We start from the raw sequence: 144,179 nt of genomic DNA, 5'->3' as shown, positions 1-144,179 counted from the left end.
ATGGGCAGAGAATATGAACAGACATTTTTCCAAAGAAAGTATAATGATGGCCAATAGGGAGACAAAAAGATGTTGAACATCTCTAATCATTAGGAAAATGCAAATCAAAACTACAATGAGCTATCACCTTACATCTCTTAGAATGGCTGCTATTACTAAGACAAAAAAATAAATGTTTAAGAGGATGTGGAGAAAAGGGAACCCTCATACACTGCTGGTGAGAATGCAAACTGGTGCAGCCACTATGGAAAAAAGTATGGCGATTTCTCAAAAAATTAAAAATAGAAATACCATATAACCCAGCTACCCCACTACTGGGTATTTATCTAAAGAACTTGAAATCCACAATTCAAAGAGACTTACGCACCCCTATGTTCATTGTAGCGTTATTCACAATAGCCAAGATGTGGAAGTAACCCAAGTGCCCATCAACTGATGAATGGATAAAGAAGATGTGGTGTATATATACAATAGAATACTACTCAGCCATAAAAAGAAAAAATTGTTCCATTTGCAACAACATGGTTGGACCTCAAAGGTATTATGTTAAGCAAAATAAACCAGACAGAGAAAGACAAATGCCAGATGATTTCACTCATGCGGAAGATAAACAAACACATGGGCAAAGAGAAGAGATTAGTGGTTACCAGTGGGGAGGGGCTTGGGACATGGACATAAGGGGTAAAGGGGCACACATATATGGTGACTGATAAATAACAATGTACAACTGAAATTTCATAATGTTATGAACTATTATGACCTTAGCAAAATAGTCTTTTAAAAATACACACAAACAAAGAACTGACTTCCTGGGGATCACATGATGGTAGAGGTGGAAACCCAAATTAGTCTTATGAGTCCAAATCCTATCTACTTTGCATAACTTTAAGAAGCCTCAAGAAGCATATATTAGTTTTGAGTCCTTGTATGAGCAAGTCACTGATCTTGTTGACGGGAACAGAAAAACATAAAATTGAATAATAAATAATGGCTCCTCTCAAGAACCTTAGAATTTAGTAGTAGTAGCAAGAGAAATAAGGGCGTGACTGAAAATATCCATGACACTAGGCACTGTGGAAATAATGATACATGAGCTCCTCAAACCAGGTGTCATGTGCATTCAGAAGACAAGGCAGTGTTTGGCAAAGACTTCCTGGAGAAGATGGCGGATAAACTGAAGAATGTTCAGTAAATGCACAGACAAGTGGGATAGAAGAACAAGTCAAATAAAGTAGCAGAAATCTCGGAAGAATGAAAACATTTCACCAGCTACTGTGGAGAGATGTAAAAAACATATAAGGTCTAACCCCTGTGCTCAAGCATCTTACAATTAAATTGGGTAGAAAAGAGCTACACATTCAAAATAATTGAAGAACAATCTAGGGCATCACATATAGTAATTGAATGGTAAATTGTGTGGCACAGGCAATAGAATACTGATGGTGCTCGGAGAACAGGCTTTGCAGATCTTGTCAAGTTTGTCCACCAAGAGAAAAGGAATGAAACAAATATTACCAAAGGCAAGGAGAGGAGAGCATGAGAATAAGGTCTAAGAAACCTTGGGGATTATTTGTTTGATTATTTATCGCATCTAAGTATACTCATTAAACACAGGGCTCGATATACATTTAGAAATCTCAGAGACAGTCATAAAAGTGTAACTGAAGAAAAAACAGCTGGGAAACCATGGTGACTGCTGTACCTAGAAACAGGAGCCCACACATTTGAGCTGCGTGGGGAAGCCCTGAAAAGCCTTAGAGCTCTACCACTAGGTGTGTGGCCTTGAGTAACTCATTTAATCTCTGGTTCTCAGTTTTATCATCTATCAAATGGAGCTAATATTACCCTCCCCATTCAATCTCAAGTTTGCAGTGAGAATCTCAAAAGGCTTATTGATTTCGTCTACCAAATGTCAAAGAAACTTGAAGCACTGCCTACATCGCAAATGCAATGCCGAACGCTGGCTGAAAATGTAGAGATGATGAAATACTGCAACCTGTGCACACAGTCTAGCCAGGTGTTCCCAAACATCCAGCCATGGATTCAACCAATATTTTTTGAGAATCTACTAGATTCTAGACATCATGATTCTCACTAAGAATCCTAAGTCAAAAGAGAGAAAGTTCGAATAAAACATAGTTGTAAATCTTCATGACTTTGGATTGACAATGCTTTCTTAGACATAACACCTAAAGTACAAGCATAAGATACGACATATAAAGTACAAGATAAATAGGTAAAGTAGACTTCATCAAAGTTAAAAACTTTTGTTTTTCAAAAAACTCTATCATTAAAATGAAAGGACAACCCAAAAAAGGGAATAAAATATTTGCAAATCATATATCTGATAAGGCTGAATATTTAAATATATAATGAGCTCAATAATTACAACTCAATAATAAAACAACAAATAACTCAATTAAAAATGAGCAAAGGATTTGAATAGACATTTGTCTGTAAAACATATACAAATGGCCAATAGCATATGAGAAGATTCCCAGCATTACTAGTCATCATGGAAATGTAAGTCAAAACCTCAGTGAGATATCACTTCATACCCACTTAGATGCCTATAATGAAAAAGACAGACATTAAAACTTGTTGACAAGGATGTGGAGAAATTGGAACCCTCATACTTTGATGGTGGGAATGTAAAATGATATAGCCATTTTGGAAGACAGTTTGGCAGTTCCTCAAAAAGTTAAGCAGAGAGTTATCACACAACCCAGCAATTCCCTTCCTGGGTATACACCCAATAAACCTGAAAGCATCTATTCACAGAAAAACATGTACTTGAATGCTCTTAGCAGCGTTATTCATAATAGCCCAAAAGTGGGGGGAAAAACCAATGTCCACCAACTGACAAATAGATAAACAAAATGTAGAATATTATTCAGCCATTAAAATGAAATACTGTTAAATGTTACAATATGGATGATTCTTGAAAATATTATGCCAAGTGAAAGAATTCTCTCACAACAGGCCACATAATGTATTCCATTTATATGAAATATCCAGAAGAATCAAATCTATAGATACAGAATATAGATCAGCTGTTGCCAGGAGCTGGAAGGAGGCAGGAATGTGAAGTGACTACCCATGGGCATGGGTTTCTTTTCGGGGTGGTGAAAATATTATGGAACTATATAGTAGTTGCAAAACCTTATGAGTATATTAAAAGCCACAGAAGTATACACTTAAAAGGATGACTTTTATGGTGTGTGAATTATATCTCAATTTTTTTAAAAAAGAGAGTTCTTTCTAATCAAGGAGTTTACAAAATGATGGGAAGGAAAAAGAAAGAAATCACTACTTATAGTGCAAAAGAAACACACTTATTCCTCAATATAACACACATCAGTGAGTTGTGTCATACATACAGAGACATATGAAACAATAGCTAATATGCATTGAGCACTCGCTATGCCAGATATTCTTGTAAGCATTTCACATGTTAGCAACTCATTTAATCCTCATTGACAAATCTTTGAGATAGATACTATTATATCTCCATTTATCAGAGGGAGAAACTAAGGCACAGAGTGGTAAATACACTTGCCCAAGGTTATGCTACACATAAATAATAGAGCTAGGATTTTAACCCAAGAAGTCAGGCTAATAGCATCCATATCCTTAACTGTGAGGTAATACTACTTCTTTCTCTCTCTCTCTCTCTTTTTTTTTTTTTTTTTTTTGCTGAGGAAGATTCTCCCTAAGCTAACATCGGTTGCCAATCTTCCTTTTTTTTTTGCTTGAGGAAAATTAGCCCTTTGCTGACATCAGTGCCAGTCTTACTCTATTTTGTATGTGGGTTGCTGCCACAGCATGGCTGACTAGTGGTGCAGGTCTGCACCTGGGATCTGAACCCACAAACAAGGCTACCAAAGCAGAGTGCGCCAAACTTAATCACTACACCACAGGACCAGCTTCCAACAATACCATCTCCTTAGAAAATACAAGGCACAATGTGCATATGAAAGGTATTATTAACACGTGTCAGTTCATGGACTCATTGAATCTTGAAGTTAACATTTCTCTAGTGCCTCCTCCTAGCCTGTGCCTGAAGTCCCTGCACAGCACCCTGCCCAGTGATCTTTGACCCCAGGCTGTAGTATATACGCCCTAAAAGGAGGAACTCAGGAGTGACCCAAACAAGTTAGTCCATCTTTGAATGGCACTGATTATTCTGAAAGTTCTCCTTTACATTAAAATTGTATGGTTCCTAAAGGAAGAAGTTCTTCATCGCTCAGGTTGCCTAGAAGCAGAGCTAGAGATAGGGATATAGGTGAGGATGATTTATTGACAGAGTGCTCTTAAGGATGAACCGGAAAGGGAGGGAAGAGAATGGGATAGAAAAATGATAAGATCCAGGCAGGGAAGGGGTCCAGTCAGATGCATTCTTCATCCTATACAAAGGGGCAAGACTCTCTAGATCATAAACCACAGCACAGAGTTGCCCGCGTTGATGTATCAATCTGTTATGAGCCACAGGGGTGGGGATGGATGAGCAAACCTGGGCAAGGCATCCAGGAGGAGGGAACAGGGCAGATGGGAGCCATCAGCAGCTAGCACAGAAGCTAGGGGTAGGGTGCACAGGCCTGGTAAAGGGGATCTTTGTGGGAACCACAGCATCTCCTGTACTCCCACAATGCCTAGCAAGTGTCTGAACACAGCGGTTGGGGGCAGGGGGCACAGAGTAGAGCCAGTTTTAAAACATAAATTTACTCTTAAGCCACTGCTATCTGCCACCTACCAGCTAGCTGTGTGACCTAAGTCAAGTCACTTTCACCTTTAAATTTGGTTCTTTACCTGTAAAATGGGCAGAATAATACCAGCTTCATTAGGACACAATGAGAATCAAGGGAAATAGACAAAACACACTTAGCACTATGCTTAGCACATAATTAACACTCAAGAAGCTATTACCAGAGCAAGTGTATATTAAATACTTGTTGATATAAAATTTTACCCATTTCCTTCCAAAGTGAAGTGAAAGAAGTTGAATTACTTGTTTAACCCACCACAGATTTCAAACCTTACAATTTCCAGCTGCTGTAATATAACGTCTTAGCATTTTCTCACTGTAGTTTGAATTCACACAGCGAAAATTTGAATTTCGTCCTACAGGCCTCTTGCTACTCACTGAAGCCGTCACCTCCAGAGGAAGTCTTTCTGTTGGGATTGCCTTTTCGTTCTGAGTTAAGTTTCATTCTGGACTATCCTGAATCCTGCAGTGTCTGACTTTATCCTTTGTGGTGGTGAATACCAAAGTCTGACTATGAATCCACGTCCTCCTGTAATGATTTCAAACGTACTCCAGGCTCCAGGGTTATCCGTGTTAAAGGTATTTTTATACGAATGTGGTATTTTGCCAGGAGAAGGCCTGTGGTCCAGCTGCCGAAACACATGACAGCAAGTATCTGACAGAAAACCAGTGATGGATCTGTCAACTGCCAGATTGGCAGCTCCATCAATGACAGTGGAACTGGACAGATTGGAACTTGACTCTGGGCAGTAAGAAAAACTGGTGCTATATCACGATCAGCACAGAATGCTCTGGAGAACGTCGTCTCATTCACTAGGTGCAGAAAGGCCCATCCCAATGAGGAAGTAGCTGCCCTCTGCACAGCATTAGAGGCAACGTGCCATCCACAGAAGCTGCCCTCAGTAACTCTACAGAGATGAGGTCTAGCAGAAAAATCTTTCTGCCAACACATGTCCTGGCACGAGAAGGCACTTTAGGTAGTGAATTGACTTTCCATTTTACTATCTCCCCAACCCCAGCATCTCTCTGCTACATGGACGGGCCACGGCATACATTCTTCACCTGTGTTCTTGCTATAGAGGCCAGTCATATCCTTTTCTTCATGCATCCATTCGTTAATTTATTCACTCGATGAATATGCATTGAATGCTTAGCAGGCACTAGGGGGAGCAGGTTGAAGATGGATATAGGATAAAGGAGACTAAAGGTAGGTAACTGAATTTAACCCCTGCACACTACAAAGTCTGCCCCACCCCTGTGATAGATGACAATTTAAAAGAGAAATTCTAGAGAAAAAGCTCCTTACTTCAAATACTAAATCAGCAATGGTGGAAATGTAGACACTGTTGCATGAAGAGACAATTAGGGGCTTTCCTGGCCCTTCTCAAATCACACCGTGTAAGCAGCCAGCTATCCAGCCTACAAAAGCTTGGGCCTGTCTCTGCTTACACAGCATAGAAAGCAGCTTGAAATTCCAGTACCTCCAATCAGCTCTGGGTAGTATCCATCTTCATCCAAGTCACCCCATGGTGTCAGTGTCCCGTGACTCCCTTTTCCGCTCTGTGAAATGGGGATGCTGTCACACGAGGGGCTGCAGGCTCCTGGCAGCAGGAAACACTACTATTTGCATATCTAATAGATTCGTTTCAAACTGTTAGTTTTTCTTGTAAGTTTGAAATACCCAGCCAATAATAATGAGATGGGATGTGACAACTAAAACTCTCCAATTTAGCAAGATTCATTTTGTGAAATCATCACAGAGCATCTGAATCACTGCCTAGCAGAGTAGAACAACATCTGGCTAACAAGCGGTGATGTATTATAGTGTTTTTAGCACCATATGGCAATATGTCTTCAAAGTCACCTGCAGGTTGAAATAAAAACCCATTTTATAACTACCTCTGGAAAATGAGGGGGCAAGAAATCAAGAGGTGCATTGGAATAATGCTATATGGTCACCAAAAGCATGTGCTGCTAAATATTAAAGTAGATATTGAAATAGCAACATATTATTAAGAAGCTAAAATAACAAATAGTCTGAAGTTTTTGTCATAAAGTGTAACAAACTGAAGACTCCTCTACTGAACTAGTATTATCCAAGCCCAGTTAAAAGTGATTAATAGTAATTGCGGTCAGCCTTAATTAGGATTCTTGACCTTTGATAGAAGAAATGAAATCGAGAAGCCACTATCAAGTAAGACCTTAAATGTTAGGTGAGTTTATTTTTTTCTTATTTTTGTTAGAGAAATAGATGTACCAACTCTAACATTTTCTTTCCTTCTGATAATGAACTATCTTGCCCACCCTCTGTGGGGAGAGCATGGCCTGAAGTATTAGAGGAATCTCTCTGCTCCAGCTTCTCCCCAACTCCTTCCCCTGCATGCTACTGTCTTCCCAAGCCTAGTTCTGTTCCTCCTCGTCTCAATGCAACCAGTTTTACCCCACATCACATCAGCTGCGGGAGGAGGGGGGGAGGTGCAGGGGGAAAAGATGCACAAAAAAATAACCAAGCAGTAGTTCACTGCCTCCTCCCCCAGCTTCCTCAAATTCCTTCCTAAAGTTCCCAAAGTCCTCAGAGAGGTGACCTACATGTCAACTCTCAAGTTCTCCCCTCAGTAACACACTGCCTTCCACCACTTTCCTCCCCTTCTTTTCTAGATCTCTGAAATGACACTGCTGTAGGGGTCACCTATGCTCCTATGCCCATGGATCTATGTCTGTGACAAAGATGCCACAGTGTCATGTCCTTTCCTTGTTCCATTTGTGATGTGTGTGATCAGTGACTCTGACCATTGGGTGCCATGTTCAACAGGCTCTGATTGCCTTTATCCTCTAGTGTCCCATCAGTCTGTCCCGTAGGCTACAATGTTGTGCTCCTCTGTGCTCCCCACACCTTGTGAATTCATTCTTCCAATTTTTAGCCGTTGTACTATTGCCTCATCTCTCCCTGGGTCTCAGGCATGACTCTATGGTGTTATATTACCAGAAAACACAATTGACAAACACTTCTGCACCCTGACCCTGGCCCACTGCCCTTAACCCAAGCATAAAAATAACAATAATAATAAAAGTAATAATGATAGCCATAATTTATTGAACTTGTAATATTTACCAGGCATTCTATTAAGCACTCTACATACATTACGTCAATTGTTATCTTAATCACTTAGAGAAATTGTGTATCTTATTAGGGCTAAGAAGCCAAAATTCAATTCCAGGTCTGACATCAGAGTTTGTACTCTCATCTGCTACACATACTGCCTTTCGTTCATCAACTCTTTTCTTCCTTTAGAATGTTCTCCTCCAGATAAATCATTAGGCACTCATGGAAATATATTTCGGGAATCAAAATCTGGCAAGAGATGCATGACTGAATTCTGGGGGAGCAACACAGCTTAGTGTCTCAAGCTAAGACCCTTACTACAATGAGAACAACAATCTTTATTTGTGCATTTCTTCATACTTTACAAAGTCTAACCTCATTTGCTTCACACCAACTCAGTCCCCTGGGAAAGACAAAATAATTATCCAGGACATACTGAGGGATGAATATCATGCCAAATGTTGAAGTAGAACCTGAGCCCAGGTCTTCCGAGTCCTAGCACTTTACTCTTTTCAAGTTTTACATTGTCTGCCTGATGCCAGTCAACAGGCAAGTTCATCCAAATCAGGTCCCAAATCTAGGTTCTCAGGCTTTATTCCCACCAGTTCCCTATGTGTTTCCTCTGCTACAGCCAGAGTAGATCCTTCCATTTCCTTCTCTCCATACCTTCCCACCTCTGAGCCTATGCTCCTGCTTATTCCTCCTTCCTAGAATGCTCCCTGCTCCACTCCAGATCCCACTTGCCGTGAATGAAGTCTCGCCTTGACCCTCTGCTGTGTGAGGTGTCCAAGTCTATTGTTTACAATGCTGTGTATACCTCAGATGATAATTATAATTTTCTGGTTATTGTGGTTATTTGAATACTTGTCTTATATCCACTGTTTTAGATCGCAAATTCCCTTAAGGGAAGGACTTGGCCTTACATCCTGTACCCTTTGCAGTACCTAAGAGAGGGCTCCATGCCCAGATTGGGCACTTAATAGCCATTTGTTGAATTAATATAACTTTAATTTGTGCTCCTTTGTTAACAGATTGTATTTATGATCGACTGTTATACATTCCATTTCCACTTGGGAGTCTCCATATTTTCCCCAGAAAAAGGGCACTTTGAAGTCATTGTGAGCTTTTAATTTAATCTTCCCTTAATGGAGTTTGCCTCCCAGTTGGTTCAATATATTCTCTAGAAGTCTATTTTCTTATGGATTTATAGCCTTGAAAAACTTTTTTTTTACCTCAAAAATCTCCTGGATTATTTATTTGGGCTGATTCATATCTAGTGCATTCATATTGTTTTCTTATCAAAAAAAGAATATCCTATTACATTTCAGCCAAACTATCTTAGTTTTCTTTGAGCTCCAAGTGATTTATGGTGTATAATGTATATTTGGGAAAATTAAAAGTTTTTATATATCAAACAAATCTATCGGGCTGGGCAAAAGAATCTATTTTATAAGTCTTGCATGTCAGAATTTTTTCCGCCTTGTTTCAGCTTTCTGTGTTGTGTCCAGTAGAAGCAGACGGTAGCTCACAGCGAGGGCTACTGAGTGAACTCAAAGGCAGGCTCCACTCCTGCACCAATATTTCACCAACAGATCTGTTGCTCATTCCGTTGAGAGCTCTTCATTTGCCAGTACGTAGAAAGGGGATAGAGAAAGATTGCAAGGAAAAATGTACAATCTTTCAAAACCCTATTGCCAGAGTTTTTGTTTTTCTTTGTAATGCGTTTTGCTTTTTATTTACAAGTTAGTTCATGCACATGATAAGTTACTTACAACAAAGATATGCAAAGAAAAGCACCTAGCTTCCAGTCCCACACTTCAGAGACAACCATAGTTAGTGTTCTTGGTACATTCTAGACTAGGGGTTTTAGAGAAAACGCAAAGAAATTACAATCAGACTCAATGACAGTCAATCAATCATTATGCACTGAGCACCTGTTAGGCTCCAGGCACTGTGCTGGGTGCTGCTGATGGGCCCTCCCAGCTTCTAGGTGTAGAGCATGGGCAGAACTCTAAGCAGGGCCTCAGCACATCCTGTAGTCAGTGCATAATTGTAGAAGTGCCAAGTGCCAGCTGCTAAAGGAAATCACAGACTTCCAGAGGTGGTAAAAATCTTTATGAAGACTCTAGGAGGGAGAAATTGTGAGGCAGAAAGAAAGGATATGGTGATGTCTGAGAATAACCTCTGCATTGCCAGGAGATGTGAGAGAATGGATGGTAAATTCGACACCCAAAAGTGGTCAGTTTGGTTAAAACTTATGTTTGAAGGAAGATGGGAAAAAAGAGCCTAGAAAGGAAAAAGTAACCCGTGGCCATGGACTACCTTCCCACTGTCTCTGCTATCAAATCATAGAAAGAATACTGCAAATGAAATAATAAGAAAACCTACATTGAAATACTGCCTAATTACCTGGACACCTCTGTTGCCTCGTGAGTAAAAGAAGAGAAATCAAAGCCACCTGACAGGGTGATTGAAAGAATTAAAGTCAATTATACAATCCATGTGAGGGGGCTTAGCATCCTGCCAGGCAAACACAAATAGTAAAACCCAACAATTGTTAAAAGCAAAAATTTTAAAAAAGTAATTATTCTAGGCCATTGTAATTTCTTCTGGTACATCTTCACCTGGCATGGTTCTGAAGTGCCAGGGCACTGATAAAGAGGGAGGATGGCGGTCCCCAACACCTATCAAGGGAAATCTCAACGACCACATTCTCCCACCACCCGCCTTGCTCCGCCTTGAAGACTGGGCCACTTTGAAGAATTTCCAAAGCATATTGTAAGACAAGCTATTGTCTGCCTCCCAAGACCTGATATTACTTAAGATATTACTAATTGAACAGATGAATACACTGTTACACTTGGGGGGGTGAAATAAAAGTCTCTCACTTGGGAAGCTAATTAAGATCTTAGTCATGTATATGAATCTCCTGCTTTCTGGGCTAAAGTTGTAAAACTGGCAAAGGAGTTACTTTGCAAAAGATGGCTTGCATTCTTGCTTGCTTGCTTGCTGTTGTAGCCACGGATAAACAGAAGGTCTAGCAGAAAGGTGACTTTAAAATGGATTACCCTCAGAGTGACAGAGCACTCAGATGCTTTCAGTGGTGGTGCTTGGTTTGGCACTTTACTGAAAATTTCTATACAGAAGACTAAAGAATCACGTAGTTGTGTATTTTTACCCCTTCTTTACTATTCAGTTTGCACTTCAGTACTTGCAAAATGAGTGTGAAAAATCAAAATTAAGTAACAATTAGAGGGTAAGAGATGCAATTGTGTGATTTCTGACATTCAACACAGAGTTTCAATAGCAAGGGCAAATTAATGGTGACAGTTCAGGCATCTGACCCACTTTGGGTCTATGGCTGGAGCACTTGAAATGCCAGGAGCTGTTGTTTGAAAGGGTTGAAGGGATGAGATTTGACATTGGAACATATGAGTCTACTGTCAAGTCCATAGGCTTCCACTGGTAGAACTCTATATAGTTCCTTTAAAGAATTTGGTAGGCATTGTCTAGGCATACCAAGGAAAATGCAGACACTGTCTAATGCAGTGCTTGATCTCTAGCACATTAAAAGTCACTTAATAATCAATCTTGGCCATGCTACAGACGATGATCCTTTCATTTACTTATTCAACTCATAAGCATCTCTTGAGCACCAACTAAAAGATCGGGCAAAATACTAGACCCTGGAGATTCAAAGATATGTAAGACATGGTTCCTGACTTCAAGGAACTCAGAGTGCAATGTACCAAGTACTACAGAAAATAATAAACATTACAGAAAATAATTTTGTTGTATAGACCAGGGGAGGGTTAAAATTTGATCTGCTTTAGGGGTCAAATAGTCTAGATACACTGCTGGTAGAGATATAAAAGCGAACAAATAATTACAAATGCAAATTCTAGGATGAATGTGTGGTTACTATAATTTTGATTCCTTTACTTAGAAAATGAGGCCACATCCCGCCTAAGTTGACCAACAAGAAGAAACAGCTGATTGATGTGAATTAAGTACTTACTGACTATTGCAGTTTCAACAACAGAGTCAATCTAAATTAGTCAAGGAAAAACTGTATTTATTCTTTAGGAGACAGCATTTGGTGTTTAGGATCTGCTATTCAGCTATACAGAATTGCTTCAACTGCAACTCTTTTGATCTCAGTAACCCAAGGTTGAGTTCTCTATACATATGGCCATTGCTGAGCGAAGAGGATGCTGATTTTCAAAAACTAAGATGAAAGGAGATGAAGATCACCTGTGCTGGATGAACATGGAGTTATTTCTTTTTAAAAAGCCAGTATGACTGTAATGAATGTCATCACTTGTTACCCAGGCCGCTAACCTTTGGTGTTCCTTTGCAATCAGAAAAATGTCTCTGACCCCCAGACAAAAATTCACAGTCTGGTGAAACCCTAAATTATACTCTGCAGAGCAGGCAGCACATCCTCCCTTAGATTAACAAGAAAAAAAATCAATTATTTTTTATGATTTATTTTTGCTTTATTTTCTTGGCATAGCTTGGATTCCAAAAATTCCTTTGAAGTTCTTTAAGAGTCTCTTAGAGCTCTTTTTTCCACTTTAAATCAGAATACATCTTTTCCCAAGATGGAAGGAAATTTCTGCTTCAAAATAAGGTTTGAAGATTCAAATCTGGCCCTCCTTCTAAAAGGTAGACCTGCCTACAGGAATGTATGCTTGATATACCCTAACCACACATAACTCAAAGAGTAATCCAGAGATTTGAAGTTGTAGAAAATGACTTTATTAACCTTTTGTTGCATCACTTTTGCACTTAATCTCCCAAAAGGATGCTTAGAGTTTACTAAGAGCTCATTTCATGTGAATGTATAGTCAGTGACACACAGACAAAATATCCTTTGCATGCAGAACTGCAATGTAATTGGAAAAGTGAAATATACAGATGTGATATGTGAAAGAATTAAAGACATTAATGGTATATAGCCTTTTAACAGGAAGGCATCTTAGATATTGAACAGAGCCCTCGTTTTAAAAATAAGAAAACTTAAACCACGGGGGAAAAAGAATCAGTACTTTGCCCAGGGCCACACATTTAATTCATAGCAGAGCTAAAGCTAGAGCTGGGGTTTCTGAGTCCCTTCCCAGGACACTTTACCCTGCATTGCATCATATACTTAGAGAATAGAAATGGTTTGGGATGATATATTTCAAAGCAACCTACAAATTAACTTGCAATGGTAAAAACCGCACACTAGCAATAAGGAAATTCAAAGAGAAGATCATTAAATGATGTAGATAATGAAGCAAGGTTATATAAGAGATTGTCTTTGTGATTAACCTTAAGAGAACTATAAGGTGTGTACTAGTGAAAGAGAGGGAGAAGAGTATTCTAGATAAGAACAATTCAATTTCATTCGGCAAACATTTTATTGAGTGCTTCTTATATGCCAAGTAATATTCTGGGAGCTGGAAATACACAGCCAATTAAGACAAGATCCTTACCCTCAAATAATCTAGCAAGTAAACACAGAGTGGATCAAAATTCTGTTGAGAGAAGGTGGGACGGAAGACTATTCAGGCTATTCTGGAACCGCAAAACAGGAATGGATGAACCAGACAGGCAATCAGAGAAGACTTCCTAGAAGAAGTAACGTTTGAGCTAGGTTTTGAAGGACAAGTGGTCTTTAGCTGGACAAAGCTGGTAAGAAGCGAATTCCTAGCAGAGGGGACACAAAGTATAAAGTCACAAAGGCATGAAAGAGCCACACATCACTGAAGAACTCCAAGAGCCTCTGTGTTTGCAGCCAAGTGTCTGCATGGGGAGAGGGCAGTAAGTGAGGTTGGAGAGGGACTGCAAATGTGGCGATCCTTAAGGATGGCAGAGCTGAACTCCAGGAGGAAATGGTTATTTGTTTGCAAATCTTTACCTATAAATTTTTCTATTTCCTCAGATTCTTAGATGAGTTTAAGACTTAAAAAGAGTTAACACCCAGTGGGGAGTTGGATAGGTGGGGGCCAGTCATGATGAGCCTTGTGTGCTTCTGGGCTGTGTTTGAACTCAATTCTGAAAAGATTGAGATTTACTGAAGCGTTCAGAGCAGGGAAATGGCATGATCGGATTTGTGTTTTAGAAACATCAGTTTGGCAGAATGGTGGAGGATATATTGGCAGGAAAACAGAATGGAAAGAGGGAATCTAATCGGTAAACTGTAACAATAATCCAAATTACCAGAATCTTGGACCCAAAGTAAAGCAGCAGCAATGATACAGAGATTCAGGAGATAGATGCTACAGGACTTGATGGCTAAGGGAATATGGAATATTAGGAAAAGGATGAAGGGGAGGCGGAAGAATACATGTTCTCTAACTTTCAATGGGAAGATAGTGTTGTCATTAATTGTGAAGTGAGAAGAACTTAGCAGCAGATGGATGGTAGCTGATGCCACAGGAGTGGAAGGGATCTTCCAAAGACTATTTTGAATGAGAAGAGATCTGAACGGGGTGCCCTCAGAAAACTAGCCTTAAAAGACAAGGTTGGTGCTCTGAGGGGAGCCGAAAAAAAGAATTGGGTGGAAAACCAGAAACAAAATACAGAAAACATAAAGGTAGGAATGAGCAAAATGTGATGTGAAAAGGAATATTGTGAGAATAGCTTCGTTGGAGCAGAGTCCAGGTCAGGGATTTATGATGGTACCTCACAAAGTAGAGTCCAGTTGAGAAAAAAACTCAGAAGTCTGGATGAGGAGTGTGTGTTTGACATAGAAAGCATCATGTGCTAGTGAGTCAGTCAATTTCATTAGCAGCAGTGATAATAATGTCTTTCTCTTGTGCTTTATACTATTTTCAAAGTACTTTCACATTCATTAATGTTCTCATTCGATACTCATCATCTCTTTGAGGGAGATAGGCCAGGACTAATTATCCCTAATTTACAGATAAGGAAACCAACTCCCAGAAAAGGCTGAGTGATTACTCTTCCCTTACATAGCAATTAAAGGCAGAGCTAGGACTGGAATCTTGATTTCTTGTTCCTCCATCAAGGACTATTTCTAATTTGCAATCCTGCCCAACTTCAGACCTTCTGAAGCTCAGCAGAATACATGTGACTGTCTTGGGCCCCAAGGAGAGGCACCTCCCTCTGCCATTCTCCTGACTCTTCTATGGTGGCCAGAATTATGTGAAGCCATAATCTCCACTTGGTGTCTTGAGAGAAATCTAACAGAACCTCCACCATAACTCTGTGCTCTCCTTCAGCTGCTCTGGATGCGCTCCAGAAGGGGTGAGTTAGCAGCCACTGCTGCTGAGTTTCACATCCTGCCTTATAAATGGCAAACAGCCACTAGACTAGACGTGTGGGGAGCAGGTCTGTTTCAGAGATCACTTCAAGTTGACTCACAATTCTGCCTAGTCCAATTAACAAGGTGAAAACAAAGCTCAATTTTTTGACACAATCCTGCATGGGCCGGTTATCACAGCTCTGCCCCATGGCCACACTGTCAAGACAATCCCTGTTTGCTTAAATGCACACCTTTGGTAAGAAAGGTTGATTAGTGAGGGGCTGAGGGAACGTCGGCACACTCATGGAAATCCATTCCTGCCGCTAGAAAAGAAAAGTACATAACTTTTCAAAGTGTCAGAACTTTTTGGAAGTCATCCAGAGCTCACTACAGTCAAGTGATTGAATCTACAGCTAAAAGCACTGGACTGTGCCTTCTCAACATTGAAACCGCAATGAAGTAACCCAAAATCTGGATGAGAGCGCTCCACGTTCCAGTTCCTGCTGCATGTGATTCAGGGGCTAATAAATCTGGAAAACCAAATGGATTCTATTCCTGAATCTCCAATTAAACCTTTTAATGACTTAAAACTACATGCAGTAAGTCCAAGTCAATTTTAAAAAGTAACCAATAAAATATGACCAAAGCTTTACCTGCAAAGTCAATGAAAAATATACAAAAATAATAGCCGGAAATGATGCAATCTTAATCTATGTCCTGCCTAACCAGAATTGGCCAGATAAGGAAAAGGTAGGATCTGGTGAGTAACTGCACTGGACAGGATGAGTGTAGGTCTGTTCTGAGACCCAGGAACAAGCAGAAAAATGAAATTCAGAGCAAGAGGTGAGGCCTACATGCAAAAGTGTATGGCAGAGCCTCTCGCAGGAGACTCGTGCAGGTGACCCAGGAGTCATTAGAACAAGGTAGCTGACTTCTTCATCTTTCTCAAAAGTCAAGGGGGTCCACTACTGATAGCCTTGGTCCAACTGGATTCCTGAGCCAAAATTAACGAGAAAAACCTTCCAGCCAAGGGGTCAGAAATTAATCTTGCTGTCATAGACTCACTGTGCTAAATCAGTTTGCCAGAGGGTAAAACTGAGTACAAAATTGCTGGCTAATTCACAGCATTCACCAATTACTGCTGGATTGGCCCAATCTATATAACTAGGTTTTCAAATTCAATTTCCTGTTTCCGATTCCAGCTTCTGTAGAGTAGGTGTCTACAAACTATGACCCCTGGGTCGAATCCAGTCCTCAACCTACTTTTGTAAATAAGATTTTATAGGAGCCCAGTCATAGCCATTTGCTTAGCTGTTGTCTATGAGTGCTTTTGAACTATGGTGAGAGTTACGTAATTGCAACAAAGACTGCATGACTTGTAAAATCTAAAATATTTACTATCCGGCCCTTTGAAGAATGTCAGCCTCTGCTGTAGTGACTAAAACTCTGTTCCAAATCCCAAAATCAGAGAAAAGCCCTAACACACTAGGAATTGCTCTTCTATGGAAGCCTCAGCAGCTGGCTCCATTTCCTATCCCTCCAGCCTCTCTCTAGGTGACAGCACTAAATGGATAGATTGCCGAAGTCAGGTCCTAGATTTCAACCCTTTTAGAGAGCAGTTCTAGCTCAAATCAAGCTGGAATACATCACAAGGCACAAACTGAGGCCTTCTATATTCACAGTCCACCCAAGAAAATTCCCCTGCGCTCCAGGAGGCTAACTGGTGAGGACCACATCAGTGAACTCCCAGCCCTTTGTCTTTTAGGTAACTTCAGTCCGTGAAAAGCACTTAGGAGATCAAAGCAAGGGACAAAGATGAGAAGAGAATATTGACCTTCCTGCTCTTACAAGTAGCCCCGGCAGTCAGCTCTGTCCCTTAGCTAAAAGTCCCAAATTCTGTTAAACAGTTCTCTCCACAGAGATCTCTGTCTCTGGTCTCTGTTCATTGTTCCCTCTCCTCATCCCTTCAAGTCTAGAGATGGTAAGAGCCTCCACTCTTGCTAGCTCTGTGAACTGCTTTATCCCTTCTCATTTCACACTCTGCCCTTATCTTTGTTAATAGTCCCTTTATCAAAGTCTCCTCAAATTACCCAATTTTAGAGGGCCATTTATTTCCTGTTAGAATCCTAACTGGTAGAGTAATTGGATCAGGATCCAATGAAAAAGACGCAAAATACAGTATTTTGGGATTGAGTTGCTTACACAATTGAGAAGCACATAGGCAACCTCCAGCTGAAGGCAACTGGAACATGAGTAATCCATGACATTAATGGCAATGAAATTACCTAAATAAATTATTTCCAGGGGTTGCCTGGGACAAAAAGCGGGTAGAGAGCAAGGCTTTGGGAAGTCAAGTGGCTGATAGCACTTAGTTGCTGTGGGGATCATAGAGATTATAAAGTCACCTGTCTTCCTCTTATGACCCTAGAAAGCCAAAAGAATAAATAGAGAAAATAAGAAATTGAAAGCTATAAATTGAGAACACAGTGAGGAAAATCTTAAAGCCTTATGGCGGCATAGAAGGATTCCCTCATCTCTTATATGTGGTCACAAAAAGCCATTACTGGTAACCCAGGGCCTAATTGTGAGGAGTGCAAACTAGCATTTCATTTTAGAGCTGAGCTTCACCAAATCTCTTATAAACTCGTTGGGAAAAGGTTAAAGACCCTGAGACTGAGAATTTTGAACTCCTAAATCTGCTTGAATCACTTTTATTGGCAAAAGAGACCCTTGACCACCACCATGAAGGAACCAGATTTTCTTGCATAAACGCTGTTTGGTGACTAAAGCTGGGACAGCACCTCTCCAACGATGTCAGTTTTTCTGAGGGGCCCAACACAGCAAACATTATTACCTCTATGTCCATATTTAAGAGTTAAATTCCAACAGAGTCCAGACTGAGAAATACGTGAGCTTCTCTGGGATAAGATAGCCTATGCAAAGAAAGATTTATAGAACCATGCCATTCCGGAATGTCTCACCATAAATCTGGAGCTTATATCATGAGTGTGGATTCTAAGTGCATTAAATGGCCGACAAATTAAAGTTATGGTTAGCCCAAATTCAATGTTGACTCAAACATATGGAATTGGCATTAATTAACTGCTATGTGGTCTACAGTTAATGAGTTAATGAGATCAAAATGCCAGAACTTTCCTGTTACATTGTAGAGGAAGATGACTGTATTAATCATTTTTTTTATTTTATATGTATTTTGATGCTTTGACATCTTGGGGCCTTGCAGGCCCAGGGAGGGACTGCCCCTCCCAAGGTTGGTTGACTCTTAGAGGAAACAAACTTGCCTGCAAGCATAGCGTTGATATGCAAACCAACCAATACAGAGCTCAATCCCCAAACAACCTCCTTTATCAAACTCTCAAATTCCAAGCCAATATTCCCCCGTCCTAAATTACCCCAGAGCTACATACCTGAAAACAAGGACCCATTCCATTAGCCCAGAGCCTACTGAAATTATTGGAATTACTATCCAATCCTAAACTTAATCAATGTACTGCCCTACCCTGCCCATTTCTTTCTTCAAAAAACCCAATAAAGTCTCTGGACCGTGCTTCCCTTTCATTCCTTCTGCTTCCTGAGTGACCCAGTTGCTTTTTCGTGCAGCCCTGGAAGGCATGGCATGCCTCCTCCTCCTTTTGGGAATTGTGAGTAATAAACTCTTCTTTCAAGGCAGTTGTCTCTGTGTCTGTCATCTTATCATACCTGATGAAAACAAAATCATTTTAGAACAAAGACTAAAGTCTTAAGGGAAAGGGAGCAATGGATTGAATCAATTTTGTGCTCATCCCCCCAAAAACTGTATCTCATTGGAGGACCCAGAAGATACTTCTTTCCTTTTATGAAAAATATTATTGGTGGGAGGGGAAGGGAAGTGCCAGTTTTCTTGAAGGGCTCTATGAAGCTGTCCGCTGTAGATTGGAGAGGAGGGTAGAGACTGCTACACTGGATGGTCCCCTACTTCAAAAGGAATAATGGGATAGTACACTGGTAGATCAGAGTGTCACAACTCTCAGTGTAAAGGTGGGTGCAATTACCACAATAAGACCTGGCGGAGGGGCAATCAGAGTGTTTTGACTCATAGGGATCTGTGGCAATGATTAATTGATAACAGTTTTCCTAGAAATAAAAGAGATAAGCAGCCCACTAAGATGCAGCTTGACACATAAAGGTCTGGTGGACAGAAACCTAATTTAAGTATCACTAGTGAGGATTCATTACCTATATAACACAATTTCCAGATCTAAGCCAGCTCATATACCTAGGCCATTTAACTAAGGGAAAGCTGAATGTTTTATTCAAGAGGTTATGCCAGTACAGGTGTGTTTTTGAAAATGAAATTTTTAGTGAATAAACTTACACAGTCTTGGAATTTGATATGCAAATTTAACTTAATAAATGCATTTTTCTGCGTTCTCATCAATTAAAAAATCAAAAACAATTTTTCTTCTCATCGCAAGGATAACAGCACACGTTTACTATCTCGCCTCAGGGCTCTATCAACTTTCCTGTTTTTGCATCATGTAAGCTGAATGGAACTTTTTCATTTTAATAACCAACAGAACACCAAGATGGTCAATCGTATGCATGGCATTAGGCTTATTATACTCATGGAAATTACTACATACTTCCTGAAGTGTCACTTGGCAATACATACCCAAAGCTAAAAATATCATAGGTACATTGGTGATCCTAACTCTAGGATTTTATCTTAGAATCTGCAAGGGGGCCAGCCCCAAGGCCGAATGGTTAAGTTTGTGCACTCCACTTTGTCAGCTAGGGGTTTCCCCAGTTCAGATCCTGGGCACAGACATGGCACCTCTCATCAGGTCATGCTGAGGTGGTGTCCCACATAGCACAACCAGAGGCACTCACAACTAGAGTATACAACTATGTGCTGGGGGGCTTTGGGGAGAAGAAGAATAAGAAAAAAAAAAAAAAGAAGATTGGCAACAGTTGTTAGCTCAGGTGCCAATCTTTAAAAAAAAAAAAGAATCTACACTAATGCAATAGTCAATTACACGCAATTAGATAAGCAACCAAGAATGTTTATTGTATCACTGCTCATAAGTGAGAAAAACTCAAACAACCTAAATATCCTAAAACAGAAAACTATTTAAATAAACTATGGTATATTCATATTCTGGAATGCTATATAGACATGATAAAAGGATAAGATAAGTATGTATTTATTGACCTGAAGAGGATTTATCAATATATCATACAGAAAAGTATGTTATTAAATAGTGTCTATATTATGATAGCATTTTGTCATAAAATGTTTATTTTTTAAAAAGTCTACAAAGATATTTACTAAAATATTAAAAAGGTCATCTTCAGGTGGATTATAGTTGATTTTACATTATCCTTCACATTTTCTGTTTTAACTGAATATTTTTTAATAATAATTGACATTTAGATAATACAAAAAATAAAATTAATTCCAATTTAGAAAAACAAAGCAGCCGCTTTCCAGAACTTGAGTCAATATCTGAGAAAGGCTTGCATCAAAGCTGAGCATGCTGAACTGCAAAATTTTATCAAGCTTTATATAATCTTCCTAGAAAAGATCTAGGTCAACAACTTGGGCTGGCCTGAATCTGAAGGTGATGACTAGATGGATCCATCTGGGATGATTGGAGGTAAGCCGGAGCAGGGACGGAGGAAGGCCATTGTAAGTCCTCCCTTTAGAACTCCGAAGGTGTATACATAGGCCAACGCACCAATAAGGTGAACAGAACCATGAGGAAATGGACACTCTAAATGAAAGTAAGGAAAAAAGTAGATGTGCCTCCCTGATTTAATGACTTCTGGTTTCCCAAGAAATGAGATATAAAGTTATTTCAACCTTTGTACAAATCTCATCAAGATTAATTCGATCTTCCCATGTACCAGGCTGTGTACTAGGCACCAGATATAAAAAGACGAACAAGATGGAAAGATAGAACTAGTTCTTGCCTCCATAAAGCTTGCGACCTAGTGGAAGGCAGTCAGGTAAAAGGAGAATTATAACGCGCTCTAAGTGGCGGGAAGGGAAAACTGAGATGGCTATGAGAGGCATAAACAAACAGCACTGTGTTGGCATGAGTAGGCAGGGAAGGGTTCCAGAGAGAGGTAGCATTAAGTATAACATCTGAAGAGAAAGTGGGAGTCGTGAGTTGAAAGGAGAGAGGGTGTAGAAGGTGGTATTGGGGAAGAAGAAGAGGTGAGTCTTCTAAGCAGAGGCAATTTAGAGTTATCTAGCCAAAGTCTTATTCTGCTTTACGAATCTTCCCTGTAAGTACTTAAGCTTGAATATTTTTAGCCACAGGGAATTGCTTCCTCCCAAGGTAGTCAATTCCATTTTGGACAGCTCCAGTTGTTTGAAAGTACTTCTTTAAATAGAGCGCCACATTACCTTTCTATAAATTCCACCTATTGATTTATTTCTGCACTTAGAAGTTGTACAGAATGAGTCAAATCACTCTTCCACATAATATTCCTTCCAATGTTTGAAGCTTTTTGTCAGATCCTTTGCTGGCTACTCTACTAAGACTTCTTTTCTCTTGCTTTTTCATGATCTAATGTCAAATTCCTCCACATCTTAGTCATTCTCCTTTAAAGAATGAATATATATATATATTCATCTTAGGCTAGATTTCTAAAAACAAAACTCTTGGGTCAAATGATAAGCAGGTTTTTAAGGCTTTTGGAACATTTTGCCAAATTGCCTTCCAAAATGTTTTCCAATTTTCATTCCCCACCAGCAATGTATGTGATTTCTAATTTCCCCACTAGCTCAGCCTCCTACTTATCATTTTAAATTATTTCCAATTTGGCTGGTGAACAATTATACCTTATTTTAATTTGCAACTTTTATTACTAGTGAGCCTAAACATTTTTGCATTTTTCTGAACTGCTTATTTGCATGCTTTGCCCATTATTCTGAAACTGTTTTTCTTCCGTGTTTGTCCTGTAAATACTTCGTCATGTAATAAGGATATTAACTTTTTCTCTCTCCTATATGTTAAAAACAGTTTACCATCATTTCATAATTTTCATAATGGTATATTTTTTTTCAGGTATTTTTAAGCTTTAGTTTTTCAGTAATCAAACTATCTATCATTTTCTTTGTGCTTTCTGGTTCTGGCTTTGATATAATTCTTGGAAAATTCTTTCCCACTGTGTAATATAAATCTTCATCTATAAAGATTTCTGGTCCTTCTATGAATTTTAAAACCTAACATTTAGGTATCTATGATTTATTTTGGTGAATGAAGTAAGTTAGGAATCTTTACTGTTTTCTTTTAGAAAGAATCTAATCATCTCACTAACACTACATTCTCATTCATTTTTAAATGCCATTGATTCTTCTACCTATCATTCCATCTGAATGGAACACGTATAAATCCATATTTTTTAAAATGCATGAAGTACTGGCCATACTAGGCCCTCATTCCTCCATAGCTCTATGTGGGTAGTGGCTGCCTCTGTTAGAAGAAGCATAGGCTTGCCAATTTGCCAAATCCTTCTCTCAACTGTGCATGCACATCTACTCACCCTTCTGTGTTCATGTAGGCATATGAGTTTGGAATTACACCCTAATTTAACATTTTCCTAATTAGCAAGGCTTGTAATTCTATTAAATATCCATTTAGACTCCCCAAACATCTGTGTTTCCTAAACATCTTACCTATTTTACTAAGAATCTAGGGAGGAGCACGTTAGGTCTCAAGTCGTACAGCTTGTTGCCATACAGAAGTGGATGCCCAACATTCAAGAGGTTTCTGAAGCAAAGGGAAGGAGTCCACAGTTGCTAAAATGTTAGGCTATTGCAAAACGCAGGCGTCTAATTTGGTTCTACAGAATAAAATGGAGAATACCACTAGATAAGAATTGCAAGCTGGCAATTTTTCCTCTTATTTGTTTTTGTTTACCAGAGGCTGCTGCTGTGATGTATTTTTTTTTCACACCCTTCAATGTTTTTTTATTTTTTTATTTTTTTTTATTGCTTGCTTTTTTTTAATTAAGGTTATGAAAGTTAACATCCTTGTGAAATTACAGTTGTACATCATTATTAGTCATGTTGTAGGTACACCACTTCACCCCTAGTGCCCTCCCCCAACCCCCCTTTCCCCTGGTAACCACCAATCAGTTCTCTTTGTCCATATTTTAACTACCACCTATGAGTGGAGTCATACAGAGTTTGTCTTTCTCTGTCTGGCTTATTTCACTCAACATAATACCCTCAAGGTCTATCCATGTTGTTGTGAATGGGACGACTTTGTCCTTTTTTATGGCTGAGTAGTATTCCATTGTATATATATGTATACCACATCTTCTTTATCCAATCATCAGTTGCTGGGCATTTAGGTTGGTTCCATGACTTGGCTATTGTGAATAATGCTGCAATGAACATAGGGGTGCATGGAACTTTTGGAATTGTTGATTTCAGGTTCTTAGGATAGATACCCAGTAGTGGGATGGCTGGGTCATAAGGTATTTCTATTCTTAACTTTTTGAGGTATCTCCATACTGTTTGCCATAGTGGCTGCACCAGTTTGCATTCCCACCAACAGTGCATGAGGGTTCCCTTTACACCACAGCCTCTCCAACATTTGTCACTCTTGGTTTTGGATATTTTTGCCATTCTAACAGGTGTAAGGTGATATCTTAGTGTAGTTTTGATTTGCATTTCGCTGATGATTAGTGATGATGAGCATCTTTTCAGGTGTGTATTGGCCAGCCGTATATCTTCTTTGGAGAAATGTCTGTTCATGTCCCCTGCCCATTTTGTAATTGGGTTGTGTGATTTCTTATTGTTGAGTTGTGTGAGTTCTTTGTATATTATGGAGATCAACCCTTTGTCAGATAAATAACTTGTGAATATTTTTTCCCAATTAGTGGGCTGTTTTTTTGTTTCAATCCTGTTTTCCCTTGCCTTGAAGAAGCTCTTTAGTCTGATGAAGTCCCATTTGTTTATTCTTTCTATTGTCTCCCTCATGTGAGGGGTTATGGTGTCCGAAAAGATTCTTTTGAAGGTGATGTCAAAGAGTGACTGCCGATATTCTCTTCTAGAAGACTTATTGTTTCAGGCCTAATCTTTAGGTCTTTGATCCATTTTGAGTATATCTTAGTAAATGGTGAAAAAGAATGGTTGATTTTCATTCTTTTACATGTGGCTGTCCAGTTTTCCCAGCACCATTTGTTGAAGAGACTTTCTTTCCTACCTTGTAGGCCCTCGGCTCCTTTGTCAAAGATTAGCTGTCCATAGATGTGTGGTTTTATTTCTGGGCCCTCAATTCTGTTCCCTTGATCTGTGCATCTGTTTTTGTACCAATACCATGCTGTTTTGATTACTGTAGCTTTGTAGTATGTTTTGAAGTCAGGGATTGTGATGCCTCCAGCTTTGTTCTTCTTTCTCAGGATTGCTTTAGCAATTCAGGGTCTTTTGTTGCCCCATATGAATTTTAGGATTCTGTGTTCAATTTCTGTAAAGAATGACATTGGAATTCTGATTGGGATAGCGTTGAATCTGTAGATTGCTTTAGGTAGTATGGACATTTTAACTATGTTTATTCTTCCAATCCATGTGCATGGAATGTCTTTCCATCTCTTTATGTCGTCATCGATTTCTTTCAAGAAGGTCTTGTAGTTTTTGTTGTATAGATCTTTCACTTCCTTGGTTAAATTTATCCCAAGGTATTTTATTCTTTTTGTTGCGATCGTGAATGGGATTGAGTTCGTGAGATCTTTTTCTGTTAGTTCATTGTTAGCATATAGAAATGCTACTGATTTATGTATGTTGATTTTACACCCTGCAACTTTGCTGTAGTTGTTGATTGTTTCTAATAGTTTTTCTACTGATTCTTTGGGGTTTTCTATATATAAGATCATGTCATCTGCAAAGAGCAAGAGTTTTACTTCTTCATTGCCTATTTGGATTCCTTTTATTTCTTTTTCCTGCCGAATTGCTCTGGCCAAAACCTCCAGTACTATGTTGAACAAGAGTGGTGAAAGTGGGCACTCTTGTCTTGTTCCTGTTCTGAGAGGGATGCATTTCAGTTTTTGTCCGTCGAGTATGATGTTGGCTGTGGGTTTGTCATATATGGCCTTTATTATGTTGAGGTGCTTTCCTTCTGTACCTATTTTATTGAGGATTTTTATCATATATGGATGTTGGATCTTGTCAAATGCTTTGTCTGCATCTATTGAGATGATCGTGTGGTTTTTGTTTCTCATTTTGTTAATGTAGTGAATCACGTTGATTGACTTGCGAATGTTGAACCATCCTTGTGTCCCTGGTATAAATCCCACTTGACCATGGTGTGTAATCTTTTTGGTATATTCCTGTATTCGGTTTGCCAAAATTTTGTTGAGGATTTTTGCATCTATGTTCATCAGTGATATTGGCCTGTAGTTTTCCTTCTTTGTGTTGTCCTTGTCAGGTTTGGGGATCAGGGTGATGTTGGCTTCATAGAATGTATTAGGGAGTGCTCCATCTTCCTCTATTTTCTGGAATAGTTTGAGAAGGATAGGTATTAAATCTTCTTTGAATGTTTGGTAGAATTCTCCAGAGAAGCCATCTGGTCCTGGACTCTTATTTTTGGGAAGGTTTTTGATTACTGTTTCTATTTCTTTACTTGTGATTGGTCTATTCAGATTCTCTATTTCTTCCTGATTCAGTTTGGGTAGGTTGTATAATTCTAGGAATTTATCCATTTCTTCTAGGTTGTTCAATTTGTTGGCATATAGTTTTTCACAGTATTCTCTTGTGATCCTTTGTATTTCTTTGGTATCTGTTGTGATTTCTCCTCTCTCGTTTCTAATTTTATTTATTTGAGATTTCTCTCTTTTTTTTTAGTGAGTCTGGCTAAGGGTTTGTCGATTTTGTTAATTTTTCCGAAGAACCAACTCTTTGTTTCATTGATCCTTTCTACTGTCTTTTTTGATTCAATATCATTTATTTCTGCTCTAATTTTTATTATTTCCCTCCTTCTACTGACTTTGGGCTTTGTTTGTTCTTCTTTTTCTAATTCCGTTAGGTGTCATTTGAGGTTGTTTATGTAAGATTTTTCTTGCTTATTGAGGTGAGCCTGTATTGCAATGAATTCCCCTCTTAGGACTGCCTTTGCTGCATCCCAAATAATTTGGTACAGTGTGTTTTCATTTTCATTTGTCTCCAGATAATGTTTGATTTCTTCTTTAACTTCTTCAATAATCCATTGTTTGTTCAGTAGCATGTTGTTTAGTCTCCACATTTTTGGCCCTTTCCCAGATTTATTCTTGTAGTTGATTTCTAGTTTCATAGCATTATGATCAGAAAAGATGCTTGATATTATTTCAACTCTCTTGAACTTATTGATGCTTGCTTTGTTTCCCAAGATATGGTCTATCCTTGAGAAAGTTCCGTGCACGCTAGAGAAGAATGTGTAACCTACTGTTTTTGGATGCAGTGTCCTATATATATCTATTAGGTCCATCTGATCTAATTTTTCATTTAATTCTATAATTTCCTTGTTGGTTTTCTGTCTGGATGATCTGTCCGTTGGTGTTAATGGGGTGTTGAGGTCCCCTACTATTATTGCATTGCTGTTGATGTCTCCTTTTAGTTTTGTTAATAGTTTCTTTACGAATTTTGGTGCTCCTGTGTTAGGTGCGAATATATTTATAAGTGTTATGTCATCTTGGTGGAGCGTCCCTTTTATCATTATATACTGCCCCTCTTTGTCTTTCTTTATCTGTTTTGCTTTGAAGTCTACTTTGTCTGATATAAGTATGGCAACACCTGCTTTGTTTTGCTCATTATTAGCTTACAGTATTGTGTTCCATCCCTTCACTTTGAGTCTGTGTTTGTCTTTGGGGCTGAGGTGTGTTTCCTGGAGGCAGCATATTGTTGGATCTTGTTCTTTGATCCATCCTGCCACTCTGTGCCTTTTGATTGGAGAGTTCAATCCATTCACGTTTAGAGTGATTATTGAAATGTGGGGGCCTACTGTTGCCATTTTATCACTTGTTTTCTGCTTCTCTTGCATTTTGTCCTGATGGAGAGCTGTTACTTTGTGTTATTGTCCTTCTGCTTATCTCCTTTGTTCTGGATTTTGTAACCCCTTTCTTTTTTTTTGATTTTTCAGGAATGAGGTTCTTCCTGAGCATTTCTTGAAGAGGATGTTTTGTGGCAATGAACTCCCTTAACTTTTGTTTATCTGGGAAAGTTTTTATTTCTCCATTGTATTTGAAGGATATTTTCGCTGGGTAGAGTCTTCTTGGCTTCAGGTTTTTGTCCTTCAGAATTTTGAATATTTCATTCCAATCTCTTCTAGCCTGTAAGGTCTCTCCTGAGAAATCTGCTGATAGCCTTATGGGGTTTCCTTTGTAAGTTATTTTCTTCTGCCTGCCTGCCCTTAGTATTTTCTCTTTGTCATTGACTTTTGCTAGTTTCACTACTATATGCCTTGGGGTTGGTCTTCTTGCGTTAATAAAGTTTGGAGATCTATTGGCTTCTGTCACATGAAGTTCCATCTCTCTTCCCAAGTTTGGAAAGTTCTCAGCTATTATTTCTTTGAACAGGCCTTCTGCCCCCTTCTCCTTCTCTTCTCCCTCTGGTATAACTATAATCCTTATGTTGCATCTCCTAATTGAGCAGGATAATTCTCAGAGAGTTTCTTCATTTCTTTTTAGTCTTAATTCTCTCTCCTCCTCTGTCTGCAGCATTTCTATATTCCTATCCTCCAAATTGCTAATTCTGTCCTCCATATTATCGACCCTACTGTTCAGAGAGTCCAGGTTTTTCTTAATCTCCTCCACTGTGTTCTTCATCTCCAGTATTTCTAATTGGTTCTTCTTTATAGTGTCACGCTCTTTTGTGACATAGCTCCTGAACTCATTGAGTTGTCTATCTGAATTCTCTTTTAACTCATTGAGTTTTTTAATAATGGCAGTTTTGAAATCATCGTCATTTAGGTTATAGATTTCATTGTCTTTGGGATTGTTTTCTGGGTGCTTATCATTTTCCTTCTGTTCTGGAGATTTAATATATTTTTTCATACTGCTTGATGGCATGGATTTGTGCCTCTGCATAGAGATAGAGTTGTCGCTGCTTCCACTTGTTGCGACTGGTGTGTGGGGGGCAGCTGTTTAGACTGCACCAACCAGGAACCCTGTCAGCTGTTACTGACTGGATCTGGACCCCTCCTCGTAGTCACACTGGTCCTGTGGGGTCCCTCATCGGTTGTGGGGGCAATCGCAAGGGGACCTCAGGCTGCTGATGCTTACTGTTGCAGCCCACTTAGATGCACTCCCTCCTTGTGGTCTGCAGTGGTGTTGTGGGCTTTCCCAGCAGCCAGGAGCAGGATCACCTATAATCACCACTTTGTCCCTAACAGAGCCCACAAGATCACACTTGTCCACTATAGGTCCCAGCAGAGCTATGGGTATCTTCTGCAGTCTGTCGTTAGCTCACCTAGCTGTGCTACTTTTGCCCCAGGGCCTTCCCACCTTGCGATTGCCAGTCAGGACCTCTCCACTAGTGCTGTGCAGAGGCTTTTGCTGAGGCTGCTGTAAGCACCTGGAGTTCCCCCCGGGCTATGTAGCCATTTCACTGGAGCTCCACTCTGCCCCACTCCACTCTCATGGGATCTCTGGGAGCCCCGTGCCTTGTCTGGGACACAGCCAGAGTCCATGAGCCTGGTGGTGGCTTGTGAGCTGCTGCCTTGTGGGGAATTCTGCTCTAGGGAGCTTCCTGGTGTTCCAAATGCTGGGCAGGGCCTCCCTGCCAATGGCGAGCAGAGGCCCTCCCTGCTGGGGGCATGCGGGACCCTGGAGGATCCCCCCAGGCCGCAGAGCTGGGTGTTGGAGCTCTACCCAGTCCCCAAGCACGTCCACGGGGAATCCAGGCACCCCCTGCATCGACCCATGCACTGGAGACCGTGGGCCCAGCAGCAACTGGCAGTCTGGTGCAGTGCCAGGGAATCTGCCCGCCGGGAGCTTCCCTTTGTTCTGGATTCTGGGCGGGGCCTCCCAGCTAATGGCGAGCAGAAGCTTTCCCTGCCGGAGGGGTGCAGAAGCCTGAAGCCTCCCCCAGAGCCTCAGAGCCCTGCACTGGAGCTCCAACCCTGTCCCCAAGCACGTCCATGGGAAGTCTGGATGCCCCCTGCGCCGGAGACTGTGGGCCCAGCAGCAGCTTGCAGTCTGGTGCCATGCCAGGGAATCCACCCACTGGGAGCTTCCCTTTGTTCTGGATTCTGGGAGGGGCCTCCGTGCTAATGGCGAGCAGAGGCTTTCCCTGCCAGGGAGGTGCGGGACCCTGGAGCCTCCCCGTGGGCCACAGAACCGGGTGCTGGACCTCCAACCATGTCCCCAAGCACATCCACGGGAAGTCTGGATGCCCCCTGCACCGACCCGTGTGCCGGAGACCATGCGCCCAGCAGCAGCTTGCTGTCTGGTGCCGTGCCGGGGAATCCGCTCGCCGGGAGCTTCCCTTTGTTCTGGATTCTGGGTGGAGCCTCCCTGCTAATGGCAAGCGGAGGCCTTCCCTGCCAGTGGGTGCGGGACCCTGGAGATTCCCCCTGGGCTTAGATGTAATCACAGGGGGCTTGAGTAGGGCTGTTGTCACCTGTTTCCACCGTCGCTCCACTGGTGAGTGCACACTCCCGCCCTTGGTGTTTGGTGATGCTATGGGGGAGTCCACTGGAAGAGCGCCTTCTGCAGGAACTAGGCTGTCCGGGGGTCGGGGGTTGGGGGTCGGAGAGTTTTCACCTATTTCCACCTCCTCCCGGGGGGAAGTCCGTCTGCCTTCCGATGTATAGTAGTACGAGACTCTTAGGCATCTTGAGATGCTATCTGGATATCCTTTGTTAACCGGTGAATGTCCAATTAGTTGTAGATTCGACGGGGGAGAGACAAAGAAGACCACTCACTCCACCATCTTGGTCCTGCCTATTAGCACACTCTTATTGCAATTGTCCTCTTAATTGGGTTGGTACCCAGTGTAGCTGGTTGCTAGGCTCAGGGGTGTACTCTTATGATAGGCCTGAGGTCAACAAGGCTGGTGTCAGTTCTCTTAGGAGTGCAGCTGAGTAGGGCTAGCCCTTGGCATGGAGGCACTCAGCTGTTTCAGGCTTTGGAAGGTGGGGCTGCTCCTTTTTATGGCTATTTGTGAAACACAAGTCTTCTGCCACTGATAAGCCTCACCCACCTCTGGACTACATACACTGTCAGCACAGTCCTGGTCCGTGCACACTTCTCAACCCCCTGGAGCATACCCCACCACCACACTGCAGAGGTCCCCACCTCTGCCCCAATGCCCCCCACAGTTCACTAGGTCCTCACACAAGCCCTGCCCCACAGAGGCAGACACCTTTGCCTGCCTGTAGAGGATCAAGGCATTCAGTCAATTCAGGCTGAAAAGTAGCCTGAGGGCTTGCTGTTAGGTGGGGCCAGTCCCTAGGGCGGGTTGCCTGCCCTGGCTGAACTGGATTAAATCTGTGCTCTAGTGGGTGTGGCAGACCCCTGGGCTAACAGCCCAAGGGATACACCTCAATGGCCCCCACCGTCCATATCAGCACGCCTGGAGCAGCTCAGAACAACCGCCCCCACCAATGTCTCAGTCTCCGGAGAGGATCCTCCTCTCACCAAGATGCCCCCAGAGCCCAACAGGTGAGTCTCGTTTCACCAAAGGACAGTCAGCCTTCTCTCTGGTGATTTTAGGTTGCTGCAATGAGTGTGTTTGTGTGTGGGCCCTTTAAGACCCGGATCTTTTCGGCTTTTGGCCGATAGCTTTTCTGGGGTGTCCTCGCTGCAGTTAGTAGCCAGCAAAGCCAGACAGTAAGACCCCCTCTCAGTTGGGTTGAGTCCGAAGGATGGTTATAGCAGTATTGCCCCCGCTCCGGACCTCACTCCTCCAGGGAGGGCTACGTAACTTAGGTTGTCTCCTGCCTGGACAGCTGAGAAGCTCCGCTGCTCCCAAAGGCGGCTTTTTTCCTCTCTGGCTGGAGTTACTGCCTCTTCTGCTTTCGTCAGGACTGTCCCTTGTTGTGGGGGTTCTTTTTATCCAGTTTTCAGTTTTCAATCCAGGGTGATTCTTCCTAAAATTGTTGTAACCTGGTTGTGTTTGTGGGAGGAGGCGAGTTCAACGTCTGCTCACAGCGCCATCTTGACGAGAACCCTTTTTTATTTTTTTATTGAGGTGTAATTGACATACAGTATCCTATTAGTTTCACGTACACAGGCTGTGATGTACTCTTTATCAGCTCAGTCAGAAAAGTAGCATGCTCGATGTAAATAAACATTTCTAAGTTCTAGGGAGACCCAGAGAGTCATCATAGAAAGTTAGATTAGGGCCTCCACAATGATAATCAGGTATCAGTTATGGGGATTGAGGAAACAAATGGAAAATCATGCTCTGTTTTCAGGATCAGCAGTCTAGTCACCTCACGTGTTTGCTGAGCTAATAGAGTCAAGTGAACTCGGCACTGGCTCATACACCCCCTCTTTTAAGAATCCAATAAATGACACCCTTAGATTATGGATGCTTTAGCAAGATGCCTCCAAACAGCCCATTCTCATGAAATAGAAACAAAAGCAGTTAATTATACAGTAAATGGATGGGGAGGGGTTTGTGGAAATACCTCTTACCCAACAACCCCTCTTCTTGACTTGCCAACAGGTCAACTATTCTACCATTAGAAAGGTATTATCCAGGAATATCTGGTAAAAGGATATGATGTTTAATATTATGAGGCAACTTGAAGGATGTTTTTGGATGAGATTAACATTTGAATCGGTAAAACTCTGAGTAAGCAGATTGCTCTCCATAATGTGGGTAAGCCTCCTTCAGTCAGTTGAAGGCCTGAATAGAACAAAAAGACAAGCCTCCCCAAGCAAGAGGAAGTTCTCCAGCAGACTGCCTTCAAACTTCATTTCTATCCTGGGTCTCTATCTGCAATCCTTCAGACTAGAACTCTACCATTGGCTGCCCTGGGTCTCCAGGCTGCCAGCCAACACTGCAGATTTGGACCTTCCAGGATCTCTCTCTCTCTCTCTACAAACACATACAGACATCTCTTTGGTTCTGTTTCTCTGGAAAACCATGACCAATATGGGCAAAATTCACTAGGAAAAGAAAAAAAAGTCATCATAATCTATTACCAAATTAGCTATTCAACTCTCTAGGCTCTGAGAGAATGGTACACAAGATAAATAAGTTTTATGGAGAAGATAAAACAAACGAAAAATAAAATAACACTGATTTGCACCCAGTGCAGACATCTGAGTATCTGAAAGGCATCAGGGAAATGATGGACATGGTCAACGAAAGGGAAGAGATGGATGAAAACAAGGACACCAAAGAAAAACTATTTGATATTATTTTTCTAAGTGCAAAGCCTGCAGGTAGTAAATCAGTAGCTGAAATGCCTCAGAGGCAAGTACTACTGGACTGTGCCAGGGCCCAGCGATAAGAGCGATGTGAGTCACAGACCAGAAAATTCATAGTTGTTTGTTCTATCTTAGAGTGAGACCACTGGACAAGAACAAGATTGCCAAAGAAACCAGGGAGAGTGCTTGATCTTTATGAAATCTTATTTTTTAAAAAATAGCAAAGAAAAAAGTAAGAAAAAGCAATGTGAAGCTCTTCAGTGGCCTGAAATGCACTGAAATTAGAGTAAAAGAAGGCTCTCATTTAGCATCTGTGTGACATGGGCAAATTACTTCTCTCATCTATATGTGGCAGAGAAAAATAATTTCTACTCAGATAAATAAATAATATAAATTATATAAATTTATCTAACACTGTAGACTCTCAATAAACAGCAGATTTCTTCCTTTCGATCCTAATATTAAAATAGATATCATGATATTTTCCCTTTGAAAATAGCTCAAACAAATTTTGAACTCATTTTCTCCTAACCCAAGAACAAGTTCATTCCGAGCCTTTCAGTCATCTGATGACAGACACATAATGTCCTCTGTAGGGTGAGTAGTTTGGCGTTTTCCAACCCCCACCAACTCTAGGGTACCAACACAACTAGCTGGTAGAGATTAGTTTATAAATATAAATCATTGATATCTTCCCAATCCCCTAGGTTTAAAAGCCCAAGAAGATTAATGGTAACCAACCCCCATTGTCACCCATGTTTTGTTAGTTACTGAATCCGATGGATGTTACTTCCGTGATGTTGCCCATGTCTGTCTCTCTCCCTTTGACCTCATCCCCAGAGTATTTCAGGGCTTAATGACTTTTTTCTTCAATATGACTTGACACTTGGGCTCCCAGATAAACCTTTCTAAAGCATAGGTCAAATAATGTCACTCTGTTACTCAGTTTCCTCCTCTGCAAAATAAAGATGATATTAGTGCTTACCTCATGGGGGGTTTTATGAGGATTAATTGAGATAATATATATAAAAGTTCTTAAAAGAGTGCCTGGTTAGGACTCATGAACTCTTGGCTCTAATTTTTGATATTATTTGTATCATCGCCATCATTGTCATTATTGTCGTTACAGAGCAAAGAGTAAAATAACATAGCCTTTTATCTAAGGATCTCCAAAAGCTAGTCTCAGCCTATCTTCTCACCTGGGAAACCAGAGGCAGGGACCTGCTTCACGTCCACCTGTGGGACTAGCATTTGATAGAGATGTGCAGAGAAGTTCCAGGTACCCTGGAGACTCGTGTGGAACAGTGTCAGGTGTCAGGCTAGGGAAGGAGGATGCAGAAGTGTCAAAATTTCTGCGCTCAGACATAGAACGTCTGCCTATTTCTGAATCCTGCTTGTCAGTCCAGTGTAATAGGAGAGTGCTAGTGCTATTCTGACAGTGGGTCTAAAATTAGATCAGAAGAGGAGGTGGGGCACCCTTCAGAGAGCCTGACCTCTTCAATACCAAGACATTCTGCCTATCTGTACAAGAAGATAATAAAGGCAGGTACACCTACATAGCTCTAGAGCCAAACTGCCTGGATTTGAATCTGACTTCTGTAGTTCACTAACAGCGTGGCCTTGAACAAGTGCTTAACCTCACTGTGACTCAACGTCCTCATTTCTACAAGCTGGATAACAATAGAAACTACCTCATAGAGTTTTGTGAAAAATAAATGGCTTAGTGTCTGTAAAGAGCATAAAGTAGTACCTGACACATGGTCAGAGCTCAAAAATATTAGGTATTTCTGGGAAGATGATAAATATCTAGAAGGAATACTGCCAGATCCAAGAGTATGTGCATTTAACATTTTAATATCTGCTGATAAATGGACCCCCCCCACTCACCCAAAAAAGTTTTATCAATTTATATCAACAATGGGTATATGTGTCTCATTTCCCAAATCCTTGTCAGTACTAAATTATATCAATTCTTTTCTTTTTTGTAAATCTGATAAGAAAAAAATATGACATTGTTTTAATCATTCACTTAAATTGGGCATTTTTGTGTATTTATAGATGTTTCTTTGTGTGTGTGAATTGACTTCTCAAGTGACTTATGTTTTTATTTACCAGATTTCTTGCTGTTGGTTGTGCTTATTTTCACTCATGAAAGTGGACTCAATGTCTGCCCATCTTCTCCTGCACTTTCCCATCACTGCAGACAGAGAAACATCATGCGAGGTCACCCATAGTGTGCCTTCAGACTTCTTTCATGCTGATGGAACAAGAGAAGTTCTCTGGTCCAGGCCAACCAAAGCTTAGAGGCTGAACTCTATCCAGCAATATAGTATACATTCATCAGACCTGGGTGCAAGAACGACACAAGACAGCAAGCCAGTGACTGGGACCAGCCAAGAATTCCAGGTCCTCGCCATCATCTTTTGTTCAGAAATACCAATGACACTTAACAAATGTGTGGCACATGTGCCTAAGCAATGAGTACTGAAGGAGTAAATTGAACTCATACATTTATTCAGCCAATTAACCATTGATTGATTTATTGAGAAAGCTTATGCCAACTGTCTATTGAAATAACAGCAAGGTGCTTGGCATTATTCAAGAAATGAAGGAAGTGTGTAAATACATGACCTGCTTTCAAGGAGATTATAATAGCAAAACAGAATGAAACAACCAGAATATGGGCCTCGTTTTGCCTCCCATGATGGTGGCTACTGTGGATCCCAGCCCTTGCATCTAACCACACTTCAGGTCATGTGTGACAATCTCATTATATGATATACTGCCAAGGCCCCCTCAAAGGATGTGAACTCCAAGGGAAGAGTTATTCTGAGAAGAATAAAGAAAAAAATAGCACAGATTTTTGGCTCATGGCCGGGTGACAATACAGAGCCAGACTTATGAAAGTTCTGTGATGCCTTCCTTTTCTCTCATTCCCCACTAGGGTTATCACCTATCATTTGACATTTCCTTTTGGGTGTCACAAATACGTTTCAGACTAAAATGTCCAAAAATCAAATCATTACCCGGTTCCACCCTGCCCCCAACCTTGGCTGCTGGCCACTGTTTCTTACCTCAAGGGTTGATAGCACCATGCTGTCAGTCATGATATATCAAAACAGTAGTCATCTTTGATTCTCCTCCCCCTCAGCCCTACATCCACTCCATCATCAAACTCACTTCTTGAATAACAGTTAAATAGGTTTCCCTTTCTCCATCTCCACCTCCGTTACTCTGTGTTTCAAGGCAACCTCCTCTCCTAACCCTCTGCTTCTCTTAGTTTTGTAACATTCTAATTTGTACATCTGCATCCATTCAGGCCTTTCTCTAAAGTGTCTTCTACAAGAGAGTGAGAATTGCCATTTCAAAAGGTAAATCATGGGGCCAGTCCAGTGGCAAAGTGGTTAAGTTCACGCACTCCACCTCAGCGGCCTGGGGGGTTCACAGGTCTGGATCCCAGGCGTGGACCCACACATCACTTACCAAGCCACACTGAGGTGGTGTCAGACACACAAATAGAGAAAGATGGGCACAGATGTTAGCTCAGGGCCAATCTTCCTCAGCAAAAAAAAAAAAAAAAAAAGCAAATCATTCATATCTATGTCAGAAAACATTGAAAGATTAAGCCAAAACCTAGAATGGACTTCAAGACCCTACACCATCCATCACCCACACCTACCCCTGGAACCATACCCTGCATAACAGCCCCCTTGCTCGGTGCACCTCACCCACAGGCTTTCTCTGGGTGCATAATGCTCCCTGGGACCCCTCCCCCCCAAGGGCCCTCTGTCCCCAACCTAATTCTCTCTGATAGGCTCTGTGACTCTCTTGTTTCCACTTGTCACAGTTGCAATTTTTAATTTGTTTGTGTAATTATAGCATTATCCATCTCCCCAAGTAGATTGTAACCTTCATTAAGGCAAGGATCTACTTTTCTCCAGCTTTATTGAGATATAATTATATATAGCATTGTGTAAGTTTAAGGTGTGCAACATGCTGATTTAATACACTTACATATTGCAAAATGATTATCACCATGGTGTTAGCTAACACTCCATCATGTCACATAATTACCATTTCTTTTTTGTGGTGAGAACATTTAAAATCTACTCAGCAACTTTGAAGTACATAATGCAGAATTATTAAGTACAATCACCATGCCGTACATTAGATCCCTAGAAAGGAACATTCTGTTTTTGTTCCCTGTTGTATACCCAGTGCCTGGCCCATAGTAGGTGCTCAGAAATTACGGCTGGAAAAACAGACAAATGAACAAATGGGTAAATCATAAAAAGGAGATAATTCTAAAATGTGCTGCACCCTTTCACATTATTTTTTTAATTAGAATATGCTCATGTAACTGTAATCTAGCTTCCTCTTCAATGCTTTCCTTAAAAATGTATAGAATTTCTTGAACAATTGTTACCATTTTTTAAACCTTTACCCATGTTAACATATAAGTAGTATATGTTTTTTAAAAAAAAAGGAAGAGAATAAAGATGAGTATAAAAAATGTAAAAGCCAGCCACAATCTAGTCCTCAAAGATTATTCGTAGTATTTTGATATATTTTTCTATTTTCTATGTATTTTTAAGCAAAAATGAAGCTATATTAGTAATATTTTGTAACCTGTATGTTTTTTCCACTTAATTTATTAGGAATATTTTTCCATATCAATACATAGTTTGTACATCATATTTAGTGACTACCTTATATTATTTTATTTGGTTAGATCATAATTTGTTTTTAGAACATTAGAATATTTTTTCTTTGGCAACTAACAAAATCTCTGCTAACAACCTTTGAAGCTCAATTCTTATGTTATGACTTTGTTAAATTAACATTTTGCTGAGTGGATCCCAGGGTGCTGGATGGTGGGCTGTGGTTCAAGAAAACAACATAAGAGACGTTGAAACAGAGATTCTTACTTACAGGTCCTAAAGGAAGTACGTGGCAAGACTCAGGGTCCACATACGGAGGTCAAGGCAGGGTGCAGGCAGAGAGAGGCAGCACCTGGGGCACCTGCCTTTATTAGGGTCAACGGGTGGAGTGCCTTGGGATTCCCAGGATAAGGCTGGATTCGTCAACTCAAACCAAAAGACTAGGGGTTGGGTAAGCTCCATGGAGGTCTTACCTAAGGGGTATAGAGGGGAAGACCCTGGGAGGTGGCAGAGACTGTTGACCACAAAGGCTACTGGAGAAGTCACATTGGGCTACATTTGCTTGTGACACTGCAGGCTGTTTTCCAAGGTACAAGCTTGCACAAAGGGACTAGTGTCAGTTTAAGGCCCCGCAGGCCATGTAGTCAAACAAAATGGACAGTGAGGTAGCAGTAGCATGAAGTAGCTTAGCTAAACTCTTGACACCTCATGCACACAATGTTTTTCTTGGAATAAATTCTTATATTTAGAAATGCTGGGTTAAAGGGTATACAAACTTTTAAAGATTTTTACATGCAAGGTCAAAGTGCCCAGTAGAAAGGTTCCCAGTTTACATGTCTGCCCCAGACAGCTGAGAATGCCTGCTCCCCTGCCCTTTTGGCAACACTAGGTATCATCTGGTTTTCAAATCTTTGTCAATTGACAGATAAATAAATATTGCTCTCATGTTTAACTTGCATTTCTTTTATTACCTGTGGCCAAACATGTTTTCATTTGTTTATTGGCCATGTGCAGTTCTTTTGTGAATCAAATTGATTCTGTTTTTGATGATACAAGCTTGTGGTTAAGAACATGGAATGTTTTATGGTGAGGTCTTTCAAGGTGAAGCAGATACAGAGATTTCTATCCCCATGTTCTCAGTGGTTTAGCATCAGCTTTCCTACTTACTGTGTCTGCTCATTTTAATTTCTCTTCACTTTGCATCAGCTGTCACTTCTTGCTACTATCTTTCCCGATCTCTACCAGTTGCCCTGTACTTACCTTCTTCATCTCTTACTTCTAATCTTCCAGGCACTGAAATAAATAAATAAACAAATGGGGAAAATAGAAGGATAATCAAACTTGTTAGAACTTTGCCAAACAAAATGTAAAATTAACTCTGAAATTCACTCTGGGCACCCACCTGGCTGTTCAGAGAACTATGCTCTGCTTCTGGGGGTTGGCTGTGCTACATCTGTAGCACAGAATGACTAAGAAACTGCTGAATTTGCACTTTCTTTTTTTTCTTTCCAGTGGGAGAGGGTATCTGAGCTCTTAAGCACCACACAACTCTGGGAAGTTTTGAGTCAACAATTGCTGAGAAACAGACCCAATTAGAGCCAAGAAGTCCTGGGAATCCCCTGACAGCTTGTCCACGAGAACCATCTGGTCAGACCAGGGAAAATCAAAATAACTCCTCTCTGCCTTCATCAGGGGCCCAGCTTAGCAAAGAAGAAAAACTTTCCTTCTCAGGAGGATTACCACTAAATTTAGTCGCTGACTTTCAGATACCTTCGCTGCATAAATAAGCTAAGACAGATTGTTCCAAGAGCTTCTGAAAAAGAAAGTCAGAGAAACTCTAACAAATTTGAAAACGAGCCAAAATAATTAATAGAAACTGTTTCATTGCTGTCTTGTTTCTCTTCCTAATTAATATTTATGCACACACATTCCAGAGACATTGCTGTTTGCTTAAGAATACACTATTGCAATATTCTTGGCCACAGCTGTTTGTGCAATAATTCATTGAGCAGCCTAAAATTGACAGATTAATACCCTGGTAATTAAATTTCCTAAATGGGAGGAGCTATTTCTCTCTTCCCAAAAAATACGCAAAACAAGTGTAGTAACGACGATAGGTGGAGAAATACCAAAGATCCTAAAACGGTAAAAGGAGTTTTGGGAATCAGAAAGTGGGGTAAGTTTTTCTCTTCAAAGGCTGTCACAGGGTGAAGAATTACCAGACTGTGAGGTCTTGTTCCTCGGGGAGGGTGGGGCAGGTGTCTATGGAAAGGCAAAGGCTTTTGCAGGAGGCAGCGTTTGTGTTGGTAGTAAATGCTGGATGTCTTTACAATGACTTTGTTATGACAGCTCTACACCAATAAATCACAACCAGGGCAGCCCCTAATCGGGAAGTTTTATTCATACCAATGAGTCTTGTTAGCTTGTCTCTCTGCAGCAGGCCAGTTTTAATGCAGTGGCAAAGAATCCAGAAGAATCAAGAGCGCCCCCTGGAGCGCAGTACCCCTAATTACAGCCTGTTAACCTCCACTTGAGCATCCTCAGCACCACCTCCAGCACAGGCATGGAGAATCCAGTGGCGGTTTACAGTGAGGGTCCTAGAGTCGCCCTAGGCCCTTCCTCAAACAAATTACCTTCCTAGCTTTCCACTGGCAGGCTGGATTTGGCTGCAACCCTGTACCAAATTCCAGCATTTTTATAAAATTTACTAACTTCCAAGTGCTTTGCAATCATTGATTAGTCATTAGCCAGTTCGTGATGGATGAGTGTGCAGTCGCTAAATTACACTCTGCACCAAAGAAAGCCGTATATATATCTCTCCCTCCCTCCTCCCTCCATTTCTAGCCCCCCCCCCAAAACCCCACTCTGCCCCAAGGTCCACCCTAATCAATCCAGGCAGGATCTCAGTCCCGGGAGGAAGCTCTCCATCCTGGCAAAGTTGGGGCTCTCAGAACATCTGACCACCTCTCTTCAGCTGCTCCCTGATGCTACACAGTAAAGTCCCTTTTCATCACCAGGTCTGTCAGTCACACTAAATCAGTAAATCATTTCTCTTGTCGGAGGTTTCAGCTTGACCTCCCCTGCCCTCCCAGACTCTGATAGTTGGGAACAAATAGTCCTCTAAGCGCCTATTTATTAATAAAACATTTGCCTCCCCTAACACAAGCGGTAAGTAAATTGAAGTGACATTGCTGTTATTTTCACAGTTATTTGTCAGTACCTCTGAGAAATGCATATATTTATCTCTGTTTTGGGAAGCCCACATTTACACCTTCGGTTTTTCGTTAAAGGACCGCATCTCCCCTTTGTCGTTTGCCTGCCTTTCTAAGCTGCCTGCTTTGGTTTGTGTAATGTCTGTAGGTACCTGTCACTGAGGAGACTCGAGTCAAGCCAAAGAGATACATTGGGCCTTTTGAAATCCCGCCAAAGACCCCGTGCCATCTTTCACTCCCTGTTCAAAGGGTATTTCTTAATCACATAAAGATGGCAAAACCTAGTCAAGGTATTATTTTGTTGTATACTCTGAATTGTCCTTGATCTAATTTCACTCTCTGTCTAAAAATTGGTTTAGTAGTGATTGTAGTTGCTTGTTGCAGCAGCAAGGGACCCTGCTGGCTCCCACCTCATCTTCAAGTCGCAGCATTCAGACCAGTCTCAGCACTGGGTCAGGCAACCCGCCTTGTCCCCTCTTCTCTTCCTCCAGGTTTCCTCCCCAGCCCCCAGCCCCCAGCCCCGCGAGGCCTAATCCAGAAACAATTATTTTTGACTGCATTGTCAGGCTTTAATTTTTCTGCTCTTTTGCTACATAACACCAAGAGTTTAATTCAGGGAAACATTCCTGCAGTATTCCCACTGATTCCAATTAATGTGCATCCGTAAGGGTCTTAGTTTCTGGCATCCTGACTAATTGCTTATACCCAGTCCCCACTTGAACCAGGCCGAAAACAAAACACTTATCAGAAGGAAATTTCATCAATGCTTTCTGTCTGAATTTTTTAGCATACTTGAAGCTTCTGAACGCTCTTTTCCCAGAAGGATTCTGGACCAAAGGGATCACCCTTAAAGCAGAGATCAGTTGCATCCATAATACTCCTAATAATACGCACATTAGCAATGCTGTCAACTAATTAGCCAGGCTATATAGCAAGAACACATCTTGTTGCTTCAACTGCACACCGAATAAGCATCTCTGCTCCTCTGAGAAAACTGATTAACCTTGATCTCCCAATTGAAGAGTCTGGAATGATGTTACAAACAATTACCCCTCGAATCAATCCTTATTAGTCCATTTGTGTGTGGTGAAACACCACTTCCAAATTCTGGTATTTTAGTATATTTATTAATTTGCTCAAAAACATTTCTTGAGTGTTCACCATTTGTCAGGAATGGATTCAATTCCAGAAACATCACAAAATTTATGAGGCAAGGCTACCACATGGTCTGGAACAATAGGTTTGTGGAAACAGAATCAAAAGGAGGGCTGATAGGAAGGTAATGCCCCCCAATGTTTATGTGCTAATCTCAGGAACTTGTGAATATGCTGTCTTACAGGGTAAAAGTGACTTTGCAGATTCGATTAAGAACTTTGAGGTGTAGAGATTATTCTGGGCCCAATCTATACACATGGGTCCCTATCAAACTGAGAACCTTTCTCAGCTATGGAGAGAAAGAGATGTGACAATGGAAGCAGAGTAGGAGAGATGCTATGTTGCTAGCTTTGAAGATGGAAAAGGGAGGTCACAAGTCAAGCAATTCAGGTACACAGTCTCTAGAAGCTGGAAGAGGCAAGGAAACCAATTCTCCCATAGAATTTCCAGAAAGGAAAGAAGCTCTGTGGATGCCTTGATTTTAGCCCAGCAGGGTCCATGTTGGATTTCCGACCCATAGTACTGTAAAATAATAAATGCTGTTGATTTAAGCCACCAAATTTGTGTGATTTGTTATGGCAGGCCTAGAAACTAATACAGGAGTTTGTGTTAACATACAATTGTGCCGCTTTTCAGCTATGTGATTTGAGTGTGTTACTTAATCTTCTCAGTGCCTCAGTTTCTTTATCTGTAAACTGAAGATAAAATACCCACTTTACAGGTTAGTGATGAGAAAAACGATAAGATGGTGAAGCAGGTGAAGCCTGAGACATCATGCCAGAAAGCAATGGGTGTTCAGTGAGTAGCTGCTGAATATATCATTGGTGTAGAACTCTGAAAGTCACCTCTGGTAAGTCATCAAAGGGTTTAATATAACATCCTGCTGAATAGACTAAGAACCCCACTAGGTCCAAGTAGGCAGCAGAGATGTGGAGACACTACAGAGATGGGAGAAGAGGACCCTATAGTGAGTCCAGTGGAAATTATGCTTCAAACTCCTGCCTCATTAAATCCTGCTGTAGCTTTTCTCATTTTGCTGAAGCTCCAAGCGTGTTCTGTTGCTTGTGTGAGGAGCACTACTATTCATCAGAGCTTCTAGTTCACATTCAGCTGCATTCCTGAGAAATCAGCCTAGTTAAAGCATATGTCTAGCTACATTGGGGTTGACGGTCTCTCTGCATTGACATTAATTCTGACCAAGCGTAGAGTTGCAATTGAGGCAGCATCCCAAACAGAGAATCTCGTAGGAAAGAAAGAGCTCTGAATTGCTCGATAACCCATAAGGATCTCCCAACATTGGTTGATCTGTTTACGTAGCTCAAGCAGAGATCTGGTGACATCAAAGCTTGCACATGCCCACAAAGCACAGGCTTCCAATTAACCAGAGAGCTTCTAAGCTGGCAGAGATGTTAGTGGTCACTAGGCTTAACCTCCAAGGTAAAAGGGGAAAGGTTCATAGTTGTTCATAGGAGACTGGTGAGTCTCTAAAGGGTGCAAGATGGTGGCAAATTTTATCAGGACCTTCTCTATGGGTAATTTGAAGATTAATAGCTTAAATACCAGAAAGTTCATAACTTTTAGATTCTATAAAAATCAAATTTTACTGGAGGAGTCGCAAATGGAATGTATTACTTATAAGGACTAAGAAGTAGAACATTTAAACAGAAGAAACATTAGAGATAATACAGAAAAGATTCCTGAATGGTTAAGAGGATCAGACAAGATGACATCTTAGATAACTTTCAAAGCTAAAATGTTATGTTACCCGTAATATATCTTCAGCCATTTGAGATTCTGCACCTAGAAGAGAGCTAATACAAATAGGGGGTTTAACCTAGTGAGATATTTTCTTAAGAAACACTATGGTCCTTTAAGTAGTCCCTGTAATTCTCTGCTGGTTTAATGTTAAATCCTGTAAGTAAAAGGTGGCTAACTTCCTGTTGCTTTAGTGCCTTCAAGAGTGCTAACAAAAATATTTATTTCAAGCTCTGTCAGACAGAGAGGAAAATAATCAATATTGGCCAAATAAAGCAGTACATGCTTGCTGGAGAAATACCATCACAGAGGCTAGAAAATAAATGGTTTGAGGCAGAATAAGCAAATTTTGCTTTTTTAAAGTGATATTAATTATGCAGCTCAAATGCTTCAAGCATGTACCTCTCTTTAGATCAAATATCTTTACAAAGTGTCTTCTATGACCTTCACAAAAGAGAGGCTCTGAATTCTCCTCTCCCAACAGCATCCACGCTCCTTGCAGAGGAATAAAATCTTGTCCTTCCATTTCTTCAATCTCCTTCCCCAATTCCAACCTTCCATTCAATTTCCCAATCTGGAAAATCATTTCATTCATAGTAGCAGAGTATTGAAATCTTTATAACCTTGCTTAAAATACTTCATTTCCCAGATAAATATAAAAACACCCATACTGAATTATTTGAGTTCTCCTTAATTCTTTCTGTAAATGTTAAAATATTCAGTCAAAACAGACTTTGAGAATTATGTTTAGTCAATGTGTAATTCAAGCTCCAAAACTAAAGCTTCCATTGCCTTCCATGCTGGTAATTAGACCCTTGACTATGTCCATAGTTTTGTCAGTGATTTCCAGGGCACCATCTCCAGAACAATTTCCCCGTGTTGTTTTGACCCAGTTCTTCTCCCTTTCTTGATGGGTCACCGTTGATTGTCTTGGCTGCAAGCAACCACTGAGGCTCACTGCTTTGATGGACACAGCTGTCCTTGCTGGTTACCATAGCTACGATCATCACTCTAACCTCAGACGAGACAATATAGCCATTGCTGTTTTATATTGTTCCAAGTACAGAACATGTCCTTCCCTTTAACCTCTCACAAAATAGGAAAGATCATCCTATAACTTGTAACGAGGGTTAATGGATGGTCCAGGGATAATTGAAAGGCAACAAGCAAAACACAGAATGATAGACAACAAACTGCCTGATCCCAGACAAGTCCCGGTGTTCGTTCAAGGGCCATCTCTCTGCCTCACCTTGGGTGCCTACCTGTAGCCAAGTGTGGGTTCCCATCCCCATTGCCAGAAGGGCTCCGGTCATGTCTATGGCTCAGTACCTAGACCAAACTGTCTTTCAGCCCCAAGGAAAGGAAAAAACTTTTATTTATCACAAAGCCTGTCTCCTAAGTCTTCTTTTTTCCATGTGAAAATTCACTTCTTTCTAGAACAATTAAAAATAGATATAGTTTGGGGCTGGCCCCGTGGCCGAGTGGTTGGGTTCGCGCGCTCCGCTGCAGGCGGCCCAGTGTTTCGTTGGTTCGAATCCTGGGCGCGGACATGGCACTGCTCATCAGACCACGCTGAGGCAGCGTCCCACATGCCACAACTGGAAGGACCCACAACAAAGAATATACAACTATGTACCGGGGGGCTTTAGGGAGAAAAAGGGAAAAAATAAAATCTTTAAAAAAAAAAAAAAATAGATATAGTTTGGTCCTTTGGAATCCCAAAGACCATCACAATAATCTCAAATTTGTACATTTACAAGGGAATTTATTATCCTGCTTTAAATAATAAAACTTAATTGGGGGAAGAGGCTGTGTTGCCCTAACATCAATCCAGTTCTTTTCATTCTTTCCTCATTACTGATTCAAAAACTTTGGACCTCTGATGTCATGCATATCACACAGGATCATCTTGATGCATGATTAAAGATATAGGCATAACATGGGTTTTCCCAAGTTTATGACCAAAATGAGTGGAGAAATCATGTTGGACTTCACAATTGTGTCAATGATAGTATCCCTTTTAATAATATTAAGAGAAATCCCAGATGGCTTAAAATTATTCTGTCTGTACAATTTCAATCACATGTATGTTTTCATGCTAACTTTAAACTAAATTGATATTCAGAAATTGTAAGGATTGTTAGACCAACACAGTGGCCAAAGGACACGGCAAACCTTTTTGGTTATAAGACTGAATAAGCTGGCTTCTAAAATCTAACAGATTTTTAAAGTCATTATTCAACAACATATATCAGAGCCAGAACAGAAGAGTGGGAAAGGAGTTAATATTTGATGACAGTCCAGAGTGAATACTTTTACATAGGTCATCTCATTTAATCATGACAAACACTCAGAAAGGTGGGCATTGTTATGTGCATTTAATGAGTAAGAAAGATGAGGTTCATAAAGAATATGCAACTTGAGCAATGTCATGCAGCCCGTAAGTAGAAATGGTGAAATTTTTATTTAGCTCTCTTTAGATGCAGGGCCTGTGGTCTATCTTTAAAAACAGCTCAACAAAAACCTAGTAAGACATAAACTTTAAATGAGACCTACAACAGAGGGTAACAAATTTAAACTTTTGCAAAACAAAGCATTTTTTTTTCTTTTGAGAAATGTCCATTGTCAGGTGAGGCACAAATAACTTAAGCTTCCCTGTGACTTAGTCAATATGGGATAGCCCACTGGCTCCAGCTGCCTAAAGGGCAGTGTGGGCTCTCTCCTCAAGAGAAGATGAATTAATTGAAACCAAAAAAATGTTTAATTGATACATTAACTCTGCTGAAAAAAGAACCCATTACTTCCAGATTTCCTGACGATTAACTGACTAGAACTTGCAAAGAATTACTAATACCACACAATTGCTAAGAACCCCTACTTTAGCTCATAAATCCTGCAAGGTACCTTCCTGTGAGATACATATGAATGATATTTATGATTTGAATTTTACAAGTGAGGAATCTGTGGTTCAGCTTGCAAGCAATGAAGCCAACACTCAATCCAGGTTTATCTGACTCCACATTCACTGCACGTTCCACTGTATCTTACAGAATCAGAAATTTCAGGAACCAGTTAAAATTTGGTACTGCTGAGAAGAGGAGCTGAGTGAATGTGTGTCTGAGAGGAAGCTGTAGTCCTGAAGCTGAGCGATCAGTAGTGCAGGGCTGAGTCAGTGTACCAGGAATTGACTTTTCCAGGAACATTTCAGGACAGGAAGGTTTGCTGGTGTGTCAGTTGATGAACCCTAGGGTCATTCACCTTCTAGGAATGGCAAGAAAAATATCAGATTGGATAGTATGCAAAGAAGCCAGAGGCAAAACAGTTATATTAGAAGAAAAGAAAATTAGTAACCCGCAACTTTTGTTTTTTAATGCCCCTTGGCCCAGAGACTTATGGGCAAATATACAAAGCATTATAACCTGAAAAAATAAATAATGAAATTTAAAAGAGCAAAAATTGAAAATTCTCTATAAATTTCCAAAAGGAACAGACCAATAGCAACAATAAATAGATATACTGTGCTACAGCTTGAAAGTCAACTGCATAGTCAAGAATTGATTGATTTAATATTTTTTTTTTTTAAGGATTGGCACCTGGGCTAACAATTGTTGCCAATCTGTTTTTTTTTTCTTCTGCTTTATTTCCCAAACCCCCCCCGTACATAGTTGTATATCTTAGTTGCAGGTCCTTCTAGTTTTGGGATGTGGAACGCCACCTCAACGTGGCCTGATGAGCAGTGCCATGTCCGTGCCCAGGATCCAAACCCTGGGCCGCTGCAGCGGAGCACACAAACTTAACCACTCGGCCATGGAGCCAGCCCCTGATTTAATATTTTTAAATAAATAGACATTTTTCTTTTTTCAGGCATTGCTCTTCTAGATCTGACTTAGAGGGTTAAATAGATGGATCCATCAGACAAATTTTCAGAAGAAAGAACATTTTACAGGTGATTTAGAAACTGATTTAGATGTTTTAAAATTTCTTTAGTTATATCCTTGATCTAGTGTTAAAGGTAGAATACAGTATATAAAGCAAAGAGAAATAAACCAAACTCTATACCAATATGTATCCAATAATTCATATTAAAGACAAATCAGAAGAAAAAATAAACATGTATAACAAAAAAATAAGAATTAAAGGGAAAAAGCAAGAGAGGATAAGGAACGGATTAGTTAGTCCATATAGGTTGGCAGTTTAAGAAGTTTACAACAACATTTCTCTTTTCTCTTTTATTTCTGTCCTTAACCATTCACATGAACAAAATAAAATAAATTTTCCTGTGACAGGTGACATACACTGGCCATTTCCTGACTTGATCCAGAATTGTGCATATGAAAATCTCAGTCACAGAATAAAGATGATTTTGTAATATGGAAATAAAAGAAAAAGAATCTTGAATTTGGAAACAAAATTTGTATCAACTATGAAAAAATTCAGTAGTCAGTCAAATATTTTTGAGCACTGACTAAGTGACATAGATTCATGCATTTGAACTAACATTGAATTCTTGCAACTCAAGGCTCACATATAATAAAGTGGGATAGCAAGTGAATTTTAATAATGCTTATGTGTATCTCTATCATCAAAATTAGTACTTATTGAAGGATTACCCCTTTCTGCTGTGTCAAATTAACTAGTACCAGACTTATGTCCCCACCATAAATAAACAAAGACTGGACTAAACATAAAGGCTACTATTTTCTGGCATTGGTTAATGGCAATACAGTACTGCAATTCTTTAGAAAAGGGAAACAAAAGAGGTAAGCCCTATGATCTACACTGTTCTCTGCCTAGGTAGATACAATTTCCCAACCACAGCACAGAGGAGTAGAGCCCAAACACAGCCCAGTGGTCCCTCTGAACTGAGGAGGCAAAGATCAGAGAGCAGGATGCCTGAAGCACCTCGAGTTGAAGCACAGATTAGCAGAGTGGAAGAAGCTGTGCAGGAGGTGGCAACAGAATATGATGGATGGGTGAAGGGAGGATGGGGATTACTACAGATCCCTGGACAAGGATTAGGCTGCACATGTTCAGTGTAAGACTCTGTAAAGTCTATCAGAGAGTGGCGGCTATGAGGTTGATAGTAGTATGGAGATATTTTAGGAGAGTTTGAAATACTGGCCCAGTCAGAGTGAAAAGACATTGTTAACAGCCAGAGCATGCAGTTGAAACAGCAGAATGCCCACACCTCAGGAGTAAGAATCATGTCTTAATTTAAAGTTACCCTAGACCTGCCCTTTCAAACACTAAACAGAGCTTTAATAAAATGAAGGAAACCTTCCAGTAATCAATTGCCTGTTAGAACAGAACTCAAAGCTTGTTTAAGAAAAAAAACTTATCCCAATACATTACAATATATTACACTCTATACAATATATTATCCACAATGTCCAGCATACAAAAAAAATCCATGCATGCAAATCTGCAGGAAAATGTGATTCATAATCAATAAAAATATCAATCAAGGAAAAGAGACTATGAAATTCCCCAGATGTTGTAATTAGTAGACAATGACTTTAAACCAACTATGAAAAATGTTGAAGGATTTGAACAAAAAGATGGTCTTAATAAGTGAGCAGATGGTAAATCTCAGCCAAGAAACAGAAATTATTTTTTTAAAGCTGAATGGAAATACTAACTCTGAAAATTACATCTGAAATTTTAAAATATTCATTGTTTGGTATTAACAAACAATTGGAAATAGCTGTAGGAGGAGTCAATAAACTTTAAGATAAATCCATAGAAATTAACCACCCTGAATGAAAAACAGAGAAACAGGACAGAAAAAAACAGAGCCTCATTGACCTGTGGGAAGACATCAAGAAGTTTAATATATGTGTAATTAGACTCCCATAGTAAGAAGAAAGAGAAAATGGGGAAGAAAAAATATTTAAGGGAATTGTGGTCAAATTTCTCCTAAATTTGGTGAAAAATATCAATGTACAGACCCAAAACTTCATTTAACTTCCAGTAGGATAAATAAAAATGAAACCAAATATATTCACATCAGAGTCATGCTGCTGAAAATCAATGATAAATGGAAAAATCTCAAAAGCCCCCAGAGGAAAATGGCACAAGAGATATGCAAGAGAAAAAAATATAGCGAAAACTGACTATTCATTAGAAACAATGGATGTCAGAAGACAAAGGAATGATATCTTTAAAAAACTAGAATTTGAGGGAGAGAAGAGGGAACAGAGGACGGGATTGTCCATCAAGAATTATGTCTGGCGAGCATATCCCAAAAAAGTGAGAATAAAATAAAGACATTTTCAGATGAAAGAAAGCTGAAAAAATGTGTTTCCAACATATCTGTACCATAAGAAATGGTAAAGGAATTTTTTCAGGCTGAAAGAATATGATACAGGATGGAAAATGTTCTGCATAAAGGAAAGAAGAGCTCAGAAAAAAAGTAATTCATGCCTAAATCAAAAAAATAGGATTTTTTCTTATTTCAATTTCTTTAAAAGGCAAATGACTGAAGCATTGTAATATGGGTCTATAAAGTATGAAGAATTAAAATATGTGAAACAATAGCACAAAGGACGCAGTAAACAGAATTAAACTATTTCAAGATTTAAAAATTCATGAAATATAATTTTTGGAAAGTGAATTGCAAAGTATTTCTATATAAATTTCCAAGAAAACTGTGATAATTTAAGATTACATATTGTAATCTCTAGAAAAACTAATAAAAATAAACTTAAGAAGCTCAAAACAATCCAAATATCCTTTGATAGGTGAACAAATCAACAAATTATGGTAAAATCATATCTTTGAATATTAGTTAGAAACTAAAAATAAATGAATTTCTGGTACACAAAACAACTCGGATAAACTTGGTAGACACTATTTTGACCCAAAGAAGCCAAATACAAATTCTGTAACATGTGTGGTGATAGAAATCAGATCTATGTTTGCTTGGGCAGGGGGCTATTTCAAATCTAAAGGAAGATAAGCAAATATTCTAGGGTATTTATAGGAGTGATGTTTTCATGGGTTTATACATTTGTCAATCAGTTTTGACAATCCAATATATAATGAAGTATACTTCATTGTATATAGACTGTATCGCGATAAAATTTACTTATAAAAATAACCCTTTTTATACAGTAGAAGAAATCTCTGTACTTCATTATACATAAATTGTAGCTCAATAAAGTTGACCTAAAAAAATAACACTTTTTAGGGGCCAGCCCAGTGGCGCAGCAGTTCAGTTCGCACATTCTGCTTCAGTGGCCTGGGTTTGCTGGTTTGGATCCCAGGTGCAGACATGGCACCTCGTGTCAAGCCATGCTGTGGCAGATGTCCCACATATAAAGTAGAGGAAGAGGGACACACATGTTAGCTCAGGGTCAGTCTTTCTCAGCAAAAAAAAAGAGGAGGATTGGCAGCAGATGTTAGCTCAGGGCTAATCTTCCTCAAAAAACCCCACTTTTTAAATGCATAGGAAACTAAGAGAATCACAACGGAGAAGAAAAAATTACTTATAATATCATCCACAGATAATGCTTTAAAATTTTGAAGTACGCATATTTTGTACTCTATCCAAAATTTTCATACCAAAAATACATTCTATGGCCTTCTTTTCATTCTAAACTTTCACAGTGGTAAAAATGTTTCGTGTTAATAAGAGTTCTCTTCCAGCATTTTAAAAATGATTACATAGTATAAATCTAACTGAATTAAAATTTTTCATAGATGTACAAAAATATTAAACATAGCAATAAATGTCAAAAAGACTTCTTTTATTTTCCATTGCAAATCTCTTTGTACTGTTAAACTCTTATTCCCACTGAGGATTAAATATTAAATTTGCCAAGTGAAAGTATAGCTATTTTCTAGTTTAGAACACTCACTTCAGGGTAATTCCTCTGCCTCTCAGGGTTTTTTCTCATCTTTCTTGGATTCTTCCTCCCAAAATGGTGTCTCAGTGCAATGACAGCATCCTCATAGCATTACATGAGGAGCATCTGGGCCTCAAGACGTCTTTTGGATTCTTGCGGTTTTCACCAGAGCGCAGCCTAGCCTGAACCATCACTAGTTGCCCTTCACCAGTATCTGCTTGAGTATGGCTGGTGCCAGCTGGCTGATAGGGAGTCATGCTATGACCCACTGCTGATGACTGTGGACCTTACCCTTAGCTCCATTCTCAACCACATCACTGTGCCCTTCTAGTCCTGAATCCAAAATTCTCCCATTCCATTGGTCCTCTTAGTATATTGCATCTTGCTTAGGAAGCCTGATAATTCTCAGCTGTTCATTCTACTTTATGCTGGAGGATTCAAGACACTGTGAAATTTCCTCAGCCCCACATACCTAGGCACCTCCCATAGCCATTGTTTTATCTTTCCAACGGTGTGTTGGAAAAGGACTGTGTTGAATTGGGAATGCCTCTGAGAAGCCTGCATCCTCCCTAGACTATGCCTGAGGATTTAGAGCACTAACCCTGATATTCTTTGAATTCTCCAAATTCACAAGTGTTTCTTACTCCACTGCAAAACTACAAAAATGAAGCCATGACATTTGCTTCTCCATTTTTGACCTCTTCTTCTCTTTCTTGGTTTTATCCTACCCGCCCCCAATCCCAGGAAGAAATTTTCCCTTTAATACATTGTATAAATCTCCTTTATATCATCATATCCTCTTCTTGATTATTCTTTGATTTTCTCCATAGTCAATTCCCTAGGAATTGGTTCTTCATATACAAAATCGTACCTATCTGAGTTAAAAATATAGCTATTAATTTTAAAATGAAATTGTTTGAAGCTCGTAGCAATGATGTCTCATGTCTCCATTTTCTTTCCACGGCCATAAGCTCAACCTGAAGCCCTAGTAGTAATGGAGTAAGAGCAGGGGCAGTAACCACCAAGAAGAGGAAATGCATTTAGTTTTATGTCAAACAGCATCTGGTTTCAATAGCATTCCATTGTATGTGTGCACCAAAATATGTTTAGCCTATCTCCTATTTTTGGACATTTAGGTTACAACTCGTTTTTTTTTAATTCAAAAGGGAATTTTAAAGAGAACTAGAGACCAGGGCTTATAGAGAGAAGATACAAAGATAGGAGTAGAAGAGCTTATGCTACTGCTTAGCCCGCTTCCTCCTCCGGAAGACTCACTATCCTTACTATTGGAGCCTTGATTTCCCACTCAATTAAGAATTCAGGGTAGAAATGTGTTCATCCGTATTCCATCAGAACCTCCTCTAATGAGCTCATCAGTGCTCCTGATGTGTGTGGCCACTTCCTCAGACACAATGCCTGAGAAACCCTGGCAGCTTAACTCAGCAGTTTGCTATCTAGGAAAAAATAAATAAATCTGCTATCCATGATGACTTACTATTTTTAATAAACTAAATGTCAAGCATGAAACCAATAGGCATTTTTGAAGGCATTTCAATCATTTACACTTCTTTTATTGAAAACCTAATTTCTATTGAACATACTCTTCGCCAAATCACTACACCTAATCCATCACCAGATCCCATAAACTCTACTCTCAAACTCCTCAAATCTTGTCTGCTGCTTTTCATATCCAGTCCATTATGCTAATGTCAACCACATCCACATCTTCCCTGAACTTTTGTAAATCCCGATGACAGCTTTTACCCCTACAATCTTTCACATAGCAGCCAGTCATCTCTTAAAACATAAAGTAGATGACACTCCTCTTTGGCTTAAAGCCACTGCGTTCTGAATACATTTATAAAATGCTTATAATCTGTAAGACAGTAGGTGATCTGGTTCCTGCCTATCTCATTTCATCTCGTATTTCCTTTCCACATACTTTCCTCAAGGAAAATAGGGCTCCTTTCTGTTCCTTGAACAAGCTAGGCTCTTCCCTGCCTCTGAGACTCGTTACTTACTTTCCCCTCTGCCTAAAAATCCCTTCTCCAGGGGCTGGCCCAGTGGCATAGTGGGTAAGTTTGTGCACTCCACTTCAGCAACCTGTGGTTTGTGGGTTTGGATTCCGGGTGTGGACCTACATCCCTCATCAAGCCATGCTGTGGTGGCACCCCACATACAAAATAGAGGAAGGCTGGCAAGATGTTAGCACAGTGACAATCTTTCCTCAAGCAAAAAGAGGAAGATTGGTAACAGATGTTAGCTCAGCACCAATCTTCCTCACAAAGAAAGAAAAATCTCTTTTCCATGCTCTCAACATAGTAGACTCCTTCCTATCCTGAGGTCTCAAAGCAAATATTACCTCCTCAGAGAGGACTTTCTTCACAATCTAATTAAAGGCTTCTCAAGAAGCTCTCTATCTTATCACCCTCACATTGATCATCATCTGAAGTTATTTTTGTTGGTTTTATTGTTTATTTACTGTTTTACATCTATTCCCACAGAGATTTTAAGGTCTCTGAGGAGATAAACTTTAACTTATTCACTCCTGTATTCCTAATGCCTATCCAGAACTTGACATATAAAGCTACTTAATAAATATGTGTTAAATGAATACATGAATCACTTGGCTGTGAATCTCAAACTGCCTGGATTCTCACAGTGGGTGCCTTGACCAGCAGCAAGAGCATTGCCTGGGAACAGACCAGAAACGTAATCCTTGTACCCCACCTCATGCAGACCTGCTAAATCTGAAATTCTGATGCAGCTCAGCCATTTGTGTTTTTAACAAGCCTTCTAGTCACAATTAACCTTTTTATCATCCCCATTTTACAGATGAAGAAACTAAGAAAAGTTGAGTAATTTGACCAAGTTAAAAAGTGATCGATCAGGTGCCGACTCTGAAGTCCTAAACCTTAACCACTGACCCATGCTTCCCTAGGAGTCTAAGGAATTTGAATATCGAGAGAATGATGTTTTTGCCTTGAGGGTCAGTACAATAAGTCAAATATTTGAATCAATAATCGTAGAATAGTGTGAAAATGGCTATTATTTGAGTTATGTACAAAGTTCAAAGGGAACACAGAGAGATGACACCCAAACTCTGCCTGGAGTGATAAGGAAAGTTTCTGATCCAGGTTCTGTTTAGGTGGGCCTTTCATAACAGGTCAGAATGAGCTAAACAAAAAAATAGCATGGGTGAATCCAGTGACCTGGAAGTACGGTTTAGGGTGATTGGGTGAATGTGACAGGATAAGTTTGAAGGACTGCAGGGGTACCCAGACCCTGAATGGTCCCAATCTGTGTTAGTCAGCTCAGGCTGCCATACAAAGTACCACAGACTGGGTGCCTAAAACAACAGAAACTTATTTTCTCTCAGTTCTGGAGGCTGGAAGCCCAAAATTAGGGTGCCAGCATGGTCAGGTTTTGGTGAGAGCTCTCTTCCTGGCTTGTAGATGGCTACCTTCTTAGCTGTGCACTTATATGGTCTTTCCTCAGTGCAGGAGCACGGAGACAGCTGTCCGCTTCTTATAAGAACAACAATTCCGTCAGTTTAAGGACCCGTTCACTGAGGCTTGGAACTTCAACCTATGAATTTTGGGGGGATAAAACTCAGTCCATAGCATTCTGCTCCTTGTTCCCCCAAATATAAATCCCTTTTGCATGGAAAATACATTCACTCTTTCCCTACAGTACTAAAAGTCTTAATTCATGCCAGCATCAACTTAAAGTCCAAAGTCTCATCTAAATATCATCTAAAGCAGGTATAGATGAACCTAGAGGCACAATTCATCATAAGGCAAAATTACCTTCCATTTGTGAACCTGTGAAACCAGACAAGTTATGTGTTTCCAAAACACAGTGATAGGACAGGCACAGGATAGACATTCCTATTCCAAAAGGGAGAAACAAGAAAGAAAAAAGGAGAGATGGGTCCCAAGCAAGTCCAAAACCTAGCAAGGCAAATTCCATTAGATCTTAACTTCCAAGAATAATCCTCTTTGGCTCAATGTCCCTCCTTCCAGGCCCACTGAGGTGGCAGCATCATCCCCTCCACCCTCTGAAACCAAGAAGGAAAGAGCCTTGCTCTGTAGGCCTGTGGTGGGAGTGGCAACCCTGATGATTTCTGAATCATTTCGGGGTCATTCTTCCCTCTCCTTGAAGAATAGCACATGTTCACAGCAGAATAGCTCTATGATCTGGCCCTCGACAGTCCAAGAAATCTGATAGCTTTCTTTCAATCTGTCACACTTTCCCTGTGCTCTTTAGTCCAAACTGGCAGTGTTTCTGTTGATAGGATCCCGTCTTTACTCTTGGCTTTCTGCTGAGATGGCTGGTGAACGTCATAGGGAAACTTGTCATGGGGTAATTATTCCGTCACATCCTTGACGTTCTCTTCAGAATAAGCGTCTCCATTTTTCACAATATGGATAAACTGATAATTTGGCAAATCTTTTAATCTGGTTCCTTTTTGCTTAACTATTCCTTCTTCAATTTATCTCTCTCTTCTCACGTTTTACTATAAGCCGACAGGAGGAATTAAGCTACTTTTCAACACTTTGCTTAGAAATATCCTCAGCTAAATATCCAATTTCATTGCTAGAAATTTCTACTTTCCACAAAATACAAGAACACAATTCAATCAAGTACTTTGCAGTTTATAACAAGAATTCCCTTTCCTTCAGGTTCCAATAAACTGTTTCTCATTTCTGTCAGAGATCTCAAGGAATGGCATTTAATATCCCTATTTATACCAATATTCTGTTAATGGTAATCTAGCCTTTTTCTGGCATACACCTCAAAACTCCTCCAGCCTCTAACCATTACCCAATTCCAAAGCCCTTTCTACTTTTTAGTTATTTGTTACAGCAGCACCCCACCTCTTGCTATCAAATCTGTATTAGTCTGCCAGGGCTGCCATAACAAAATACTGCAAACTGGGTGGCTTGAACAATTGAAATTTATTTCTCATAGTCCTGGAGGCTGGGAGGCCAAGATCAAGGTGCTGGCTGGGTAGGTTTCATTCCAAGCCCTCTTCTCTTGACTTGCAGGTGGTTGCTATCTAGCTGTGGCCTCACATCGTGGGAGGAGAGCGAGCTCTGGTGTTTCTTCTTATAAGGACAACAATCCTACTACATTATGACCTCATTTAACTTGAATTACCTCCTGAAGATCTTATTGGAGTTAAGTCACATCGGGGCTTAGGGCCTCAACATATGAACTGGGGAAGGGGCTACAATTCAGTCCATAGCACCTCACTACAGAGTTCGCCTTTTATCCAAAGGGAAACAGGGAATTGTTGAAAAGTTTTAATAAAATGTTGATGACCAACAATTCCCTTTTTATTCCTTCCCACCAAGGATATAACATTTACGTATTTTAAGCAGCGGTTCAGTATAATTGCAAAGAAAAGTCAGCAATACAACCAAGGTCACCCCTGACTGGAATGTGAAGCAAGGTTTCATGCATAGCACCTGTCAGCGGCACCTTCAGTCACTTGGATTCTGCTTTGGCTCCTCTATAAATTTTTTATTGTACCCTGCTCCTAATTGGGTTCTGTGTGGTATTTGGGCATAAAACTTGAATTAAATATCATTTCACAAAAAAGCTGACAACTGATGATGAAGGGAAAGCTACCATTCTAAATTATCTGGCACTTGTGCAGTAAGGCAGATACCGGGGGTTGACTTTTCCCAAGGAATTGGGTACAAGATTCAGAATTTTTGCCTTGCAGGCATGGAATGATATTTTGAAATGTATATGCATAAAGAATTACATGTCTTTTGCAAATAATTTGACAGGTATTTGAGCTTGCCTATATAGCAAAACCTTTAAGGGCTTTTTCCTAGTTCTTAATATTCGGTCTACGAAAGAAGCAGCTCACTAGCATATGCTGTATGCTCTTCAAATTGAAGAAATATCACACTATCCAGAAAATTGCTTGAAAAGAATCTAGAAAAACTCTATACACACAAAAATTTTTAACATCAGGCCTTTCTGTACTCAGTAGTCCTCACAGATGACAGATTTCTTTGATGCACCGTGATTATGGGTCTCTGCAAGTTGAGAAAAGGAATCACATCATTGTACAATAATACGAACATCTTATTTATGGAGACTCAACTCAGTTGTAAAGAAGCCATGAAGGACATTTATGAGCTAGGGTACTCAGAACTTCATTGCAAACTGGAACACAACCGTGGAGCTACGTAAAAATTAAAACAAGTTTAACTTCTCAACGTTGAAAAAATGTGTGGTTCATCAAGGCTATTCTCTTCCAAGAAGAAGTTCTTCAGGGTCATGCTGAGTTCTAATGAAGCATACTCCCAAACTGAGTATCGTGAACTTAGAATCAATTCGCATGTGGACATTCTTGGGAATTTGTTGTGAAAAATTGCTAGTCTCTTGCATTGTTTTTCCATACTATCTACACAACGTGGTATATTGAGCAAATGTAGACTTGCTGAAAGAGATTGTGTATGCAAATTGTTGATTTTCAAACGTGTACACATAATTGAGATGTACTAACTGAAGAAAATGGCCTTTCCCCCCTAAAGTTAAAATGAATGTAGCATTGGTTTAAAGGAAATAATAATAGTAATAAACTTTTTGAGACAGGCCTGAAGGACTCTGACTACGCCCAGGGCAGGAAACAATGACAGTACAAGTTCAAGAACAAGCAAGTCCATCTTCGCTTTCCTGTCAGGGTCTTTTCATCAGTCCTAAAGCTTCATTTCTTTCTGTCACCTTGCCTTAACCTTTTTTGGCTCTGTAAGTTTCTAAGAAAAAGAGCCACAATATTAGTAACATGAGTTAAAACTAAATGAGAACTCACTATGTGCCAACTCTGTATTAAGCTCATTTAGTCCTTAAGACAACCCTAAGGAGTTGGGGCTAAAACTATGGCATTTTACTGGATCTAAGATGGCATCTTTACTCTGGACCCAGTTTTGTTCTTCTTCAGATCTACTCATTCTCTCCTGCCTCCCAAGCCTAGGCTGCTTGTCCTGCTTTCAGCTCCAGTGACATCTCCAGCAGTTCCCTGGTTATAAAGACGTGGCCATCCAGGCCACAAAGTGAATCAGCCTTCCAATGTGCAAACATCCAGCTTCAGCGTGGCTTCCATCGTATTCACTGTGGTGGGGGCCTCCAGAGCTCCAGCACTCAGGTACAATCCACCCAGATCCTTGGCACCTCTCTATTCCCCAGTGGAGAACTCAGATAACACAACCCAGAAGTGGGGGAAGTAAACCAAACTCTGACCAATGAGAGACAGGAGAGGGGAAGGAAATTGTTCACCATTCCCACACACACGTCAAAATGTTCTGAGACACAGTGGTTTCATATGGTTTTTCCAGACGTATTCTGTCTGACCTAGACCTGGCTGGGTTTCTCCTGAAGCTGCGGCCAGTGTGGTAATGCATACGCCATTTCTGATTGTGCTTCTCTCCTTTCCTGACTCATTTCCCTTTTTCTATCACTCTTTGGGACTGTACTCTCCACTCCTCATCCCTGCCTTACACCCAAAAAAGCATCAGTATATAACCTCAGCCTCAGGCTCTGTTTTCTAGGATACTCCAGCTAATAGAGCTGGACACACAATTGATTGTAAGGTGCATTCTGAGTTCAGAGATGTTAACACGCATTAATGCTTATATAGTGAATGCCAGGCTTTGTTCTGAGCACCTTATATATGATTAATTGTTTTACTCCTCACAGTCTCCCATTGAGGTAGATACCATAATCCCATTTGATAGGTGAGGTAACTGATGCTCAGAGAGTTTACGGAAATTTCCAAAAATCACATAGCAAGTAATTGATGGAACCAGAAAAGAATCCACTTCTTTCTGATGCCAAAGCTCAGGCCTTTACTCTCTACACTACGCTCTCCACACCTGCCTTCTTTCTCTACAAAGCTGCATTGGCTTATCTATGGGAGAAATTGTCAGTGTCTAGTCACTGGGGCCCCTGCTTGTTTTAAAGATCTATTCAAAAAGCATATTAATGTTGAGCTCATCTTTCTCTTCTTAAAGTTTCATATCTTTAGCAAAATCTTTTCTCACTACTTCACTATACACAAACCTTTCCCATCTGAGCACTTCAGCAATTACCACAAACTGTCACATACTGTCATTTAAAGAGAGAAGAGAATTTAAATTTATCGAGTGCTTACTAGGTATCAGACACTGAATGGGCCTATAGATACGTTACAAAACTAATTATAACAAAAAATCTTATTTGGCAGGCACTACTATTCCATTTACAGATGAAGACACTGAATCTTGGAGAGGTTAAAATAACTTGCTAAAGTCGGAGTGTTAATGATCATTGGCAATTTCCACTGGCCAGTACATCATTTTATCAGTCTTTCTTTTTTTCTTTCAGAGTATAAAAACCAGGTTTTATATTTTTCTACATTCACCATAGTGTCTAGAGCAACATTGCTTATGTGAAAGACACTCAACAAATGGAATGATAAATGAATGCAAGGTAAGTATGCCCTAAAGTACAGTAAGGAAGGGGGAAGAAAAGTTATTTTATTGCATATTTTTCTTGGGCTCTATTTTTTTCAACATCATCTAAAACTTGATCTCTGTGGTCACTGTTCCCGAATAAATAGAAATCCTTGGATAGATTCCCTATGTAACTGCTTCATTATCTTTTACTCTCTTATGGAAACTGCTCTGCATTCTTATACTTAGATATATCAGTCAATCCTTCAGACTCTGGGGAACAATTTCTACATTTATTATTGCACATATATCCACTGGAAAGTGTCTAATAAAGAATCATTTATAAGTAAGCCATTATCAAAAACAGTCTATGGATGTCAGGGTACAGCTGACAAATGGATTACCTGGATTTTTGAGTCAAGGCAGAATTTGGGCTCTCAACTTTTTAAGTTCAATCATTAATTCCTTTAGAAAGGCAAGAGCACTCGATCAACTATTTTCAGATTCTTGGGTCATGGCCACACACAAAATCCTAAATCTCCTTTAACTGCCAACTTGCTTTCTGATGTATGTGCAACTCTGGTGGGCTCACTTTGAGTTTTCTCCTACAGAAATTGATCTTTTCTTACCCAGAACAAGGTTATTTCTTCACATCTAATTAGTAGGGAAATGAGAATTACTTACTCCAGAAAAGATGGATCTGCTCTCTTTTCTTTCATTTTTGTTTCTATCTCATTAAATAATATATGTAGCTGTGGAATGAGATGTCCCAGAAATAAAACCCTACACTCTGCAGGCCTGTCTCCTAACAAACTAGCAATTTTTGCAACACTACAGAAAAATCCAGAGTAGGTGGGCTACATAAATTGGGGAAGAGGGAATAATAGCTTTTTTAAAAAAAATACTAGATTTATATCTCAAATAATGTGGTACTTGACTTAGTCTCCATAGCCAAAAATAGCATGAGCTTATTTTGCTTGCCCATTACAAGTCCAAATCTAATTTATCATTTACTAGCAAGACTCCAAGGTCTTTTTCACATTCAGTGCTTTCCAGAGTTTTCTAATCCATTTAATATCTGTATTTCACATTATTTTACCCAATATGTATTAAAAGTTGCACTTGCCAAAACTGAATCTCATGCTATCTGTTACCAACCTTTCAGGTTCCCTCATAGGACTTTCCCAGATAGAGCCCCCACTGCACCCCAGCACAAAGCTCCTGTTCTTTTCGATACATTGCAATGTGTTTAGTGAACAGTGACCCTGTATAATAGCAAGTATAATAGTCATTCAGCCTCCATACATGCACTGAAATAATTCAGGTCCCTTGGCACACATCACACATAGAGAAATCCATGCCAGGCTATTTCCTTCTGAAGGTATGCATGGGTACAGCCCTGGAATGAATTTTCTGCCAAACTGTGGGGATTATTGGAAATTGCGGTACTCAATAACAATCATTGACCTTGCAGACACATTAAGCTGAAAAAATAAAATGACTTTATTATAAGTTCCCAATCCTAAAATTAAATATTCTGCAAGCCTTCCAGTTCAGGTCTCAAGTATCATTTAAAGTTCTAAGCTTAGGTACAAATAAGCATTTAAATATTTTTTTCCAACCCAAACCAAATATTAACTATATAACTCCCACAGAAACCAAATGTTATATTGACTACAATAACCTGCAAGTGTAATAGAATGATTCAGGTGATCTGACAGGCTAGCAGTCTACAAGTGCCCCCAACATAGCAATTGATGCTGAATCTCCCAGTTGTAGAAATGTATATGTCCACTGTGAGTTGAGTTAACTTTCTAGTTGCTAACAATAATATTAAGTACAGGACATTTCATGATTAGTAGGCACCTTGATGGATGAAGAACAGAGATGATCGTTTTGACAAAAAAGAACAATTCTGGAATTCAGGAAATCTGGGATATGTTCCCATCCCTGACGTGAACCTACTATCTTGCTGGGCAAGTTAACACTTCTCTGGGCTGCATTTTCACCAGTAACTATGGAGCAGGGCTAGATCATTATAAAAACAGGCAGTAGTGTGCCCTTCTTTGTGTTTTCAAATTACGGATTGTGCTTTCAGTTTACTGATTTCCACAATAATTCAGTAATACTGGGTAATTAATTTTTCATATATGTGACAAATAAGCAAAAGTAACTTCAGAAATGTAGGTCTATTCTCACTTTTTAAGCTTTTTGTTAATCAAATTTTATAATGGTAAATATTAATCTCATAATCAGAGGGTAATGAGCCCTTGTTATGTAAAAATAAACCTTGAGTTTGAAATGTTTCCACTGGTGAAAATTTTCACATAAAACCCTTACGACATCTGATCTTATGGAGGACATGTTAAACAAGAACCAATATACTGTGTGACTGGCTTATTTCAGTTGATGACAACAAAAATACTCTAATTATACTATCTGTGAATTGAATAAAATGAAATCATTTAACCTATAAGATTCATATTATATTCTACAGCTCTAATATATTATACTAACAGTTACAACTTATAATGTTTTAAATTGAGTTATTGTATAGTCCCTTAGTAGAATAATGATAAAAGAGATAAAAGATGATTTGGTAGAGAGAGACAAAAATGTTTTACTGTTGTTCTGGATCTTCAAAGCAGACACAGTGAAAGGCAGATCAACTCAGATGTGATCCACTTGTGTTTCCAGGCTGTGTGAACAGAGGAGCAAATGTAGTGGTTGGTGTTGAGACATTCCTATTGCTAGCGAACAGTACTGGGCCAGGGAGGATCCTTCATGGAGAGGACTCTTGGAGAGCTTTATCCTCACTTTCCAGAGTAGGGTATTCTCTTCTAAGGACAGTCCTCCTGGAACCCTCTTCAACATCTGACCTCTGACTGGAAGACATTGTGGAGGACCAGAGCCTGTGTCACGTGTTCCCCTATCAAAGGAATCCACTGAGCTTCTGTCTACATGAGAAGCACCAAGATAATCTCTGCCCTGGTCTTGTGGAGGATCTGCTGACTCAGGATGGAGGTGGTCAGACTGTAGGGACTCTGGGGAGTGACAGCTGGTCAACACTGCACACAGGGCCTTTCATGCCCACAGCATCACCGCCTGATGCTCCTCCTTCCTTGGAGATCTGGTCATCTGGAGGATTCCCGGTGGTACTCTCAGCCCTCTGCCAAATGTGCCATTTATAACATCAAGAATGGAAGGACACTTTTCAGAACTTTTAGGTTCTTCTTCACTCAATTTTTGAGTCATCTATGCATTTTCTGTGGGTGTGTTCTCCAGGTTTCTCAGCTGACAGCTCTCATCCCACTATCATGATCTTTTCTTTCCTGAGAAATAAGAAGGATTTGATAATAGCCAGTGAGTGTTCTGAATTTTTCTGAAATAATTTCTGGTGGAAGTTTATAAGTGTGCAGGTCTTCACATGCATTTGCTGATGTTTTCCTCTCTCTCGGAAAGTTTCTCCTTCTCCCTACAGGGTAAATTCTCTGTAAATTGAATCTGAAATACAAATTTGTTTTTCTCACTGCAGTAGGACTTGATGCTTCTGCTGGAGATTTTACCTCTCTCTTTCTGTGTTTTTTCTAACTGAAGCCAACATTTCTTGATTTGGAGACTTTCCACATGATGTTTCAGTAGATCAATTACTTTAGCTACTCCAGCTAATTTCTTGTGCATTTGGTTTCTTTTTTTCCAAGATGCTGTAAGTAAGTATGTAACTCCACCAAATTCAAAATTCCCCTGGGCTTATCTAGTAAGAGAGCTCCATTAGATGCCTCCTATGTATCCAGTTCCAAGTTCTTACAATTCATGTTGTGCTCCCCAAGAATAGGAGCCCAGTCGCTCATCCTTAGCAAGGTTCACCTAGAGACTTGATCTGACTTTCTTTATTATCAGGAGCTTGCTTATAGGCATTTTAGGGTTTTCTGAAACTTTATTTTCCTCTTTAACAAATTTGCCCACTCTTTCCATTTTTCAGATCCTTATGAATGCACCTGTATGTTTCTCTGAAGATTGAAAATTTCTTCCAAAGCCTCTGTTAGTGCTGTCCAAATCAGTTCGCCATTTTTCTGATGGGTTTTAAAAGATATTTTGGTTGCAAATACTTGATGTTGGTTTTGCTTTGTCGAGTCTTCTGAAGGCTGTGTCTTACCTGTAATGTCAGTCACCAGCCAAACTTCTTGTAAACATTTAGATTTCTCTTCTTTGCATGCTTTTCTACAAGAATTTATTTTAAGGCAAAATAAAGAGGTGTAGCTTTTACTTAATGGTCTTTATGTTTGCTAGAACTGATAGTTCATTCTCAGTCTAACTTCTAGGACAGTTTTAAATTCTCCAAATTCTCTTTCAATTTGGCTAAACCAATCAAAAATTTGATGATTTTCCTTCAGAAAGGCAGAGACTCCAATGGCCGGTTTTTTGTCTCTACTTGCACAATAATAAAAACTTTTAAGCACAAAAACCCTCACCGCGACTATAAAAGTCACCATCTTCCACAGCATTCTTTGGGGATCTGGGCCTGGACTAAGCTAGCTTGGCAATACTGTTATCACCTGGCACAGGATCTCCAGGATCAGCATCACACAAAGCATCTCAGCCCTTAATGAACCCTTTGTGTCTCCCAAGGCCACTGCTAAGTCGTCTCAGGTTGCCAGGATCCTGTGGCTACAACAGACAACAGAGGGCTATGGTGAATGTTCTTCCCAGAAGCTCCCTAGTGCCTGGCAACCAGAACAGACCTCAGAGAGATGAGTAAGGGGATAAGAAAGATACAAACAATGCTTATCATATCTTCTTCCCATCTTGATCCACAAAGATAGTGATCATATCCCATGATCCTGGGGTATAGACTAGGCTCTGTGGGCCAGAGGGAATGGCCTATGCATCTGGCCACCTTAAGCTTTTCTTCTCTGTCTCTAGGACCCAGGAAGTAAATGTCTTTTCATACCTGTAACTATTCTAGGTCGCTGGTTGGGAAGCTCCGTGGTGGAAGAATTTCAAGCCTCCAACACCAGCCGCTGCTCTTCTTTCTCTTCAATACACTTTTTATTTTGTGGCCTTGGAGACCTAACCTAGCCCATGATGATCAGAAAAGACTCCGTCTTTCAGTGTCCTCTGTGGTTTGTGTTTGGCTCACCTTGAATTTGTTTGGGGAAGATGTGAGAGGGGTTATGAGGAGTCCTGTATGAGGTTTAAACATACTTTGCTAATTTCACTTTTAAAAAATAAGAAAGAAATAATCAGAATTTTCAAATCTATTGCTTTTTACTATAATAGACATTTTTTAGAATAATTTCAGGTTCTTAGAAATATTGAGCAGACATTATAGAGATTTCCCATAGAATCCCTGCCCCTTCATGTGCATAGCCACCCGCATTATCAATATCCCCCACCAGAGTGGTACATTTCTTATAATTGACCAACCTACAGACACATCATTATCGTCCAGTATCTATACTTTAGGGTTCACTCTTGGTGGTATACATTCTATGGATTTGAACAAATGTATAATGATATGTATCCACATTTATAGTATCATACAAAGTAGATTAACTGCCCTAAAAATCCTCGGTCCTCCACCTATTCACTCCAACCCTCTCAACCCTTGGTGACCACTGATCTTTTTACTGTCTCCATAGTTTTGACTTCCAGAATGTAATATAGTTGGAATCATACAGTATGTTGCCTTTTAATTTTAGTTCTTTTGCTTAGCAATATGCATTTAAGTTTCTGCCATGTCTTTTCATGGCTTGATAGCTCATTTCTTTTTAGTGCAGAATAATATTCCATCGTCTGGATGTGACCTACTGAAGGACGTCTTAGTTGCTTCCAAGCTCGGGCAATCATGAATAAACCTGCTGTAAACATCTGTATGCAGGTTTTTGTATGGATATATTCTACTGCCTTTTTACAGAAGGGAAGTGGAAGGCTCAGAGAAGGTATATGACTCGCCTAAGACCACCTGGGTAACAGATAATAGGAACAAAATCTGTATACGCATGTGATTCCCATGCCTCTGCTCAGTCAGATAGCCACCCACTATCAGCTGTAATCTCCTGAAAGCTGTGATAATGGGGAAAGATCAAGGAATATAAGGCCCACCTGGTTGCTTCCTGCAGGGTTTATTCTAGAAGTTAAAGGAAGAGCAAATTTTGAACTAAATCCAAGCACGAGACCACAAGACTAGTCTAGAAAGTATGGGGCCCAAGCATAGTGGAAACTGCGTTTGTTGAAATCCAGGTCCCAGCATCAGAATTTCAGCTTCATCATATTACTGCTTTAACCCCCTGAACCCTCATTTTGCTCACCTGTAAAATGGGAATATTGTGAAAGCATCAGGCATATGAATGGTCTTAAACCAAATTTGACTTCATTCCATCATTCATTTTTATCCAGATAGAATCTACACAAGATGAAATTTTATGGGCTTGTAATATATTTTAATGGTAGTTCTCCTCTTTGGCCACACATTAAATTACCAAGTGAGATTTTAAAAATTACTGATACCCAGCATCAGAGATTCAGGATCTGATTGATTTGGGGTGTTGTTTGGGTATTGGGATTTATAATAGCCTCTCAGATAATTCTAATGTGCAGCCAATGTTGATACTGTAGTGTGCTAAAAGGTAGCCTTAATGAGCACTTGTGGCTACACTGTAAAGCATTTAATCCTCACAACTTTAGACAGCAAGTACGATTACTTTACTCATAAAGAAATAGTGACTCGAGATAAGCAATTTTCCAAAGTCACACAGCTGTAAAATGGAAATGTAGAGATTTGAATTTGGTTCTCTGCCCTTGAAGCTCAAGCTGATAGCCACTAGCTAATGCATTGAAGGCACAGGGTCCACAGGCCATTCTTGTTACGCTCTATGGCATTTCCTTGCTCCTTGCAGAATCATACCCACTGTTTCTCTGAATTTTTAACATCACATTCACACTTCAGTGTCAGCAGTCCTCCCACTTCGGCTCCTAAAAGGAGATAAGCCAAATAACAGAGATCAAATCCCCAGGCCAGCTAGAAGTTAGAGGTGGCAAAATTCTCAGTTAATTCATTTGCAGAGACCCAAACAGAGCAGAATTCCTCCTAGTCTTCCCAGACTCTACTTGCTAATTACCTTCGCCTGCCACCTCATTCCTCCTTCAACCACATTGCCAAATGGATCAATGGAAAATTACCATCTAGAATCACTCAATGTCACTCCAAATGTACTTGGCAGGAAGGAGGGCAGGGGGAAGGCAATTGGTGGCAAATGAAATTGAATGACAGACAGCCGCCTTGTAAGAGAGATCAGAACCAAGAGGCAATTGATTAATGCCTAACCCTGGCAAGAAGCTGAGGCTAGAAGACACATTGCCTGACAGCATACAATAGGTCCCCATTATTTCCATCACCTGCCATTGAGCATCTGAGTCTCCCCTGGATTTACTCTAGTTCCCGTTCGTTGTCTAACAGTGATATAGTCAGGGAAAATTGTTTAAGGACTCAGCCACATTCAGAAAAACTTTTCTTTGAGCTTCCTCTCAGAAGGTTCTCTCTGAATTTCTGTGTCTTTAGTCCCAATCACAAGACAAAATTTAAAATTTGCTAAGAAACAAAGGGCCACATCAGAATTCTCAGAGCATTCAGGCAGGAGATTAAGCCCTGGGTCATCCGGTTTCCTTCTATTAACATTTGTATCCATCAACGGGAGGGAGAGGGAAGACCCTAATCCATCAAAGCACTGAATCCTTCAGAAGACTGACATTCTTCGGCAACTTTTATTGAGGAAGGGAGTGTAACTCAGTGAAATAATCTTTATCTTTGTCATCAGGAAATGGTGGTGTGCATTCCAGCTGACTATTCGCTAGTCTTGTGAGTTTGGGCAAGTCACTTAAACTTTCTGAGCCTCAGCTTCCTCCTATAAATTGAGGGTAAAATAAGCTCCTCACAGTGTTATTGAGAGGAGCAAATGGACTAAGGTATAAGAAGGCCCTTGTAAAGCACTTGCCATCATAAAGATTAGCTGACTGTCTTCTGCTGCCGGGGAGAATCATTACCTGTAGTTAAATTAAAAATCCCTGCTGCTAGTCACCCCGGAGCAGGCAACACAGACATGCCCAATTGAGAAGCAGCCTCAACACAAATCAATGCTGACTATTTAAAGCACCTACCCAGTGACTTTCTCTTTGGGGCTCTGTTTAAAAGCACTGTACATTTTCTCATACATATGCCATGTCTCTCTGGGTCCAACGTCCCATGGGCTGTTCATTGTTTCTCAGTTTCAGTCACTCCAGAGAATGACTCTTTCAGTTGCTCCCTGGAACTCCTCCAGAAATAAATCAAGCCTATGCTACATATTTTTTAAAATTTCCATCATACAATTCCAAATATACCGTCAAAAAAATCCATCCAGCCGTTTCTTATATGCTGTGGCAATTGTCAAAGATATAATAAAATTAATTTCAATTATGTAGACATTCAGTTAATTTTAATAAACTTTGCTTATCTATGCTGAACAGACATTGTAATATGTGCTAGGAATAAATCAAGACATAGTTTTCATACTCAGGGCCTGCCAATATATTGGGGGACACTTACACAAAGAGATCATTTCATGCATTGTGGACTATTCTAGATTGATGCTTGTCCAGTATGCTGTAGGAACACTTTGGTGGATGGAAAACATTGGGACAATCAAGGAGCCAGCCTGGATTCATAAGTTTGACTGACCTAGTTTTGAATCCCAGAGTGAATCTACTCACGTAGTACAAATTGGGTTGTATAGTTGGGTATATCTAGATTCTGAGGAAGTTATCCCCTTGCAAAATTCCAGGCATTTCTTTGTGATTTCATTCATTCATTTAATAAGTAATACTAAAGATCCATTAGGTGCCAGGCACTGTGCTAAGAATTGAAGATAAAGAGAAATACAACACTTCCCTTGCCCTCAGGGGGCTTACTGTCAAAGGGCAGAGTCACTCAGGTGGTGTAATAACTGAAATACAGCATAATAAGTAAAATAATAGAGAAATGTACAAAGTGGTGTATATTTGGGCATAGGTGGCCCAAAGAATTTTAAGATTAATTCCTCTTTGCTTGGTCAAGAAAGGCATCCCTGAGTAACAGGCATTTGAATTGATTCTTCCAAGGCCTGAGGTAAGGTGGGGTAGAGGATAGGGGCAAGAGGCATAGGAAACAGCACGTACAATGTCACAGAAACAAAGTCACACAGTACCACCCAGAAAATGAGAGCCCCACTCCAATAGGGAATTTTCTTTCACTCACCTCATACTTGTGTAGCACTTTCCACTTCTCTCAGTATGTAACAATAGGTTCTTCCACAAAACCCAGAAAACTACCACAAGCACTAAACTTTGTGAGATGGTGTCCCTACTTTGACTTGGTCAGTCATGTGGCAAATGTAAGTCTCTTTCTCCTTCTAAGCCTCAGTGGCTAATGACCTCTGAGACATCTCCAATGTCTAAAGTTTTAAACGTCTTTTTTTAATAGACTGGAAAATGAAACCCAAAGATAACTAAGTACACAGATAGCTAGTAACACAAAGACTAGAGTTCAAGTCTCCTAACTCTTAAGCCAGTAATAACCTTTTCACCATCCTGAAGTGACCAAACTGGAGTACAAATATTATGCTGGATGTTTTCCATTCACCCTCGTCCATCCTGCTCTGCTCTGCTCTCTGCAGGGGTGCAGCTTTCCATAAATCTCATCAACCAGGCTGCTCTGATGCCAAGCTTCTGATTGGATTCAATGAAAGCCATGTTAGAAAGATCAGAAGTTGGAGGGAGGCAGAGGCCAGGGTATTTATACCCCTGGCTTCCTTCCTTTTGGGAACATTCTTCCACCAAAGGCCTAGCACTTGTCAAGAGGCTGCCTCCTAGGGCCACAGCTGCAGCTAAGCTCTCTCCGAGTGCTCATAACCACTCCCTCCCCAACACTTCAGACCTAAGGGTGCTAATGTCTCCCAGGGTAGCTAGCACAAAGGTGCCTATCTATATTACTTTCTTGTGGCTGCTTCAATATTACCACAAAATTGGGTGGCTTAAATCAACAGAAATTTGTTCTCTCACAGTTTCAGAGGCCAGAATCTGAAATCAAGCTGCCAGCAGGGTTACACTTCAGAGGTTCTAGGGGAAAGCCCATCCTTAGTCTTTTTGAGCTTTTGTCGGCTGTCTACATTCCTTGGCTTAAGGACTCATTATTGCAATTTCTGCCTCCACTTTCGCATTGTCTTCTTCTCTTCTGTCTGTGTTCTCTCTCCTTGACTCTTTCTTATAAGGGTGCTTCTCAAGGCATTTAGGGCCCACCTGAATAATCCCAGATAATCTCCTCATCTGGATATCCCTAACATAATCACATCTGTTACCTTATAGAGTAATATTCACTCTTCTGCTGTATAAGGCAGTATTCACAGTCCCAGGAATTAGGATGTGGACATAAATTTGGGGGAGGTTACTATTCGACCCACTGCATTTCCTCATTATTCTATGTTGCTTTTCCTTAACACAGTCTGTCCCCACCTAGAATAATGCCTTCATTGGACTCGCCTCAATTACTCTACTTGTCTGTGTCTTCTTTTTGATCCAATCTAATACCAACGCCCTTTGGTTACCCTTGCAGCATACATGGGAGTACAGATATAGGAAGATAGAAATAATGTGATGTAAAATGCAAAATTCACATGAATTTTATAGACAAAATATATGATTTGAAAGAAGTTTATTACCCACTAAAGGTATTTTTAGTTTCACTCCTTGATTCTTTTATCTGGCCATGGGAACAAGTTGAATCTTCACTGCTGTAAGATGTAAGAGTTTTAGAAACACTAACTACCTCCAATAGCTCAACTTAATTTTTTAATTTGATTTCTGTTTTTAGTGATTAGCCTCTAGACTTGAAGGATATTGTCCACGAAAAGCTGAGGTTTTGTGTTGCTTTGACCCTGTTCCCTTGGGGCCTAGAAAACTCATTTCACCTCTTTCCCCAGGTTACCAGCTGTGCAGTGGTAAGATGATCAGGTAGTGGAATGACGCTATGTCGGTCAGGTTAATGAGATTTGCAGTATTGGACCACGCATACACCTTCACTAAGGGAATTCTAGACGAGCACTCATTCTAATATTATAGTCATAACTCTGATCTCTACCGGCTCTGAGTAACGAGTGAAAGACAAAAGTGAAGGACTTACAACTTGACAGTCTGCTGACAAACAAATGGCATGTCTCTGCAAAACCTGACAACTTTGGTTTGGCCTCCTTGCCAACAAAGCATTACAAACGAATCATGGACAATGTGTTAGAACACTGCCTCAGAGAAGCCTATTGCCTAATTTTGCCATTCTTGATGGGTCCCTTTTTATCATTTTCAATGTAATTCATCAGTAAATCTTGCCATGCTGCATAAAAAATATATCCAGAATACAACCACTTCTCACCTGCACCTTGAGCTCCAGCCACCCTGGCTGGTGGCAGGGTCTCCTAACAAAACCTCTGCTTCTGCCTTTCCTCACTGTAGCCTATTTTCAACACAGATCTTCTTTTAAAACTTGAGTCGGATCATATCATTCCTCTGATAAAAATCTTTCAGTGGCTTTCCAAATCACTCTCTAGTAAATGCCAAAAACCCTTAAAATGACTTTCAAGGCCTTCAGTCAGTGTTTCTCCATGGGAGTGGTAATGCAGTGACTGGACCCTTCTGTAAAATTCTCCAGGAAGTTTTTGTTGTCACCGTGAGTAGCACTCTCCTCCATCTAGTGAGCAGGACCAGGCTGCTAGCTGTTCTGTAACACCTGGACGGCCCACACAGGGAAGAATCTCCCTGCCCCCTGCACGACTTTCTGGTGTTCTCTCTAGATATTATACATAGCTTTGTTTGGAACTTTATTGAGAATTTTCGCAAAGTCATGTCATTAACGACAATGTCACTCATGATATTTGAGTCACCATTATATCAGTATCAATCACATCTGTATCAATCTACATTTTTATGTCATGTTTGTGGTGATTCTAACTAAAGGTGAAGCATTTGCTGACTTGATTACGTCTTCTGGTGTAATCATACACTAGGGTTTACATACATTTTTAGAAATTTCTCACACATTCTACTATTAGGGAATTACAAGAATTTTTTGAAATTATGTATATAAATAGGTTATATTATCTATTAATTTAGTTTCAGAAAAGTATGTGAGGCATTAAAAAACATTTGCTATGGTATGGGCCATTGGGTCTGACAGGTGCACTTTACATGATCTGGCCTATGTCACCTCTGAGGTCCCCAAGGCCCCATCACCTCCATCTCTACTAGCCTCCATGCCTAGCAATTCAAGCATGACCTCACCTTAGGGCATCTGCTCTGGCTTTTCCTTCTGCCTGAAATGCTCTGCCCTCAAATATTTGCATGGCTTTCCAACTGAATTACTTCAGATCTCTGCATAAGTGACACCTGAGCAGTGAGGGCTTCCATTACCACACTTTATAGAAGAGCAACCCTCACTCCCGTGTTTTCTCCCTTCCCTGTCTTATCGCTCCAAAGCATTTATCATCTAACTGATGGGGGGAAGGGGGGATGCAAAACCTGTCAACCAATGTGTGTCAGTGTGAGGTGATGTGGTGGTCAGCTGCCCTCTCAATGGGGATGGCCAAAAGGTAGTACCTGCTAGTCTTTTCTCTGCAGTGGTGCCAGTTTTCCAGGGAAGGTTCCTTTCAATTCTTTCCTGAGCACTATTAGCCTGGCTGCTAAGCTCTGGAACTGGGCACTGCTCAACCAGAAAATTTGCACTTCGTCCATCCATTCACTGTCCCAAGCCTCAGCTCCCCATTTCTCAGTGACTTCCATTCCTTCTAAGCTCTCTGGTTCCTTTCTACCAGAGTCACTAGCTTATTCTGAGTAGAGAGTGAACATCTAGGGATCTAACTGCTCCTTAAAAAGACGTTCAAGCTTTCAAGCAAATCCTGTTTCCAGCAAGTCCACTCTTACCGCTGCTCTCTGCACGCACATACACATTTTATCTTTAACTTGTGCTTGGTGCCTCCAATTCCAGGGCCTTATTGAAGTTTGTGGGATTAATCACAGTGTTTCCCATTGGTGCCACAGTCTGTAGGCATTTAACTTTAATTTTCCTCTGCACCGTGGATTCACTTACAATTCTTCTGTTTGTCATGGAGTTTCACAGAAGATGGCATTTGTGTTTTGCCTTTAGTTCTTCTTGTTTTGGGGGTGATTTATAAGTAGAGAAAAGTAAGGAGGACTTTATTCTACAATTTTTAAACCACTTATCTTCTACCATGATTTATAATGACACAAAAGGTTTTTTTGTTTTAATTTTTATCTAATCAAGTCACTGTTTTCCTTGGTTTCTTCACTTGGTCTAATAGTTTCTGAGTGCCCAATGTGTGTCAAGCAATGGTTAGATACTAGAGTGAGAGCAGTAAGCCAGATGGACCTGGGCTCTGGTCTCATGTAAGCTATAGTGTAATGAGGAGACAGACACTAACGTGTAGATACATATGTGACGGTGTCATGAAAGGAAAAGTTCAGAATGCTGTGTGATCATACTGAAAAGGTATTTAACATCATACAAGGTACAAGAAATGAGGCTTAAACTGGCTTAATAAGTAATGTTTAGGGGTTAGAGAATGGGGGTGAGTGTGGAGAGGAGAAATAGACCATCTAGACAAAGTAATAACAAAGTTAAGTCCAGCAGGCAGAACGGAGAATAGCATATTCAAGGAACTGAGAGAAGTCCCCTAGAGAAGGAACACAGGGAAGTGGGAGAGTGATTCTGAGCAAGAGTGGAGAGCCAGGCAGAGACCAGAGTCTCTTGAGCCGAGTTACAAATTTTAGACATTGGTCTAAGGGCGATGGAAAGTCATCTCCCTAATCAAAGAGAATATTTGGTCATATGTGTGATCTGTGTGCGTGTGTGTGTATTGAATATTTAAATCTTTATCTTCAGGGATTGTGTTTTTATACAGGCTTTAAAGAGGAAGTATATGTCAATTTTTTTTCAAAATAGCAAATTTCCCAACACTACTTAATACACAGTCCATTCTTATTAATTCGTGATGCCTCCTTTATTATATATAAAGTTGTTGTATAAACTAAAGTCACCTCTGAATCGTCTATTCTATTTATGGATCTATCCAATTATTCTTACACCAATATCACAAGATTTAAATTGTTTTGGCTTTCTGATATCATTGATACTGACAGAGCAAGTCCCACCCTGGTTACTGACAGAGCAAGTTCCCCTTAATTACTCTCCCATATAGCTTTGAATTGAATTAGAAAGTCCAGATTTGAAAAAAATGGTGAATTTTCATACTGTCACCAAAAGACCTTGAATCTAAATATAAAGTGAAATTCTGTCACAGTCTGTTCAATTACAGAAAAAAAGTAGGGACCAATACACTTCAAAGAATCATCTTCTATTTAGACAATAACAGCAACAGCAAACAGTAGTCAGCACTTACCACTGTGCCAAGTGGTCTGTACATGTAGGCTTATGTATCCAAACGTCTCAGACGGGTTAATTCACCTACTTATGGTCACCTGGCCAAGAAAAGATAGAACTAGACAATTTTTCTGTTTTAACATTTATCTGATACATAACAACTATTAATTGTCCTTACTTTAGACTCCTATAGAAATCTGTACAAACTTCTACCCCTGCCCTTACAGAACTCTCTGGAAATTTTATGTTTGTCCATCCCTCCTGCCACACGTGACAGGTCACTCCTATTCACATCTGGGCCCAGTGCCCAATACAGTGATAACAACTTCAGTGGAACAAGTAAAAACTTGTTGATTGAATTGTTTACCTTTCCTTAAACTGCACCAGAAGGATGAGAAGATGGGAACGTAAGTCAAGGGCAGGTAAAATGGACAGTAAGAACAAACAAAATTTAGTATCTTCTATACAATTGTACATACATAAGATTGATTTGCTTACACCAGCGATTCTGACCTCAGCCCAACCTCCACATTACCTGATGGAACTTAAGGAATGAACATTAGCCCCAGAAAGAGGAAACTTCTTAAAGCCAATACAGATGTATCCCTAAGGTCCAAATCTTAGGAGCAAAAGGAGACCTCATGTGACAGTTCACTCTAACAAATACTGGGAATGTTCCATGATTGGCAGCTGCAGACTTGGAGTTGATCTACGTGTAAATCCTGGGTAACGATACACCCTCCATGAACTAGCTGGTGCCCTACACAGCTGTGACCCACAGTGAAAAAGGAACGTATTATCTTCTGTTTAGATGTGTCGGTTACATTAGTTTCAGTGGCTTTTTACAAAATTTCCATCATCTAGCAATCACAGACACTTTATCCTTTCCTCAGGGCTCGTAACTGTCCTATTAAAACCAATTATGAGTTTTAACATCTCAGGAAATCTCCATCAGCTCAATAAATGTTTAAGAGGAAACTCAAAGCTGATACCATATCTATTTCTTTCTGAGAACAGTTCAGACCAGAAAAACAATCTAGTAAGCTTACTTCTGGAAGAGATCTTAACCTTCACGCTACAAAGAAATGGATTTGTCCATTTCTTACGGATTACAAATGTACTGAGCACTTACTACGTACATTATACATACAATTTATACTACGTATGTTGTACAACGCACACTGAGGGGTACCTAGACAAATAGACAAAGTCCCTGCATGTGGGGCTTATAACCTACAGGGAAATAAGAACACAAAAATACTCAAATTATAATGTGATAAGCAATTTTAAAAAGAATGAATCGAGTTCTGTGAGACAACAGAGGAAGAAAAGATTCGTGTGGACTTGGTTGGGAAGGATAAAGGCCTCATGGAGAAGAGCCTCTATGAGTTGTATATAAAGGATGGCTAAAAGTTTGACTAGCAGACATGAGGGGGGAAAATCTACTGAATATGTTCTAGTGTCTAGACACTATCTTAATAAGAGTAATAGCTAATTTTTATTGAAGAAATTGTGTGTCCCACACACTAGGCTAACATATCGTCTCATTCAACCCTCAGACAACTCCCTATGAAAAATATTTTGATTCATTTAACAAATGATTTTGAATACATACCATGTGCCAGGTATTGTTCTCATTATCAATATTACTCTTGAAGATGAGGAAGTTGAGGCTGAGAGAATGAGTAGAGCCGGCACTTGAACTCACACAATCTGCAGCCTGATGCAGGGCACTATACGACCTCCCACGGTGTAGTATTCCCAAGTGGGGCTGTGCAGTATGGTAGCCACTAGCCACATGCAGCTATTAAGTACTTAAAATCTGGCTTGTCTGAATTGAAATGCACTGCAAGTGTAAAATACACACCAGATGTGGAAGACTTCGTATTTTTAAAAGTATAAAATATCTCTAATAATCTATTCTACCACTTAACATATTAAAATGATAATAATTCGAGTGTGCTGGCTTAAGTAAATATATTATTAAAATTTATTTCATCTGTTTTTATTTTAATTAATGTGGCTATTTGAAAATTATAAATTACAAATGTGGCTGGCATTATAGTTTTATTGGACTGCTCTGGAAATTACAAAGATGAGTCCAGTGGTGCCCTCAAGGTGCCTGCACTGCAGTCCAGTGGTGGAGTGGGGAGATGGGGCTGTATACAAAGCAGTACAATGCAAGGCATGTGGTAATTGCCAAAGAGGGACGCACAAATACTATCACTTAAGAGTTCACAGGAGACTGAAATTTCTTCTGACTAGGATAACTGGATATCTTTTACTGCTTTGGCTATAATTGAATTTTCATGAAATTCCAAATCTGAATATCTTCTGTAACCCGTAGGCTATCATGGAAATATGAAGAACCCCTGAAGTTCAAAGGAAAATCTTTAATTACAACTTTTGATGGCTCAATCAGCTACCTATATAGAAAGTGAGAATAAAATGGATTTAAAAAATTTGTGCCAACTCCAGAACCCAATTAGTCCAGAACGACTAATAAATAGCAGATTTCCTTCATCTAGGAAACATTTCACATGTGTCTACCTAATGCTGAGACTAAGATATCAGATTAAACCAACAGTTAACCTACTGGGTCCCTTTTGCCTTTTCTACTCACACACTACGGAAGATGGTGTTAGGCAAAGAACTGACCAAACGGTAGACAACAGGGTGTGAGAGGGGAAAGCGAGGCTCCTAGAAAATCCACAAATTAGTAAGTAGCCTCTGAATAAAGAGAATTAATTATATCAGTACAGCTCCATTGGGACTCCACTGGTTTTTCCTTTTTGATTAATTTAAAGAATCTCAATCTAATTTATGAACCAGCAGGATGTTTTGAAAAATAAACAAAGCTGTCTGCAATTCAAATTTATCCTAACTTTGTCCAGCTTTGATTTCACGTTTACCTCATTCTCTAGACGGTTATGGACTGCTTACTCTTTGACAACTCAAAGAACCAGATGTGCTTCAAACCAAGAAGCCAAATTCTTCTCCTGAGAATTCTCCTCCACGGGAATTCCTATAAAAAGTGCCATAAAAAGTGAATCTTCCTGGCAGCATTTTGAAGGCGAGCTCTTTGCTCCACATGGCATCAAGTTACCTGGAAACCGCTCAGCGTTTATGGTTCCGGAGCTGTAACTTTCAAGTGCAAATGTGATATAAGCAAGACTACTTGAGACATGAGAACATATTGAGATGTCATTGTAATTACATAGGATGCAGAACTGGCCAGCAAGCCAGGACTATGTGCGTGCAGGGGTGGTTTGCTTCAAGCCAGTTCCTCTCTCTCCTCAACTCCCAGAGGCCTAGCCAAAAATAGAGACAAATCAAAATGGTGTGAGCACCTTTCTGGAATTGTAAACACTGACAACAAACTCCCCAGCATATGAGCCAGCATCGAACCTCTACGGTTTGCCAGGCACACTATTGACTTCAGTTCTTACAACAGTGCTAATTAGAAATTATTCATTCTCATTTTAAAAATTAGGAAACTGAGCTACAGAATGACTAGGAGCTCAAAGAGTTATTAGCAACTGGGATCAAAACCAGAAGAGTTAAATCATTTGCCCATATTGGAGCAAGGATTCAAGGATAGACTTATCTGAACCCATGTGTCCATGCTCCCAACATACTACCTACCACAGTATCTTTTATTTCAACAACATACAAATGTGTCTTCTCCATCATTCTTCAAAGTAGTTGATATAAGTGGGCAAATTAAGACACGATTTTTAGCCCCGTTTCCTCATCTGTAAAATGGGTTGATGGAAACAGTCCCACCATAACATCTGGGTTAAGTGATTACATGTGTTTCTTTGCACAAAGCATATGTTTTATTTTGCCTAATTACTCCCCATTTCATTCCACAGAGGGCTTGAAATGGCTTGACAAGTTATCTAACTGCTCTATGCCTCCATTTTCCATCTATAAATGCGGATAAATAACACCAGCCATGTGCTGACACACGGGGTTGCCAGAATGAAATAATGGATCTGCAAACAGTTTATTGCTAGGTGCTGACCAAAATGACTTTGCAAGTAAGTGTTATAGCTGGAGAAGAGTTTAAGAATTAAGAGTTTTATTTCTTCTCTTCACCCATAAAAGGGTATAACGAAGACAAACGAAATACTTCATTCCGTTGTTTCTAACTTTCAGTTACCCACAAACTTGGGATGCACTCTTTTAATTAATTCATCATCTTCCTAGTCACACAGCTTCCAGAGTCCAAGAAAAGATGACAGCAGACTTCATTTCAGAACCTGCTACCTAAAAGAATGTTTCTGGAAAGATGGGTGAATACTGAGTGGTCAGCTTTAGGGATACTTAATAGCAGTCCCCAAGGTCTCATTTTCTGGACAGCTCCATTCTGTGAATAAGGTCAGAGAGTAAAGCAAAGCCCTCACAGGTAAATATTGAACCAGGTGTTAAAACACTACCAGACGCCATACATAAATAGCAGCTGCTGGAAGGAATGTGGAGACCTCATCACCTGGCAACAGCTCCGATTAAGGCTTTCTCATGAGAGATGGTGGGAGAAGGAGGGAGAAGGAAAATCAAACGTCCATGGTGTGTGGCCAGGCCTCCACGTCTAAACACATCAAACTTTCCTTAAAAATGCAAAAGGGATTACTCAGGGACTGTTAGAAAATAACAAGACCAGGGAAAGAGAGTGTGGTTCTGGAACAGAAAGTGGGAACGGAGTAGGTCTAGACTATTTTCCACAATTCTCCTCTTCCTGTAATTGTTTCATGGTCCAGAGACGTCATCTGAGGAACTTTGTACTGACACGGCTCACGTTTTTATTTTGCAAAATTTGTGCCAGTGTCACACATATAGGAGAGAAGAGGAGGAAAGGAGCGCTTAGTGAGTATCAAACATGTTCTCTGTCATACCCTAGGTGGTTAGTTCCCATCACCTCATTTCATTCTCACAAGAGCCCCACAATTACCCTCAAGTTACAGAGGGGGAAACTGAGACACAGAATTATGCTCAGGTTATATAACTAGTAACTAATCAAATCAGGATTCAAATTCAGTTCTCTGTTATTCCCATTTCCATACCCTTTCTACTATACCACAGTCCAGCACGGTCTCAGCAGCAGCTATTCCTGACTGCACTCTCCCCGTTCCCACTCATCCGCCATGAAGCACATGATACTCTAACTAGACTCGGCTAGTTCGACCCCAATTAAGCCATGAGCTCTGCTCCCCAAAGGTTTCCACTGGTGCTACTCAAGGCTCTATTTCCTCTATTTTATGGTTTTGTACCCAATAGAATTTCAAGTGGAAATTCTCATACATAAGCTTTATATGGAGACAGAGATTAGTGCTTAAAAGAGTTAGAGAAAGCAAATGTCCAAATTCCATAATTTTACAGATTAAGAAACTGAGACTCTGAAGGATTAAGAGTATTTGCTTAAGGTCACACAGTAGTGAGGACCATAACAGAGTCCAGGCCTGAGTCTGTCTCAGGATATCTTGAGATTGTGGGTTCTATAATCTAAGAAACATGGAAACAAACAGAATATATACATATATATTCTGAATATATATTCATCTGACCAACAGAATATATATATATATCAATGTTATGTTTACGGTTTTCCATCTAAAGGGACGATGAGATTAAGCAAACACGTATAATAGTAAAGAAAGTCCTAGATTTAAAGCCAAGTGATCTGGATTTATATCTCAGCAAAATACTTGGCACAGCCTGGCATATAGTAGCCATGTAATAAGAATTAAACTTTTCCTCTTACTTCTTACAAATTTTATAAAAGAATAAAAAGCAGTTAACAGCGCTGTTGCAGTGGTTATTACCATTTTTTTTTAGCAGACTTAAATCCTACAATTGCTTGCCAAACCTGAAAGAAACAAAAAACTCAGAACAACATTAGACCTGTAAACAAAAAAACACAACCCAGTCACTACTCCAGAGTAAACTTATCCACATGAACTCATCCACAGTTATCACATTATTTATTCATGTTGTCATCTGCCCATCAGCATTGCGTTCCTGTACGAGTAAAACTGGCTCCTGCCCTAAGTGCTCAGCTCACACTCACAAGGCCAAGTTCTCATGTGATCCAGTCAATGCTGCTCTTCCTTTGGCACCAGCTTGACCTCAAACTCTGCCTCTTGCTTCTTTCTTGCAACAAATTGCACTGAATTCCATAACACATCCCCTGACTTCCTAAAACAGAATATGTTTCGCTAACAGTTGTAGCAAAAATTAATGTGCATTAATTAAAATGTGGCAGCACATCTATTAAAGCAACCTGGTACCTGGCTACGACCAGCCTACATTGGGCTCAGTCTGCTACTGGGCTCCAGATAAATCAAAAGTCTAAGTCTGTAGAGCCCTACAATTCCACCCTAAACTCCTGAAGCCTGCCTGAGCCCTAGGGACCCAGGCTGGGATCCAGGAAGTGCACCTCTTTATCACTTCATACTTCCCTTTAAACTGAATAAGAATTTGTCATATGATAAATAAGTATTCCAAGAATAAAATATTTTAAGGACACATGTTAGGAATTAAGATTTGTTTTTTTTATTTTGTGAATTATGCCTCCAATTTAACCCTGTCTTCTTTGGTCAGAATCACTGCATTTAACTCACAGGAAGTGGGAGGCCACTCTTTCCATTCGATGATATTAGTTCAAATCTGTCAGTGCTGATAATGACAGGCAATTGTCTCCAACTGTGTGTGCTCTGTCTGTTGGTTTTAATTGACTATATATTGAATGAATGTTCATTGTCACTAAAGTAACTCTACTTGATCTTTCTGATATTTTCAACAATGAAGTTTAAAAAAAAAGAAAGGAAAGAGAGATAGGGAGGAAGGAAGAAAGAAAGAAAAAGGAAGGAAGGAAAAAAAGAAAGAAGGAAGGATCACGTGCCAAGACCCAGAAAATGCTGGATGTCATCAGCAAGGATAGTGGAAACAAATGGAAACCATAACTCCACACTTTATACAGGCCACTACCAGTCGCTTTATAGGGACATGATTTGTTCTCTAGCTCTGCATCACCTGGGAGTCACTGGGGTCAATCCTCGGAAGCTCCAGTCCAGGGAACTCAGCATTAAAACAGATCACTGAGAATCCTCTAATCCTGTATCTTAGTTCTAAGTATTGGGCTTCCTTCTTCTCCCTATGATGAAGCCCTACCTTTGTCTTCTCATTCTAGAATTTGGATTCATATCACTTTCCATGGTTAAGTCCCTACCCCTGCCTTGATTTCCACCCAATATACTGTTTCCATTGAGAACAAAATTGAGTTAATACTATGAACTAAACATTATGTGAACTTAACCTTGATATTTTATTTTAATCTTCACAACATCCATTCAAGACAGGTGTAATTATCCCCATATTGTAGATAAGGAAACAGGCTTAGAGGGGTAACTTACCTAAGGTCATACAGTAGTATGGAGGAAATGGACTTGGACATAGTTTTTCATTCCAGAACCTTTTTGTTTAATTAAACACTATAATGCCTTCCTTATTCCTGCCTTACAGGCACACATAGTCTAGCGGTGTACGAAGACAAGAAGATAAATAACACGGGAACGTGGCGACGCATGCATGCAGACTATGGTACATTAACAGAGGAAGAAGCAATCATTCTTCCTGGGGAGGCTTTATTTTCATGGTGAGGCTAGAAAGAAGAGAAGGAAGAAATGTAAGGATGAGCTTTCAGAAAAAGGAAAACACATGAATGGCCAGTAGCAGTATTAGAGAGAATTAAGGTCTTTGGTAGGAATGTGGCAATAGAAGAAGCTGAAGGTTATTGGAGACGATTAAAGAAGAATTTCAATGCAAACTAGTGAGTCAGGACACTGTCGTGAGACAGGAATTCTTTCAATAGAAATTACCTTTGCCCATAGTTTGTAGAATGAATGAGAGCAGAGAGAAATCAGAAGCAGAGAGGCTATAATTGTAGTTTAGACTGAAATGATTGAGCCAGATCCAGGCGTGTTGTGGCAGGTGGAAGAGACACAATTTGGAGGTAGGATTTAAAGTTCTATAATTGGAGACCAATCAGCTTATGGGGATTGAAAGCAAAGGATTAGTTGAAGATTCTAGTTTAGGCCATAGTTCCAGAAACCTCACCATCCTCAAACTAGGGAATACATTTCAAAGCACTAAAAAGTAACATTAGACCAATGTGAGAAAGTACTAAACCACACAGTATGTTTATAAGATGTGTAAGATCATGAGCAGACAATCTAAAATAGTGCTTCTCAACTTTTAATGTGCATACAAATCACTTGAGAATTTTATTAAAACGTGGATTCTGGTTGAGTAGCCCTGGTGTGAGGCCCAAGAACTGAATTTCTAACAAGTTCCCAGTGACACTGATGCTGCTTTTGGTCCACAGACCACACTTTGAGTAGCAAGGCATAAAATGCAAAAAGGACATCTTCAAGACACTTTTAGACAGATGGTGACTATTTAATAGGTCAATAAAGAAAACTGGCAATGGAGGATAGGGGGTGTGAGGGTGGAAAGAGGGATAGAATATATCTTATCTTTTGAGAGTGCTACATGAAGGCCAAGAATGCCTTCCACAAAGTGTCTTGAGTGTTGCTCACGGAGGCCACACGGACCTTGGATGTCTTGGCAGCTCTTCCTGGGAAGTCTTTTCAGTGTATGAGATGGAAAGAATGAGCCGCATGTAGGTGCCGAGTTACTTCCATCACAGCCAAGAACGTTCACCTTCCATACAGTAAAGGTTCTCTTGGCTTCTTCCTTTGCCAAGACTCGAAGACTCACACTGGAGATTGAGAGGAAAACATTTAGCAGTCAGTTCCCCTAAAGAATGTTGAAAATACACACCAAGGATCTTTGTCCAAAAGTAAATAATTATTGTTTTGGCAAGTGTTTAGAACAATGAATGGAACAATACATAAATCTTGCTCTCCTTTTACCAACAACTGCCTGCCTGCTTTAACTTGCAGGTGTGTTGTTGCTTGTTTCAGTTTTAATCTGGTTTCATAATGAAAGTATTCAATAAAATTACTCTTAAGAAATGCATGCTAATTTTCACCGCCTTAATATACTGATGTTACTATAAAATTAAAGCCTCCAGGTATTGAAAGAAACCTTAAAATTCAGCTGAGACTGCCAGTGATTCTCTGCTGATATCCAACTAAGTAATCTCTTTGCTTCAACACCTCCAGTGCTGGTCAGCTCACCACCAAACAGAGATCTCAGGACACTCTCAGACAGCTCCGTTGGAAAATTCTACCTTGTGTTATCCCAAGCTGGCTTCATGACTCTTTCATTTATTAGTCCTAGCTCCACTCTGCAGAGTCACAGAGAAAAATGTAACCCATCTTTGAAATAATAGTTCTTCAAATGTTGAAAACAGCTAACGTGGGCCAACAGAATCCCCAGTTGTCCAGGTCAAAAATCCTTAGTTCTTTGACTGTTCTTCATATAAAATGAATTCAGATCTTTTCTCATCTGATTCCCCATACTCTAAAAGTGCTCCAGTCTTCCTCCTAAACAGTGCTGTTCTCAATCAAAGGGAAAATTCCAAATAGGACTGAATAGCTCAGATTAAAATGTGCCTATTACATCCTTTATGTTAATTATTTCTTCCACTCTAATGCATCCTAAGATCACACTAATGAATCGAAAGGGTAAAAAAATATGGATCATCTGGAAGACAGACCTGAGATCAACAATCTAATCCCAGCTCTCACTAGCTGTGTGAGCAAGTTATTTAACCTCACTGAGCTTAAAGTTTCAATTTATAAAATGACAAAAACTAACGTTAAAAATTAAAGATGGACATGAGATTTACAGATAAATGTATGCAAAGTTCCTAATAATGCCTGGCACATAGTAGACATTCAATAAACTATAACTATTAATTTTGATGTTTTGGCAAGGCATGTCAATGATTAATCTATATTCCATTTATAATCACCTTAAAATTCTTAAATCCTTTTATATATCACACTTGACTAGTACAATTATTTTGTTGTGAAATCAGTAGCATAAATTTGCCGTTGCCTATTTACTTTTGTTTCTTTCAAATAGTTATCTGTTATTTCTGAGTCACTTGAATTCTTTATGAATAACAATTCCAGAATCGAATATTTTAACTACCGTTCTCAACTTTGAACCATATAAAAGTCTGATTAGCATGACATCATTTAAAATATCATGTTTGAATGGTACCTCTTTGTTTAAAATGCTTTCAAAAAAAATGAGAACTTTAAAAAAAAGCATCGTTTAAAATGCAAAAAGCAAAGAAACAGACAAAAACTATCCACACAATCACACAACGTTGAAGGAAGAGTGCTATGCCTCTAGAAATATCACCATTCAGATAAACATTGACCTTTTGAATCCAGCCTTTGGACATCCTGTGAATTACTCTATTTATACCAAATCATCTTCGTACTATTCCACCTATTCACAAAGATGTCATGGAAGACTTGGACATCATGTTGAAATCCAAACATGTGCTGTATGTGCCCAACCTGCCAAAGAAGGAAATGATTCTACCAAGGATGATTTATTCTTGATGAACCCATGAAGTCTAATGATAATCATTGCTTCCCTGTCTAAATGCTTACATCTCTTCTTTTTCTTTTTAAAGATTTTATTTTTTAAAACAATTTTAGATTCACAGCAAAATTAAGAGGAAAGTCCAGATATTTCCCATATACCCCCTGCCTCCACACATGCATAGCTTCCCTCATTATCAGTATCCCCCACCAGAGTGGTACATTTGCTACAATTGATGAATCTACACTGACATGTCATAATCACCCAAAGTTCATAGTTTTTCTTAGGATTGACTCTTGGTGTTGTATGTTCTATGGGTTTAGACAAATGTGTAACGACATGTATCCATCATTATAGTATCACACAGATTATTTTCACTGCCCTAAAAATCTTCTGTGCTTCACCTATTCATCCCTTCTCTTCCCCAGCCCCTGGCAACCACTTGTCATTTTACTGTTTCCATAGTTTGACATTTCTAGAATGTCATTTAGTTGGAATCATACAGTATGTAGCCTTTTCAGGTTGGTTTCTTTCACTTAGTAATATGCATTTAAGTTTCCTCCATGTCTTGTTTGTGATTGATAGCTCATTTCTTTTTAGCACAGAATAATATTCCATTGTCTGGATGTACCACAATTTATCCATTCACCTTCAATATCTCTTCTTAATAATCCCTTTTCAATTCTTGACCAGAGTGAAAAAAGCAAGTCTCTCTGCCACTGATGTTAAACTGAGGGATGATGAGAAAAAAAAATTACTTTACATACCCCTTTAACAGAATGTCTACATAAAATAGGGGAGTATTTTTCAAACATAGTTATAGGAAAAATTGTTCCAGGAAAATGTTCCATTTAAAAGTTTGGGAACGGCTAAAAACATGAGAATGTCTTAGAAATTTTAAATTAAAAACGGCCTACTAAAGACTAAGAGTTCTTAGGACAAAGATTTTTTAATTAAATGAAACTGAAACTTCCTCTATATATTTGGTCACAAAATTATTCTTCTTAAGTCACACATGGAAACATCCTACAGAAGTTTTTGAAATCTCTTTTATCAATCAAATATATCGAGGAATAGGCCTCCCTCGTACAACAGAAGGCAGCCATTTTAAGCATAGAGTTTGATTAGTTCTGACAAATATATACACTTATGTGTCAGCACCAGCACAATAAAAACAGAGAATGTTTCTGTCACCCAGAAGAATTGTGTTGTATCCCTTTAGTTTCAGTTCCTAAAGACCCAGAACTCCAGACAAGCATTGATCAGATTTTCCTTTTCTAGAACTTCATGTAAGTGAAATCACGTAGACTATATTCTTTTGTTTCTGGTACCTTTTACCCAGCATAATGCTTTCAAGATTCAGTCATGACTTTGTATGGGTCAGTAATTCATTCCTTCCTTTATTGCTGAATAGTATTCTATCATATGGACAGATCAGAATTTGTTTATCCACTCACTTCTAAATAGACATTTGGTTTTGGATTCTTATTAATAAAGTTGCTATGTATATTTGTGTATAAGATTTTGTATAGACATTCACTTCCTTGACTAAATACGCAAAAGTAGAATTCCTGAGTCATATATTAGATGCATTTAAAAGAAACTGTCAAATTGTTTTCCAAAGTGGGCTGAACCATTTTACCCTTCTTTACATTTTACGTGCGTGAATGTTCTGGTTGCTCCCCATCTTCACCAACAGTTGGAGGGGACAGGGTTTTTTAAATTTAGACTTGCGTCGTGTTTAATTGCTAAATATTCAGAGTTTTGTCACACATTGTTCTATTACTGATTTCTAATTTAATTCTATTTTGGTGAGAAAGCAGATTCTGTAAGATTTCAAACCTTTTAAATTAATTTGGACTTGCTTTATGGGCCAGTATATTGTCTATCTTGGTAACTATTCCTTACACAATTGGCCAGAATATGTATTCTGTCTACATTGGATGGAGTACTCTATAAATGTTAAGTAGTTGGTTGATAGTTCGTCTATATTATTCCTGATTTTCTCCCTACCTTTTTATTTATCAGTTACTGAGAGAAGACTTTAAAATTTTTAAATATAATGTTAGCTTTAATTTACTTCTCTTTTCAGTTCTGTCAGTTTTTGTGTCATATATATTGAAGCTCTATTATTTATTAGGTCCACTAAAATTTGTTATCATAATTAGGATTCTCTATTTTGGAGAAGACTTGGTCTGACACTAATACAGCTATTCTCACTTTTTTTCTCATTCATGTTTGATTTCATTCACTTTTAACTCATCTGTGGGTTCACATTTAATTGGGTGTTATTGTGGATAGTATGGTTTTTTATCCAGTCTGATAATCTCTGCTTTTAAATGCTAAGTTTAGACAATATACAGTTAATGTACTTGTGGATATTGCTGATTTCAATCTACAATCCTATTGTTTTCCATTTATCCCCTTTTATTTTTAATCCTTTTTTTTTCTTTCCTATCTTCTTTTGGATTAAGTGAACATTTTTATGATTCTGTTTTATCTCTTCTATTGGTTTATTAGCTATACATTCTTTCTTTTTTAGCGGATGTCCTAGGGTTTACAGTTGCATCCTTACTTATCAAATATTATGACACTTCACATATAATGTTAAAATGTTTATCTTCCCCCTCCTGTCCTTTGTGTTATTATTGTCATATAATTTACTTCTACTTATGTTACAAACTCTGTGAATATTGTTATTATTTTTGCAGTAAACAGTAAATTATCTTTTAAAATAATAACAGGAAGAATCCCTAATATTTACCATTTATGTTGCTTTTTATTTTTTTCTATAGATCTATGCTTCCATCTGGTATTGTTTTCCATCTGTCTGAAGAACTTCCTTTAATATTTTTTATAGTGCAGGTCTGCCAGAAATGGATTCTCTCAGCTTTGATTGTCTGGAAAGGTTTTTATTTTGCCTTCATTTTTGAAATATAGTATCACTGGATATAGATTTCTAGGTTGAAATTTTTTTCTTTAATCACTTTAAAAATGTCTTGCTATTGTTTTCTGGCTTCCTTTTTTTTGGATAGAAAGTCTGAAGACATTCTTATCATTTTTTTCTCCTCTACATAATTTGCCTTTGTTTGGTTTTCTGGAGTATGTCCTAGTTGGGATTCACTGAAATTCTTGAATTTGCATGTTTATAATTTTCTTCAAATACAGAAAATTTTTCAACTATTTTTTTCTGCTCCCCTCTTCATTGGATTTCAATTGCACATTATCAAAGTTAAATTCCTCAATATTGTCCACCAGGTTACTGGGACTCTCTTAGAATTGTTTTCATCTTTTTTCTCTCTATGCTGCATTTCGGATGTTTTCTATTGCTAAGATTTCCAGTTTAGCAATCTTTTCTTCACTGGAATCTACATTTATCAAGTCCATCCAGCACATTTTTCATTTCACGACTCAGCAAGACACCATGCGCTGCCTGACTTCTCCCCCCATGTGCCATTGCTCATAAATTGCCTCCAGGCAGAAAGCCAAAGTAATCATAGGGAACACCTCATGTGTTCCTCTTCTCTCAGGGGTAACAGCCAGAACAGCATCTTTCTGGTCCAATGTCTGAACACAATGATTTCAAAGATTTTGCCCAATGTGCTCGTTGTTCACAGTGTAATGACAGATCCCATATCAGTTTCTCCCTCATGGCCAAAGGCAAAAATCTGATCCTGCATAATTTGGGGAAATGCCTAACCAAAGAATTTATATAGATAATTTAGACTTGTTTTTATATTTCTGAGTCGTTACTTTACTTTCAATTGACTTACTAAGAGAATAATAATTAATTTATAGGAATTTAAAAAAGAAGTCTGCAACTTAAATTGGTATTTAATAGCCAGAAGACAAATTGCATGCATATCATTTGAGAAGGAAAAAGTTTAAATTAGGTCAGGATATTTTAAGTACAGTTGATTTGGACACACCATGAGTAATATCATATTGTGTCTAATGTATCAGAAATTCTTACTTGGATATTGAAGAAATAGTTCTTGCCTGGTTCCCCAATTAAAACATTAAAATCAGGCATCAGAAAGATCATCCAATATTAGAACGGAAAAAAAAGTATGTTTCATCTTTTCCAAACTTCACATTTTACAGCTTGGGAAAAGAGAATCACAGAAGTTAAGTATCTTTTCCGTTCACCCAAGGCAACATAGCTTGTTACTGGAAGAGCTGATGTTACCTGATTCCCAGGCCCATGTGCCATACACTTTCTGTTCCCTCCTCCCTCACAATTCAGAGTGTACTGAAATATATAATGCTGTGAAACTAGTCAATATAAACAAACAGGATGCTATCTTTCTAAAAATTAGAATTATTTGTCAATTATCCTCATGCTGTATTATCTTTAAATTGTTAATTAAGCAAATGCTAGATTAAATTCTATTGCATCACATCCTTTATAGCCAATTATTGCTTTCATAAAAATTGAGCAGCCAAATTATGGCACAAAGGAAATGGAAAAGAGATATATCTTTCGGAAACCATTTGTTTCACCCGTCCACTCTTTAGCACTTTGCAGTATTATATGGAGTTAAAGTCTTAGAAAACAGTTATTATTTGAGCCCATGGAGATGTTGTAGATAATCACATTCTTTATCAGGAATCTTAAGTCCTTACAAAATATCTGATCCCTTCAAAATATCCCCTAAGGTTTTATTTTTAAAATCTTACTTAGCAAGCATTTAAGCAAATAATTCATCTAAGTTGTCTATGGAGTTGAATCAAATCTTCAGTAAGTTTGTGTTAGAGAAGTTAAATAATCACCTGATTGATGTGCAAACAATTCAGAATTAGCTGTCACAAAAGCAGCTTACAATTCTCTTCGCTTGTTCCTAACACTGTATTACTTCACCTGCTTGGAAAACGGACCTTGAGTTCAAAAAGAGGAGGTGCCATAGTAAGCCTAAGCTAAAAAGTGACCCGAAGCTTCTGAACCTCAAAGAGCTTCTCACTGGGTTTCCCAATACTCCATTTCAGTGTCTCCTTCTGGTCCAGCATTAACCAAAAAATTATTGTTAAAATGCATATTTGAGGCAAAACACATTAGCTCAATTGATTTATCAGTTGGAAAAAAGCAGGGTGTTAAGTTCAGAAGAAATGAGTTTCCAGCAGATAATAACTGAGTAGCTACTACACGTTAGACATTGTGGTAGGGAGTACAGTCACGTATAAGCCATAGTGGTGATTAGTAACCTGTATTATTTTGTCCACTTGTCTATTTAGTTGTTGTCAGTTGCCCTACTCAGTGCCACCAGCAAACATTGGAATGGAAACTCCATCAACACTCCATATCCTTGTTCATCATTGTATTGCTAGCCACTAGAATGATTTCCACCAGATAGTAGGCACTCAATCAATAATTGTTGATTGATTGAAGGAATGGCATGTCCTACTGTCACGAGACTCTGACGTTAAGGAGATGGCTGGGAAAGTTAATAGCATGAGACACAGTTCAAAGGAGAGAATCATGGGGAGATTTCATAATGTTTTTGCTGTGATCTATCAGCATTTTATGATTCTGAATTTTCTAGTTCTTCTGATGAGTATTTAAAAAGTAATTCTTTACATATATTTATCAATATCTATTTTAGTGATTTTTCCAACATCTATTTATTCCATCTCATTCTCACAGTAATAAATATGGCAGAACAGATCTTGGAATCTCAGGAACCAAGAATAAGAAGAAGGAAGAATCTAGTGCAATCTGCATGAGCCTGAGTCCCGGGGCTATCTCTGCTCTTACTGGAGTACACATGGGGGCCAAAGTTACCAATGTGCTCCTCTCAAAAAAAGAAAAATTAAAATTAAAAAGAATTGGTAAATAATATAGATGTTAGGGGTTGCTTCTTGGGAAAGCAAAAGAGAAAGTCATACCATACAGCAAAATTTCATCACCATCACTACTTAAAACTTCTTCCTTTTCCCAAAGTGCTTCCTTATCCAAGATACTCATCTCCCTGACTCTGTTCTTTTGCTTCCTTTCTCCAGCCTCTAGAAAATACTCCCTCTATTGCACTGAGACGTACAAGTTGCATGCCCCACTAAACAAAGGAGAAGTTACCAACAAACATCTGTATGCCTTAAGGATAAGGACATCCAAGTCATCCAGCCCCACAAGCATACACTGAGTGCATATCAGGACCAAGTTCTATATATCTGTTCTTATACTTCTTCCTCCAAACAGCCTTCCTAACAATAAACATTATTTTTACTTTACAGGTAAGGAAACTGAGACTCAGAGAGCATAGATAACTTGGCTAAAATAGTACATCTGGCAAACAGCAGTGGGAATTCGCAACCACATGTATCTGTCTCCAAATCCTGTGCTGTGTACCAGGTTCCATACGCCTCGCAATAATAGCTACTCTTAGTGGAACACTTGCCTCTGTGAGACATTGTGCTATGCATTTCACACATATCCTGTACTTTAATCCCCACTGTGGCCCAACTCTGAGTAATGTTATCATCCCCATTTTGCAAATGAGAAATCTGAGGCTCAGCAAAGATAAGGCACTTGCCCAAGGTCACGTAGCAAGAAAGAGGGAAGATATAATAAGGTCCATCTTGCTCCTTCATCTTTAGTTTTCCATCATATCACACTATTGACAGGGAACACAAAGATGCCCCAATCCAACATTCTACATCAATAAAACAAGTGTCTTTGCAGGTATACTGAAGGATGATTTTCTATTCTCTATTTAAACATTTTCAGTGACAAGGTGGTCACTGCTCCATGATCTGGACCACTTCCAAGTTATATATTCTAGCAATAAGAAATTTGTTTTGAATCAAAGGCTGCACTTCTTTAAACTTATCTTGTGGATTCTACTGTTCAGTCCTAAAGAGAAACAATTTTCTCTGGCTCTCATCCACAGCATAGCTCTTCAAGTATTTCACTCATTTTCAAATATTTAGGGTATATTTACTATAAGCTATGCAAGATGCTGGAGACACAATGGTGAGAACACAGACACAGTCTCTTACAGCTTACTGGTTTAGGCAGATACTAACAAAATAATTACACAAATCTGTATGTAACTGCAAAATGTGTTAGGCAACATTGAGGAAAAATACAGAAGATTATGAAAGTGTACTCTGGGGGGCCTTGGTCTGATTTGAGTTGACATGGGTGTTTTGGAAGTCTTCCCCCAAAATGTGATATTTAAAGAATGAGCAGGAATTAACAAGGCAAAGATAGTTAAGGAGCAAAGGCAACGGCAATGAAGATTTAGTAAAGAGAAAAGCATGCAAATCTCTGAGGCTAGAGGAAGTATAGGGCATTCCAGCAATGATAGGAAAGGCAATGAGGCTGAACCCAAAAAGCCACTGAGAGGACCAATGAAGATAACGTAGGAGAGGAATACAGGCTCCAGTTCATACATGTAAGTGCATACACACCATTTTAATAATTTTGATCTTTAGTAGCAACAAGTACACTTAGCACACAGATCTTGGTTTCAAATATCATTCTCCAATAAAAGAAACTGGGCTCCTTGGAGAAAAGACTGGGATAGGAAATATACAGGTGAGCCTGTATTATAACACAGTGCCAGCAAGTAAGGAAGTGCTCCAAACAACAAGGGAAGTATATCAAAAGGACCTGGGAGCCAAGCGAAAGAGCTTCCAATGGCCAAAGCTGGAACGATTTGAACAAAACAATAAAGTGCCATTGGCTTATAACTCAAAGTATAAAATAAATGTCCATGAGTCCATGCTGATAAAATAAATGATTTAATAAATAAATCAATGGGAGAAAATAAACAAATCTCCCTGCGCAAAAGAATTCCAAATTATTATGTAGACATTCTGCCCTCAAGGAGACAGAACATAACTCCCATTCCTTAGGAAAGCTGCATCACATTGCCTTCCTTCCAAAGAGTTCAATATGGAAAGGAGGAAAAGAAGAGTTTAGAGTAGAAACCTGACCAACACTATCTCAGCAAGTTGATCCAAGTCTACAGTGACAGACACAAGTCACATTGATAGCATGTGCCCTTGATATGACGTGATGAGAACAGCACTTTACTCCTGTGGTCTTCCTTGAAAAAAACCCAGATCCCCACTCCAATCATGAAAAACAATCAGACACATCCCAATAGAAGGGTATTTTACAAAATACCTGACTATTAGCCCTAAAAAATGTCAGGGTCATTAAAAACAAGCAAAGTACAAGAAACTGTCACAGCCAAGAACAGCCTAAGGAGACAGGATGGCTAAATGTAATGTGGGATCCTTCATGGAATCCTGAAGCAGAAAATATGGTACAAACTAAGGAAATCTGAATAAAGTATGGGCTTTAGTTAATAGCAATGTATCAAGATTGGCTCATTAATTGTGACAAACGTATCATACTTATGTAAGATGTTAATAATGGGGGAAATTTGATGTGCAGTATATGGGAACTCTGTACTATCTTTTCAACTTTTCTGGAAATTTAAAACTATTCTGAAATAAAACATTTTCTATGAAAGAAAGGGGGCCAGCCTGGTGGTGTGGGGGTTAAATTTGAGTGCTCCACTTCAGCGCCTGGGGTTTGTAGGTTTGGATCCCAGGTGCAGACCTAGCTTCGCTCATCAAGCCACACTGTGGTAGCATCCCACATAAAATAGAGGAAGACTGTCACAGATGTCAGCTCAGCAACAATCTTCCTCAAGCAAAAAGAGGAAGATTAGCAACAGATGTTAGCTCAATGCCAATCTTCCTCACAAACAAAAAGAAAGAAAGAGAAAGACCCTTGTCTGGAGTCACAGGCCTGGTCTGTGGTAGAATCAGGACCAACATGGAGTTCACAGGACCCTGACTTAAAAGTATTTCCACCAGATCACTCTACAGTAGAAAGGCAATATCCATTTGTTACTCTATCTACCTCATCATCCCAGTAAATGACCCTCTAAAAACATCCTAGTCTCACAATTTATGAACTTTCTGAACCTCATAGATCTCCCCATCCCCTTCACTCCAGCCCCCCACACATGGCCTTATCAGACAACAAATGCCTGCTGTAAATACCCCCAACATCCTGTTCCCTTACTTCTCCTACTCTCTGAATCTAATCTTTGCTGCCATGATGAATTCCTCCTCCTTGTCACCGCCCTGTCATCCCAATGCATCAACTCTCTTTTCACTTTGTGCCTCTCCAGAACTTATCTGCACCCCAGGATTCACTATTTCCTGCATACATTCCACATCACCCTAGATTCTCTTATGCCCTTCGCATTCCCCAGCTGCTGCTGCCCTAGGCCCCAGTCAGCGGATCCTCCAGTCCTGCTCCCAGAATACTCAGGGCTGTTGGAAAAATCAAAGTGTTCAGTTGATAGGCTCCAGAATAATAATATCCCATCTCTGCTGGACTTCTAATGGGGTCCACTGATCCCTTTTCTTTCTCCTAAATGCCTTGCACCAAGTGGTCTCCACAGCCTTCCTAGACCTTGTCCATTTAAGTCCATAGCTTACACCCTTCCTCCTTCACTTTCTGAAATAGAATTGCCTCCTACCTGAGAAGATTGTGATCATCAACTCTGACTTCCTCAACGTCCCTCTGCCTGTCCTGGCAGAAACACCTTCCCTTACTCCCATCCTTCCCGCTTCCTCACCCTCACCCTGACAACATGCTTCCCTCCCTCCATCATCAGCTCATCTTTCTCAACTGTTGGAGATCTTTACTGCCCCACCCCCAACCATTGTTTAAAATTCCTCTCGTTTCCTGAGAGACCTTGTTTCCTCAATTATCCTTTTTCCCTCTCCCTCTCTCATGACTTCACTGTCCTCTATGTTCACTTCTTTTCCTTGGCCTGAAACATTTCTCCATCCTACAAACAGGCTTTGCTTAACTATACTTCTGATTGCCAGACAAACAATGATACTGCATTCATTAATCATTTGTAAATGGTTCTGCTTGATGGACAATTTTTTTTTAAATGTGAGTAGAAACAAAGAGAAAATGTGATAATAAAGCACATCACTAGCGGTGAAAATATGGGCAATACTCATCAAAACACTCTCTAGCTCCATCTCAGCTTTCACATTCTATGGTTCTCTAATTCACCTGCCATTTTCCCGTCTTTCCAGAGCTTATGGATAGGGATTCTAACAGAGATAACCTTATCTTGTCTCCTGTTATACTAGGTTGTTGTCTTGCCTAAAATTTTCTTGAGGGAAGATTTCACGTTTCACTTATCTCTAACATAGCATTTTGTGAACAATAGGTATTAATCATTATTGAAAGAACAAGGGGTGAACTCACTTCATTCAAGGGCTCACTATCAATGTTAGCTTTTTAAAAATAATTTTTAATAGTCTATTCCTAAAAGCATTTGAGACTGCTATTTTCCTTGTTAAGAAGTACAGAGAAAGAAAAATGAGGAATGTAGCCCAAGGACCCAGAGGATATGAAAAATCACCCCTGTAATTTATATAATACAGATTCTACATGCTGTCAAGGTAGGTCCTTGAGAGCAGGGTCCTGTTTTGATGTACGTTTTGTACAGTGCCTAGGTCAGTGGGAATTCATGGTGAATAAAGAGGGTGAAAGCAATGTGACTGATAAATACAGTGAAGAATGAGACTCCTATCATCTATTTTCAGCTCTAGAATTACATAGATAGCCTTTGGCCTCTAACATGGGGTTTTGAAAGTTAAATTCTTCAGCCTCAGAATCAGAAATAATACATGCGCACCTAGCTGGTTTCAAAATGGTTTTGTTTAGGGTAATGGCCACAAAAATCGAAAGTATTGCTCTTTACTGAGCAGAGTAAATCAGTAGCCCAGCATTCCAGAGAGGTATGTATGAACATACCAAAAACACACTCCACCCATTCTCCTAGGTTCTTTCCTTCCAAACAGTTAGATTTGTACTCCCCTATAATTAGAGCTGCTGGTTTTCATAGTTGCTTAATTAAATTGGGGGAATATCAATTCCGTGATGCCTTTAGGAAAGTGATTCCAATTATAAGGCCAATATGTCAGTAAAAGTTAGGAGGCCAAAGCAGCTTCATAGCAAAGTTACAGAGAACAAAGGATGAATATAATAAGTAGGAGGCACACTTAACACTTAATTTTTCTATTAGCTAAGTTTCATAGAAATTGCTCATTGTCTTTGACTTAAAAACCTTGGATGCAAGGCATGGATGTGCAGTTCAGCGCTCTGGGCTCAGATGGCTCCGTTAGCTATTTGATCTCTGTTAGGGACAGTATTATGTTGAAGGCTAAGCATTGCCTCCGCTGTGAGACATCAGACATTCAATTCAAACAGTAGTTAGGTCAGCTGTGGTGAGAGGGAGCCCATACTGTTGGGCTCATGTGTATTCTCCCTCTGTGCCACCCTGATTACCCTGTCATTGACCCACTGTGCGATTCTGAAATGACTGAGGACAGAAGCTGGCAGGCTGGCATCAGCTGGATAACTCATCTTATCCGCCTGTTTTTTTCAGTCCCTCTTCTGTGGTATATGTTCTCTGCATTTGTTATTGATTGCTGCATAACGTAGTACCCCAAAACTCAGCAATTTAAAGCAACACACATTTATTATCTCACCTTCTGTAGGTTAAGTATCTGAGCACTGCTTATATGAGTCCTCTGCTTCAAGGATCTCACAAAGCTGCAACAAGGTGTGTGCTAGGACAGACGGAATCTCATCTGAAGGCTCAACTGGGGAAGGATCTGCTTCCAAGCACAATTGATTGTTGGCAAGACTCAATTCCTTGCAGGTTGTTACAGTGAGGGCCTCAGTTCCTTGCAGGCTATTGGTTAGAGACTGCCTCCAATTCCTTGCCATGTGGACCTCCCCACTATGGTGGTTTGCTTCATCAAAGCCAGAAATATAGAGAAAAGGAGAAAACTACTAGCAAGATGGAAGTAACTATCTTATGTGATATAATCTAGCAGTGACATTGAACCATTTTGCCACAATGTATTGGCTAGCTATAGTGGATAGGGATGATAAAGAGGATGCGATTACACAGGGTGTGGATAACAAGAGATAAGGATCACTGGGGCAATCTTGGAGTCTGTTTGCCACAGTCTCCAATGGTATTGTCATGACACACAAAGATCCATACATTTTGTGCCCTTTCTTATAGGTCCATTCACCTGCCTCTTCCCCAGACCTCCTTGACTCCTATCTCTCAATATTGCTCTTTCCAGGCTCCTAGCCAACTATCTGAGCCATTTGCCACTTCCTAGGAATATGAATATCATCATCCTTACCTCTGACTACCCTCCACAGAAAATTGAGGACCAGATAACTCTTCAAAGCTCTGCCCACTAGGAGGATGTTCCCTCACCCATTGTCTTTCACCTCTGAGTAGGTCTGTAGTGCAGAACACTCTATTTTTAACTCATACTACCATATTAAGCTAACCTATTCATGAACCAGGCCCAAGTTTTGTTTTGTTTTGTTTTGTTTTCCTTTAAAAATACATTTATCGCTTTAGTCTTAATTGCAAATAATATGTCAACTGCAAAAATATGGAAAATAAGCTTAAAATAGAGGAAGTTATTATTCGTGACTCTGTCATCCAGAGATAATCATGTCTGTTTAAATACATACACAAACATATAAATACATACTACACATATATGTAAATACGTAGATACACACATTACACATCCATATTGTTGAGTCTGGTATTTGATTTAACCACTGTTTCATGGATACAGGTGAAAGATACAAAACTCCTGGACCAGAGACAAAAACTTTCTTATTCACGGCACAGCAAGCAGCATGAGCATCAACATAGTTGCACAGGTTTCATTTTTCCCCAAGTCCCATGGGGATAATGTGAAAAACCCAGGTTTTTTACTTTTCATCATGCCATAGAAAACCTGCCACCAGGCTGTGGGTGTGAGCTGAGGGAAAAATGTCAGCATGACAGATTTAGATAATTTAGATTCTCTGCTACCTATTCAAATAAGTTACTATGCCCTCCAGGCCTGCTCAAACCTGATCCCTGATTATCATTTCCATCATGTGATAGATGGCTGCTCTGCCTTCCCAAACTTATAGCTTATTTGGTCTGACAATACTCTTAACAGGCAGCTCCAGCTACATAGTCACTTAATGTCCCATGGTCAAGCACTTAGTCTCTATTGATACCCAACCACAGCAGGGACCACCTTTTGAACAGTGATTACATGTCCTTGCTTAGAACATCGGTAGTCTGTACAGTGACTTTCCACTCAGGCCTTGCAGAGATTCCACTAAGCTTTCTCACTGAAAGAAGATACCTTTAGCACCATGGGATCTACTGGGTCTTACAGTCCGAAAGGCAGAGCCGGTCTTACCATAGACTCACCATGTTGTACAACCAGCTCTTGCTCTGAGTCTGACTCAAAACTGGCAGCCTTCTGAGTCATTTTATAAATAGGTTGAAACAATATTTTCAGCATATGCTATTCCTAAAATCCAAAAATGTTATAAGCTTCTATACCTCATTCCTAATGGTTGAAGCTGAAGGACCAATAACTTTATCTTGAAAAGGATGCCCTGATTTGCCCCAGACTACTTTACCAATGTGCAGACCCCTGAAACATGATACGGTTTATCTTCCACACTCTGTGCCTTATGTGGAAATTCATACTGCTTGCTGCTTCCGACCCACCAGGTCAGATTAACTTGATGTCATCAACGTAGTAGACCAGGATGATATTGAATTGTAGTGAATAGGAATGGCAAATGCCAAAGGGACATAGGGCACTAGGGATAGCCCGTAGTCCTAAGCTACTTTAACTGGGGAGAAGAGAAAAACAAAAATCAAATAGCAACAGAAGCTTTCATGTACTAGTTATGGTAGGGACAAAAACTGGGGTAAGAGTTTACAGAAAGGCAAGAACACTATAAGCCAGATGGTTACTATAAGCCAACACATAGACCCAGAATTGTACATGGGCTAAAACACAAATGAGTGTGTTTATTATTCATGTATACTGTGTATACAGTCCAAAGAGTTTCCAGATCAGGTGGAAGACTCCACCACACAGCCATTTAGGAATCCAGACATATAGAGACTTTGTCACCTTCAATTCACACTTTCCCAGGTCACCTCGAACTTTGATACGTCATTAGTGGAAAGGGGAGAGTTTTGTGCGTGCAATAGTTTTATGAATCTGGAAGTGGCACACATCACTTCCTCTCATATTCTATTGTCTGGAGCTCAGCTATATAGCTATACCTAACTATAAGCAAGATTGAGAAACATATTCTACCCGCAAGACTGATCACATAATTAACAGGACCCAATTCAAAATGAAAACATAGGGCTCCTTGTTCAAAAGCAGGAAAAAAGTGATGTTACACATACTGAAATAGAAAACTTCTACCTTTCTTCTGTGATGTCTCTCTCAATTTTGTCATGTGATTTTTACTTGGTATTGAATGTCATTCTAAGTAAAGAATTAAAATTTTAAATTATTAGCATGAATTTTGCCATTTGTCTTTATATTGTGCAATGCCAGCTTTTGATGCAAACATGAATATTTAATTCATACACGGAATCACTAAAAGTCATAATTTGTTTTCGTAGCTTGTATATGTATGCATATTTTGTTCTTACCAGAACAGTGGAAACACTGCACAAAATTAACTCAACTATTTTTATTTCACTTCTGGATATATTCTGCCAACACTCTTTACGTTCAGCTTACTGATGAGCAAGGAAGAACTGAAGGGAAAAGGAATTATGGTTACCCTATCGTTCCCTTTCCTTCTATGTCATCATTTTCAGTGTAAGTGGTTGGCTAATATAGGGAAGTAACTTGAGTAACAAAGGATATGATAGCATATTATTCCCAGCTTACAAATGAGAAACCGAGGTTCACAGAGGTTAAGTGCTGTCCCAGGGCCAGTAAGCAACGTCCACTTCACTCCAAAACTCTTGTTCTGTATGTTGACATATCTACTCCATATAGATCACCAGTAACCAAATTAAATCATTTTTTTAAAATATCAGGAATTGGGGCCGGCGCCATGGTCGAGTGGTTAAGTTTATGCACTCTGCTTCGGCGGCCCAGGGTTTCACAGATTCTGATCCTGGGAGCAGACCGAGCACCATTCATCAAGCCACATTGAGGCAGCATCCCACATGCCACAACTAGAAGGACCCACGAGTAAAAATATACAACTATGTACCAGGGAGCTTTGGGGAGAAGAAGGAAAAAAATAAAATCTTTAAAAAAAAAATCAGGAATTGATAAATAATAATGTACACCCAAAATTACACAATGTTATAAACCATTATAATCCCAATAAAATTACATGGGAAAAATATCTTTTTCCCTGTATACAAACAACATACACTCTTCATATCAATATTTTTTCCTAATCTGTATGTAACTGGTCAGAGACAACTTCAGTACAGCTTATGGAAGAGAACCTCAGTCTAATCAAACCTAACTCCAGACTGAAACATGACTCCTCTCTATAATGGGGCTAAGTGGATATCTATCCATTGTTTGACTATTCCAAGTGTCAGAGAACTCGTTTATTCTCAGGTAGGCATTCCATTTGCAGAAAATCTTCAGCAAAGCAAATCTGAATCAAATCAAGTGCTATAAAAATGTAGACTGTGCATTTTCACGGCATAAAGCACTGTTCCAAGATAAAATTAGGCGAAAGAAATATATTTTAGGAAACATCTAGGCAATAATATTGTTTGGGAGCATGGAAAAATATTTTTCTTTGTTCATTATTCCTGATATACAATTTAATAATTTCCCAATGAGAAATAGCCTGGCTAGCAGGCAGCTGGGGGAGAGGTGAACGAGCCAGCAAAGACTGTAGTCCTGGTATGTCTTGCACTTTGATGGGCTGGTGACAGACAATGTGAGCAACAGAAAAAGAAGAGAGTGTAGTTTAAAAAACATCTGGAGTCAACCCTCAGTTCCACAACTCGTTCCAGGTCTCACTAGCTGGGTGAGGTTAAAGCAGAAATTTAATTCTCTGAGTCTCTGTTTCCTCATCTGGAAACTAAGAAGAACTTCACAGAATTGTTGAGAGAATCAGATGAATCAGGTGAGCTGTTACAGGTAAACGTTCTTTATAGATCACAAGGTGCTACACAGACAGAGATGTCGTTATGCCCGCCAGTACTTAAATTGCACGAGTGAATGTAAAAATAAGCTGGAGAAGAGAGAGAAATTGACCCCAAGCAGAGCAAGATACAAGCGGAATGAAGAGAAAAGTGAATGAGACACACAAACACTAGAAGATGAGAAAACCTGTTCTGCCCTCTGCATTTGTAAAGAGAACGCCTTTATACCCAATATTGTGCTAAATGTTATCAGAAATTTAAAAAATAATAACAAAGCAGTAGAAAAGATAATTCTGACCTCAACAAGTGCTTCCTATTATAATTTGGAGGCAGACGACCCACCTTATCATTTCCTTGACTTGTTCTGTGATTTTGTTTTAAGGATATGGCCAATTTGAACCTCGTTTTCCTCATCTGTAAAATGGGAATGATGAATCTGTATCTTTCCAGATTGGTGATGAGAATTAATTGAGAAAGCATCTGTGAAAATATACTATGAACATGTGAGCTATTAGCGTGAGTCTCTTCATAAGCACAGATGGGCAAATATTGATACAAATTGTACCACAGATGGTACAAATATTGATAGGATAACAATTCAGTAGTCTCTGCAAGGGGGTAAAAAGCTGCGCTCCTACCTAATGGTATTTGAACATGAGCCAGGGAGCCGCAAGCAATAACCAGGATAAGGAATCTCGGGGAGACCACATTTATTTTCCCATAGAAATTGCAATTAAGACTTTAGCTCAAGGAGAGAGAGGGAGGTCTGATGCCATCAGGCTACGTTCCAGAGTTTCAGATTCCTAGTATACACTTGGAACGCATCCTCTCTGTTTGACAACTATGGCCATAAACCTGAAACAGGACAGTCAAACATAATTAAAGACTAAATGACTGCTTTATAATGAGAAACAAGTTTTTCTTTTTTAACTCCAGCAGCCTTGAGGGCTGCAGTATGGCCAAAAGAGATTAACATAGGAATGCATCCAGACAGAGGGGACTTTAATAGTAGCTTTTCCACTCTTTAGTTTCATTCTGAATCTAATTCTTGACCTCAGTTTCCCCACATGATTGGTGATAATTGGAAATTCACAGTATGTGGACACTTGACTTTGTTTGTTTATTTGTTTGTTGTTTGTTTGCTGCCTAGCATGCTCCCTTTCTCTGGGAAGAGCATCCCTATTTCCTTCTGTAGAATCTGCTCTTTAACCTCATGCAGCTTTGGTGGATCCTAAACAAAGATATTATTTCTTTATTGAAGGGAAGTCTGGGGAGTTCATGATTCAATCTTGGCCAATAAGACATTGAGTGTAAAAACTAAGGACTTGCAAAGATGGCTGACCCTGACTCATCCTGCAGTGTTACCTGATGTGTTATATGATTAACTCAGTGTTATATGATTAACTCATGCTACCTGGTTTCCCAAGTGCTCCCTTCTTTCCAAATCCTTCTGACTATGGTTCCTCAAATGTGCCTTTGGTTCTGTGAGTCAACTCATACACTTTCATTAAATGAACTCTTTCTTTAGATTAGACAGAAGAGGTTCCTCTTGCCAGAAACCAAAACCAAAACAACCAAGAGAAAAGCTGCAATGATACCCCAACCTTGTAGTGCTGAGAAGAAATTATTTCAGTCAACTATAAGACTTGTGGGAAGAGGTGTTATTCAGATTTATTTTTCCTTTGTGCCATTAACATAGGAGACAATCTGTATGTAAATCTACCCATCTTTACAGGGCACAAACTCCAGCTGTTCTTCAGTCTCACATGTGAAAGAGCACCCCTTGGTGGCATTTAGACCTGTCATAAATAGAAATTTATAGTCCAATTTATCTATTTTTTTTTGTTTTATTACCTGTGCTTTTGATGTCATATCCAAGAAATTATTGCCAAATCTAAACAAGTTTTTCCTGTTTTCTTCTAAGACTGTTGTAGTTTTAGGACTTACATTTAGGTCTTTGATCCATTGTGAGTTAATTTTTGTGTAAGATGGAAGGTCACAAATAGAAATTTAAACTTTATTTTTACCCAAGAAACCCTGGCATCACTTAGTGGAAGTTCTAACTAAAGATAGCTTATTAAGTCAGGATCCCTAAATAGGAGGAAATATTGGCATTCAAGTAGTTCTTCAGGCACAGAGGAAGCAAAACTATGGGTTTGGTAAAGGAGGATTCTAGTACCTTCCCACTTGCTTATAAAAAGCCTCTCTGCCCTTCCAGCACCCAAGGTCTCTCCTCCTCCATCTCCTTCAAGATTCTACTCTCTTCAGACTTCAAACAAATCACCAAATTACAATCTACTTCGTAAGTTCACATCTGCTTTGAAATATGGGGATCAGGACACGTTCTTATAATGCCTGAAATTGCAACTGGAAAGTGTGTAGACAAAGTCAGGGTGGCAAAATTGTGGGAAATCAGAAATTCATTAGCCATTCATGCAAGTCTGTCTGTGGCTCTGTTTGGAGTTAGCAAAGGAAGAGAATTCTATATTTGTTTTCATTGGATTTTAGTGGGCAATCATCTTTTGATGAGAGAGAGATGGTGCGAATGAGATACTGCTGAATTGTTACTAGATACCACAGGTGACAATGAGGCATTGTTCTTCCTGCCTGTTCTTACACTATCTTGTCTTTTGTCTGACCAAAATTTCACATACTATGGCTTCAGATCTGATTATATCTGTTATAAATGATCTAAGCAGAATGTGGACTGACCTCATGAATAGGATCCTACGAGGTATGGGACCAAGATTTCCTGGCCAAGGATTTGCTTGTTCCCAAATACCAAATTGGGAACCTACCGTTCTTAATGACTTCTTTGGAATTATTTAATGAATCACTTGCATTATCTATACCTTGTACATTAGACATTAGGCTCTTTGTCAGCTTGTTAATAGCTATATTTCTAGATGGTAGCATGGTGCTTGATGCATATTTGATGCTCAATAGTTATTTTTATCAAAAAAACAAGAATAAATGAACAAATGAGTGAAGGAATAAGTAGATTTGAAAGGTTTTTAGTCTCAATTTCTCATTTAAATGCAGATGGAGTCATATCTTTAGCAGATACAAGCAAATTCTTTTCAGATGCTGTGAAATGAGATAATACAGTGAAGTTTCTGGCACTCACCAGGTGCTCCACAAAGGCCAGCTCTCTTCCCCAGCTTTGTTAGGGAGAGTTTTTGGTTTTGTTTTTGGTTTGCTGAGGGTGTAGGGGTCTTTCCCAGAAGCCTCCAACTCCAGGAAGTGGTGTCCTTCTGCATTTTCCATATACCTATTCTATAGGTAACTGTCAACTTAGAAAAGACAAAAAATTCAAACTGAAGCAGATGGCTCATTTTTATCAAAAAATGAGCTACACTTTAAGCTTAACTGCTCTGCAACTCAGGTGAGAAGGGAAAGGTAAAAGGTCTGTGATGAAACATTTCTCAGAGACAATGGAAAGATATCTAAAGTGGATCAACAGGACAAATGTACCCAGACCTTGTGTTTTCTGACACGAACAGACACTTTAGCAGCACAATAGCTTGTATTCACAAGATGTCAGGCTATTGAAAGCTTTCTTCAGACTTTTTGAAATATCTCTCTAATGAGAAATTAAAGCTAAAAGAGTGATAATATCACGGAGATTTTTTTTCCTCTACTTTCTTTAGATTGAGAAACAAAATCCCTGAATACTCTTTTGTGACTGGACTTATTGCCCATTTCTGGAGGCTTGGAGGAATTTCTTTATGTGGCTGTTTAGAAGACCCAATTCAGGTGGGAAAGGTTGGGACCTGTCAGCTAACCCATCCTCCCTTGGGGAGAATTCAAAGGGAAGAAGAGAGGGAACACCGATACGCAGCACTTAGGAAGCGCTATTCACCTGGGTTCAGAGGGTCTTTACCTTGACAATATCCTATTTTCATTTATTGAGCAATTGCACTCCACTAGGCACCTGATCAAGCACTGACTGACCCAACTGAGATTTCAACTCCTCAATCATAAAAAGGAGGCAGAAAGCAAAGGCAGAGAAAGATGAGAACATGCGAATCCAATCTACCTAATCACGCGGGAATCCTAAGTAAGCCACAGAGAGCCAGACTTTTGTCTGCTTTCTGAAGAAGCAAGAAGCATAAATGACCCAATGTGGAAGTATAGCAATTCAAAATTCAAGTTACTTTTCTTCCAAGCAGATAAGCTGCTATCATGCAGCAGCCTGATTTGTAGAAATCCAACACATTAAAACTCACATGTATGTGTGCTCTCAGAATACACTTAAGATTCTGAGGCTTCTTGTCTCCGAATCAGTGATGTGACCTAGAGTCTGGGGACCACTTTGTGACCAGCAGAGATCCTGACTGACTGTCTCATTAATCATTGTGTCCCCATCCCTGGCACTGTGCCTGAAACGCAGTAGACACTTAATAAATAGGTGATGACTGAAGGGGAAAAAAAGGAAAATAGAATAAATTAGACCCAAAATTATTGTCAACATGTGCTGTACGTCACTTATTTCTATTTCATTAGGATTCTGGTTGTTTCTTCCTGTTTTGACTTTCCATTTTGTCTAATTTGATAGCCTGTAAGTTCAGACGTTAAGAGATTTTTCTCTGTTTTGATTTTTAGATTAAGGCTGAGGGCAGACATCATGAATGTGATATTTTTGTCCCTCCTGCTGTTGGCCTCCAGCAGGACTTGGGGCTTCTCTCTATTCCTTTACCTACCTTATCTCCTCCCTCTGTCCCAAGGATTTGGACAGGCCCATGTGTCCAGGGTGAAGAGCCTTATATAGGAGTCCAGCACTCAGCCTCTATCGGGCAAACACCTCCACAGGCCAAAGCAGTAACAGATGACAAAGGTTGCTCTGGCTATCCCTCTTCTTACCCTGCTCCTGCGCTCTGTGGATGCTCCCACTTTCAGAACCCTAAGTGAATAAGGCAAGTTCCAGAGCCCGCTTCCCATCTTTCTCATCCCATATCCCCTAACCTTCTCATCCCTGCTCCACTTTTTCATGCTGTCTTGACTCTCTTTCTCTTTCTTCCTCCCAGCTAGAGTTATTCTATCTGTCTTCCTGTATTCGTACACTCCTCTCCTCCCAGAAGGCTAGGAAGCACAGGCTGGTGCAGCTCCCTTTCCAGATCTCTGTTGCTTACATCCCTTAAGTTGTTCAGCCCATTCAGATCAAAGCATGGATGAATTAGGTGGCTATACTCAAGACAAAAATTTAGATTTCCTTAAACTTCCCCTTCACAAAAATCTCTGCCCATCAGGCTGCCATGACAGCATGCTTTCTTTGTAACTAGCTCAATATTCTATCATTCCTTCAATGAAGCAACAACGCAGAAGTTCTTAATAAAAAGGTCCGTGCTCCTTGTGATGGAAGGATGGACTCAATATTGGTTCACTGGCAACCAGTATCGTATAGTGATGAAGAGCATGCACTATGGAGTCAGACTGCCTGAGTTTGAATTCCAGGTCTTTATTTATTAGCATTAAAACTTTGAGTACATTACTTCTCTCTGTTCCTCAATTTCATCATCTGTAAAATGGAGATACTATAAGACCCGTCCCATAGAGTTGTTGTGATTATTAAATGAGCATAGATAGATAATCAGTAGATACATAGATAGATAGATAGATAGATAATAAAAAATAACTGTCTTTAACATTTGACAGCTGGCCTGGCACTCACAGCTAGGCCATGCTTCTCTCCTGTTGGACGTGAAAATCTCACAGAATACTAATGTCAGACAAAGCTACTCTGAGACCATGATGAAGTAAAACAAAGCTAAGCCACTTTGTAATTTTGTATAAGAACAGACAAAAATGAGGTCACTTCCCTGCGCACAAAATGCCAAAGACCCACCCCCTTGGCTAAAATGGGTGACTGCTACTTCTTTACCAATGACAGCTTTACTCTGGCTCTAATCTCCCCTCCCCACAGATAAGATTTAATGAGATACTCGATCATAAAATTGCCCCAGCCTTTTGACAGCATCCAATTTAGAAGAAATTCCTGCTTCCTTAGACCTTCCCCCAAATCCTTCAATTAGATCCTAAATCCTTTATTGAATTCTTTCTGACACCCTATTATTGTGACACCCCACAGTTCCCTTCTCGTCTTCTCGTGTGTTCTCCCTCTTGGTAACTAGTAATAAAGTCAACTTGTTTGACTTCTGGTGTTCCTGTGGTCTTTGGCTGAAGGACATTGATGATAGATAGATGAGAGAGAGAGAGAGAAGGATAGTAGCTGCTGGCACATAGCAAGTATTTGAAAATTCTCTCCTATCATTATTGTTATACATACCTTGAGAGTATTAAGTACAGGACAGGGAAATCATGTGAGACATAAGAACGAAGAAGGAGCTCCAGAAGGTCAGGCCTATCAATCAAATAATAAGAATAAAGCATGTGTCTATGACAGAAAGTCAGTCCCTTGACAGTGAGACAACTACGTGTCAAAGAGCTCATAAGGGTTTGTGGTCAGTAAACAAGGCACGTTAAAAAGGTTAACACAATGCCTGGCACATAGAAAGCATGCAAAAATTAAACTATTTTTTTCATCATCATCATCAATGTTCAGAAAGCCACTTGGGAATAAGATGACGGTTGCTCTCTGTTTATTCAGCATGAGTCTATGAAAGACGAGAACAGTCCTTCTCCCCTGAAATAACACATGATAAAGTACCCAGAGGTTCTACTTTCAGAAAGCTCTTGGCATTCTTGTCTGGAAAGCACAAATATGTTTTTGCACAGCAATCATATCACCGTCATTTGGCATTCCGTGGTACAGCCCCTTGACAGTCATTTGCAGCGTAAATTCGAGTCACATCCCAGCAATTTTTCTATCACTCTTGCTGTAAAGTCACCTTGCAGGTTTCCTCTACGAGGCTGTGATTATTTTTCAACTTTATTGCTAAGCTGATTTGTTTTTCATTTACTTATTGATGAATTTTGCTGTTAACCAGAAATATTTGTTCAGTGGCTAGTAACAAGCCCAGGGAATCTTTACAGGACAAACCTTACAAGCCGGCAGGAGTAACAGGTAAAAGTAATGTGGATCCAGCTCACATTGTTCATTCCACAGCCTGTGTTTCCAGCGCTTATCAATTTATTCCACTGATAAGAATGGTAAGCTCACAACAAAACCATGGAGAGTGAAAAACAATATATCTGTGTCCATTATTTATTCATGCACAAGTCACAGGGATGAAAAATACTAACCATTAACACCAGAACAGCAATCTTTTATGATAATCGTGTCATTGCTTTCTTTACCATTCACCCCCGTGGTGTGCTACATGCGGCAAACAAAGAGTAATTTGGTAATTAGTTCTTTATTTTTTATTATTGAGGTATAATTGACATTATGTAACATTAATTTTGGGTGTACAACACAGTGACTCAACATCTGTATACAGCGCGAATGATCACTGCAATAAGTCTAGTTAGCATCCATCACCATACAAAATTACAAATTTTTTTTTCTTGTGATGAGAACTTTTAAGATTTACTTTCTTAGCAACATTCAAACATGAAATACAATATTACTGACTATAGTCTCCTGCTGTACATTACATTCCATGACTTATTTATTTTATAACTGGTAGTTTTTACCTCCTGACTTTCTTCCGCCATTTTGCCCACTCCCAACCCACTTCCCCTCTGGCAACCAGCATTCTGTTTTCTGTATCTAGGAGTTTGGTTTGGTTTGTTCATTTGTTTTGTTTTTTAGATTCCACATATAAGTGAAATCATATGGTATTTGTTTTTCTCTAGCTGACATTTCACTTAGCATGTTAACCAAGGAAGTAAAAGACCTATATATTGAAAACTATAAGGCATTGATGAAAGAAACTGAAGATGACACAAATAAATGGAAAGATATTTCATGCTCATGGATTGGAAGAATTAATATTGTTAAAATAGCCATATTACCCAAAGCAATCTATAGATTCAACGCAATCTCTATCAAAATTCCAAGACATTTTTCACAGAAATAGAATAAACAATCCTAAAATTTGTATGGAACCACAAAAGGCTCCAAATAGCCCAAGAAATCTGGAGAAAGAAGAACAAGGCTGGAGGTATCAAGTTCCCTGATTTCAAACTATATTACAAAGCTATAGTAATCAAAACAGTATGGTATTGGCATGAAAATAGACACAAAGATAATGGAACAGAACAGAGATCCCAAACATAAACCCACGTGTGTATGGTTAATTAATTTACAACAAATCAGGCAACAATGGGGAATGGATAGTCTCTTCAATAAACGGTGTGGGTAATTAGTTCCTAGTGACTCCAACTCCAGGCCATAGGTACAGGGATCAGAGCAAATAGTTTTTGACTTCTAATGTCCATATTGTAGGAATCAAATATATGCATATTGTAACTCAGTTTAAACTAGTTGCTAGGGTTTATATCTTAGATTTTTAAAGTGTATTTATCATTCTAATGTGACATAACCACACTGAAGAAGTATTTAAAATAGAAAAAATATTAAAATTTCTTTTATTTCACATTCCTCCAAAAAATACTCACTGTTAATATTTTAATGTATTTTTAAGGCCTTTTTTTTAATCTTCAGGGTTTGTTTTATATATACACATTTACATATATATATACATATGTGTATGTATGTATGTGTAATTGTACTCACACCATACATACGATTTGAAGAAAAAAATTTTCTCCATCTAGAATATTCTGGTCATACCTTTCAAGTTTTTGACTGGAGACCTGGGGAATACCCTTGTTGCACTCATTTTTAAAAAATTTTGCTCTTCATATGTTTATTCTTCTTACTGTATAAATAATGCAATAAAATTTTACTATGACCCTTTAATATTACATTAAGTCCCCCAAACACCCATAGTTTTTTCTTAAGTAGATATCATCCTCCCACCAGTTATATATCCTCTTTCTCAAAAGGCGTTATAGCAATCTTGGGGGAAAAAAATCATTCACATAATTGACTACATAGTACTGGCAATTTTAACACAGACATTCTGCACTTGCGTGTGTGCCGTTGTTTCAAGGAAGAGTGTTGACTAAATCCCTGCACGGATAGGCACTCCCAAGCCACACAGAGCTCCTGTGAGGAACACAGGGAGAATCACTTGATCAATAAGGTAACGTGGGAGATGAAATACAAAGAACAGGGCAGAGCGCAAAGGAAAAGGTAGGATCGAAGAATAATTTCTCCAAAAGAAACCAAACAACCCAAAGGAGCACTGTAGCTTGTTACACAGGTTCCCATGACTGGAAAGGATTAGAAAAGTTTCTGTATAATGAGGGGGCAATTAGAGAGAGTTTAAGGCAGCTTCGTTATTTACGATTGAGCAAGGTCAACGTGATTAAGTCTCTTACATTATTTATAAGTTTGTATGTAATTATTATATACTCTAGGCGTTTTGTATCATATAACAGAATTCATGGTAATGTTATTTTAGGTCCTCATGATGCGTGCATCTGTTTCCCTCAAAATTTCAGTCATTAAACCAAAAATACACACAGTATGCTCTGACATTAATCAAGGGAAAGAGCAAAATAATTTTTGGCGTACTGAAATTTTTTTAAAAGAGCATAGGAAAATGAAAAGCATAGTCGTTTTATTCTCTGTCTTTTGCTTATGGAAAACAATTTGAAAAAGCAATTTACATCATACCCTTGGCTTGAATCTTTTTTTGAAAAGTCTCTTTTGGTGGCCGCTTATAATTAAATATGCAACTCCTATGATTAATGTCAATGTTTGTTGTTAAATGAGTCAATTGTTAAATCAGGTATAGCCCTAAAATCTAGGAATGGACTATGAAGGAGCACTGTCCTCTAAATTTGCATGACTAATGTTTCCACTTTGATGGGGGAGTTAGCGTTTAGCATCTGTTTCAGACACATGAAAATTCAATTAAACTATCAACTATCAGAATTACCGTGGAGCAAATATCAACATAGGAAACCATGACCTAATTATATTATGAATTTTAAACCTGAGATAAAAGCTGCATTCCAAATTAGTCACATTGATTGACTCATTTCCCAGAAAGCTGACAAATATTTTTAAAATAAGATATTCTTCAGAAATATAGGCAAAGGAGAATCTCCTCCTATTTATGACTAGTTATCAGCTCCTTCTAAAATACAATTTAATAATAACAAAAATATAAGTTTTAAGAAAAGATCAGCTGTTGGATAAGAGACAGGAGGTTAAATTGGAAGATAAGCAAAAGTTTCTACAGTTCTACCCTAGGAAGTGAGGACGATGTTGAATCGAAAATTTCACAGCCTTGGAACTCTATTCCCACTTGCTCTCTGACTCAGAGGAGAGGAGGTGTGCTATGTTTGTGCAAGGGATGGAGCCAGGTTAGAGAACCAGTAGGTTCTAGCATGAGGGAAAGTACCCAGGCAGAGCTTTAAAGCTAGACAGCCTGTGGGAAGACGCCACCATATTGGGAGTTTCTCCCATTGGAATTGAGCTAAGGATGTTAAAAAGAGATCGTTTGTCACTCTTTCTATTTAAATTATACATGTGGTTGTGGTCACAGAGGCAGGAGCGCCCCTGGAGGTGGAAGCCTAATAACAAGATAGAGTAACAGAGGCCAGCTGCCATCCTCACTGAACACATCAAGTAGGATCTTGCCTACCAAGTCTCAGGCGTGGTGTCCTCTCATTCCCCTACCTGGAGTACTTATGAATTCTATCTTCTTTATTGATTGATGCTCAAAACTGCTTAGTCTGTTACTCAACAAATGACTGAAATAGTTAAGCAAGGACAAAAGATTTTACGAAACGGCAACTCAAGTCTCATGCAACTATGACTCTTCTTCAGTATTAAGCTAGTAAAAAGACAATAAGTCTCATGGCTGTACACATTCTTCCTACACATCCAGTATTCCATCCACACTGAAAATTTTCCGTTGCTCAAGCGCGTATGCTTGTCTCCTCTTCCAAGCCTTTATTCATGCTGGCTGCCAGTCCTATTGCCAGATGTGTCCCTGTGCCTCTTGTCCACCTGATTAACTCCTACTCTTGCTCAATGTCTAGTTCAAATGTCTAATAGCAGACTGTTACCTCCTCTATGCTCCCAGAGCGTTGTCACACACACACTCTATCACAGCCCTTAGCATACTGTGTTCTGACTCATATGTGTATCCCTGTGCTCTCTTGATTTATGAACTCACTGATGAAGGAGACCTAGATACAAAGATGATCAATTCTTGTAATAAGGCCCTCAACAGAAGTCTCTTTAACTGCTCTGGCCTTTAATTAGAGTGAGGTACCTGGACGAAGGAAAAGGACCTATTTCTATTTCCCTGCTGAGATCCTTTTCTTGAGAATGATTAGATCAAGCTCCATTCTGGCATGCAATAGGAGTAACAGGACAGTCCATTAAACAAACTGAATACACGTTGGGGAGTGACCACAGTCAAAATTCACAGAGGTACTCATGGGTTTAGGTTACTTCCAAGGACCCCATACAAAGGAAATGAGGGCTACAGACTAATTCCAGACTGTTCACTCTTGGCAGCTAATTAGAGCTATAACAGACAGCGACTGACACCCATAACAATAATTTAAGAATGAAGTCCCAGCCCTGGGTCAAATAGAATCTTTCAAATTTGTGATCATGGTATAGAACTGGCTAATAAAAATGTCTGCCTATTTCAGAACTACTACAACAGCTAATGAAAACTCATAGCTTTTTCCATTTCTGTAACAGTCCATCTCTAGGCCCAATAAGAGGAAACATTTCTTTAATATATGAGGTAGTAAAGGAGTTGAGCTGACACAGAACAAAGTACTTAGTTACCAGATATCAATGGAAACAGACTAGAGAAAGTAAGAGAACTACAATCTGCATGAAGGCACTTGGTATTTTTTTCTGCTATATGTTCATGGCAAATCCTTTTTAAAATAAGATCCCTGTAACCAGCAAGCTGGTAGGTGGGTTGTAGTATTCTTAGCAATCATTAAAGTGCATACGCTTCCTCACTGCTGCTCACGTACATTGTGCTTTTGTTACTAGGGAATTGTTTTTCATTGAAGGAAAAGTAAGTCTAGTTCCAAGGAATTTTTAATATGTAAAAACCCAGAAAAGCATCATTTAGAATTGGATCAGAAATTCTTTGAAATATATGATATATGGATTAGAGAGAGTTGTCTTTTAAATACATGATATGTGGATTACAGAGAAAGTCTATAATCCCTTTCCTCCCAATCTCTCTTAAACCCACTCCACTCAGGATCTTGCTCTGTCCTCCCTTGCTCTTCTCAGAATCATCAATGGCCTCCATGTCTCCATACCTAACGGTCAATTCTCAGTCTTCATCTTATGAATCCACCAACAGTAGTAGGTACAGCTGATCACTTTCTCCTCCTTGATATGCTTTCTTCACTTTTTCCTGGAAATCACTCTCTCCTGGTGTTCTTTCTCCCTCACTGATCTCTCCTTCTCATTCTCCTTTCCTGGCTTCTCCTCTTCTCCAGCCTGTAACATTGGAGGGCTCCAGAGCTCAGGCTTTGCTCCTCTTCCCTTCTCCGTCTACACTCACTCCCTTGGTGATCTTACCTAATCTCAGGCGTTTAAGTACCATCCGCATGCCAGTGAGTCTCAGACACGTCCAAACATTGACCTCATGGCAAAGACTTCTTTCCCAAATTCCAGACTCATCTCTCCCCTGCCTCCTAAACATCTCCACTTGCGTGTATCTAACAAAAATGTCAGACTTAACATGTCTGCAGCTGAATTTCTGATCTTCTCCCCCAATTCTATTTTATCTTCAGCCTTCTCTCTCCTTGTTGTTAGCAATGCCATCTGTCCATCTGCTCAGACTAGAACTTATAGGCATCTTTGCCTCATTCTTTCTCTGACTCCCACATCCAATTAATCAGCCAATCTTTTTGGCTCTACCTTCAAAATATTAATCCAGAGAACCAATCATTCCAGAAATATCTATGGGGATAAAAAACATAGCTTACTACACTGAAATATAATTTAAGCATCACTCCTTGCCCATCCTTACATGGATTTCTGTACGATGTAATGAGCCTGTTAAACAACCTGCAGATGCCATCTGAAACTACTGTTTTTGAGTTTCTTCTCTGTACATACTAAACAAAAGAAAATTCTTTTGTTCTAATCTCTGCTTTATTTTTTTCGAAATATCTTTCTCCACAGATGCTAATGTCTCACAGCTAGTTCATTATTAGGAATTGACTATTGCTCCCCCCCCCCCCATAAGAGCATAATACTTTATCTGGCACTCAAGAGAGCTTATTAATACAATCTAAGGTATGCGAGGATAATCAAGGACATGCCATTTTTAGCGTAGTGTGCCTGCGTGGTAATTAGTAAGAAAGGAAGCATTCACTTGTCACCATCTCTTAAAATTTACATATTTCTCCTCTCTCTCTTTCTTGTGTCCTGTTTTCTCTGTATGTAAAAAACACATTTTATGTCAGAAAGGGGTACAAAATTGAGAACAGTACATAGGTTCTCCTAGTGTGTTAAGGAGAAGGAATGTCATACGCAAAGACCCAGAGGTAAAAGGCCACCTAAAAAACTATAGAAGTTCAAAGTGTTCAAAGAGGAAAGGAGTAATGAGGAAATGAAGTTGCAGAAGTAAACTGGCGCCAATTCACAGAGATGGCAAAGAGCCTGAACTTTATAGTAAGAGCAGCAGAGAAACTGTCTTTGTTTGGGCTGCTATAACAAAAATACCATAGACTGGACGGCTTAAACAACAAATATTAATTCCTCACAGTTCTAGAAGCTGAAAAGTAGAAGATCAAGGCCCCTGCAGATTTGGTATTTGGTGAAGACCCACTTCCTGTTTCGTAGATGACTGTCTTCTTGATGTAACCTCATGTGCTAGAAGGGGTGATGGAGCTCTCTGGGGTCCCTTTTATAAGGGAACTAATTCCAGTCGTGAGGGCTGCACTCCCATGACCTAATCACCTCCTAGAGGCCTCACTTCCAAATACCATAACTCTGGGGTTAGGAACTCAAGATTTGAATTTGGGGTGGGGGGACACAGACATTCACTCTACAGTAGAAACATTAAGCCCGAAAGTTAATAAAATATTTATTCAGAAAGATCACTCTTGTTGAGAGGACACTAACAGAGGGGGCAGGATCAGAAGCAAGAAAACAGGCAACAGTTGACATAGTCTTGGAGAGAAATCATGGTGGTCTGAACTAAAAGAATGAGAACAGGAATAGAGAGAACAGACAACAGACTCCACAAGTTTGGATCACTGCCAAATAGAATTTTGGCTGCACAGGGCATTTTAGATTCTAACATGTTCACTCAGCAGCACTTGTTGAACATCTATTATCAAAGCATGCAAACCATCATCTGGAAACTAAGACCCAAAGAAATTAATTTAATTAAAAAAGGTCACACAGATAATTACTGGCATAAGTAAGTCTAATATAAATCTTCTAGTTCCGTGACTACAGTTGAATGTTTTATATGTAAGAATGCTCCAGTTATCTCAATAAAATAAACTCATATCCATCCATCTAAAATGCTACGAAAGTAAGATTATGAACTACGATGCTAAAAATGAACTTAATTCTGATCCTTACAATTCATTTTATTTATTTTTATTTTTTTTTACAATTCACATTTTAGAAATACAATCTGGTTGAGTACCTTCCTACAAATAGTTTAACTTCTTTTGAATTAGTCTGTACATACAATTGCATCTCCAACCAAGAAGGGCCTAATACTGTTTGCCAGAGACTGCCTAGGGCCATGCCAGTCAATTGTGAGAGCTACTAGCAGACAAATTTATCATATACATTAACCTGCTGTCTTGAATGGAAGGTTACTGAAACAATGACTAGGAGTACCAAAATCATGAATAAAATATGGGAGTTGGGATTGCAAGTTACAAAATTCTCTTATCAAGCCTGAAAACTAAATGTGCTCTTAAAGGTGATGCTCCCACCTTGGGCAACATAGATGAATGATGACACTGATTTAAAAAAGGAGAGAAGAACAGATTAGCACCTGAGGTTGAATTCTGTCAGGTGTTTTTTATCTGGTGGCTCCAAATAAAATGTGTTAATTTTTCTGTGTTTTCTCAGAGTTCAGGTGTGAAAATGGTGGTGTCTCGTGGGATAGCAGATAAGGAAAAAGTGAAGATAAAATAGGTTTTTTCAAGAGACAAAAGAAGCATGGCAAGTGAAAAGTGGATATTTTGGTTAAAATCAAATTCTTCTGAGGACGAAGATATATTCTTAGTTTGCTTGAAGAGAGAGAGGAATGGAAGAAAACGAGGTAATTTGTTAGGGTTACATGTGGTGGGTGGAGGAAAAAGTGATGCATGGACCTATAAAAAAGGAGGGATTGCTGTCAAGTTTTATATAGAGAATATTTGTTAAATTCCTGGGTTGAATTATCTAGGTAAGCCTTGGTGAAGCCATAAATATTTTTGAGCAGTTCTGCCAAATCTCTCCAAATTTTGTCATGATTTAAACTCTACAGAGAAGCTAGAAATTTCAGAAAGCACCAAGTCTTACTGAAAGGGTTCAAAGTAAGGAGACTCTGACTGACTCTTGCCCACTACTGCACTGAGGTTTCACACACGAGGTTTAGTTGAGATCAACGTGACCTCCAGAACAATTCAAATGGTCTTCATCTGGGATTCACATCTTTTGTTGGCAAATAAGAGCTGGGTTAATTTGTATTTACAGAGGAAGCAAAAATTTACCAGTTCTTTACCTATTTTCTTTTTTTTTCTCTTTTCTTTTTTTTTGGAGGAAGACTAGCCCTGAGCTAACTACTGCCAGTCCTCCTCTTTTTTTGCTGAGGAAGCCTGGCCCTGAGCTAACGTCCGTGCCCATCTTCCTCTACTTTTTATATGTGGGACGCCAACCACAGCATGGCGTACCAAGCAGTGGCATGTCCGCACCCGGGATCCGAACCAGCGAACCCCGGGCCGCTGAGAAGCAGAACGTGTGAACTTAACCTCTGTGCCACCGGGCCAGCCCCCCTCTTTCCCTATTTTCAAAGTGTGATTATTCATCTTGGAATAGGCATCTCTATACTTATTAAAGAAAAGAATCAGGAAGGTAAAATAATCATGTGCATAAGATACTGAGGAACAATTCCTTATTTCTTTAGGGAACTAAGTGATTGCAAATACTTTAAAAGCAACCACACATACATTAACATAAGAATATCAGAGTGGTCACAGTCAACTCAAAAAGGAATGCCCAGTCTTACTTCTCACTGAATTCCTAAAATTCCTAAAAGAATACTTGCTCCTTGTGTTGTCTACCTCAAAGTTTATGGATTAAGACAAAGAAAGTTTGCGGTCTTTTTTTTTTTTTTTTTTTTTGCTGAGGAAGATTAGCCCTGAGCTAACATCTGTCCAATCTTCTTCCACTTTGTCTGTGGTTGCCACCATAGCATGGCCAACCAGTGGTATAGGTCCACACCCTGCATCTGAACCTGTGAACTCGGACCACCGAAGGGGAGCACACCAAACTTAACCAATACACCACCGGGATAGCCCCTTAGGTCTTTCTTTAATTCAGTAAGAATATATTTCAGCCCTTTAAGAGTCTTATAATATTTGTATACTTTAACTATTTCATTTAATTTTTACAGCAACCCTAGGAAATAGGGATTATCTATCTTTGGGCTGGGAAACCATATAGCTTCATGTGGGAATTTATTCATTCAACAACTCTTTGGTTTGCTGGAGGTCATGCAATGAACAACCAGTGGCACTGGAATTGTTGCCAGATCTGGTTTGGGAAGTTTTGGAGTAAGACTTGTGTTAGAGCCTCCATGGTCTACTAACTGTGTGAATTGGGGAAATTTCCTAAATTCTTTGAGACTCAGTTTAATCATCTACAAAATGGGTCTAATAATAGTCTCCACTACATATGTGGTAAGAAAAGGCATGTAAAGTGTTCTAGTAGTGGCCTTCAGGGGGAATTATCTGAGCCCATCCCTTTACTGCATCTCAAGAAGGAGGAGATCCACTGTTGTCAGATAAGATTTTACAGCATTTTGGGGGGCACTGAGCCATTAAGCTGGGTCACTTAGTAGAATTAAATGATCTTTGTTCCCAGTTTGACCCCCTTCTTCTCTTTATTTCTTCCATTGTATCCAAGTAGGAAGAATACTCAGGATTTATTAGCTTTTCTTTTTCTTTTTTTTTTTTAAAGATTCTATTTTCCCTTTTTCTCCCCAAAGCCCCCTGGTACATAGTTGTGTATTTTGAGTTGTGGGTCCTTCTAGTTGTGGCATATGGGACATCGCCTCAGCATCACTTGATGAGTGGTGCCATGTCTGCGCCCAGGATTTGAACCAGTGAAACTCTGGGCCGCTGAAGCAGAGCGCGGGAACTTAACCACTCTGCCACCAGGATGGCCCCCGCTCTTCTTCTTATTCTCTTTCTCTCTCCTAGTCTCTCTCCCTACCACCACCACCCCTATTCTGCTGATTGCACTGCAAGGATAAGTGATAGGCCTAGGCCAGTTCAGCTCTAGACGCTGGGGAAGCCACCTCTCCTGATCTGTCTCTGGTGCCGCTTCCTGTGCCGTCCTAATTTGTTTTGGCTGTCTTTTCCTCCCACTAACCAGAAAGATAGCAAGCTCTGGTTTGGGCTTGGGGAAAATAGCAAGAATAGGTCTTGCATCATTTTCTTTCCATGGTTTTCAATCTTAAATAGCTTAGGAAAGAAGCAGAACTCCTTATGGTCCAGCTTAACTTTTGGACCAAAGTCTGAAGTAACAAAGGGTCAGTGGGCCCTGCTTTGACTTCCTTATGCATGGACCTCCCTCAGAGACTTCACACCAAGGAAGCAAGTCTGTACCAAAGCTGAAGTCATGGCATCCTTGGTGTTTGGCCTAAGACTACCATAATAACCTCCCATTATTATTTCAATGTCTATTATAATTATTAATCAACTATTTGTCCCCCTCCCTTTTTTTTTTTTTTGTTGAGGAAAATTAGCCCTGAGCTAACATCTGCCACCCATCCTCCTCTTTTTGCTGAGGAAGACTGGCCCTGAGCTAACATCCATGCTCATCTTCCTCTAATTTATATGTGGGATGGCTGCCACCGCATGGCTTGCCAAGCAATGCCATGTCCACACCCAGGATCCGAACTGGCAAACCCCGGGCCGCCAAAGCAGAACGTGCGAACTCAACCACTGCACCACCAGGCCGGCCCCTTATCCCCTATTTTTAATTTCTGTGATATAGAGGAAAACTCAGCAGTTCAGCTTATCTACATATTTTATGATTTTATTGACTGCTCTCACTTACAGGGTCAATGTTGCTTAAAAACAAATTAATTTTAAATCCCTCTTTCTTATTATTAAATAATTTGCAATGTAGAACATATTAAGGAAATGTTCTCTCCATTAATTTTACATCATTGGAAATAATAATACTGTATTTTTATAATACATTTTCAGATTTTTCACTAACTTACATGGGCCTTTCCCATAGTTAATCCTAAATAGAGTTGAATTCACTCATGGGCTTTTCTTTGACCTAGACTCATGTTAATTTCAGCCTCAGTGTTCTTATGTGTAAAATAGGAATAATGGAACAATGCTTATTTCCTGGCACTTGGAATTTACTAAATTAAAAAAAAATACTGTTTGAGCAAGATGCTTAACGGTAAGGGTTTAACGTAACTGAATGAAGCATAAAGAAATAGTCACATACTTAGACCTTGAGTAGGCAACATAATGCAGATATTTCAGTTAAAATTACCTTCTCATTATAGAAACTCTGCTGACATAAACTCTGTTGTAATTGTGGCAAACTTGATTTTGTAATCAAGTATTAGCCTTATGATTTTCCCAGCAAATTGCAAGATTTCAGGGTATCACTTTTAGCTGTATAATCAAATGGCTATAACTCAAGACAGTCAAGTGGTTTCAAAGGCATTCTTAGTACAACGTCTTCCTAAATTATTATTTTTTACAAAGGTAGCTCTGGAAATGAAAGAGACTCAGGAGATAAGACCTAATTTGATGGGGAAGAAATTCAAATGTCATCACAAAGATAAAGTCATTGAGGTGCTTGGCACATAGCGGTGGTGTTCTGAGATTGAGACGCCCTTTAACTTAACAAGCATGTATTAATTGGCTACAACATGGCGGGCCAGAACGGAGCTAAACTCGAGAGATACAAAAACAAATTGGCCTTGACTCCAGCCCTCAGGAATTCCCAGTCTGGTGGACAGAGTTAGATGTGTACAGTATATTGAGATATGGATAGCCATTCACTGTCTAGGCATGAGGTTAGAGAGTGAACTGGGCCCAGTTCAGGAGGATTTTTATGCCACAAGTCACATATTTCCAAACATGTTTTCCTAGGTAGCAAAATAACTAATGTGAAACTGAGCAATTTCTTCAGGTGTGGGCAACAGACATTTAGATCCTTTATCTCATTTAATTCTCCAAGCAGACCTCGGGGGCAGACGTTGTTACCCTGTTCTGTAGAGGAGGTTATAGAGGCTCTGTGGCTAAGGAATTGTTGGTCATCACCCGCTAATATGTACAGGTTCAGGATGAATACCTAGATACTTCTGATTTCAGAACTTGGTTCCTTCTGTTGCACTACATGGCCTCTGAATAAGTCTAAATGTCAAGCTGTGTCTGAACATTGAGCTTATAGGAAGGGAACTCTGACTCTTGCTTCAGAGGATAGGTGTGGTAAGTTGATCAAATTGGCTACAGCAGAAAAGACAGCCAAGTGACTTGTGTTACTCAAAAACTTAATATGGGACCCTACACTACGAGGTGTATGAAACAGATTGGCTGATAACAGATGGCCCATGAGTATTAATTTGCCATCCCTCCTCACCCAGAGTATAATAACACACTAGAGCAACTCTAATTTTACAAAGGAGTAGATCAATGGCAATCACAGTTATGCATAAGATTGTCCATCATATGAGTCACAACAGATAAAAAGCTGGTGAAACAGTGCAGCTCAACTCAAATGTATACAAGACCTGGGTCTGTGTTTGGTGCACTGGTCTAAGATCAGAACCTAACACAGTGTCCTCACACAATAGAATCTTAATGCTTGTTAAAGGAATGAATGAATGATTAAATGAATGAGAGCAGCATACAAAAATCCACACACATCAATGCAAATTAATAGCCATGTCTTTCTTTCTCGGTCTGATAATCTGAGGCCAAAGGGTGGGCCTGAGAGTGAGCCCTGGACTCTGATGGAAAAGCTCCCACTTAGCTCCTGGGGACACCCACAGTCTTCCTGGTGAATTCAGTGTCTTCACATGATTTCCCCAGGGCTCCGCTGCAGCACCTGTTCAAAGGGCAGCCTTGATGTTTGCCTCAGAATTTAAATGCCCAGTGGACCTGAGTATGCTCTGCAAGCTCCTCTGGGTTTTATTACAAGGAATCACCACTATTTCTATGCATATCTAGTCTACAGATCAGTGTATATGAATAAATGACGTAGTGCATTAGTGCAGTGATTCGGAACCTCCATCAGCACATATTGTGTCTCCTCCCTCATCAGTTCCTAAGAATCAATCTAATTAACGTGGTGAAGAAGCAGAGGACTCATAATGGGACCCACACGATGTGAAAGAGAAGGGAAAGCAGTAAGGGAGAGCTGACAGGCAGAGTGTGTATGTGTGGGGAGAGACGTGTATGTGCACTGGGGAGTGGGTGTTAGTCTCAACGTGGTAAAGAGACAAAAAGATAAAAATAAATGTGTCAGGAAGGTAATGTGATACGGGAAGAGCATGGACTTCAGTGATCAACAGACTTAAGTTAAATTTTACCTCTGAACATTTACTTTGTCATATGACCGTGGACAGCTGACTTCACTTCTACGGGCTTAAGTGAACTTATCCATGAAACACAACAATCGCATGTGCCTTCACGGGTTTATGCTAAGATTTAATTGAGAGAACTATGCAAATCAAATGGCAAAGTACTTGGCCTATAGCTGGCCCTTCACAAACATTAGTGTCTTTCCTTTTTCTCCCTTCTGAAGGGGGAAGCACCCCTTGCTAGTATCCTTCTTAATTTTGAAGCCTTCTCCTCCGCATTTATTCAGAGCCATTTTTACCATTATCTGGTCATTACGAACTATATAACAATGGAAGCAATCAGGAGACTTTTCTGGTTAGCTGTCTGTTAGAGACATCATCCATCCTGTCTTGACTCTATTAGAGATACTAACAAATCCCTCACCATAAAACAATGCCATTATCATTTAGATTGTCAAAGCACTTTTGTGTGAAGTTGGTCATAAGAGTAGTACCTTTGATGTATATAGTACAGACTAGGGAGGCAGAATTTCACGGTAATTGGGAATGTGGATTTTGGAGTCAGAACGCTTATAAAATTTTACTCCATCAATTTCTAACTACATGACTCTGGGCAATTGACCTCTTTAAGCTTTGGTTACAATATCTATTATATGAGAATAATGATCGTATCTATTGTACATAGTTGTTGCAAAGATTAAATGAGATATTTATGTAAGACAGCAGTTAGAGTAACACCTGGCCCACGGTAAGGGATCAACATTTGTTGCTTTTTATTGTTATACAGCTGATGTTATGGACACTTTTCTAACTTAATCTTTTCAGCCCGGAGCAGTTGAGGCAACCGAAATTCAGAGAAGTCAAGGAACTTTCTTAGGTTCCCACACTGTCTTAATTTCTTTGTTGATTGTGCCTCAGTCCATAAGGTAATTTCTTCAAACCTGCCTAGGGCAGGGAGGCCCCCTGCAGAGGGGAAGAAGACTGGCCCAGGAGCTGTGGGGGAAAGTTTAAGCAGTGGTTACTCCCCTTATCAGCTGCATAAAGGGGCAGTTCACTTCACCACCCTGTAAATGAGAAGGTTTGACAAGGTGTTTGCTAAGGTCACTCCTGGCTCTGACACACGGATTCCATGTGATGGGCTCGGAGGCTTAGAGAAGCGCACGCATCTCCCAGGACCTCAGTGGGCCTAATTGATAGCGATGACATTGCTAGGATCATCACCCTGCTTCCTTCACTTTTCCATTCACAAGGATGGCCTTGTCATCCCTCCTCCCACAGGGAACTGAATGAGGTTCTCATTATAATTCAACTTCCTCATCTGGAAAAGTATATTCCCGAACACCAGTCATGTTTCCATACGTACAAAGAACAATTCATTTCCTGTTTTTGCTTCCTTTGATTTGTCATCTTCAGTCTGGGCTGTCACAAGATAGACTTCCTTGGATATTTTTAGGCCATATCCACTAAAAATGATGATAAGAGTCAGGGGATGTAAATATTGAAATCATAAATATCATTTTGAGTCCTGATTCTAAGGGCAGACTTGGATTGCTCTGATTCGGGGAAAGGTTCCCACTTTATACTGAGATAACATGTAAAAATAGTGTTAGAGAAACCTTGTTTAAATTAAAATACTGATAATCTCATCACACTGGCACAACTATATTTATTGCCTTGCAATATTTAACACGTATTGATTTCTTTCTCTGTGAAAGGCACTGTGCTAAGAACTTTATAGGACTTATCCCATTAATCCTTAGAGCACCCTGAGGATACTAGAACTATAATTAATTCCATTTTACAAATGGGGAAACTGAGGCTTAGAATGACTAAGAAAAAAGAAGCTCCAAGATCACTCATAGATAAGTTGGGCCAAGTTTTGAACCCAGGCCTGTCAGACTCTAAAGGCCAAGGTGTAAATGGCTAAGCTATTCTGCCTCCATTTGTAGTCATTCATATTTTAATGATAATGGACATCACATTCTAATATATTTGCTTAATATTTTCATAAATATTTTCTGTGATCGCTTGAATTAGTATTTAAAGATAAAAATCAACATTGCCAGTCACTGTGCTAAATGCTTTACTATCGCTCTCTCACTTGACCTTCAAAATAATGCTGTAAGGTAAGAAAGTATGACTGTCTCCATTTCACAGATAAAAAAACAAGTTCAGGGAGGTTGAGCAACATGCCCCAGTCATACGGCAGACATGGCAGAGCCACAGTGTAAACTCAGATCTGCCTGACCACAGAGCCCAAGATCTTAACTAAAGCAAGACACTGAATACCAGGGATAAAACTAAAATAGTCTCAGTTTTCTAAAAAGTGCAGAAATAGCAAGAAGTAGTAGGACTCCCTCTAGAAGTGGTATTTCTTTCCATTTTCACCTGTAATCATTCAAGAATTCTAAGCTTTCAATACAGGCCCAGGACCTCTGCAAAACCACAGATGAGAGCATAAGCAGCTCTGGAAGGAAAGAAGCTTGTGTTGAAACCACCCATAGCGCTGCTCCAAAGGATGATTATGCCATCCACATGGAAGCCCCTGGAAGGCAAGGAGATGTGTCATTATTCCAGTTTGGATCCTCAGTGACATCTTCTACCACTAGGCAAGCCAGCAGCTGCCCCCATGTATTTCCTTGTGGTCTTTCCATATTTACCAGTTCTCTCCATTGGCAGAGTTGGCTTTCCAATCCTTTTCTCCAGCAGTTTAAGAGAAGAAGAAAAAAGTCAACAAATGCCCATTGGTGGAGTCTTGAGCTCCAAAGACAATGTTTGTGAAAGATATTATAAGGAAAACTCATGAAGTTATAGAGGTGGGCTTCAATCTCTATTGCGCCACTTCCTAGGCACATCACTTCACCCTTTGAATATCAGGTTTGTCATCTATAGCTCTGGGGAATAACGCTCCTCGCAAGTCTCCGTAGGGGCTAACTGAAGCAACCGACACAAGACAGCTGGAACACTCTTTGCCCATAATACACAAAGAACACAAATTCTGGGCCCTCACGCAATAGCCACCTTTCTTCACAGACACACATCCATGAAACCAGAAGACATTCTAGCCTAAAAGACCACAAAAGCTGACTCAGAGCCTTGAAAGCCGCTGAGCTATCTAGTGATGCTATACAGTCTACACAATTTTATGGCAAGAAGCATGGCCATCATCTTTGTGAAATCATCAGTTTAGAGTCTCTTGTCTGCCTCCTATTAATTTTCTTGTGCAGACGATAAAACTTAACAGAACAGGGCTCGGTAGTGCCAAGGCTTCAGACAGCAAAAGCTGAAAGGCAAAGTCCCTCTCAGCTGAATTCACTTACACACAGATTATGCTTAAACACTGGTTATTATGCAGCCAAGATAAGATTTCCAGATGTGCATGTTTGGGAGACCAATCGTGTAGGTTAGAAGACTGAAGTGAGTTGTGTTTTCACTGATGATGAATGATCTCTTCACCCATGGAATAACTCTCAGGGAAGATAGGGATGAGCATGTCTGGTCACCCCAGGGCTAATCCCCAGTTTTTAGGCACATGTGAGGTTCCTATTCTGGCTAAGGCAAGGTCCTCATCCATCAATGGAGGGAAATCTGTGTTCTTTAATACTGGAAGTTACTTCTGAGGCTTGCAATGCAGACTGGTGGGACAGCTAGAATTCCGCATCAGAAGGTAGCCTTCCCTCTCATTGTGCAGACTCTGAATCATTCCAGAAACAAAACACTGCCCTTTATCTCCTCTGCTACTTTTTATCCGACTAATAAAACTGGAGCTGTAATAGTAATACCTGTGTCTAATTACAGCAAGGATGAGGATTATGGAGCACAGTTCAGCCAGGATGGTGAAAGCACTTTTCAAAATACAGTTCAGACACCCTCTCAAGCTTCTTCCATTCTCATAAGCCAATTCCTGAGTGCTAAAATTATTTTAACAGCACAGAGTATGGTACATTAATAAATGATCAAAGGGTATGCATTTTCTAATGTCTCTTTGGCCTCAATAAAGAAACTAGCAAATATTCCATTAACCACAACCCATGAAGTGATTTTTTAAACTTGAAATATATTTCCCCCATCTCATACTGGAGGTGAGTCACCAGGATTGCTTAGTTTATGCACTTGAAAACTGGTTCCTTAAAGCAAAAGGTTGAGATGGATTATTTATGAACATGCGTAAATTATGTAGTGATTTCATTGAGATTTCTAGGACTTCTATGAAGTAGAACGTCCCCTGTGGTGGCCACATCTCATTTAATCCATCTGTTTCATCTTTTCCTCCACTTCAGAGACTTTCCATATTTTAAGGTTCACTTTGTAACAATAACTCATTTTGAAATGTAATTGAGAAATATATTTATTACGTGTTTCTGTGTAGCACAAAATATTTCTTTATAAAAAAGAAAGAAAGACGCACAGACGAAAAGGTAATTGTACGTGAGAGTCATCGTTCACTCATGATAAGATGGGTGGAGGACTAACAATACAAAACAAAGTCACAGTAAGGTAGAACAGGAGAAAAATTAGAAAATGATAACCATGAAAATTATATGTGGCCTCATTCTTCTCTGTGCTTAAATACACTCTCCTATCTTCACCATAAAGGTTGGCGGTAAATATTATTAGCTCCATTTTATTGGTAAAACATTGAGAAACATAAAGTTACATGACTTACCAATCCTACATAAATGACTCACTTGCAAATCAGCACCAGAAATCTAAAAAAAAAAGTATTATTTTCATCTCAGCTACAGAATTGGAAGACATGATTCATCAGGTCCCATTTTTGTCAGTGTTTCAAGAGACACATCCATATAAACAAGAGAACATTCTAAAATATATTTGTATGATTAAACTCTAAACTTACATATGTATATAAATACCTCATTGCACAAATCAAATCTAAGTAGATAATATAGAAAAGGTATGTGCGTAAAAATTTTTATTACAATTTTTGGAAACAACTTTAATGTTTAACTGTAAAAGTTTACATCCATAGAATAAAATAGCAAGTAGAAACTAGAAATAGCATTAGAGGTAAATCTTTATTGACATGGAAAAATGTTTTCCTTATATTGCTAAGGGAAAAATAAAACAGACCTCAAAGGAGTACTTAAATTGTGGTATTTTTGTAAAGAAAAACTATGGAAATTCCTGGCAAATTATACACCAAAATTTTAACAGTAGTTATCTTTGGTAGTAGAATTATAGCTTATTTTTGTTTTCTTTCTCAGTAAATTTCCATGCTTTCTATTATTACCGTATTGAGCTTAACTATAGTTGTAATTAGGGAAAACTTGTAAACCACTCTTTTTAAAGTGAAAATAAAAATACGTTGTAAAGAGGCCACATCCAGTAATATTTACTGATGAAATGAATATACAAATTCTGGGGACTCTCTTCTAGAACCTGTTAAGTTTTCCACCAGGTTAAATATGTACTTCGGTGCCTTGATCAGCAAGTCAAAAATGGGGAGATCAAGATCTGAAAAGTCCTTTTCTTTAATTTTCAAAATACGCGTGGAATCTAACATGAAGAAAATTTAGTGAAGATTTATGTATATTTCTATAACTTAAAACACTTGGGTTCTGAAACACGTGAAGAGACAAAGCATAAGGTTTTGAAGTTGCTATCACTCAATGTCTAAGCTAAATCAACAGTTTAGTTTAATTCAACTGATGTTTATTGAATACACTCACATGGCAGACACTCTGCTAGGGGAAAGGAAAACAAAGATGAATAAGACACAGTTCCTGAAACTCTCAGTTCAATGTGGAAGGCCGTATGTGATACAAGAAGCAGAGGATACTATGTTAAATCAGGGAACAGGCACCAAAATCAAATACGGATTGAGAGGCAGTGAAGATTCTTCCCCGAAGGAGGTGATGTCGAACTGAGTGTGAAAAATCAATAGAAAATGAAGTAGGTGAAGGAAGATCATGATAGGCATAGGCGACTGCACAAGAAAAGAAAACGAGAGAGAATAAAAAAATACTCAAATATCTGAATCCTGCTACTACAAACTCATGATGCAGGTAGAAGTGGGAGTGAAGCCTGGACAAGTAGGCAAAGGCCAGATCTTGTAGTTATTTGGTTATGGAGGGGATGGAATGACCTGGGGGAGGTGATGACGTTTGTGATGACTTTCAGTATTCTGTCTTAGGTACATGGTTCAGTGATATCACTGGCTGAGGTGAGAACAACAGTAGCAATAATAGCTATTTATTGAGATTCATTGAGATCTAAATATTTGCCAGGCCCTGTGCTAAATACAGTGACTCACTTAACGCTCACAGCAAGCCTATGTACCAGAGAGAGACACAGAAGTCAGGATCTAGTGGGCAGGCTGGGTGGGAGGAACAGACGTTGAAATTAGTTTTAAACATGTTGAATTCAAGGTAAATGCGAGGCCTCTAGATGGAGAAGTTAATCATCAGGTGGAAGCTGGAATCTTGAGTTGAGAGGAGAAATTAGGGACAAAGAGGTAGATTCGAGAATAATTTGTATATAAGAATTCCTTAAAAACCATGCTCAACTTGTTGCTAATTCAGGCAAAGTATGAAATGTGAGGAAAGGTGGGTTACAGACAGAGCCTTGGCAGGTGGGGCAACAGCACTGGAAGGAAACAGAAAAGTGCCGTTGAAGGACACTGGCAAGGAAGAGCCAGTGGGCTGCGGGACAGAAGTTACCAAAAAGCCAAGGCAATAACAGTTACGAGAAGATTAGTACAAAATACTAATGCTGGCAAGAGGCCAAATAAGATAAAGACCAAAATATGCCTATTAAATTTGACAATATGGAGTCATTGTTGACTGCATGGTCAGTCCCATAAGGATTGGAAGCCAAAATGTTGATGACTGAGGATTCAAAGGGAAAGGAGGAAGTGAAACCAACAAGTATGGAGACTCACAGTAAGATGCTTGCATAGGGAACATAGAGTCAGAAAAACCAGTACAGATAAGATAGTAGTAGCAGGGGCTAAAGATACAAGAGAGCAGGTTTTGCTGATTTGTTTGACTGGGCTGCCAGAAGATAGAAGAGTTTCTAGTTGGAGAGAAGGAGCCAGTCTGGAGGCATAAGATGGAGGCTGAAAGGAGGAAATAATTCTTTTAATAGACTTTATTATTTAGAGCAGTTTCAGGTTCACAGCAATACTGAGTGGAAGTACAGAGATTTCCCATACACCCTCTACCTGCTACATATACAAAGCATCCCTCACTATCAAGATCCCAATCCAAAGTTGTAGATTTGTTATAATTGATTAACTTACGCTGACTCATCATTATCATCCAAAGTCCATAGTTCATATTAGAGTTCGCTCTTGGTGGTGTACATTCTATGGGTTTTGACAAATGTATGATGACACATATCCATGATACACAGTAGTTTCGCTGCCCTAAAAATCCTCTGTGCCCTCCTATTCATCACTCCCTCTCTCATAACCCCTGGCAACCACTAATCCTTTTACTGCCTCCATAGTTTTACGTTTTCCAGAACGTCATATAGTTGGAATCATAGAGTATGTAGCTCTTGTAGATTCATTCTTTCACTTAGTAATATACATTTAAGGTTCTTCCCTGTCTTTCATTGCTTAATAACTCATTTATTTCTAGAAATGAATAATATTCCATTGTGTGGATTTACTACAGTTTATTTATCCGTTCACCTACTGAAGGACATCTTGGTTGCTTCCAAGTTTCAGCAATTATGAACAAAGCTGCTGTTGACATTTGTGTGCAGATTTTTGTGTGGACATGTTTTCAACTCTTTTGGATCAAAGAGTGCAATTTCAGGATCATATAGCAAGAGCATGTTCAATTTCGTAAGATACTCCCAATCTGTCTTCTAATATGGCTGTACCATTTTGCATTCCCATCAGCAATGGATGAGAGTTTCTAGGAAATAAATTTTAGTGCAATTCACTGGCGTTAATTACACCCACAGTGTTTTACAACCATCGCCAACTGTTATTTATTTCCAAAATTTTTTCATACATCAAACAGATACTCTGTACCCGTTGAGCAATAACTTCCCATTTTTCCCTCTCACCCCCTGGTAAATTCTAACTTACTTTCTATCTCTATGAATTTGCTTATTTTAGATAGTTCTTATCTGAAAATATATATATACAACATTTGTCCTTTTGTGACTAGCTTATTTTGCTTAGCATGTTTTCAAGGCTCATTCATGCTGCAGCATGTATCAAAATTTTATTCCATTTTATGGCTGGATAATATTCCATTCCATTGTATAGATATACCACATTTAGTTTGTTCATTCATCTGGTGACGGACACTTGGGTTGTTTCCACATTTTGGCTACTGCAAATAATGCTGCAATGAATATCCCTGTACAAGTGTCTATTTAAGTCTCTGTTTTCAATTCTTTGGGGTATATACCTAGGCGTGGAATTGCTGGGTCACATAGCAATACTATATTTAACTACTTGAAAACTCACCTAACTGCCTTCCATTGAGGCTGTAACATCTTACATTCCCATAAGATGACTGAGTTTCGAAATACAAGCAGGAATTACGCTGGTGAAGAATGAATGGGAGGATATTTCGTATAGATGTAGATTTCTGTGTAGAGCCACAAAGATAAAAGAAAGTATGGTAAATTCTTGGAAACACATGGAGTTCAACGTAGTCACCATCAGGCATCAGTTAAGCAATGGCTATAGACAATGGCAAAGAGCATTCCTAAACAGTGTTATGTTCTTACTAATGAGCTTAAATTGTTTCCTCAAAGTAATACTTTGAAGGATATTTATAAAATATCATTTTGTCAATTTTGTAGAGAATAGATTGAAGGAAAACCTAGAATGTAGACAGGTAGACCTTTGTGAATACCTAATGCAATAATCCAGGGTTAGTTTATGAGGCTTGATCTACAGTGGTCAAGATGACCTAAAGTGGAAATGAAGATGGACAGGAACGGAAATACTGATTAACATTATATAAAATTAGCAAAGGAAGAGAGAAAGATGAAATGCTCAACATGGTTCCTAAGCATCTGACAATACCCTTTATTAAGAGAAGGGAAATGGATAGAAGGAAGAGCTGGAGGTGGAGTTGGACCAAGAACCAAGTATGGGTTCATATATGATGACTTTACATGCCTGTGGGTTATCTTATTGGAGGTTTCCAATGAGAGCTATGCGTGGATAGATTTTAAGAGATCATTGTAGACCAAAGATATCTGGAGTTGTCAGAGCAGAATAAGGCTAACTGTGGCTGATAAATTTACTACTAGGCTTGTAAATCATGGAACCATAATTTTAAAAAAATGGATTTGACTCCAAATGTTATATTCTTTCTTCCAAACACATAGGCTCCAAGTCATGCTATCATGACAAAGAGTAACTCTTAGCCTGATTAAATCATTTAAGGAGCATATATAAAGGGGAAAAAAGAGAAGAAGGCAAAAATCAAATCCTGGGGAATACCAATAATTAAGGCTGGGTAGAGGAAAGGAAATACAGGAAAGAGAAGGACAACCAGGAAGATGTGGTTTCACAGACACTAGGAGTTCAGCGTTTCAGCAGGAATTGTTGCCATAGAGAGCGGTAACATAAGGACTGATAATTCTCCATTGAATGGAGACCACTGTGGCCTGATGGGGGAGGGGATGGTGCTTTTCCATGGAGAAATGGGGTGAAAGGCAGATTGCTGCAGGTTGAAGAATACATGATAAGTAGTCAGAGAAGACAACTTAGAAGTGAAGGTAAAGACAGAGGGTAAGAGATAGAGAATCAGTGATATAAGGTGAAGGGAGAATTTTCTTTGGATTTTGTTTTATACGCATGGAGGGCCATGAGTATTTTTTGGGCTGAGAGAAAAGGAGTGACAGAGATTGAAGGAACAGGATAAAGGAATAAGTGATGAATTGAGTCTCTGAGGGAAGAGTGGTGCCAGAGCACAGATGGTGGGGTCAGCCTCCACCTCTGGGAGCCACATCTCTACCAAGATGAGAAGGAGATAAAGAAAGAGGAGGAGACGCGTAAGACTCTTCCCCTATTGTAAAAGTTAATTCTCTCTAAATGCTACATGGATTATGCTACCCTCACCAGGCGCCCTGTTGGCTTAAAGATTACTTTAAAAATAAAAAAAGAAGAAATCTTAGCATTATAGTTTTTTAAAGCTTGTAACATCTTTAAACAAATTTGTTAAATTATTTCCCCCCTACAGCGTATTATTCTAATTACTAACAGTCTAAGGGAAGAAGCAAGAAGTCAACAAGGCAACATATCGACTCTCTCATGAACCCCGCTGATCTTTAAAGAACAGACATTTTCTGAGGCCAAAACAATAATTAAAATCATAAATATGTATTGCTACATCAAGTCAAACAATTGGAAAATGAAAACTCATTAAGAATATTTTAATCATCTCATTACTTCTGTGGCATGGTTGTATATAAATAACTTTAATTGTCCTAGAGTTTAAGTAAAACATTTGAAAAGACAAGTTGTTTTTTGTGTCTTTTTTTCCCCAAGGCAAGAGTAGAACTTGACTGAAACCAGGGTACTTCCTATGGGATACACCTTTCGACAAGGAAATAGGATATGGAAAGGCATATGGATGTAGTGACATTTTGGTTTAATTATTGAGACTACTGTACAAACAAGTGTTGTGAATAACAAAACAAGTCTCATTCCAGGTTGCTGTAAACAGAGAAATGAAAACTCCCATCCACAGATGATACCTCTAACACACTATAAGTAGCCCTCTCCGATTTCACAATTAAATTGGCTTATGGAGATTCGCTTATAGGTACCTTCACCTCACAGACTCACAGGCCTCCAGGGAAAGGGTGGAAAATATACTCATTCATCCAAATTGCATCAGCAATCAAAGAAATGGATGGAAGCATAAATATACTGCCCCTCTCTCCATCCCTCCTTTCCCTCCTCACTGCCCCCCTCTGGGCTGGTCATCAGTCTTTCTTTTCAGCCTCAGACATAGGAAAAAGAAGTAGCTTTCCAAAATGACAAATAAATATTCAGTGTTTAGCTTTGCAGTGTGCTGCATTATGGTGCATGATTGGCCTCCAGTCTGGTGCAACAAGATGTATTTTCAGAGTTGGTGGTCAGCAGCAATAATTCAAACAATGCCTTGCTTCACATTCACCAGAGAAGCAAGCAAGACTCTCCTCTTCAGTGAACCCAAAAGTGTCACTGCCACAAATCAGCAGACCTCCTGCATGCAGAGTGAGGCAAGTATTCATAGGAGACGAGTGGTTAATATTTCACTGTGCACATTGCAAGCCCAGATAATGGCTGTTTGCTTTCATTTATTAAAAAAAAAAAATGCCACTCTTCTCAGCAGCCTGAAGACTGTTAAACAAATATGAATATTCTAAATTTGCTTTTTATAGGCCTAGAGAATAAATTCTACATACATTAAAAACACATTTTGCCATCACTTCCCACCCCATCCCACAATCATGCCTATGACTAATAAGCCAAAGGAAACACAAAGGCTAACCTAACCCCTGACCAGCCCCGGGAAAGTTGTTTTGCATAGAAAAATACCTTCAAGAATTAAAGATCATTGCTTGCTAGGGCAAAAAAACAAAAAGTGTTAAAGAATGGTTTTAGCTTCAAATGGTAGAAAAAGCAAAAGAGTGTGTGTGTCAGGTGGTAACAAAGGAACTGGTTTTATTTCGTAGCTGAAGTCATTGAAGTGCCTTAGGATAAACATGGCAGCTCTGTCCTCAGCCGATTTTAGGCCCAACGTTAGTAGAATCTGAGACTTACTTTCCATCCTTTTCCAGTGCTATCTCACCCTCCTCCTTTGATTAGAAGCCACTCACGGGTCAACCTTAGACAACCTGCCCAGCAGGTGCTCATCACTCTTGAGACAGGTCAGAGTCCCCATCAGTCCAGCGTTTTTTAGAACACCAACGAAAAGTCAAAAAGAACCTGAACGGTGCCCAGCACTTGTTCATTCCTTCAATCAGCCAGTCAACAGACAATTAGTCTGAATTACCAAATACTTATTACAATTTAGTGGCATCAGCAGGTACTAATCTCATAAAACAATTCAGGGGCCTTGAGTGCTCACTGCTGTGGGCTCTGCTTTGCTCTGGGATGGAGTGGATCCATCTTGAATGGATGTGGCAAGTGTCAGGGAGCATAGCTCTGAAAACACTAAATTTGAACTGAGATCTCAAAGATGAATAGGAGTGAACTAGGATAAGTGTCCCAGGCAGTGGAAAGAGAATATGGAAAAGACTTGAGGAGGGAACATGGGACAGTCAAGGGACTGACATGAGTCACTGGAGAGCAGAAAGGCAGAAAGAGATCCAGAGTAGACAGTCAGGAAATATTTCCAATGAACAAATAATGGATGAGTGAGCACCTGAATGAACGGGGGTCTAGTTACCTAATCGTCCAGCATTCCAACCACTCATTCACACAAGGAGAATCGATGAAATCTCACTGGTTAATCCCTTTTGCCTTCTCCCATTTTACCTTTTTAAAATTCAAGTTTAATGAAATTGAAAAAATTGGAGAAAAAAAGAAAAAACAGTGTCGTCCTCTCCAATATCTTCAAACAGAGATCCGAACCTTCCTGAACTGCCACCATCACACTATAGGGAAGAAGTGTGCCAGATGCTTTGTCAGGGGTTCTCTAGACACTCTCTTATTTAATCCATACAACAACCCTATAAGGTAGCTATTATGATTTCAATTTTATTTTTCAGCTTTATCTCCCCAAACCCCCCCTGTACACAGTTGCATATCTTAGTTGCAGGTCCTTCTAGTTGTGGGATGTGGGACCCCGCCTCAATGTGGCATGAGGAGCGGTGCCATGCCCGCGCCCAGGATCCGAACCCTGGGCCGCCACAGTGGAGCACACGAACTTAACCACTCAGCCACGGAGCCGGCCCCCTGTTTTCAATTTTTGAACATAATATTTAGCCTCTTCCCCAGTGTCCTGACACCTGGATCCTACCTAAGCCCATGCTCTAAACTTCTGACCAGAGATTCTCAACCAGGGCCAGTTTTGCCCCCAGGTAAATATCTGGAGACCCTTTTGGATGTCACAATCAGGGTGGTACTATTGACATCAGCTGAGTAGAGGCCAGAGATGCTGATAAACATTCGGCAATGCACAGCATAGCCACTCACAACAAAGAATTATCAGGCCCAAAATATCAATACAACAGAAACTGAGAGCTCTGCTTTACACCATTCTGCTTTGGAAAAATATATATTTATTTGGATCTCTATTGAAGCACTCATCAGTGCCTGTGGGGAATTGTGAAATCATTGAATGGTGGTTTTATGTCAATCTTATACTCTCCAAGAACAAGCGTAGTGCATGGTACAAAGTAGACACTCAGTTATCGTATGTTCTTATTGCTATTGAAATTAGGAAGTGCAAATGTGATAAAAGGACTCAGTGACTACCCAGTGGAGGAAGAATATGGGAAATAATTCCAAAGTTGAGTGGTGTGCAGTGGCCCAAGTCCTGTCTCACTCCCTGGCACGGGCCTTCTCTCTTTCTAATTGGACCGCCCTTGCCAAGGCAGAAGGAAGAGAGCTAGGATAGTAAGATTTAATATCCTCAAAATGTGATAGACTGAAAAAAAACATACAACTATTCAGACAATATGGTCTCCAGGGCAGAATAAACTTCTTCATCTACAATGTAGATTAAAAAGACATTATTTACGTAAAATGGTGTAGCCACTTTGAAAAACAGTTTGTCAGTTTCTCAAAAGGTTAAACATAGAATTATCATGCGACCCAGTAGTTCCACTCCTAGGTATGTACCAGAGAGAATTGAAAACACACGTCCACACAAAAACTTGTACATAAATATTCATAGCAACACTACTCAAATAGCCAAAAAGTGGGGGTGGGGGGGGCACAGGGCGGGGAAGCAGATGTCCATCAATTGATGAATGATTTTTTAAAATGTGGTATATCCACACAATAAAATATTTTTTCAGCCACAAAAAGGAAAAATGTACCATATATGCTTCAATATGGATGAACCTTGAAAACATTATGCTAATGGAAAAAAGCCAGACATAAAAGGCCACATATTGTATTATTCCATTTATATGAAATGTCCAGAATAGGTAAATCCATAGAGATAGTAAGTAGATTCATGGTTACTGGGGGCTGGGGCAGAGGGAATGGGGAGTGACTGCAAAGGAGTATGTATTTTTTGGGGGGTGATAAAAATGTTCTAAAATTAGATAGTGAAGATGGCTGCACAACTTTGTAAATACACCAAAAACCACTAAACTGTACACTTTAAAAGGGTGAATTTTCTGGTATGTGAATTATATCTCAGTAAAGCTGTTATTAAAAAAAAGACATTTGAATTATTTTACTTCTTTCGGTGATGGGACCTCCTAAGTTCATCGTTCACATCATTTTGGGTACTGTATCTCAAAGGTATGGCTATTCATCTTTGAATAGGAAATTGGGTGATTTCAAATTAACTTAGAGATTTCATGACTAAAATACACTGTTTCTGAAGGTGACCTTGGCTCCTCTCTTAGGACTACAGGTCCCTCACGACTTCTCTCGCTGGTGTTTACAGAATTAGGTATTCATTTGCTTTTTTCAAGAGTACACATCTTAAGCAATATCACCCATTATGAACTGGCATGGGGGTGTCATAGGATCAGATCAGATAGAACTAAAAGCTAAAAAGGGAAGATCTTATGTTATTAGATCAAATATTTTAACTGTTTTTGCTTGCAATTTTAAAAAATTCTTTGACTACAGTGAGAGTACCTGTTATTTTCTTGTGACATCAATGCCCAAATCCTTTCAGGATTACCAGGAAAATTGTATTTTGAAAACAACATATCTACTCTCAATTTCAAATGAAGTCTAATCTCTTGATGTTTCCATTCTAGTGCCCATTAACTACATCAGTGGGGAGAGCTTTAAAGATAAAAAGTTAAAGGACACTAGGATCCTTCCAACTCTCACTCTTTCTCAGGAACCAGAGGCCCTCCTTCATCCTCCGTCTCATGCTCTTGTCAGCCAAAACCTTCCAGGGAAGGGAGAAAGAAGAAACAGACTCTTTGCTTTTCCCCAAGGTCCTTTGCTGGGCCCAGAATGTTCAGTCCTTTTATCTATTCGGCAGAAAAAGGAGAGAGTAACATACAGAAGATAAGTGAATACAGAGATGCTAATCGACTTCCGTGGTCAAAATAATGACTACAGGTAGACACCATGGGCAATGTGCTTTGCAGCCCCTTGGGTGGCTCATGATACCACCTGGAGCTCTGGAGTCCTTACTACACCTGTGGGCTCAGTGATGTCTGGAGATGTAGAGCCTCATGGGACATGAGGTCATCTTTTCATGAAAATTCAGAATCTCATGGTTGAGAGAAAACTAAACATGAAGTCTCATGTCTCTCTTCCAAAAGTAATTATCTAGCCCTCATTTGCATACCACCATTAATGGGAAGTTCACTACATGGAAAAAAATGATATAAACTTCATTCTCTGTTTCAGGATTAATGCAACCAAACTGCAGACCACGTTTTGGTCTAGATTTTAATTGTAGTTTTGTGTCTCACCAACTGTGCCATCAATATTGCTATTGTCGTTATTCCCCATTCTCCCTTTCCATCATTATTCCCATCCTCTCTCTCAGCAAAGCATCATAGACCAGATAGAAAAGACAGAAATGCTATGTTAGACTGTCTTCCCACCACAAGTCCTGAACTGAGGTGCTCAAACAGAAGAGCAGGCAGCCCAATTAGCAAACACTAAAGAAATCCTTGATTTCTTAATCCTTAAGAAAACCAAGCAGGAAGCTTGCTTCCATGTAAAATTTATTGAAGAAAGAGAAGGTACCAGACTGTGATTGCACAGTTTAAGGGCCACTATTCAGAAGCTCGAACGCAATCCAGCCATTGAGAAGGAGGCCTCAAGTAGGCATGGGGCAGAGCACCCACGAGCACATAGAGAAGACCCTGAGCTATGGCACCAACACAGAGGACTGTGTTTCAAGATTTCATTTAGATTTTGGGAGAAGGAGATTATTTCTTTAATTATTTGTTACATTAAATGGTCCTAAAATGGTTAAGTGGAAGGAAAGCAAAGAGAAACAATTTCATTTTTACTGAGAAACTACAGTATCCCAGGCCCGGCGCCAGACACATTACTATTCAGTCCTTACAAAGGCAATGACTCAGCCTAGAGGGTAGAACTGAAGCCTGGGCTTTTAGCCAAAACTCAAGAATCAGCTTAGTTACTGAAGTGCTCTCCAGTGCTCATCATCCCTAAAAGGACCAGCCAGACCAACTGGTGTCAGCCACCCCTTGGTTCCCTTGAGTCTCTCATTTTAAAGCCCATTGCAAGCAAAGTGACTTATATAAGCATCCTAACAAGAGCCCTAATTCTGAGATGAGGAAGACGAAAAGGAATTCCTTCTACATACTTATACCACCAAAATGAAGCACAGAACGCCCTAAAACTCTCAGGGGGCACTCCTTGAATCCAGCAAATGAGCACCACATCAAGAGTCACTATTCTTCCATGGGATAGTCTATGTTCTCTAAGCTATTCAGTAAACATTTATTGAGCCCTACTATGAGTCAGGCACTGTGATACAAATTAGGCATTTAATGCTAAGTAAAATTTAGTCTGTGTCTTAAGGAATTCATACTCTTTTAAGTAAGGTAGGAACACATAGCTAGCTCTGTGAGTTGAGATGTTGCGGAGAACTGAAATAGAATGTAAACAGGGTGGTAAGGCAACCTAAAGGATGGAGAGATTAATTCCTACTGAAGCAATCCAGAAAGGCTTCCCAGATCTGGCCATTAAAGAGGCCTAAGATTTTAAAGACGTGTAGGATGTTCCACGTACAAAACATAGCATAAGAAAGGCACCAAAGTATATACTATGTTTGTGAAATCGCGCCATACTAAAATGTTTACACTTTCTCCATCAGGAAATAAAAAACCAGCAAAGTTGTTGAGCAGTGTCTTAATACTATCAGCACTATATTCAAAGAAAGGTAATGAGCCAGGAGAACCAGGGAGGGCTTAACAGAGGAGACGACATTTCAACTGGCTCTTGAATACCATTTTAGAAAGTAGGAATACTAATAGAAGGAATGGCAAAGACCTTTCCCTCAAAGATGAGTAAAGAAAGGCATCAGAACCCAGGGCACATTTTAGCAACATCCTGGAAGCGGGTTGATCCAGAAATTAGTACATTTGATAGGAGGGTTAGAAGCAGATCATGAAACACCTTGAACACAAAACTGAGTGTTTATTTAGAATTTCTCAAGAGATGCTGAAAAGCTACCAAAGTTTTTGCTAGATTTTGTTGATTAAAGTTTTGCTTCATGAGATTAAAACTGACAGCCAGAGATAGGAGAGTTTAGAAAAAGATGATGGAAGACAGGCAATCCATGGAATGTAATAATAACAATAGCCAACTTTTACTGAGCATATAAGTACCTTTATGAGCATTATTTCATTTAATATTCACCTAGGAGGTCAAAGTTTATTTTATCTGCATTGTGGAAACTGAGCATTTGAGAGATTAAATAACTTTTACTACAGTTCACAGCTGGAAAATAGCACAGCTAGGACACAGTCCCATTCCCATTCCACCTAAAACTGCATCTCCAGTGCTAACATGGCTCCTGACATATGGTAAGCAGCTGATGAAAAATGATTGAACTACTTCTGTTGAATCATCTTAACTCCGAGGCCTAGATTCAACTCTATCTATTCAAAAAATATTTTCCTGATCTTTTCAGATCAAAATTGATACATTTTTCTGCATCCCAAGTTCTATGGATTATATTCATTTGGGAGTGCCTTCTGCTTCAAGTTTATTGGGGCTGGGGAGAGACAGGAAATGCATTTCCTTCATCCTTGTATTCCTCACAAGATGTCCTGCACAGTGTCTACAATGAATGAATAGCATTTGCTAAGTGGTCTCTTCTCCCTTTCAGAACAGGTAAATTTCAATGACTTTTCATGAAATACCCAAGGCATATAATTAACTCAGAGTTCTCAATCAGATATAATTCCTTTCATTTTCTTTTCTGATGAGAATCCTTATTGGCTGTGACTTAATTTAATCACTTCATTCATATTCTCTTTATAGAAGCCCAGGACCTCTAAGGTGCTGGGTTCTGTTTAATTAAATTCAATCAAATAATAATGATCTTTAATTTCCTAAAATCAGGATCATTTAGTATATGAAAGGGATTATTGAATGCAATTTTATGACCATGTTCTTATTTCTGTGTTAACAGAGACATGAATGCACTGAGTGTCCTCATTGTGAGATAGTGGAACTGGAAAGTCTCCTTACTTAAAATTAACTCTCACACCAGCCTGCCTCGCTCTCTAAAATTCCACCACCGATATTTTATTCCTTTGGGTCAATAAGAGATTCTGTTTAAAATGCAAATAATTCATCTCAGAAAAAGCAAAACATTAAGCGATTCGTTCACCTCTTTTATCTTTTCCTTGTTGGTTTGCAGAGAAAAAGCAAACCAACACTTATTGAGCAATATCTACACACCAGGCGTTGTACTAGGCTCTTTACGCTCATTTAATATTCACAACTCTGTGACATATTTCTTTATTTACAGATGAGAAATCTCAAACTCAAAGGAGAAAAGTAATTGTACAGAATCAAACAGAAAACAGCAGAATTGGGATTCTGAGTTTGTTTTCTCTGATTCAGTAGCTCTTTCCACTTTTTCATGCTGCCTCCTCTTTAAGAGGATGGAGTTGTGAAAAGAGGAGGGGGTACATAACATTGGGATAGAGGAATGACGTGGCGCGCCTACGTTTGTGTCAGGGGCTATGATGGGAAACTCTGAACCGTCAGTGAGCAACTAGGGGAACGAGAGGATCCTAAGAGAAAGGGGACTCGCTGGCCAGAGAATGCTCTAGTCCAGCAGACTTTAGAGGATGGCTGATGGATAATTAATTTGGAAGAAGATACTTGCTGACAATACATACAATAACTCATAAATTGGAAAAATACATGTATTTTTTCCACTTAAATTTTGTATTGAAAACCATGTATTGAGAGGTTTTCCAAAAAGGTTAACACGTTCGCCCATCATCCATTATGAAGTAAGTGTTTATGGAAAAACCTTTAGAGATCTCCATTGTAGATTGTGAAGGCAGAATTGAAAACTCTCCAGCCATATGAAAAATTCACCAGCCTTGAGACCTGACGCAGAAGCATAGCCCTCTTAACCTATTTCTGAATGATATGTGACATTTGGTCTGAGTCTTACGGATCAAACATGCCCCCAGGAAGGACTAGCCTGGTTAAAACACACAAGATGTTATAGCTATGTGTTCAACTTTAATACCTTTACAGAGATGAATAAATCAGTCTACATTTCTGCCAATTGCAATTTCTGGGTGGCTTTTCACCTTTAATTTTAGAAAAAGTCATGTTGGGAAAAACTGTGATTTTATACTTTTCGGTGTAAATTTATTCTTCACTCTTAATTTTTATACTCACCAATAATTGTTGTAAGCCTTTTGGCAGGGGGAGGGATTGGCAAGAAACTAACAAAACCAGCCAATTTAAAGGGAAAGGAGAACCTAGGAAAAACAAAGCATAATTTTATCCTTGACTTATAGTTCACATCTGAATGAATTACCTCAACCCAAGTCCTCCTCCCACCCACCCCACCGAGTGGGAGATGGCTCCACGTACGTACATCTTTTTGTGGCAAATGCACTGTGAGTCGTTGCCTATAGAGACACTGCAGGATCAATACTGCAGGGCACCCCAGTGTACTATATTATTGTTAACATCTTGCTGGCTAGAATTCAGATTTCCATTTAATTGTGTTCTTATTTAAAATGTCTGCTGCACCTGCAGGTGCCTCGATCAGTATTAGTTATTTGCCTGGTGTCATGTACATTTATGAACAATGAAAACTTTAGAAAAAAATGTCAGCAGAGATGCATAGATCATAAATCACAAGATGATAACATCTCACATAAAAAGAAAGTCTCTGAGAAAACGGCCTCGGTGATGTAAATGTTGAATTTACCAGGAACGCCATATCCCTACCGAGGCTGGACAATAGGCCATTTCTTAAATGGCAAAAGGGATGAGCTCTCTTCTTTATCTGAATCCACTTTTCCTTTTATTTCATTCCTGGGAAAGAGAAATGCCAGAGGAGAAGCTTAAAACAGATTAGACTGTGAGTACTGTATATAGGCTATTACATCATAACTGTCTTTGAAAACTCTCACACAGCTGACCTGTTTATATTACAAGACAGGGTCAATTTCCATTCTAGCGACTCTTTTGATGTTTGTGAATACTAATTCTCTCCCCAGAATGCTGGCTTTAGAATAACACCAATTGAACCAGTCAGCCTTCTCTGATGCAATCTTTCTGCATCTAGATAGGATTCTATACATAGATTTCATTGAGCCACGCAGCTTGGCATGATCAAAAGCTTTGCTGGAGCCGTCAGTAAATGATGTTTCAAAGAATAGAGTCACGTTGTTGCCTACAGTTTCTACTCTAGTCACTGAGGCTGTCTGTATGAGTGTGTATGTGTGTGTATGTATGTAACACAAAGCCACAGTTTTGCTTCTGTCGGAACACAGAGTGATTACACATCAAAATGAAACAACAGGGTATTTTCACAGCAAATGTCTGAGAAAACAAGAAAGGGCTCTACAGTCACTGAGAGTACTAAAGAAACCGTTGTGGCTTTGGTGTGATCAAGACATGGGTTTAACTTCCATTTCCACAATTTGCTTGACCTAGGCCTCTGATGCCTTATTTCTAAAATGCGGATGACATCAAACTCAAAAGGTTATAAGGCAGAATAAATTTACATACAACAAAACAACAATAATAATAGGGGTTAACACTTATTGGGAAATTATTAGGTACCAGGCACTCAATACTTCATGTACATCATCTCAAATCAATCTTCACAATAGTCTCATGAAGTAGGCAGCATAATTATTCCATTGTATATATAAAGAATCTGAGACTTGGAAATAAGATTTGTAGAGATGAGTAAAAGGTCTTTAATATATACCAATTCCCCTGAAGACAAATTGAATGAGCAAGTCATGGTTTTCTGCCTAAACAGATCCAAGCCAGTGCATATTTTTAATAGAAAGACTGTTCCAATCAACATTTTGTCTTTAAATATTAGCAGTAAAAGAGACCTTCAATTGTGTGTGGTCCAACACCTCATCCCTTAAAGCAGGACTTCAGACATCAGCATCCCTTGTCACCATCCTGATGACCATTTTTAGCACCAAGGAGCCCAGCCCCACAAACCAGTCCATGTTTGGACAGTGCTCCTTGTTACAAAGGGTTTTAACCTCCTTTCCTTGATACTCCACTCATTGGGCCTGTAGAGCTAAACATCTACTCTTCAAATATTGAAAAATAGCTTTCTTAGTTCCTCTCAGCCTACATTGGACTGCGCATCCCCAGCTCCTCAACTGTTTCTCTTACGATGGTGTCTTCACAATCCTAAAATTTGCTATGGTTTATCAACATCCCCCTGAAAACAGGACAGTCAAATTCTAGTTTCAATAAAATCTACGTTATTTATGTACCTTAATTTTAAATTAAATTAGTTTGTAAGAGGAGGTAGTTTGCAGATTTATAAAGGAAAGTTATCAATTCTCCTTGTCTGTCATAATCTATGTAGAAAATCAGATTCACAGATTCTTCCCTCCATAACTCAGCCTTTTATCGAAGAGTTCACTGTTACATCTTACACTTGCACTAGAAAGGCCTTGCTATTCAGAGGGAGTCAAATTATGAATTATTTAAATTTTATTTAAATACCCTTCCAGAGTTTAATCTTCTTCAGCCAGCTGGGCACCAAATGCTTGATAGCTTCACTTTTGTACTGGCAGGTGAATCAGACACAGAGTCTTCCAATGGAAATACTGACTCTAAAAGCTTAATTACTGAAATCATAATTTGCTCCCTTTATGGCAGGAAGGAGACCTGAATCAAAGACACTTCTTCTTGCAAAGTAAGAAAATCTTTTTTCATTGCAATGGTCCCAGGGTTCAAATAGATTAAAATTTTATAGTATTTTTTTCTTCCACTTTGAGATAAGAGATGAAGGTTTGAGCTCCCTTGTTATCTGGCCACCCTATTTTGGACACCTCTGTGTGTCCATTCGTCATCTGTGAAATGGGTATAATATTTATGTAACCAAGTGTGGTCTGAGGATTAAATAAAATGCTGTATATGAGAGCACAAACGTTCTAGTATATTTGCCACTGAAAAGGAGAAGGGGACATGAGGTGGGAGAAAGAGGTGGCAAGACGAAGAGGAAAAAATTAATACTCAGGATGGGGAAAGGCAGTCCTTTTCTTTGGGAAAAGTCGTGAAGTTAATTTCTTACTTAACAATAAATTCCATTTGCATAGTTGTTTTGCTTTCTCCTACAGCTCCCATTGAACCTCAAACAGTCCTGTAATGCATGTAGGCCAAGAGCCATTGTTACCACACTTGACACATGAAGAAAGAGATTGAGGGAGGTTAGAACCAAACCTCCAATCGATCTCTCAACCCAATGAGACAAAGCCAGACTAAGAAGGTTTTCTGACCCCAGAAAGAGTCAATGTTGCAGAGTAGTAAAAGCAAGACCTCTACAGGACTGGTCTGCCACATACAAGCTGTGTGTCCTGAGGTAAGTTACTTGCTAACCCTGTTTAATTTCCATAAAATTACTATCTTTTCCAGTCAGAATACTCCAGAGAAACACAACCAACAGGATAACAGGGTGTGTGTGTGTGTGTGCGCACACGTGCTTTGAGAGGGAGAGAGAGACAT

The sequence above is a fragment of the Equus asinus genome, chromosome 20 (assembly GCF_041296235.1).
Source record: "Equus asinus isolate D_3611 breed Donkey chromosome 20, EquAss-T2T_v2, whole genome shotgun sequence".
NCBI lineage: Eukaryota > Metazoa > Chordata > Mammalia > Perissodactyla > Equidae > Equus > Equus asinus.
This window is presented reverse-complemented; position numbering follows the sequence as displayed.